The sequence below is a fragment of the Calonectris borealis genome, chromosome 6 (assembly GCF_964195595.1).
Source record: "Calonectris borealis chromosome 6, bCalBor7.hap1.2, whole genome shotgun sequence".
NCBI classification, from domain to species: Eukaryota; Metazoa; Chordata; class Aves; order Procellariiformes; family Procellariidae; genus Calonectris; species Calonectris borealis.
The window spans coordinates 29,751,867-29,870,239 of record NC_134317.1 but is presented as its reverse complement, the minus strand read 5'-3'; the positions used below and the strand labels follow the sequence as shown (position 1 = coordinate 29,870,239).

The 118,373-nt window shown below is 38.6% G+C and overlaps 2 protein-coding genes across 2 annotated transcripts; both read right to left on the bottom strand.

The window, feature by feature from the left end:
• Positions 1–3,713: 3,713 nt before the first annotated feature.
• On the bottom strand, positions 3,714–12,511 carry FAM237A (family with sequence similarity 237 member A). The gene is made up of 3 exons (XM_075153969.1): positions 12,336–12,511; positions 8,943–9,358; positions 3,714–3,994 (listed from the first exon to the last, which is right to left on the bottom strand). The coding sequence occupies exons 2-3, from the start codon at positions 9,349–9,351 to the stop codon at positions 3,855–3,857; spliced, it is 549 nt and encodes a 182-aa protein (XP_075010070.1). The 5' UTR covers positions 9,352–9,358; positions 12,336–12,511; the 3' UTR covers positions 3,714–3,854.
• A 15,151-nt stretch (positions 12,512–27,662) lies between these two features.
• ADAM23 (ADAM metallopeptidase domain 23) lies at positions 27,663–110,383 on the bottom strand. Its single transcript, XM_075153445.1, is given in 26 exon segments — positions 27,663–28,652; positions 28,655–28,699; positions 44,963–45,074; positions 50,666–50,834; positions 51,634–51,753; positions 53,209–53,314; positions 54,971–55,034; positions 55,501–55,551; positions 57,506–57,586; positions 57,742–57,828; positions 58,631–58,702; positions 61,369–61,468; positions 63,735–63,783; positions 65,423–65,513; positions 66,283–66,367; positions 68,370–68,536; positions 71,253–71,324; positions 74,711–74,776; positions 75,714–75,787; positions 76,323–76,395; positions 78,720–78,783; positions 79,512–79,594; positions 84,642–84,705; positions 98,297–98,373; positions 108,806–109,032; positions 110,126–110,383. Coding segments are annotated over 26 exon segments (2,475 nt in total). The 5' UTR covers positions 110,298–110,383; the 3' UTR covers positions 27,663–28,548.
• Positions 110,384–118,373: the final 7,990 nt, after the last annotated feature.

Sequence of the window (118,373 nt, the reverse complement as noted above, 5' to 3'; positions counted from 1 at the left end):
TTCTAGAGCAGCTGTTATGGTCTAGTTACTTCCTTGGAATTGTGCTGTATCTCTTGTTGATGACAGCAACAAGGAAAACATTTTTTCTGATAATGCACAGAAATATTTTAAAGATCTGAGAACTGGAAATGATTCAGTACCAGTTCAGAGAGAAAAATTATAGATTCAGCCACTTACTATAACTGTTCTGAAGGACATGCATAAAAAAAAAGTGAGTGAGTATGTGCATGTGGGCTCAAAACCAGTTATGGTTCAAGAAAATTTGCATACTTTTAAGGATTTTAGTTGAAACACTGGAACTTTCCAACTTTCAAGAGAGAAAATACTCCTAGTTTTTACAGGAATTTTTCTGTGATTATTAAGAAAATAAATTTGATTTGGGTGAAAGCAAAATATTTTTGGATGCCTTGGGAGAAAAGTCAGGAAAATTATATATTCTGAAGCTTTGTTTCATGTATAATCAAACAGGGTTTAGGCTGATGTGATTGGAAAGGACAATGAAAAATGTAATGCTTAAGAAAAGCTGCTCAGCAGAATGCTTAATTTTCCACATGGATTTTCCTGGTCTTGTATTTTTCAGAATGAATTATAATCACCAAGATAAAGGGATTGTCTGACTCATTAGAATGGCTAGAAATCTTGTTTTCTGTTGGTAGCACCTCAGCCACCTTCTTGAAAGACCTTACACTGTGGTAGTGATAATAATGAACACTCCTGGTTCTTTCTGCTAGTTTTGGTCACAGGATACTTAATTACACATACTGCAAACACTCAAGAATTACAGCAACAAATAATGGTATGCAACTGGAAGCCAACAAGCAGTTTGTGTCTAGCAAAGGAAGGGTGAAGAGGGTGAAAAGTAAAGAAATTAATTGAGGGAGGAGGACCTCAGAAAACAAATAGCGACGAGGTCACTAGAAAATGGATACACCCATATTATCACATAAACAGAAAATAGTGTGAGATAGAAGCTTAGTAGCTTTTGCAATATACCAGTGCCAAGAGATACAAACAACAGTCCAAGGAACTTAACTGTTGATTATGGGAAGATATCCATCAGCTTCTGATGAGGCTTTAAATCTCCTTCAGAGTGAGTGCATCTGAAATAAAATCGGTTGGAAACAGTAAGAGCCAACAAATACTTCTTTGGTCTGATGCAATATAGAACAGGTCTGGAGCACAAATTCTTACAAATAGATATTCCTGAACCATCATGAATTCTTACTTCATGGCAGCACGTAAAGACTCAGGGAAGTGTTTTCTCATGCTAATAAGCAGTTGTTTAGCTGCCAGGTCTCTGTAAGATGAAAGGGACAAAATCCCAAGGCCTTTATTTTGTTGTTACTCAGTTCAGCTGACAATGAAGCAACCTCAGTCAGACATATTCATCCCATCCTTCTTCTGACACACTCAGACTGAAAAACAGTAAGCCAGGAACAGTACCTGCAAAAACAATCCAAGCTCACCCCAAGATCTGCCATGGAGTTTACAGGGGAGAGTGGCAGGAGGCAATATCCTGTCTTTAGCCACAGGCACATTTTTAATTATTCCTGTACAAATCTGCTTGCATCTCATAGTCACAGCACTTGCTTTTTCTTAACACAGACACCCTAGAAGGCCCCAGTTTATAGTGAGTGAATCAATAGCAAACATCAGCATCATCTGATTGTGTTTTCATGCCAAATTGTTGAGACCTGGATAAAAGCAAGCAAGACCTAAGTTATAGAATTAAGCTCCAAGACCTTCAGAGAGAAGAAATTGCCTGAGGTAAGAGTTCCTTTAGGAACTTTATCACTTGCAGGTTTACATGTAATTAATTGCATCCCCTTTTTTATTTCAGCACAATTAATAACACAGATTGTCTCCTTTACATCAGCAATTTCCAAATGTTCTCCATAGTGTGACCTATGCTAGAGATTCATCTCTTTTCTCAGTCTTTCTTCCACATACTAATCCTTTCCTGCCCATTTCCTCAAAGGCCAAATGATGCTACAGCCTGTTAATTAAGAAGCTTGCTGAAGCAGAGAACTATTGCAAATTTGTTTCAGCTAAACATGAGCTTGGCCCATAGTGGTATTTCGCCATTTCTGTTGCTATCCAAAGGAAGGAAGAAAGCTGCCAGCAGCCCTTTCCTAGGGGATCTTGTTGTTACAGGTGGGACGTATCTAAAGTGGAAACACTAGCCTCTTCCCAAAGGGCCCTGTGGAAAAGCATCTAAGATAAACAGTACCTGTTCAGATAATCTGTCTGGTTTTACGTTTTCTAGAGCTTGAGAGCATATGGGAACAGGTAACACCTGGTCTACTACAATACCAGTCCTACTTGGCTGAGGCATCAAGCCCTTAACACATTCTCTGTCAGTTGCTGGCCTTAATAGCTGTAGGGACCACGGGTGAAGACTGTGTCTCTTATGTTAATATAAAGCTATGCACAATGGGGCTTTTAGATATATTAATATAATTTAGATGATTAACAACAGTAGTACAGGAGTGAGCAGATCTGTTGTAACAGTGCTCTTGTCTCCCTCCCACACAGTAGCAGAGCACTCTTGTAGGCTGTGGCTGCCAGAAGAGGCAGCTGTGGGGGTGTTGCTGAGTACATTAAGCTGTGTGCTCCTGTGCTCATCCTGCTTTAGTGTTCCCTCCTCTCTTGAACATTTAAATGGTTTGTTGCATGCTTAACTTTGAGCACAAATTCAGTGCCATTGAAGATGATAGCCCTCCTACTAGTTTTTTGTCTGCTTCCAGGAGACAATCCAGAAGATCAGGATTTCACCCAATGGGACTATGTTTAAGCTTTATTTTGTTCAGGCCCAGTAACCATTTTAAGATTTCATTTACACATTTTGCTTGAACCTATTTCTGCAAGTTGATGAACACCCAGAAAATGAGGTTTTGTTTGGGCATTTGGAAAAAAAAAAAAAGCAACCAAATATTGCCACATGCTCAAGGAAAGAAACTTTGAATGAGCAACTAAATGTGGTTGCCCTGGAAAGCTGAATTTTGTAGTTGCATTCAGCCAGCCAGGCAATGGAAATATTTCATTTCATCAAAGCATCAAATGTTACTGCCCAAAGTTATGTTGCATTAGTTTAATATCAAATTGCCTATTAGAGTTAATCAATAACAGTCAGAGGAAACTGATTTGTCTACAAAGAACTTGCAAACTAAAAAAGAAACAAATTCAAGTTATGTATAAGAATTCTTTTGATTAAACAGTTTAAGTGAGAATGTGTAAAATTTTAAGCGGCATTTTAAAAATTTAGGGAAAATACCGTAAAAATATTATGTGAAAGTAAACAGAGGAGCTGGTAAAACCTGTTAACCCTTTTACTTTTGCTGGAAAACTGAAAACATTTTTGAAGGTATTTTTAATATAAAAATAGGTACTACTTTTCTTTAGTAGGATGATGTCTTTCAGCAGTGGTTGCTTTGTACAAGTGTACAGCTATGCATACAATAAAACACCACCATCTCGACTCTAATCCTGTCTTGGAGCCAGTGAAGGTTTTTGGCAACTTCCTGCTCTGCTTGTCTATGTCTTATTGAAGGATCAGTTGTTTCCTGTTTTGGTACCCAAAAGACAATAGTTTGAATAGGTCACATGCATTATAAAAAGCCTGATGTACACACAGATTAAAGTAGGCAACTGCTTATAAATCATGCAGTTTATTAAGGAGACTGAATTCATAGGTAATTAAAAAAACCCACAAATACAAGTTAATCAGAGATACAGTGCTCATAGTTATAGGTCTTCTTCCACCATGTAAATTAACATCAATGAGGATTAAAATGCAAAAATTAAAGAGAAGTAGTTAAAAAAAATCTACAAATCAAGATCTTGAACTAAATGTGTCATTTCCTCTTTTTCCCTAGCTCTCCAATGATTCTTCCAAGTAATGTAGATCTACTCTTATGCATGTAGATACTTGTTAAATCTTCAAATGAGTCTTTCTTCTTCAGAACTGTTGACCTCTGAATATGAGAAAATATCCCTGAAAAGTGACATGAAAATGCATATAAGTAATCAATTTCCAAACAGCAAAGAGCAGCTGAATACTCAGTTTCTCACATCCATGTTTCCTCCATCATTTGCTGCTACTGGTCCCCATTTTATCAGGATTGCCCCCAGACCTCTTGTTTTGGCGATAGCCATATCCCTCCATTTGCAAGTTGCCTTTCAGTGACAAGTTACTTTGATCTTTCCCCCAAGCGTGAACCTTTTCCTTCAGTCTTCCTATAAAATTCTTCCACTTGTAATTAGCAGAGTCAAAGCACTTGAGTCTGCTCACAGTCTTACTGACTCACCAGCTTGTCATCAACCTCCTTGCACAGTGGATGAGATCTCTAACAGAATCATAGAATCATCAAGGTTGGAAAAGACCTCTAAGAACATCGAGTCCAACTATCAACTCAACACCACCATGCCCACTACACCATGTCCCTAAGCGCCTCATCTACACGTCTTTTAAATACTTCCAGGGATGGTGACTCAACCACTTCCTGTTCCAAGGCCTGACCACTCTTTCAGTAAAGAAATTTTTCTAATGTCCAATCTAAACCTCCCTTGGCGCAACTTGAGGCCATTTCCTCTCGTCCTATCGCTTGTTACTTGGGAGAAGAGACCAACACCCACCTCGCTACAACCTCCTTCCAGGTAGTTGTAGAGCTCAATAAGGTCTCCCCTCAGCCTCCTCTTCTCCAGTTTCCTCAGCCACTCCTCATAGGACTTGTTCTCCAGACCCTTCACCAGCTTTGTTGCCCTTCTCTGGACACGCTCCAGCACCTCAATGTCCTTCTTGTAGTGAGGGGCCCAAAACTGAACACAGGATTCGAGGTGCGGCCTCACCAGTGCCGAGTACAGGGGCACGATCACCTCCCTACTCCTGCTGGCCACACTATTTCTGATACAGGCCAGGATGCCGTTGGCCTTCTTGGCCACCTGGCCACACTGCCAACTCATGTTCAGCCGGCTGTCAACCAGCACCCCTGGGTCCTTCTCTGACAGGCAGCTTTCCAACCACTCTTCCCCAAGCCTGTAGTGTTGCATGTTACTCATGTAACATGCATGTTACTCATGTACATGGATGTTATGTCACACTGTTTAGTAGCACATTTGTTATTTCCTTGAGGAACTATGGGGCATTTTCTTTGCAATGATCTCCAAAAGCCAGCAGATTGGCTTTATTTCTTTTAGACCCATTTGTCTTCTGAAAAAGTAACTGGTTAACACATTATCTGTTTATTTACCAGACCTCAAAAGCATAATACAGCAGCCTTTGCCCCACTACCCTCCCTGGCACCCTGCAGCCCAGCAGAGTTGGGACAGCAGGTTGTGCCTGTCCCGGGCAGTTGGGCCAGGTGCAAGGGCTGATCTGAGCCCAGTTACCTGCACCTGTGAGGGAGGTGGGCACAGCTGTGGCCACTCTGAGTGACGAGGTAGCAGGGGACTGCTGGGTGAGGAGAAAAGAGACAGAAAAGAGGTAGAAAAGGTTTTGTGTTTGTAGTCTTCAAATGTTTACACTGGGGATGTGCTATGTGGCTTCTTGAGGAGGGTCTTCTTGGACAGCTGCTCTTCAGGAAGATCTGCTGTGAGTACAGAAGCTATGTTTTCCTTGTGGTTCTTAAGTTGTATTTTGGCTCGCTGTGAGTTGCTGCAACTATAATGTATCTAACTCCAGTATGGTAAGATATTGAAAATGTTTTTATGAAACCTGCTTTTTCATAGTGTTTGTCTTTTGTTAGGGGAAAGGGATGAGTTACTAAAGATACCTTGGCCAGGTAACTGTAAAGGACTCAGTTGTCTTATTTTAAAGCTGACTAACACTTCTCTGCAGGATAACTAGGGAAGTTGTAATGCTGCTGCTGGATGTTAGCTGGATGGAGGCAGTTTGTCAGATAACTTATATACAGCTGTTCTGATTTTGTTGTGTTTTTCATGGATTGTGTAGAGTTTGAAGAGTATCTTCAGACCTGTTAGTAACTACAATTAGGAACCTGGCAGGATGGGATTGGTTCAGAAAACAGTGTTTGAACCTGTAAGTCTGGTCCTGGGCTGCTTCTACCACTGTCTTGGTGTACACTCAGACTTGTTTCCCAGGAGGGCAAAGTATGGGGAACTGTGGAAGTGCTTCTTAGGTGTGACAGAGTAGTTCTGCTCAGTACTAGTGAGAAGCTTTACCAAGGACTTCATTAGGTTTTTTGCCTTGGAGGATTTTTCTGTTTTTTCTTAGAAAAGCTCAATTCCTGATACTCAATTTTCACAACGACCTCATGGGATTTATCCTTTAGTTCTGAAATCTGACACTAGCATAATAACATCAGCATTTCAGTGCCTAGTTCAGAACTCTGTCTTGCTTTTCCAATTCATTATGTTTAACGAACTACAGTGAATGCAGCTTACAGATTGCTCCTGATCTATGATCCTGTTTGCAATTTTAAAAAAACTGAAAATGTGAATATTTAAGAGGAATAAGATTAAAAACTTCAGTATGGAGCAATAAAGATGTTATCAACCATTGCAAAAGTAACAGTATAAAGCGAAAAATCTTGCTTCATTTTTTGACTTCTAAAACAAGCCTACTGAAAGCTGTTCATACCCGCCCATGTAGATGTGGAGTAAAGTACACAAGGTCATTCAAATGAGTTAGTGCTGTTCTTTGGGCTAAGAAAACAGGCTTGTACATCTCTTTACACATACGAAGTGGTAATTCTATTCCTCATCATTTGCTAGAATGAGATTTCTATTAACAATTTCTATTAACAATTGATTTCTGCTTTCACTGATGAAACAAGGCAGTAGGGTCAAGGGTTACAAAGATTAAAACAGCTGGCTTTGTTAAGAAACTGTGAGACTTGGATGAGAGGTTAGATACCTCCTGCAAAAAATAAAATTTAGGCTGTCACTGCTATAAGCTGCCTGCTACTGACCGATGTTAATCAATTGTATAAAGAAACCAGATTAACTGATTACAATTCACAAAAAAAAGAGGTAAAAGAATAGAGAAGGGGAGGAATCCTTGTTTGTCTTAAAGTGTGAATACTTAGTAGTGTCTTAAAATCTCTCTGTATAGGAGTAAACAAATGTCAGTATTAATCACAAAACCTATAATTTGATTCTTCAAAATACATCAGACTGTTACTCTTAATCTTGATTGGAACAAAAGTTCTTTGTGTAGGAAAATCACAGTGTGATATGGATATGAAAAGCCAGATGTAAACAAAAGGCTAAGGGGGAATTTAGACAGTGATATTCAAAGCTGCAATCCTGAAAACAAAAATTCACCTGGTGCTTAGCCTGATGGGCATCTCAGTTTTTTATAGTACTACTGCCTCATGTGTCTAAAGCTGCATTCCGTTTGCACCCAAAACCGTATCAGTCTGGTCAGGACTGAGCAACTTGTTGCCTTTGTGATGTCTAAGGCCACTTGGGAACCAGAAAGGTGTTCTGTGCTGCCTGCCATCAGCATATCTCAACACAGCAAAGATCTCAGAGCTATGTGATAGCTCAGATTCTTTGCAGAGCAGGATAGAATCCACTCCTTGCTTTGAAAATGCTTTTCAAAGTGGTTGTTTGGCTCAGAGTTTAGAAACTGGCCCTGCGTATGTGAGGAGTTCTTCAGTCTGAAGGGATTGGTTCAAACACAACTCCTATCTCCTAGCTTAGTGGCTAGGATACTTTCTGTAGGTCATGGGGGTGAGGACCTCTTGATCCTTCCTATCTCAAATCCTATCTTTCAATACACAAAACACTTTAAGGTTTGTGGGCAAGAGCTGGACTGTCCAGTGATATAGTGTCCCTGGGGTGGAAGAATCCTGAGTTCAAATCCCTTTTTTAGAGATACTCTAATGGGTAACTGCCCAGGGACGTTCTTCATTATTCCATGGACTTTCCCCCCAAACATCTTAATAACTAAGATGCTGATCTAGGAAGTCTAAGGGTCTGAATCCATTCAAGTGGAAAGGCAGTTCTGCCTTCTCCCTGTGGGCCCTATGCGCTACACTGTTGTTGATGGCAGCAGCACTTCTACCCCTCCATCAAATTATAGCACCTGCCCCTGTCTGAAAGTGGACATTCTCAAGGGAAGGATGCATCTGTTGGTAGCAGGATCAGAACTGAAGGCTTGGAAGGGACTGAGATTTAGGAAAAGCTACGCTGTATATTCCTGCTGGGAATGAGGAGGTTAAGTGACATGCTACCTTTTGCAGATCCTGCTGTGAGGTGCCAGCTCTCACCTTGGCACATATGGAGACACTTACTTTAAGCCTGGGGATTCTGCTCTGGGGCTGGGAACTTGGAGATTAGGAATTGCAGCACTTAGGGTCACAGGTAGTGTTCTGCCTCCTGAAGCTGTAGCTGTGTCTGAAAGCCTGCACGCATCTGAGTCCTAGGTCTGTTTCCATTGTATGTTGGCAAAGTTACCAGTATGGAAATAGGAAATATCTAGCGGTTGACTACTAGATGGCAGATAAACATATCCTTACTATTCTGCTGAAAGACTGCTGCTTTCCCCCAGCAGCACCAGTGCGACCCACTCCCAGGGTGACGCATCTCTCGGAATGAAGAATTCAGAATTAGCCTGTCCATGGCACAATAGTGGTAAAAATGCTGGTGTAGAAGAATATCTTTGTATGTTCAGTTGCTGAGCTGCCTTCTTTGTTTTAATCCTCCTATGTTTCATTTTCTGCTGCCCTCCTCCCCCACCAAACTGAAACATAAAATGCTGTCATTAGAGTTCAGGTTATTTGGAGGTCAAATTTTTACTGAGATCACTTTGAACATAAACATAGCTCTGTACTGGATTGGAGGGAGTCAGGGTGGTTGTGCAGCACTGTCCTCTGTTTCTGTACTATTACCACATAACACAATAAGCCTGTTATCTCTTTTCTTTCCTACTAGACTCTAGTTATTGCCCATGAGACATGTATTAAAGGAGTAGTAACCTTGTTTTCTCCCTGTGAACTGAGAACGTAGAGAAGTAATCTTCTGTTCAGCTTCTGCTAGCTGCCTTCTCCCTAGGCCATGGGTTCTGGAGAGCACACAGTCCACATAGATATCCCAGAAGAGCTGAGCCAGGTCCCAGAACAGAGCCCCGTGTTTCAAGTTCTCTGATGATTTCAGGAAGATCATGAAGTCCCAAAAGCCACTGACAGAGTCAGAAATGCGAGGCTTTCTCATCTCCAGTAAGACAGCTGAGGAGGATTCCCAACACTGGGGGTCTGCTCGCCCAAGAGCTAGTGGATCAATTTGGCTATGGCAGAGGAAAGGTGTCACGCAGAATGCTCCCATGATTAGCAGAGAGCAGGTGAGTCTCATGTTGCAGTGGATTCTTCCTCTGCTCCCAAGGTCCATTGTGTCACTGAAATGTAACAAAACCAAAAAAAGCTGAAAAACTTCTGACTCTTAGATGCAGGAACAAAACCCTGGTACTTACATGATAGAGAAGGCACTTCAGATGTTGATAATTGTTTCTTTGCTCTTTAAAAACCTGTGCTTTTTTTGCATGTATGAATATAAATACTAGTGGAGTTGCATTACTCTGCGCAACAGAAGCGTGTGTTAAAATTTATTAATCGTCCTCAAATCCGTATGATGAACTCTTTTATCTGGAGCTTCTTCATATTGAAAGTGTTTGGCCTTTCTTGATTTTCTTGATTCTTTCTAGATCCTTAACCTTTTTCAGTAAAAATCCATTCCTTTTTACAGAAAATTTAAGCCTTTAGGCAGTCTTGCTTTCCTCAAAATTTTATGAGCCCTTTAAAACAGTCTGCAGACTCGCAGGGATCTACAGACAGGTGGAAAACTCCTTGTTGAAAGTGTGTTCTAATGAATTAATAGTAGGTTGCAAAATCATCCATTGAACAGGGGTGTTTTACCTGCTAAAATGCAGAACAGTTCTGAAAAGAGGGTATAGCAAAGCCACAGCGTAGCAGCTGTATTGTACAGCATGTATACATGCATATAGAATCATAGAATAGTTTGGGTTGGAAGGGACCTTTAAAGGTCTGCAATGAGCAGAGACGTCTTCAACCAGATCAGGTTGCTCAGAGCCCCGACCAACCTGACCTTGAATGTTTCCAGGGTTGGGGCATCTACCACCTCTCTGGGCAACCTGTTCCAGTGTTTCACCACCCTCATGTTGAAGAATTTCTTCCTTATATCTAGTCTGAATCTACCCTCTCTTAGTTTAAAACCATTCCCTCTTGTCCTGTCGCAACAGGCCCTGCTAAAAAGCCTGTCTCCATCTTTCTTATAAGCCCCCTTTAAGTACTGATAGGCTGCAATAAGGTCTCCCCAACACCTTCTCTTCTCCAGACTTAATAACCCCAACTCAGCCTTTTGTCATAGGAGAGGTGTTCATCCCTCTGATCATTTTTGTGGCCCTCCTCTGGACCTGCTCCAACAGGTCCATGTCTTTCCTGTACTGAGATATATATGTATAAAAGTACAGACGCTTATTGCAGATCACTGTAACACTTGTCTATTACATTAAAATTGTAAAACTTAGAAAGTAGCAGCTATAGTGAGAGAAATCCTGAGACCTTTTGGGGACAGAAAGACCCAGCTCTGTTTATCAGATTTCATTTCTAGTACATGCTTCTATTGTGCATTTTCTAACATGTTTCTAGTATTACATTTCTGATACACATTTCTAATGCGTAACAGGTTTGGGGGTTGTTTTTAGTGTAGTTCATGGCATATGGAGAACCTCCCATTTGTGGAAATTGGCAACATCCGAGATCAGCTTTTAGGACAAACAATTCTGTTTAATGTGTGTGCTGATCTGTGGAGTATTCATGCTTTTATGTTTTCAGTTTGGTTGTTGGAGGGTGTTGCGGGAGGAGAAGCTACCTCTCTTAATGAGCTTAAGTTAATAATCAACTGGCTTTTTGCGTAGAAAGCCTGTTCCAAGAGTGATCATCAAGAGCACAAGCAATGTTTCTCTGCTATGTGAAGAAAAATGTCAAAGGCAGGATAAGTGTGTTCAGACGGATTGTGTGTGAAAGGTAGCCCAGCCACAGCCAGTGTGCAAGACCAGGGAAGGGTAGGCTGCTTTGTAGAGCTAAAGGACTCTTCAGAGATTTGAGTCCTGGCAGTGATGTTCTTACCTAGCCCCATATCTGGCTACCTGGTCAGGTTCTGGGAACGTTTTGGAGGTACGCAGACTTTACTCTCCAACTGCTTACAGTCACTTTTTAATCTGAGTTGGGATCCCACAAGGAGAATTGGCTTGACAGCCTTGGATCTGAACCTTGCATTTAATGAATAGAAGAGGGACAGCACACTCCTCCCACACTGCTCTGCCTAGTGGGATGTCACTTAGGACAGTGGTGGTAGTAATGGGGTTGTCCTCATGCTGCTCCCAAGATCTCCAGAAGCATCATTCTTCTGTACCCTATTGCATAAGGCAAGTTTTGATTGCTTTCTTGGAAGCAAAACTGAAGACGTCCTGTGAGTCACTACTCCGTTCTTACTTGTTTGTGCATCAGAGCCTCTCCACGGGGCAGCAGACATCTGTGCTTATATGCACATATCTATCTGTTTACCGAGACTTTTTCAAGGGACATAATTAACTTTGTTTATCAGGCTTCTAATTTTCAAAACAACTTAGCAATCTCAGGTATTAGCATGGGGAGGAAAAAAAAAAACCCCTACCAACAACAGATAGTTCAAACAAAGGAGTAATACTAAAATTGGCTTTTAAGGATGGTTCTGTCATTTGGACAGGGGGCATCTGGTTTGCACTGGTTAACAACTGAACTGGTTGCTTTGCTTTCTCTGCCCCTCCAGCCCCTTTGGAAACTTTCTAAGTTACAAAGCTAGGCAAGACAAGGACAAGTGTTCTGGATTTGTCAGAGGTGTGAGTGAAGGGACTGCCCTGGGCAGGGAGCTGGCAGGGCATTAATAGGAGGGTGGGTGCCATTTCAGGTGTGGTGTGAAAGACATTGGTCAGGGCCAGAATCCAAGACTACTAGTCCTTATGGCCTCGTCAAACTCAGGCAGCACTTTGCTGTTAGTCTTCTACAAGGTTCAGGATTTTCTTTAGATTGCTGAGAGCTGAGGGGATGCTCAGGAAATGTCAGATTTCATTAATGTCTTACCCGTGCTCGTGGTGAATGCTTCCATGTAATTCCCCCCTCGCCCTCCAATCTTCAGGTCTTTCTGTCCATAAGTTGAAGTTCGTGTGTGTGTACTATTTACACCTTCTGGCTCTGACTTTTTTTTTTTCTTCCTGGCCCCCCCCCCCCCCCCCCCCCGCAGTTTAACCCCCCATTCCGCTCCCCGTCATGAATAGTGCCTTACAATAACAACAATAAAAAAGTTAATTGGCTCACTCGTTATCGCCATCTTATTTGGTTGGAGCTATCAGTTGTGCCTGGGCACTCGATCCCAGACCTTGCAGATGCCGAAGCCGGTCCCACGGCGCAGGGGCGGGTGCCCGCCTCGGCGGCGAGCGGCATTTGCGGAGCGCCTGCCGAGAGGAGCGTCCGCGGGGAGCTCCGCCAGTCCCGCGCGGCGTCACCCCGAGGCGCCGAGCAGCGCTGCGCTCCGCCGCGGGCTCCGCGCCCTCCCGGCCCCGCTCCCGTCCCGTCCGCTCCGCCCCGCCGCCGCCCGCAGCCCTTACCTCGGCGCTCCGGCGTGCAGGGCGGGCCGGGCAGCGCAGGGCTCTCCGCGCCCGCCGCCGCCGCGCTCCTTAAGAAGCCGGAGCGGGCAGCCCCGCTTAGTTTTTACGTCAGGGCTCGGGGAGAAGCTCCCACCCCCGGGGCCCCGGCCGCTGCTCCCGGGCACCTGGCGTTGCCTCTTTCCCTTTGCGGAGCTGCCCCTGCTGCAAGGTGTGCTCCGCTCCTCTGTCCTCCTCTCCCGACGGACCCCGGCCCTCCTGGGGACCAGCCTGGCAGCGGTGTTGCCTCTGGCCGAGGGGAAGCTGTGCGCAGGGGCGGTGGAAGAGTAACAGCCCCGGGCACTTGGCAAAGCTGCAGCCCTCTCCTAGCAGTGCTGCAGCGGGAGGGCCGAGAATAAAAAGCAAGTTCCCACCTTGGAGCTCAAGTTGTCCGGACCTGGCTCAGCCTCCAGGCATCTTGCTTGCTGCGCTTGGCTGCTGGAGGTCCCTCCACCCCAGAGCAGGAGTCTGTGTGGCACAACTAGAGCTATTTGCTGGCTAGAGCTCAGCCCAGACAGCAGCAGGTCCAACTCTCCTGGGAATTGAAGCAGAAACCCAGAAAAGAGCAGAGTCCCAGAAGAAAGCCAGTAAAGGCATTAACTGCAGCAATGGGGCTGAACTACTTGTTGCAGCTCAATTCACACAACTTTAGATAAAGGAGAGCTGTCTTGGAGGGCTGTGCACCCTCTAAAAGGAGAGGGCCCTGGCTACATTTTTCCTCAGGAAAAAAAAAAAATGTGGTCTATTATTGTTTTATTTCCTCTCTGTGAAGTTCTCAGATGCAACCTCTCTCCATTGCACCCCCTTGGAACAGCTGCAAAACTTCTGTACACATTAGGGAAATAGTCCAAGCTAGTAGGGCCACTGGTGAAAGGGCCATCTCCGGGTACATGCAGTGTGGAGAGAGCTCAGCTCTGCAAGTGACAGCTCTGCCCGTGTTCACTATGCCTGCTGTAGCCACCCCCTTGCGTACATAAAACATCCAACCCAAAGAGCTGGGGCTCCAGGCACAGGCTACTAACCAGCGTCGGGCATAACTTTTAACACTAGCTGTTTGAAACAATAGGGAGGGTGAGACCATTCTTTTTTTCATAACTCTGAGTAGTCTATAAGCCAAATCATGTTGCACTCTGCTGACTGTCTGAAGTCAGTGCAGCTGCACCAGTCCATACCAACTGGGCAGTAACCCATTTTTTTCAAGACTTTCACTGGCAGCTCCCTTCGGTCTTTGCACTTTGAACCATAATCCTTTCTCCATGAAGCAGCTGTGCTTCAGTAGCACCAGCCTTATTTTTATTGAAGTCAGTGGGGCCACACTGGTTTATACCAGCTGGGAAGTTGGCTTGAAACACAGATTTTTCTGTAAGTCATCTATATCCTTATAATTTACATCTTTCTGTGCATCCAATCCATGTAAATGGAGAAGCATGTTCCTTTCCTAACCTGTGATCTTACAATGTGTCTATGACAATAAACACTTGTTTTTTTTCTCCTGAGGCTTTATTTCCTCTTCTCAATGAGCAATCCATGTGAAAGTGTATTTTGTGTAAGTAACGTTTCTTTTTAACAAAGGTGAAAGGAACTTTTTAGGGGTGAGAGAACATCTGGCTAAAACCAGTGTAGATAACTATATTGTAGGACTTCGGCAAATTTGCAGGTATTCCAATTTATTTCTCAAGAGGTGTGGTGTTGGGAAATAGTGAGCACCAACCGCTGAAACAGACTTCAGGAGGAACTGAAGAGTGCAATACCTTGCAGGGGTCCCTTGCAATATGGCAGGGGGAAGCCTCTCGTTGCATGTAGGATCTCCAACGTTTCTTCTCTGTGCTATCAAATACAGGCTATTCCAGTAGACTTCTTTCTCCCTGCTTCTAGCACTAAAATGATCCTTAAGCTTTTTTTTTTTTTTTTAAAGTCTGCTCTGTGGGAGCTGGTTCGGGGCCCGTGTGCTATCTGGAGCCCCCTTGGCAAGTGAGTAACCAGTGTGCTTCTCCTAGCCTCTGTGTTTGGGGGTTGAACTGGGTGAGGGAGAGAAGGAAAGTGCGCCTGTAAGACATGGCGTTGTGATGTGACCTGAAGGCAGCTCCTGGGTAGAAAAGGCTCTGAGGCTACTTGTGTTTATGGTTGGCCTGTGTGCAGGAGGCCAGACCAGAGCAGGACTAAGATGCTGTAGGGGTGTTTTTTGCTGATGTTGCTGGGTCTGTGGTGCATTGCTCTAAGGATTGTGCCCCATGCTGTTAAGGATAGAGCAAAAGGCTGCAACTGGAAAGGAAAAGGCAAAATGTTTCTTGTGAGTTGATACATTTCTGCCAACCTGGAACCTTTCTGGATTAATTGTTAAGAAGTGAGTTTGTTTAATTGAGTCCCTTTCTGGGGAGCACTATATCTGGTTTTGGATCAAGAACGACATTGGTTTCATTCCACTCAGAATCCTTCTGGTAGACCCAAGGATGCTGAACCAGGGGTTCTCGGAGAAATGAGAGTTGCTGCTCAAGGGAAATACTGCTACAGATAAAATACTCGGTTCCACAAATACTTCCTGCGCCTACTACGCTCTGTTCCTTCTGAACCAGAGCACTCATATGCTATTTTTGGGAAAGAGGTTTTTGATAATTGGATTCATCACCTCAGTCTCCTAGTGGAGAAGAAACACAGAAGGATTGGCCATCTCACTCAGTTCCGTGTACTCTCCCTCAGTAAAGCTTTCTGTGCCTTTTTTAGGCTATCAATAATCTCTCTTTCATTGCACTGCATGTTGTATTCCCCTGACAGCCAATGTTCACATCTTCACTGGGTCTCCATATCTTCTGAATGAATTTAATTCAGATGGGCTGTAGGTCATATCCAGAGTAATTTGCAAAAGGATATTTTTATCAAGAAAAGTTGATTCTTCAACTCATAGATAAGAGAGAGATTTCAGATCATGTAACGCTACAGAAATGACGTCATTTCTACCAGAAAATGTCAAAATAAAATATAAGGAAATGATCAAGCTATAGGAGTAAGGGATGGGAAGAGAGAAAAGTAGGAGGCCATCTCATTGGTATTTGTATTTTGAATAAAGGCATAAACAACTATGTGCAGAGTTGCTTCCTTCCTGCATTTGCTCCCTGCAAACCCTCAGATGTGGTTTAACATTAGCAGTTAATAAGCAATGGCTTCAGGTTGCTTGAGCTAAGTAAGCATTTACAAATTAAAAAAAAAAAAATTAAATTCAGCACTGAGACTGAGACAGCAATGTGTGATGCCTGTTACTTCCATAAGCAGCCACACCTGGACCCAGTATTAAGCTTTGTAAAATGATCTGCATGAGAGAGACCTGTTTAAGCCTTAATCCAAAAAAATGCTTTAAAGACATATTCTTAGCTGAAAGTTTCTGTTTTGCTGAATTTGGATTCCAAATTATCCCAGCTTTATTTGAAACCTGGTGAAGTGACAGCAAAGGCAAAACTTGTGATTCTCAGAGGGGGGAAAACCCAAAGGTCTGTTAGTTTTTAAATTCATAGTACATGGCATAGACTTGATTTTTTTCTTCAAAATCCATGAAGGCAAAGTGGGGAATCTAACTCCCATTTATACCTTTTTCAAATTCTCTTTTAAGCAGGAGATTAAACTGTGCTTAAAATTGGCTCCCTGACAAATATACCTAAGAGCTTCTTGGAAATGAATACTTATGCTTGATCCAAAGTCTGTTTGTGGATATTTTTTATTAATTTTTAAAATGATATTTAGAGGGCTTAGAGTCAGAACTCTGAGTGGACTCAGAGTTACACTACTATCTAGTAAAGAACAATGAAAGCCTCTGAACGCAGAACTTGTTTGAAAAGCAGAATATCTGTTTCAGAAAAATTAATTTTAGCTAGGAAATCATATAGGATAGTGAGCAGTCTGTATCCTATTAGCAGGAGACTGATGTTTTGTAAGTGAAAAGGGGGGCAAATACTTCACCCATACCCCCATCCAGGATGGCTTGTGTAACTCTTGATAAGTAGTCTCTATCAAAACATGGTTTTTTACACTTTTGATGTCAAGTCTTCCAGTTTTTTTTTCTGGATTGAATCTGCAGTCACGAAGTGTTTGATGACCCCACACTGCTCAAAACAGTCCTCTGGATCTATTCTCTGTTGAAACGGCCAGCAGGAAAGTCAGTGGATGTGATGTGACACTTAACTAGTTCTAACTGGTGGAGAGATCTAGTTACTTAAACAGAAGTCTTCAGTGCTATACGCTATTGGTGATGACCTGAAACATCTCCTTGGAGCTAGCAGACATGATGTGGGACAGGCAGAAGACCAGTGTATTTCTGGGCCAGGAGCTGGAACCCTGTGGGACACCCTAGGATGCCTCTGGCCTGCGCCTGAGAAGTGGACTCAAGCCCCTGATGACTTACGCAAGCTTTGTGGTGCTCTGCTTCTGCAGTTTTCCTCCACCAGGACATGTTTCTGCACTCTGGATTTCATGTAGTTGGAGAAGGGTTGGTGAAAACAGTCCTCTGAAGGTCTGTAGTTCAAACTTCTGCTTGAAGCAACACTAGAGGAAGTCAGCTGTGGCTGGAAATTTTTTTCCTACTATTTAGCTTGAGTTTCCTAATTTGTGGCTATGGCTCCCTGTATGTCTCTACCAAGAAGAATTTGACTCTGTTATCTTTGCAATTACTTGAAGGGAAGTGTTAGATATTTTTTAGATCATCCCTTAGCTGCCTCTTTACCAGGCCCAACAAGTCAAGTTATCTCAACCTGTCTTCATGAGGTAGCAGGAGTCCGTCTTGGTTGCCGTCTGTTGTTTGGCCCTGTGAGAACTTATAACACCACCATTGTCAAAGGGTTTCAGTATCTCACCTAACAGAGCTTGTTAGTGCCTTTGACTTGTCACCGTCTTTGGCTAACCCTTAGCCAGTTATAAGTTGCAATATTATGGTATTTCTTTCCTGATGCATGCTGTATCTAGCTATTCTCCTTGCCTATAACTTTAAAAGGCAATGTTTTCATTGCTGTTAAGTCCTACCTTTAAACCTGCCTAGAATGTAAAGTCTAATTTCTTGATTAATTTCTAGATGATTTGCATGCATAGATTTTTGTGACACTTAAGTTTGTAACACAGCTTGAGTTAGGAGCAAGTGTTTGTGGTATTGGTCTGGAATACCATTGGGTTTTGCCAGTTGCTACTAACTGGTAATTGCTTGTGTACTCCGAGAAATGTGTGTACAGATCTTCACTGTGAACTGGTGCTGCAGTTAGTACTTCATATAAGAAAACCAGGCCAAAGCCCATCTAATTCTTTACAGGATTTCTAGTTCTTAATCTCTTCTTGATAACTGTGATGTTAGGCGATTATATGTGTGGCGTTCAAGCCATGCAGTGTGTGTTTTGTTTGTTTCCCCACTTGTCATCAAATGGGTCATATTCCTGTTCTGGTTTTCCTACTGTGTGGCAGATCTCTACATCTTAGCACTTAGTTTTAATTCTTACTGCTACATCTTCTCATCCTGTTCAGCAGCGTAGGGACCTTGTTTATTAAGGCCTTTTGAATCACTGGTATATTTTGGCCTTAGTGTAAATGGGTCAATCCACAGGTTTCTGCTTCCACTAGAAGGTGTGAGGAACTGCAGTTCTTTAATAAAGAAAGAAGTTTTCCTATCTCCCCTTGTCTACTAGCTGTCATATTCGAGCAATTCTGTCACCAGGGGCATATTTGGAGTATTTTCCCAAGAGTAAATTTAGGTGCCATTAGTCAGAAGTTTGAAGTGGTTTCATCATTGACATTGATTTAAATTAATTCATGAAAGAGGTAACACTTCTTGTGGCAAATGTATTTAACACAACCTTTGAAAAGACATTTGGAGTAGGTATTTTACAAATGCAAACTAAGCCATGTTGGTTAGAAAATTAATATATATTTTTGAAAATGTAATTTGCTGACATGTAACACTATAAATGCAAATTACCTCTGTAAAGATTATGAACCTCCCATATTTCTATCCAGACTGAAACATTCCAAGAAAATAATAAAAAAACCCAAACTGATTAATGTAGTATATTAAAAGTTAACTGTTTGTGTCCTGTGGGCAGGTTGTCTCACTTTTACCATTCAGTGCATTTTTTAGAGAGCTTTTGGTTAATTTTAATGGCGTCCGAGATATTTATATCCAGACAACTATTAGTTTTTGAATGAAGCGATTCATTGCCATTTGAGTGCTACACTGATATCTCCGTGCTCAAGAATAAAGTCATTGGTTCTTCCTGATTCCCCAAAACCCCCTTCTTCAAGTACTCCCAGGCAATAAAGAAGCCCTTCTCATCTTCAGGCACTCCAGGCAGAGGTGAGAGTCACCCTGGCTATGTCAGAGTTAAGAGAGCAGTTTGGTGAAACATGCTTTCCTAAAAGTGCCATTAACATCTAAGAAAGCAAGCCTATTATGGGATCAGTTTCTCCTAGTGTGTTACAGCCAAATCCTCTGGGGAAGAAAAACACTTTCACAGTGTGTTCTTTCTTGAAAGCGAGTAGGATTGTAATGTGGTCTCTCCTACCTTTTCTTGCTCTAAGGGTGTTTCTTTCCTGCAGCTCTTGGGAGAAAAGAGTGTTTGAGGTGCTTGCCTCAGGGAAGCTTCTGTGCCATGCCAGTGGGCCAGCGAGGGACGTGTGCCAGCCCTGCCACTGGCACACTCACCCCGCAGCACGGGCGCTCCCCTGGCAGGCAGGACCTGATGCCAGCAGCCTGCACGTTCAAATCTGAAGCTGTTTGGGGAAACTAGTCTGCAAGAAGAAATTGGAGAGGGGGCAGCAAATTATTTAGGGTCAAGAAATGGGTCACAGGAGGTTCTGGAGAGTAACGAGGATATTCTGTCTCTTGTGAAAGGGATGGACTTGTGGGATCTTCAGCTTTCGTTAGTTACCTGCTGATTCTCAGATAGTCCAGCAAACAATCTGCTTTATTACAAATTCTACTGGTAGTTCTGGCCTAGGGTTCCTTGGCACTCATAAAGTACTTCCGTCTCGCTAAACCAGAGATGTGATGCCTCATACATACACTAATGCCACTGCTGTTGTCAGAGGAAAATGGTTGTTTCCATGTAAAATCTGATTAGAAGTATTGATATGTTGTCACGCATAACTTATTGGCAAGGAAATTCACCTTGAATGATTTTTCCAAGTGAAGTAGTACAAGCTCTGTAATTTAGTATACTGAGACCAGACAAAACCCGTATGTTTTCAGTAAGGAACAGTGTGATAAAGGCAGATAGAGCATTGATTTTTTTTTTTTAAATTTATTTTATTTTTATTCTTTATTGTCTTAATAGCTCTGACCACTCAGAGTTTGAAACCCCCATTTTTATTTCACAAATGTACCTTTTGAAACCTATTCTCAAAGGAGATGCTACAAAGGTGATACTAGAGTAGGAATTCTATGTAGTAAGTTTATCTTTAAATCAGAGCTTCTGGAGAGAGTTTAACATGGTCCTTTCTCTCCTGTTCTGTTCTTAATTAGGCATGCCTAAAGAGCAGCATATTTCATGAAGAATTATGATTTTTTTGAATGCCTGTGCGCAGGGTTGTCGTAAATGTATCGGCCAGTCAGCTCTGCCTAGAATCACCCTGGGCTAGGTGCTAAAGGTCACCTTTAAGTAAGACAGTTCCTGACCCAGAGATCTTATGTTTGAAGTGAAAATCACCTAGGCAAATCAGAGGAAGGAAAACTGAAGCAAAATATAATGATTTTGGCTGGGATAAGATAATTTTCTTCACAGCAGCTAGTATGGGGCTATTTTTGGATTTGTGCTGGAAACAGTGTTGATAACAGAGGGATGTTTTCGTTCCTGCTGAGCAGTGCTGACACAGAGTCAAGGCCTTGTCTGCTCCTCACCCCACCCCACCAGCGAGCAGGCTGGGGGGGCACAAGAAGCTGGGAGGGGACACAGCCGGGACAGCTGACCCCAACTGGCCAAAGGGACATTCCATACCATATGACGTCATGCTCAGCATATAAAGCTGGGGGAAGAAGGAGGAAGGGGGGGACATCCGGAGTGATGGCGTTTGTCTTCCCAAGTAACCGTTACGCGTGATGGAGCCCTGCTGTCCTGGAGATGGCTGAACACCTGCCTGCCCGTGGGAAGGAGTGAATGAATTCCTTGGTTTGCTTTGCTTGCGCGCACAGCTTTTGCTTTACCTCTTAAACTGTCTTTACCTCAACCCACGGGTTTTCTCACTTTTACTCTTCTGATTCTCTCCCCATCCCACCGGGGGCGAGTGAGCGAGCGGCTGGGTGGGGCTTAGTTGCCTGCTGGGGCTAAACCACGACACTGCCTGTCCAGCCCTGTGATCCAACAGCGCGCAGACAGGATCCTGCTATGTAAGGAAATGGTTTCTTTCTTCCTGCGGATGAGGCAGTTTTGAGTCTTGAGTTCAGGGCCTCCTCATTAAACAAAGCAGAACTTGAAATCTTTAATTTCCTGAAGCTTTTCAGTGAATGCTGGAGGGCGCTATAATAATTCCAGTTTCTTGGAACTGCTTTCTCATTACACAGAAATCCTAGTCAAGCATGCATTGTCTGCAAACTATGTTATTGTTAACAATACCTGTAAGAGTAACATCATAATGGAGCAAGCCTTGCAATAGCAGTACAGAGTTCAGATGTGCCTGAAAGGAAATAGGGGAGAAATGACTGACTCCAAAGCAAACAGCCTTGCTTGTGCACTTTGCATCCATCTGATCTCATTGTTGTGCCACCCTTACTTAGAGTGGGGCATGTTGAGAAGGGAATAGGTCTGGGGAGGAAATGGATGGTCAGAATACGTCAAATGCCTCCATAAATATATGAATGGAGTATGGAGGCTTAGACTGTGGTCCTTGTATTATAAAAGTAGCTTGAGCTTTCTCTTTGAAAGCGGGGATTGAGATTGCTTGATGCGACCGTGAGCACTGCTACAACAAGTTCTGTATTGTCATTCTCTAGTTGTATGGTTATTGGTGTGTGTTGGAGCAAACTAGACTGCTATAAATCGCGTTTTGGGAAGAGGTCCTGGTTAGGAAGATAAACATCTCCATTTACATAAGCTGAAGAGATGAGTGGAAGCATACTTTGTGTGACTGCACTAAGGCTGATATTCAGGCTTTGCCAAATGTAAGTGCTATAGACAGTTGGAGCTTTAAGTGTCCATAATGCTGCTGCCACGCAGCTCAGCACACTGACTGGTGGAAAGCAGGGTGGGTGTTGTGCCAGCATGACCTGGGCTCTTCCTTCACCTTGACAGCAAAAGGTGCCATTCAGCACAGCTCCCATCACTTTGTGCAAGGGATATTAGGACATTGTCCGTGGTGAGTCAAAGCTGCAGGGTCACAGAAAAATCAGTTGCTGCTGCTAGTGCTGTTTTTTTCTGTAACCCCCTGGGTGAGGCACCTTCCACTTGAGCAGGTCTGTAGCTTGGTAGCCCCAAGGAACAAGCTGACCTGGCAGGCCAGGAAGGAGAGCGTCAGTCACACCAGGGAGCACCACAGGTTTCCCAACTGAGCTCCTCTGTGGTGGCTCGGATTGCCCAGGGAGGGCTCTCGCAGAGAGTAGTGGGGTCCTGCACTACCCCTGCCTCAGGGGAGGCACGAGGGCTTTGTCAGCAGTGAAGGAAGGTGGTCCTGCACAAGGCTGCACTCAGCAGCCACCTTGCAGCACTTGTTGCCGGTCTCCAGCAGTGACTGGGAGCACCTTAGGGGACTTTGCGCCAGGTGTGTGCTCATACAAAGCAGTTGGGAGGGGAAGAGGGGGTTGTTTCTCTCTCAGGTAAGGGAATGCCTCTGCTGTTACAAGTACTGCGAGTTATTTGGTTGTGCTGTGGCTCCACAAGTCATCCGGGTGCCCTGTCGCCTGGATTAGACACTAGGGGTAGATCTGTTCAGTTTTCTGGAATACTAAATGCTCCTTTCTGGGAACAGTAAAGCTTTTGTGTACTAACCAGGAGTGTTTCACTGTTCTGTGAATCCATAGCATCCTAAGTAATACATGTATTGAAGAGTATCCTCTAAAGAGTGGATACATAGTAGATGTTTAAAACCTCAACCTTGGCAGTCCAAAGACCCAATCTATGGAAAACTGTCCTGCATTAATAAGGTCAGTGCTTATTCTGTTCCGAGACAAATTGTCAAATTTATATCTTGGATCTAATGTGTGGGGGCAACATGCATAAGGATATTGATTCTTGTTTCCATATAACCATGAATATGCACAAAATACTTTCAAAGGAATCAAATGGGAAAAGTTGGAGCTGTCGGTTGTTAGCCCAGTGCTTCCTGCAATTCATATAGAAGCAAGTTTGGCTGCCATGAAGTTACCACTTTTTAATTTCTCCTACTTTCTCTTAAATTAAAGCTTATGCAAATACCACTAGGTTTGAGGTAGCTAGACACTTCTTATTCCTGAGAAAAAAAGCTGGTCGTCGTCATAGCTGGAGATGGGAAACCAGTCAAAAGTACTGCTTGCTTGTGTCATTATGTAGCTGGACGCTGTCCAGGTTAGACTGCGGAAAAGCAGTGCGTGTTTATGTGTGGGAACACTTCCTCACTGCAGAAGAGGGGAAACTGCCGTTACAGAACCGCAGCACGTTACCAGTCTCTAATGTAGTAAGCGTGTCACACGCTCACACCTTGGTCTTCAGTTAAAAGCACAGCTTTAATAACCCACACTTCTCTCTGAACTTCTCCATGTAGCTGCAGGACTTCAAGCAATAGACAAAGCCATAGGTAGTGCAGATGAGAACCTATTCCTTCACAGTCCCAAAAGCAAATTCAAAGCTTATAATATTTGGTCTGATGGCTGAGGAAATCTGTCTATGTATGATATATGAACAGTTAGAGAAATTTTTGAAGTGGTGCAGCGTTGCACTTATGAAGTCTGAGACCTGGACTTGGAGCAGGAGATTTGATCCGGTTTCTGCCTCTCCACAGTTAAGTGTCACGTAGCAGCACGTATCCGAGAGAGGACCAGTTCCTGGGTCAGTGCTCCAGACTAAACCCAGCCTTTGTGGGGGGGTACTACTGGGAGACTGAGGAGTTGGTTAAGTCAATGCCGAGAGCAGCAGCTTCCCCCCAGGCTGTTCGATGGATGCTGGGCACAGCTGCGGCCTGGATGCAAGAGCAGGTAAAAAACATCGTTAGTTCCTTCATGCTTTGAGTTACCAGCTTTGGCGGGGAAATTTCTTGTACTGGCTCAGAAAGTGCCACACTGCAGCATGGCCTGCTATACTGTTAGTGGTAAAGATGAGGACCGTCCCATGACTTACGACAAAAACAAGCTCTTTTAAAAGAAAATTTTAACAGGAACAAATAGACTGACATTCGATTACTGTGTTTCTACAAATTAGAGCATTCTCAATTATGCTTGTGGTTGCTCAGAAATAATACATGTTGAGTGGATGTCTATGCTGGTCTGACGTGGAGCCCTTGTACTTACCTAGGGGCCATATGTCCTCGTGTGTTACATGCTTCCATTAAGTAACTTACTCAACAAACCTACAAAAACGTGAAGATGTGCTGCTGTGCTTGCTCAGTTCTGAACAATAAATCTCCAAACTGAATTATAGTATGTGCAGCTTTCAGATAATGTTTTTGTGACCTTTTGCTTTCAATAGTATTGGTTTGAGCATCACTACTACTAAAATTCCTGTTTACTTACTTAATTTTTCTCTTCAAGCTTTCTGAGGGCACTTAAACAGTCTCTAATGTATTTCTGATGGATGATTCACATTAAATTAATTTTTCAGCTCTTGTGGGTAGGAATCTGTAGTAAGTGCATTTGGAACAAAAGAGGGGTTTTCGGGTTTGTACAACACAACTTGCTGTTGTGTTGTGTTGGTTTTATTCTTAAGTGCCCAGCAAGCTCACTCTTCAGTATTTTGTGCTGTAATTGTGAAAGTTTTCAAAAACAATTTTATTAATTTTTCTTGTAGAATCAAAAGCAGATATGCATCTCTGTGTATTGCTTTTGTATTCATACACTGCAAAAGGCTTAACTCCTCTTTCAGGAATGACTGTCTATTGCAATTATAGCCAAAAGGTTGCATGTTCATATTGAGTTTACAGATAAATCCTCCTATATTCAAATGACAGGAAATAGGTGGATGATAGTGGATCCATTAAGACAGTGCTCCCTGACTCTATAGTCCTAAATGAGAAACATGCTTTCATACATAACCTTGGGAGATACTAAGACAAAAGTGTATTTTGTTTCCCTGTGTGGAGCTGGAGAAGCAAAAAAGTATCCATAGTTATTTGGTAACTGTGTCATGCATTTAGTTTTCCCAGGCTGGCTTCACTGAGTTTTATTCAGTAATCCATTAAAATGATGACCATATTATTTGGTTATTATGAGGCCTTCAAAATATTTTTTAAATAATTACATCATTTTAGACTTTTTGTAATTATATGATTCAGATGTCTGAACAGCAAAAGGCTTCCCTCACTAACTAATGCATACAGGCCTCGTTCAACCCAGTGAACCCAGCAGACGGGACTGAGGCAAGCCCAGCAACCCTCCTCCTGCACCTCCCGGGGTGCTGAGGCGCTGGTCCCATGCGCGTCAGAAAGCCTGCGTGCAATGTCCCCTCACAGACAGAACCTCGCTGCGAGATGGGACAGGTTGAGAGATCTTCCAGAAAAGAAAACTCTAGCCAATTTCCACTGCTATGAAGGTGGTGATATCTTGAACACAAAAATTAAATAAAATGGAGAGAATAAATAAGGAAAAAATGATTGAAAATTAAAAACTACTCCATTCCACGTTCATGACGTTTTTAATACTCATCTTGTTAAGATGCAGAACAAGGACTATTGAATTTCCATTCATTAGCAGTCAACAAGATATGAATGAGTATTAACTTTGAACAAAAACTGATTTATAACATCAAGTTGTGCACTTAAAAAAATAATTACAAATCATTTTTAAAAGGAAGAGTAACAGTGGAAGCAATAATGAATAGAAAACATGACTGATTAGGCTTAAAACATAACTTCAAGTATTCTATGGCATTTCCTCAGACATTTGTCTTAAATTTGTTTGTGCAATACCCATCTTTGCATAGTAAAGAAAAATTGGTTAAACTCCAGCCTTAAGTAATCTGTTTCTTTCAACGTGCACCTGTACAGCTGCCATTTGCCTAGTAGCCTTCTCTTTTAGGAGGATCAGATCAAATCAGTGAGATCATGCAGCAAACTGGAACGAGCTCTACAGTTACACAGCTTCTTGTCCAGATGAGTAGATAATTAATGGAGCAAATGTATAGTGGATGAAATGGAGGCAGTGCTGACCAGGTCGTCTTTTGATGATGCTTTGTGAGGAACAAATCAACACTAAATAGATATGTACTTCCCAGAGCATAGCAAAGGCGGGATGCAGAAAATAAACACCTACCAAAACCAGTTTTTTAATTGTCTACCACCACAGAAAGCACTTCAGCGTGTACCTACTCCAAGCTGTGTTGTCACTTGCGCTGTGCACACACAGGGCAGAAAGCAAATGTGTTCTTCCACATCCACGCAAGGGCTGATGAGTGGAGCATAAACTCAGGCAAGAAATCGTAATTCCTATGAAACTGCTGGTGTAAATAAAAACGTTACTCCAGCACTGAACATATGTACATAGCAACTGGGGACCACTGTGGTCTGATTTAAAAACATCACATCACACACTAACAATGTTGTTTGTGAAATGCTTCTCAAAGGTTTATTCCACAGGCAGTTTATGTATATCTAGTTGATTTTACTTATTTTAATTTTTGGTAACCACTAGTGTTTCTGTTGGGGGTTACACCTGCTTTGGAAGCAGACCCCTAACAAAGTTGGGGATTATGTTCCCAAGCAAAGTACTTTACAGGACAATAATACAGTTGCAAGTATTTTTGGTTTGCCGTAAAAGTATTGTCACTAACTTCATTCTGCTTGAAGCCAGGCAGGAATTTTTCAGAATAAGACTTATATTATATATATCAATGTTGACCACCTGTGTGCAGCACCTTTAACTCATAACGTAGCAAGTGTTAATGTGATTATGTTAAAGCTGTTTAAAAAACATTTAATAATAACTGTAAACCAAAACAATATATTGCAGGTCTCTTGTGAGACTGTTGGATTGAACACATCATAATAAGAAATAGAATTGAAACGAGATTTAAGTCACAGGAAATCTGCAGCATTTTCTTAATGTTTTGGCTCTTAAAGCTAACTCAGGAAATGAATTTCCACTGAACAAAGATGGAGTAAGTAACTGGACTTCCGTTGTTACTAATATCCAACCTTTAAATTAAATCCAAAATTACAAAAGCTTTAAATTCTGATTATCAGATGCAGCAGTGAAATTTTCAGGTCACTTCACTTACATAAACTGAGTTGCCGAAGCTTTAAATCAAGATGAAAAGGATGAGCCAGACCGTACAGCCCTGCACCTTCAGGGAGGCCTAAACTAGACATCTTCATTCCTTTCTCAAGCCAGGCACAGCCAGGCTTGGTTGCTAGGGCACTGTACTGCTGCCGGCACTTCTCTGCAAAAACCTGTGTTTGTACACAAGGTGTACCTAACAGGAATTACAACACACAACCCCCTGAAATTACACGGCATTTTGCACACTTTGTGATGGTAACTAGCTATCGGTAGCTAAGGGTCAAAGTATTAATTTTGCATTATACTTTGAAGACTGAGATGCATCAAAGAGATACAGGGAGTGAGTTAGAGGTGTCCGTCACCTTTGCAAGCTGGTTTGGGTGGGTGGCCAGAAGGCAAGAAAAGAACAACTCGTTCCAAGCTTTTAACATTTTGTGAGTATTTTAAGGCTTATTTAAGTTTTTATTTCACAGGATCTAGACAGGAAAAAAAGTAGCTATAGGTTTTTTTTTTTTTAAAAAAAAAAAAGCTTGGCACTTCTGTGATTAGTTTGAGGGGGTGTCACTTATCTTACATTATATTACAGAAAATCTGTTTAACAGCGAGAAAAAAGTAATCCAGACTTATAGTCAATACATAGATATGCATTTATACATTTTAATTGTTTTTGGTTTCAAGCATACAAACTTTAGATCACATCTGTTTGGTGTCAGAACTCCCTGCATCTGCATGCTATTATCTGCCTTTTTTGAGCAAGCCCAGAACATCCGCTGTACAACATGCTACAGAAAAAAAGGGGAGCAAAAAAACCCAACATCAAAAATAGATTTACATAAAGAATAGAACCTTTTCATATGGAAATCCTTTTCTCTCATATATATATATTTATATATAATCTGTGAAAATGATACGTCAAAATCTTATTTCCATATTTACACTTTTTCCTTCTTGGAAGAATTACATCCATCCCTCGATAGCTTCCACACCCAAACAGACTCCTGGCCCAGGAGACCAAAAGAAGGTGGACAGCGAGCTCGCAGAGCAGGGAACTCTGAAGTCCAGCGGCAGAATGCACTGCGTGGCTGGAAAAGCTACCAGAGCCTGGTATCGGCTTCCCAGTGGTTCGTATTTATTGGGCTGCAGATTCTGCTTGGGGTCAGCTTGCTAGCTTGGTTGTTGGTGAGCCATGCAGGTTACCCTTTCAAAATTAGCTCCTCATGCCACTGGAGTTTGATAAGAAAAAGGAAGTCATGCGAACTCAAGTGAAGTTGGAGTGCCAGCAGGCTGGGAAAAAAATCTTCTGCTATTTTGTTGTTTTGGAACAGTTCTCTTATTGCACTTAGTCTGTGTGTCTCCTCCTTTGTTTGAGGAAAGGGAAAAAAGCCACCTGATTTTGAAACAGTTTGCTTGCAACACTTAGTTAATTTTAACAAGAAAAAGGTGAATGGAGGAAGTATTTCGAACTTATCTCCAAAAAGGACAGTCTTCCACCACCTCAAATCCTAACATCCCAACATTGTGTTTATAGTTACTATTTCTCATGTTCTTGCTGATTTAGTTCCTGTGCAGCTGCAGCAGAGACATCGTACCCCAAATCCAGTAGTGCAAGAAGCAGCTTTTTGAATCGCCTTTCTTAGATAGGGCCTTGTTGACTTGGGTCGAACCTTCGTTTTTTGACATTTCTTCCAGGTTGCATCAAAAGGAGATGAAAAGAGAAAATGCAAGACATTAGTTAAATATAACAGGAACAAAGCCATTGCCAAGGTCATAGTAAAGTAAAAGGCTCACACTGAGACCGTTTAACAAGTGACTTTTCCAAGGGGTAACAATTGAAGGAATTTGGTTGTGCACTTTCTGTAGCAGAGTATCAAGTATTGATTTCCTTATGCAGTTTAAAAATCGTGCTGGCATTACAGAATTCAATTATTTCTGTAGTACTTGAAGTGGTGCTCTAAATTTGTAGAAACCCTCAGCCCACAGTAACGTGTGTCCACTAGGCCAAGAACGCATGCATGTACCTAAAGGGAATGAGTCAGAAATGCCAGTACTGGAAATACGTAAGCACGCTGAGACTTGAGTTCTCAGAGCAAGTGCTCATCTCTGGCTGTACCAGAATACCAGAATTTAGTTTACGTATTTCAGTGCGATGAAAAAGTGAGTGCCTCTGTGAGCTCTTACCACACTATTGACCATAACTGCTGTGACTCTTAGTAAGGTGCAAAATATAGCAAAGACATTGCATTCGAAGGAGACTGGACAGTTTTGTAATTTGTGTGATTAGAATTTAATGTTAACAGTGGATAGCAAGCTGGTCAGTGATATCCAGTCTCCTGCGATACTGATATCCTATCTCAAACAGCAAGACATTAGGAAGCGACAACAAAAAATTGGGTGCACCCTCCCCAGTATCTGGCTTTATGTGGGGCATCAAGCAAGGGGCTCATGCATTTAGTTTTAACGTTGGGCATATGCACCACTACCGCCACCAAACTGACATGCAAAAAATACAGAACAGGAATTCATAAATTCCCTAAAGCTACATACCAGCCCCAGGATTTTCTATTTTCTGCAGCCCTGCTAGCTACTACCACTGCTACGATATTTAAAAATATTCTATACGCAAGCTTTGCGGGGTGGTCGAAGAGACTAATGGATGTATGCAAAGGCAACTTCTTTTTGAGAAGACTTCCAGAGACTGGTAATTCTTGGGCTTCCTTTGTTTTGTTTTGTTTTTTTTTCCTTGGGTACCAGTGCCTACATTTTTGCGAGGTGAATGCTTAAGAATTGCTATATTCACTATATTCATCTTTCAATCATTTCCCCTGTAGGAGTACTGTATTAATGCTCCTTTTGAATTAGGCTGACATTACTTCAGTATCTCAATCCATCCTTCTCTGTACTACAGGTAAATTTGAGATGAGCAAATTTATTTTTTCAGGCCAACTTGCAGAACTGCATGATAGGAAGTATGAATATAACATAATTTGGTTAAATGTAAGTTAAAACCTGCTTTGCATCTGCTTGACCTGTCAGTTTCAATAGGGAAAGGACATGCCTGCTTCTCTTCCCCTTCTGCCGCCCCCCCTTTAAATACTGTCTAGCATACTTGAATTCAAACACTACCCATGAGCACTACCCCTTAAAACAAATCATCAGTGCATGTAAAAAAATCTAGATGATGTAACTTGTCCTCCTACTCTAGGGAAAGTACCACATTGCAGTTCGCTTCCAGTTTGAAGAGGACAAGTCATTAAAACATACACTGAATTACATTCTGTTACTGGAGCTTATTTTAATTAAAGAAATGGATTTTATAAGTCTTAGAACAAGGTACAGAGGACAGATGCTATGCTAGCTTCTCAGTACTACTCTTGTAACAAAACTCTCTTGACTTTCATCCTTTCAAATCTTTTCTAACCTGATCTCCACCAGCGTAGCATTCCAGTAAGGAGCGTTCAGTTGTACGACAGCTCAGCCAGCACCCAGGCTATGGGGCAACAGGCAAAGTCTGCTGTGTCCTTGCCATGCATTCTGTGATCTGTCCAAACCATACATTTACTCATTTCCTAGTTTTATCTGGCAGAAATACACACTTCAAGGAATAAGATACTAACCAAACCACTGCCTGCCTTCACTTAGGGTATTCTGCTAACAGCGTTGTATGAGAAAGAAATATGTGAAGAACTAAGGGACTATTTAACATAAAAGCCTGAAATAGCGTCTGAAATATGGAACGTCAGGTACAGTGTCAATAAGGGAACAGTGCACATGTACAAAGCCACATCTCTCTGCTGCGATGGTAGCGCTTCACAGAGGTAGGCAGCCAGGTGTTACCCTGCAGGAATCGGAACTCTGTTCTGATTCCCTGACCTGCTTTAACAACTTCATCCCAAATTACCAACCATTTTAATACTAAAATGAAGGCAGTACTCTTACTTAAATCGGCAAATAGAACAAGTCTCTCTCTTCCCCAAGAAAATTACAATAAAAAGATAGGAAACTAGGTGAGGATTGGGTCCTGGATCTCTGCACCTCTTTATAGCTATGTATTATAGAAGTACAAGGTTCCTTTCAGTATGCTTCAGTAAAACGATAAGGCAGAGGGCAGAAGAGTCCTCTGTGGAAGGACACGTAGGAGAATGATGCTGTTTCCTAGTTCTTTGTTGTTTTATGTGGAAGGTCTTAGAATATCAACTTCTTTTTGCAGTTAATAATTTAATGCCTCTTTAAATAATGAGAGTCAGCTTTTCAGTCTATAATCCAGCCAGAAAAAGTGTCTCTAACAAAAACAAAATTATAGGTGATTCTGAATCAAAAAAGTACAGCACATCACTGCCTCTGTAACGTGGTCATCTTTACAAATGAAAAATATTTCAGAAAAGAAAACTAGTTTCAAAAAAGGCTGGATGTATGTAAGAAATACCTTGCTGCAATCCTCTGCATTTTTTTGGCAACTAATTAGGAATGTGGTTACGCAGTATATTACTTCCAAATCTGTGCCTTTGTGATCACATAAATACAAAGCTTTAAGTATTTAAAAATACAAAGCTTTAAGTATTTAAAGATTTATCCAAAACCAGTATTTTAACCACTTCAAATAGCTAATGTTTTCACAGGCATTCCTAAAGCATAGTTCAAATCCTGAAGAAGAGATTAAATAAATGACCCTTTGCTACAAGACAGATTGAAATTAACAAAATGAGGGACTATATTCTAATATTTTGGAAAAAAGTGAGAAAATATCTCACGTTTGACTCTAATGCTGATGTTTGTGTCATGATGGCTGTATTTAGGTCCACGATCCATGCTTTACGGAAATGCTAGTAAAGGACCGAAACCTCTTTCCTCACAAAGTCGCCATTAGCATTCCACTGCCTTATCTTGCAGAATCTTTTGGGGTCTAAACGCATCTGCACAGGCCAGTTAAAAACTTGGCACCTGTAAGGACTGGGTAAGTCTTTGATCCATCCATTAATCTTCCATTAAAAGTACAGAAAACCCTGCAGCTCTTCAGCTAAGGAACAATTGCTGGAAATAGCATTGCGCCTACAATCAACTCTTCCCTGTCAGCCACTTCTGCGTTCTGATGTGATGAGAAGCAGCTTTTCATATGCATTTCCACATCACTTTTACTAGCATTGCCTCTTAGCAGTGTTGCTTTATTACCAAAAATTGCTTTAATACTGTTAAAGTCAGTAACAAAAGCATTTAATTGGCTTATATTACTGCAGTAGCTTTGCAAAGGTAAGTGAATATATGCTAGGGAAAAAAGTGAGCACAGGCCCCTGAGACTGCGATTGCAGCCAATGCACAGAACTACTACTCTAATGGTAAAAATGTCCTTCTTGTAATGGTCCTATATTAAACACTATATATTGAAATCTTGCACAGACTTGCTAAATGAACTTTACATTTCACAAATGCCGTACTTCTGTACATTACCCAGCAGAGTTCAGGTAGAAATATGTAGGACTCCCTTACTGCAGTCTAAACACCAACACCTTTAAAAATACTGTGCAAGGCTCAACTGAAGTAAAATCTACGTCTTAACAAGGTTTCCACCCACAGCCTCTAGCTCTAAGCCACCCAAAATGTGTAATGAGGCTCTATACCCCCTAAAATGGTCAGTTAACTTATTTCTTTCCTATTCTACCCACCCATTAACTCGATTAGAAAAATTAACCTAGGATTCGTTCTTGAAACTGGAAGTTGTTGTTTGTTTTTTTTTTTTTTTACTTTGTTTCTCCAAACTTGCATCAAGCCTTCTTTTATACTTCACCTCCAACCCTCACCCCCCACCACCTCAGTTCATGAACAAAGTTTGCTTAGTTGCAGCTTACGTTTGATATGGACTTGACACCACAGTACCGTATGTTCATATGAACATCTGATAACCTGCGAAACAGAAATCACATCTCCCAGTTTGTAAAGCATTAGCTACCTTCTCTCATATTTGCAGAGACTAAACATATCACTTAAAAAGGAAAAGTTAAGATCCTCTTTGTTATCCTCATCTGTCCCTCCAGATACATCTGAAGCAAAGTATCGAGGGTCTACATGTGCTAGCCCTCTTGCATACAAGCTGAAAAGCCTTTTCAGTTCCCCTCTGACCCCCAGAAGAAACATGCACTTCAAGCTGTGAGCTAGGCCAGGCCAGTGTATTTGAGGTTCTGCTACAGAAAAAAACATTTGTATCTTGCTCTTTTGAGAATAAGAGCTTCAAGAGACGCTTCCAATACAGATCTCTACAGGGACAACAAGCTTCTACGTTTGGGCAAACGAATGACACCAGGATGCAAAGCTGATCACTTGTGAGAGTAGTTTGAGACATGTGGAACACAAAGAAGAAATAAAAAAACAATTAAATACTGTATTGTTTCAGATGGGGAGAAATTCTTCTAAAGATCTGTGTTCATGCAAGTTTGTGAGCGTAGGCCCCCCAGTCAGCAGCCGGACTGCTCGCACAGCTCGCACAGCTGCTAGCAGGTGCTGCAGCACTGATGTAAAAGAGCAAAGGTTGTTACAGCACAGGACAGCTTAAAAACATTAAGAGGAAGAAACCACCTAAAGTTTTTATATTTTAATGACGTACTGTGTTTTCAACAAATTACCTTCTGCAACACGAATGTATCATTTAGGGATGACTACTCGTGCGTCTGGAAAGTATATGAATTGCTAAGTAACAGACGTGTCTCTGATAACAGAAAACTGGTCCAAAAGTATAATCTGATGTTTATTTTTTCCAACAAAATCTAGCTTGGTTAATTCCCATGGGAACTTGCAATATCAATGTTTCTAATGTTATCACTTTAAATGTGCATGCATTGTTGTTCTCAATAAATCAAAAATTTTAACAGAAATGTTAATGCAAGCCTTGCAGAAAATTTGGCTGTATTATTTAAAAAGCTAACTGCAGTGAAATGTGGGGGGGGAAAAACCACCCTCAGTTCTGCAACTAACTGAAACCTTTATGTATTGTTTAAATGCTTTATTTAGGTTAAAAGACAACACTCTCCTATAATTCTGCATCTACTAGGATACAGTAGAAAAAAAATGTACATGTACTTGTATTAGTTAATGCTACAGAATATGTCCAATTATTACAGAGAGTCTGTAAAAAACCATTATTCCCAGACTAGGCCTTTACATAGCAGAAATCTTTCAATCCATCAAATGAAAAGAATCCCAGTTCCTTCTCGTGTTAACACCACATGTGAATCCACGTCTGTCACTGCATATTCTAAAATATGCGCCTCATTTGAATTTCTGCCTTTGAACATAGATTTGATGAAACAACATAACAAATAAAAATGCATAAATACTAAATTATTTTACTGTTTAGAAAGATGGGAAATACAAATCTCAGCCATATGAGACACAATGCAAAAGATAGAGGATTGAACTAAAACTACGTTGTTTAGAGCTGCCCTTTAGTAACTTCTAAATACTGGAGGCTGACCTAGGGGTATTTATTGTACAAATAAGTGGATTTAATTTATTTAACTGAGAAGAAGCTGTAAGAAAAAAAAATACAGCAGCTCAAGGGAAGTCTATCAGCAGGAATTAAAAAGGCTCATGAAGATCATACACCCATGCTTAAAGACGGATGTTTTGATACATTTTGTATTTAATCTTTTCTTACTAAAGCAAATGAGGAGCACTGACTCCCACAGCCGATGCATGCAGCTCTGCAGCTCTTGCCAGTGTCAAGGGGAAGCGCAGGGAGCGTTACTTCCCTCAGAACAAGCATTTAGAGGAAAATGAATGCGGCAGGTGCTGGCTCTTTCTGAAAACACCGACAGCAGCAGCCAGTGCAACAGGAAGGAGTAATTGCCTTATCCAGAAGAAAGAGCAAAGTCTGTTTTCAGCAGGGCTGAAAGAGATTTAGCAATATTTCGCTTCTATATGCATGTGCAATTAAGGTCACCTGACACTATGAAAATATAACAGTCTAAACCAGAAATAAACAAACATTTTCAGGTGACCTTTGAAAGTGAATTAACAGATAAATATGACCTGATGACTATCTTCTACTTTGATAGCCGCCTTAATCAATTAGGGAATAATTTTTTCCCCTCCTCAACTCAGACATGGAATATGAATATAGGCCATATAAAATATTCTTTGAATTATTATAGAAACCTGATTGAGGAATTATGGCTTATTGTTGCATCATGGCTTAATCTTGGTTCATGTTATTGGAAAGAAATAGCAACTTGAATACCATGAGAAATTACTTGCTCTTGTGCTTAACACGTCCGTGATTTGTAAGGTTATAAACATTGATTCTAACTGTAGATCCTTTTACCAAATATGGACCATGCATGTAGGTACACTTGACACTACAAAAAAAGGCAAGAACTAAATACCTGTGTACAAGATTCTCTCTCTGCTTTAACAGTCACAAGCAGAATGAGTAGTATGTTGCTCTTCATAGTTATAAAACACATTGAACTACAATTGGGTGAGAAATGTTTTCATCTTTCAGGAGACAGTTCAAGATTTCAAAATGTTCTCTCTAAACCCATTTTTTTTTAAAAAAATTGTGAATTGATAATAAAAAAAAATCAGTAACCACAAACAAAAGTTTGCTCTGGTATGTCCGAGTCAACTTTGTCAACACATTTGTTACTGAAAACTACTCAGCTACTGCCACCACTTACCATTTACACATGAAGTCTTTAATTATAAAAAAGTTTATCGGTTTTGAAAGGACTACTGCATTCAAAATAAATATTCCTCAAGACCAGTATGTTTCGAGGTTTTTAACCACTGTCGTCAACTTCTGAGAACAACGCTACTAATTGGAGGTGAAAAAAAGACCTTGTTCCCTAAGTGTTAGGGTGAACTCATGACAGTTAAATTCATTCTTTTATTGTTCTTCAACTTTGCACCCTGATGACATCTGCTAGTTTCAAATCCATTTCCTCCTCTTGTTCAGTGCATGCGTAAATCTTTCTCTTTAAAGCAGTTTGTTATAGTTTGGGGGGCGGGGGGTGAAGTTACCTTAGAAATCTTGTAGCAGGAACTCAAAATTTAGTGATGTAAGCAAGAAATAGAAATGCCATAGCCACTGAAGAGAAGACATGCGGCATTGCTTACTTAAAGCCCCATCCTGTCCCCCCAAGGACAATAGCTGCTACCAGGATGGCACCAGCGATGGAGCCTATTATAAGATTGGTTGCACTAGGACCTGTGATAAAGGATTATGGTAAGACAGATATAAGAACCAACCACTTTATTCACATTAAGTGAAGCAACTGAAGGGTAGTCAAACAGTTCAAGGAATACAGACAGCACACAAGGCGATGTCTCCAGACAATTTCAGCAAGCCCAACTTACTTTTCTTTAACAGTAAGAATGAACAAAGCTGTTGGTCTCTGCATTGTTCTATGCTGACTTCTAGCATAGATAAAAATCTAGTGTTAGACAGTAAATTCCATTGTGACTGACTTCATTATCTAGTGAATGAACTGTCAGCTGAGGACACTAAGATATTTGTGAATAATTCCTTAACTTAAAGGAAAAAGTATGAATGCTGTATGTTTTATGACTACAGAAAATGAGAAGAGGAAAAAAAAAATATCAAAAAGCCTAACTTTTTTCATGATATCCTGAAAGGTGGTAGATATTTTAATTTGAGGTGAGAGCATCTAGCAGCACTTGCTAATCAGAGTCCAAACTCCCTACAGTTACGTTAATGCTAAATTTACAAACCATTGTTTGACAAAAGCAAAGGATTATATGATAAGGAACAAAAGTTGAAATAAAAGCTGTATTCCCATTAAGCTTTCCAAACATCAAAGCATCTCTTCAACATCCTCAAGAAGCTACTTAACAACAAAGTGGGGAAGGGTGGAGCAGGAAAAACGAGCAACAAAAAGAAGCAGCACAAAATAAGTTTGTGCAATTTTCTGAAGAGAACACCTAAATAAGATATTCAAAATTGACTCTTAAATGCTCTATTTACACAGGGTGGAAGAAAACTGACAATAGGCTTGAGTAACATTTTAATTGCTCTGTACAAAAATTTTCTATTGAGCAGTCTTTGATGTAAAGCTAATTGCATCTGAACTCAAGGCAAAATGAAACAAACCCAACAGTTCTTCTGCAGCATATTGCACATTTTTTGTTTAAACATTTACATATCCAGGAATAGCCTTCAAAAACAGTTCTTACCTCCTATCCCAGTCTCCCCAAACCAAGCAATTGAAATTTTCCTATTTTAAATGTTCTGAAACTGAGTTTGGAAAACTGTCAGACAGCTAACAAAGGAAGAAAAAGGAGCAGCCAGAGATTAGCAAAGGAAAGAGCAAGGGCAGCTGCAACAACTGAAAGTTTTAAGCTGTTAGGTCGGTATCACAAAACCTTCTGCCTAGTCCCAGACACTACAGTAAGTACCTGCCCCAAGTTTTAAAATTTACTGCAGTGACCTAACTTCATTGCACCATTACATGTTTCCCATATCAGTGCTTTTGGAGATCAGATTAGCTAAAAGAAAACAAAGGTTTAAAAATTGCTTCCTGCAATTCCTACACAAAGAGTATTCAGGAATATTAATAAAAGACTTGGACTGAAAAAAAATATAGTAAGCTTTACAGATATAAGCAGTGCACAAATCTGACAACGATAATTAAAAGGTAATTCTTCACAATTTGGAAGAACATATCTTATTTGGACTTACCTTTAAAGTCACACCTGGCTCAAATCAACAGGAGTGAGCATGGTGTGGAGGGTAAATGAATGCCATTCCACAGACATTATATTCCCAATTAAGGCTTGCTTTCAACAGCAGCCTAACGAACTACTACATCTGACTCAGATCTATGGCTTACTCTGAATTTTATCAAATGATTGCACACAACAAAAGACTGAAAACACAGCAAGTAACTTCTCTGTAATAAATTTTAGAAGCCTTGAAAAATTCTAAAGCTGATTTCTTTCTAGCCATAGAATACTATCTTCCCACAAAAGAGGTACAATGATTAACTGATAGTAATATAGTCATGACTTAGATAAGGAAGTACCAAATGGCCACTTTTCTACATCCCTCTTCTTACTGTGTTCCCTGGTTAAATGTTCAGGGTGCAGGGGGATGGAAAATATTTCATAGTGCACATCCATTCAACAAACAGCAGTTTGTTATTTTAATACAGAAATTCAATATCGGTTTTATTTAGTATAAATATGGAAGAATTCAACCAAAAATTAAACAGAAAAGGATAATATACAAAACAATTAGGTTCAGTTAATAAAGTTACTAAAATTATGTTAAATAATAAATGGATCCTGATAAAAACAGTTTTTGGATCTGACCCAATTTTATATCAAGTGTCAGTGACTAAAGAAGTGATGTTCACTTTTAACACAACCCCCTGCCGAAAATCAAATGCCTGTGAGAATTAGGCTATCTGCTAGAGAGAGCCTAAGAGCAGAGTAAGTGATAGATGGTTGTGGATAAAGGCATGTCCATTCCTCTGGAATAATTTAAAAACTGTTTCACAGTATGCTGGGAGTGGCAGTTCCTATGAACGCAGAGAAACAGCTATTTTTCCTAGTAAAGAAACTGAAAAGGCTATGTTCAAGGTAAAATTTCACTGATAATCAACAAGACTATGATCTCATTTCTGACTTCAATACAAAAACAAAGCTGGTGGAATACTTATGATTACTAAACAGCAACCACTTGTTTACCAGAACGGAGTCCTCCAATTAATGAATTCCAGTTTCAAAATACAGAGATTTAAGAGGATTATTGGTAAGCCATTTTAAGACCATAACAGACTCTGCACATAAAAGTACTTACAATGGGACTACTTTTACATGTCATACCTTACCTTAAGGATGTATGCCTTATGTTTTATTAAGCATTATCAAGGAAATTGTATTATTAATAAACCAGAATTTTGCTACCAGTATGAAGCCCATTTTCATCAGTCGTTTTAGTTAGTGACATTTATGAAGAAAAGTATAAATCAACATGTTTCAGCTAAATAAGCCTCTCCAGTCACTGGACCCAGATGCTTGACATGCAAACCGAAAGTAAGAGGAAGGTTTTAACAACCACCATATTGTGGGGTCATTTTCCATCCAGACTATCACAAGATGCAACACTTCTGGTATACGTGTTCCTTCCGCCATACTACTGCTATAACCTGCAGACACGGATTTATCAGGAGGAAGCTCCTGCAACTAACTGCACCGTAACCGCCTGGCACACCACCCTTTCCTGCAAGGCGCTATCTGCTTTGGCATGGCTATCATATCATCTCTAGACATCTTCTAGGACCCCGATACAAATCCTACTGAAGGTATTAAAACAGAACACACCTTTAACACCTTTAATTTCAGTGGACTTCAGACTATTCTCTAAATTTTCATCATCATCAGACAGATTCTACAAGAATTAATATACATTGCCATTGCTTTGAAACACTGCTAGTTGTAGAAGAGGCAAGTTTACTGCAGATTGTCCTGCAGGTAACAACACACTGTGGTGGTTTGATGTTTTCTTTTCTGGCCTGTCACTTTGCCAGCCAAATCCTCTGGTTTAAGTTATCAAAGCTAAATATCCATTTTAGGATTAAATTTGGAAAAAAACTACTCCACCATTTTGTCCCCCATGATTACTAAAATAAATTCATCAAGCATTAAGAAACTAAAGTTATTTCAGCACTTTGAAGAAAAGTTTGCAATTTGCAAGTGAAGTGGTGAGGAAGGAGGAAGAAGGACAGGCATCAGGTTGTGATGAACACAACCTCCCCTGCAGCCATTGATGGTAACAGGCACCAGGGCCTGAAGGGCATTAGGAACAGAGAGGGTATTTGTGTTCCCCATGTGCTTTCCTTAAACCAAGCAACAAAAAGTAGGAACGGCTTGTCTTGAATGTACATTTGTATCTGAAGGAACCAGAGGACAGAGAAAAGACGGACGGGATCCAGGAAAGAATAATCAATAGAAACAGAAAGAAGAATGAGTCAAGTAGTGACTGATAAAAGGAGAGGAAAGATGAAGAAAAGCTGGAATTAGAGCAGAAGGATACAGGAGCTAGAACAAATGGTCAGGAACGTTGGTCAGAGCTCAGTGGATTGAGACAGCAGGTAAGGGAAGATAAAAACAAATGGGTACAAGGCAGAATGTAAGCAACAGGCAAAAGGTCCTCAACCTGTATGTAAATATTCTGTTGCAGAATCTCGGTCGCAAAATTCTACAATCTTCACAGTCTTCATTTTTAGCAAACAGCTGTAAAAGTCACCAGTATAACACAGATGTGATCTTTCTCAAGCAGACGATCTACTACCTTCTTCCTTCTATTTGTTTTTCTACTAGTTGTTCTTTGTGAGTGCAAAGGTCTCTACTCTTTTGAGAATCTAAGATAAGTTTCATGTAACAGTCCAGTTCAGCAAAAGCCAAAAACGTTGTATCTAGGGCTGCGAACTCAGACACACAAAATGCTGCCTACCAGAAGACTGCCTATGCAGCCTTAATTAGAACTGTATATGAATGCTTCTTCACACAGCCTGATTAGAAATCCAAACTGTCTTGTTATGATTCCCCCCCTTCAGAGAGATGGCACTGTCACACAACAGAGGTAATATATAGTATTAGAAACACAGTGAAGTTGGAAATCTCAGAACAGCAGAATAACAGCAATTTATTCTGTAGTTTGCACAGTGAATGCAGAATGAAGAAGACTTCTTATATGGGCATTTTTATATGTGTATATATACATATATACACACACATATATATAAAAAAATCATAGCCACTGTTAAAATTGAGGTAGTGGGCTAACACGATTCCAGTTTCCTAAAACTATGAAAAGACAATAAAAATTGCTCATACATAGTCTTTATATATGAATTCTACACTTCAGCATTCTACTGCCTTGAGGTAACAGAATCCTAGCAACGGAATATTCAGAAGCTTTACTGTAAAACTAGCTGCCTATACTATTATCATCAGCTTTCATCTTCCTAGCTAGATCGTGTGACCTATTATTAGACTGAAAGCCCCATCAATTGTAATAAACAATTTCTGCATTTTATAAAATAGTCCACGTTACTCAGTCTATTTTGCAAAATAATCACAAACTTCCATTTTTTCCCCCATTATTTTTATAATTTGGTGTAATGGAAACATTTAGACATTTAATTTTACTGTGACAATGTAAAAATTCACGTTTTATGCCCCACATTATCCCAGACAGGAGAAGGTTCAACACTGCATGAGCAAACCACATGACACAGACACAGTCAAATCACATGACAAATACGGTCACCACATGACAAAGCTAATGGGGTAATACACAGAGGGCTCGGGTGCATACGGTTACCTCACACACTAGGCACCAAACATAAAACTCAAACTAAGAAAAGTGCTTACTCTATTCCCCACCCTGTGCCTCCAAAAATCACCCCCAAGGCCAGAATGGTCCCTGCCACTGCACCTATTAGCCTGTTAGTGGCCATGCTCACTGTGTGGAGGGAAAAGGGAAGATTTTTTAAGGAAATGATCACAGATATGTCTGAAATGAAAACATGAAATAACTCCTCAAAGAAATATTTTACGCTATAATCCATCATTGGATAAACAATTCAAACCTCCTAACAAACCTTTATTTACCAAATACTGTAGCTTTAAAAGTTCTGAAATGAGCTACAGTTGGTTTTCTTTGAATGCTTGCAAATATTTCAATAAGAACTTTTCCTCCAAATGTACGACTTCCTTTTAGCTTGTGATTCTATTATTTACTTAAAAAGGGAACATCCTCAACCTACTGCTTATTTAAAACAGCCAAAATGTAAATAAATCACCTATAAGAAATATTCCTTTTAATCACCAGAAACTTACTGTATCCATAATGTAACTAAGCAAATGAAAACTGTTTGTTTGGAAACAGTTCCATCACAGGAAAAGAAAAAAACCCAACTTTTTAATTCATTCCTTTACTACTTAGTAATATTTTCCTTTGTTACTGCATTTATCAATAGGACTCTCTATTTATCAATAAGACCTAAAGACAGATAACACCATGTAAAACGAAAAACCTACCCTAAAAATGTGCTTCAGGTAACACCCTGGAAATTTCAGTATGTTCAGATAGTCTCTCTTAAGACATTGAGGTCTTATTTTTCATTTTTTAAGGGAACTCTTTTGAGAAAAAACATCTATACATTTCCTATGTTAAAGATTAAAAGCTTGATAGATTCACTGAGTCATAATAGACCACAAACAAGCAGCTGAATTCCCTGTCTAATGGGAACTTTTCCAAGGGACAAAAACTTTACAGTCTTCATGCTGAATAAAGTCTGTTTTGAAATGGTTTCAAAATTTTTTCCTGTTTTATAAATATACGCAAACACACACACACACACACTTGAGACATAAGTTTTGTATTAAAAAAACAAACAAACACTATTCCACTAGTCAAACAAAGGCCTAATTCTGCAAATGAAATTGCAAAGGAAGAATCTTGTGTGCATATGGAGTCCTACTGATTTCAAAACTACTAGCCAACATTCTAAAGTAATTCAAAGTTTCTGCAGTAGCCAAAAACTAACAGCAAGGACTTTTTGTCTTCCCAAAACTGCTAGCATGCTGTGTAGGTCTGCTAGTACAGGATACAGTAGGTTGCCGAGTTTAGAGTAATTCAGGACTCATGTATTAATACCAACATAATTAAAGACCACTAATTCTTTAAATCCTGAAATGCAGTATGGAGCCAAAAGCAATTCATGGATGATGGAAAGGTCTGAAAAGTGCAGCAGGAGTAGCAGTCAATTGTCAATTATCATAACAATACATAAATAAATAGCAATACTTCCTAGCTATACATGCTCTAATTGTAGTAAGAAAAATGCCTGGCTTTATGGTGTGAAAAATCTTAAATCTATTAGGTGAATTTTCACATCATGAGTGTTTTGTTTCTGAAATGTAACAAAACTCAAATTTAGGGCTAAGGATAACCAAGTATTTGGTTTCTGTCTTGGACTTGTAAACTAGCATATGATTTAGGAAGTACTTGTAATAACGGGAAAAAACTTAATGAAAACTACTTTAGTACGTTGGATCTTTACAATACAGAAAACTACTACTGTATTCTTGTGACATCTTCTCACAAAGGAATTCATCTGTTAGCACATCAAAAGAGATTACAGTAGTTGTCAGTGTTCAGGCTCCTAAATTCATTTCTAGGTGCTTCAACATCAATAAATTATTGTAACAACATACATAAAAATAATCCATCTTTTGAAATCATTGAGCCGCCTTGTACAAAAACATATTCTGCCTTTTTGCAGAGGACTCCATTGAAAAATGCAGTCTAAACTTTATGTCTGTACCTACTGGCAGAAATCTATGCAGATACTATTCATTTAAGACTGCTTCCCAGAATATTTCAGCATTGATATATTAATTTGCATAAAGGTATTTCCATTCTGAATTCGGTGAGTTAATTTGAATTACAAAAATCTAACCAAGATAAGTATACCTTCTGTGTTGCCTTTCCTATAGACCTTTTTACTGAGGAGGGAATTATTTCTTACCTACAGGATTTGGAAATAAGCAAAATAAAATTCATGTACTCGCAGTGTCACAACTGTAAATACTGCTCTCCTCATCCACACACAAAGAGAAGTAACCAGCTTTATAGTGCTGTTCTCCACTATTTTTTTTAAGACTCTGTAAGCAGCGTTCCACAGTTGGGAAGGTTTTTATGGGAAATGGAATGACAAGTAGCTTTGAAAGACAGGGTACAAACCAGGCAGATCTACACTGAACAGTAGGGGGGGTTAGGAGTTCAGGAAGCACCTGCACAGATTCCCTAATACAAATCTGGACTGTTCTAGAGAGCCTCCTTCACAGCGGTAACTTGTTTTAAGACGATCTCTTCAACAGTTCTTGGTAAAGGTCTACTGGAACCGTTCTGCTAAGGGGCAAAAGAATAAGGTACACAAGACAGAAGTAGAGCCATTCTGGAGGGACATACTAAAATCCTGTCCTCCCTTGAAACCTATATTTTAAAGAGTAATCAATTAGTCTGAGCTCTAAGGACTAAATTTTTAAACGACTATCTTTCGATCAGTCTCATGTAAGGGACAGAACCACCTGGAACTGGGACATAGCAGAAAAATTTTGTTTGGGTTTCTCATTTATTGGGAAGTTTATCTGTAAATGCGTAACACTGGATAAATATAGTCTAATGTTGGACAATGTGCTGATGTCAGGAAAGACATAAAAAAATTAGACAGCACAATCCAAAGACATTCTTTGGCAGGGAAGTCAGAGAGAATCTCAAGTGCTTTTCTTCCTCTTCGAAAAACTTTTTTTATTAATTATTTCCTCAATAGCTCCTCTTTGTATTTATACTTCATATGCAGTTGAAATACCTACTAAATACATAAGACTAAGCAATAATAGTTGTAAGAATAATATAAGTCCTTAAAATCTTAATTTATTTCTTTTTCCTCCCATTGAAATCTGATTTCAAAGAATCAAAGCTTTTTTCACCAGAGACATTCCACTTTTCCCTTTTTTTATGCCACAGGTCTCTGAATTAGCTGAGAACAACTAAGGGAACTGGAAATCTCTAGTAAAACGTAAATACTCAATTATCATGTAAATAATAAGAACTACACTTAGTCAGATTCCAATCACAAAGAAAATGATCGTAAAAAGTAGAGAATAAGGGACGAAGGAAAAAACAGAAAGTACATACCATTACCTATTGAAATCTTCCCCAAGCTTAGGTTAGAAAAACAAAAGTTTCATCAATTCTCAAAGCAGAAAGACCACTTCATCTACACGAAGCAGAATTTTACTGTCTGGATCTAAGCAGGACGGCAAAATATTATTCACTTTCTATATGCTAATTCAGCTACCATGTATCAACAGAAAAATTACATAAATATCTGAAAGAACATCAAAACTGAAATCACACAAACCCTTAGGTCCTTCATCCTTCTTGCTACCAGTATCTCTGATAGGATCATCAATACTGCAGTCTGTCCCAGCCCAGGAGAAATTACAAATGCAAGTGGCTTCATTACTACAAACCTGGAAAAGAAAAAAAATGACAGCAGTTGGTTTCTAACTACATTTTATTAAGTTTATTTAACATGTCATTAGGTATTTAATTTACAACATAAAACTTATCCATTTATATATTGTAACAATAGCACTGAGCGTTTAGAATTATTATAATACATCAATAACCTGAAAGTTTGCTTTAACCCTCTAAATACACTCAGATGCTAGGAAAAGCAGAAGTGTTCCCAATGGTTCCATCATCACTTGCACTACACACCTGCATAGGATGTAAAAAACAACAGAAACTCTCATCCAAAAAAACCCTATCTAGACTAATTAGATCTTCATTAACCAACGATCTAGACTGAGCCTGGATGTCCAGAAGGAATACAAGCATTTGCATTTAAAAAGTTCAAGACGTGGTCATGCTTTACAACCCGTCATTTACAGCTTGCTCCCATGTAAAAAAACATATTAAGTTTTTCATTGGTTTTGTCGTCATTTTTTTCTAAGCAGCAATGAAGAGTGCCTGCTTATCTTCTAGAAAGAGAGGAAATAGTTCTTCCTAAGTCTGTATTTAGTTGAATGACCCCTAAAAAAGGACTTAGGACTCACTAAAATTGGCAGTACATCTATCAGATATAGCAAATCCTATCCAACCGATAAAACCTAAAATATCAAATCAATAGTGAGAGTTAATAGCTATAAACTTTCCATATGAAAAAGAACGGAACTCATGGAATGTATTGCTAGAAGAGGTTATTATGGAAAAAGCATGGCATGAGAAACAGACACAAAAAAAGAATGAAGTTTTGATTATGGGACTAAAATGAAGTCAATCATTAGGCATCAGCTAATAATATCTTTTGGACACTGGAACATAAAGTCGAAAAAACCCAGAAAATAACCTACACGCTAATGAATGCAAGTAAGTAGTACATGTGATTTTTTTAATTTAACTTTTATCTCGCTCTGCTTCTTAAAGTATTCACTGAAGACTCTTATCTAGGAAGCTGAAGATAAATACATCTTCTGGCAGGTTTGATCAACTGAAGTGTTCTTTTAAAATTATGAATCGGAATCATCCAAAGCAAAACAAAAAAAGGTAACATAGTTCTCTCACCGCTCATGCCACTCTCCAAAAGTCCCAAGACGATTTCTAGATCTCCTAGATCCTTTACTTTCCAGTTCTAAAATTTTTCTTCTTGATTTTGAACCTAATCCTCTTCTTTGAAGCACTCAAATTCATCTTCAATTATAACATAACAAGACGAAAAAAAAACCTCTTGTATAAAGAGGTATACAGTATTGTATAAATTCTAGCCCCTTAGGCAAGTATCTGTCCACTGAATCCCACAGTGGAAAGGTCTCATCAATACTTTATGAGGATCAGTTAAGACATGGAACAATGAATCTGTTCATCAAAACATACCTAACATCTTAGACAAATGGTCTTATGGGTAGAATAACAAAATATAATGTCCCTGAATGTAAAACGATACATAGAATCATAAAGGTTGGAAAAGACCTCTAAGAACATCGAGTCCAACCATCAACTCAACACCACCATACCCACTACACCACGTCCCTAAGCGCCTCATCTACACGTCCTTTAAATACTTCCAGGGATGGTGACTCAACCACTTCCCTGGGCAGCCTGTTCCAAGGCCTGACCACTCCTTCAGTAAAGAAATTTCTCCTAATGTCCAATCTAAACTTCCCTTGGCACAACTTGAGGCCATTTCCTCTTGTCCTATCGCTTGTTACTTGGGAGAAGAGACCAACACCCACCTCGCTACAACCTCCTTCCAGATAGTTGTAGAGCGCGATAAGGTCTCCCCTCAGCCTCCTCTTCTCCAGGCTAAACAACCCCAGTTCCCTCAGCCGCTCCTCATAAGACTTGTGCTCCAGACCCTTCACCAGCTTCGTTGCCCTTCTCTGGACACGCTCCAGCACCTCCATGTCCTTCTTGTAGTGAGGGGCCCAAAACTGAACACAGTATTTGAGGTGTGGCCTCACCAGTGCCGAGTACAGGGGCACGATCACCTCCCTAGTCCTGCTGGCCACACTACTTCTGATACAGGCCAGGATGCCGTTGGCCTTCTTGGCCACCTGGGCACACTGCCAGCTCATGTTCAGCCGGCTGTCAACCAGCACCCCAGGTCCTCTTCCTCTGGGCAGCTTTGCAGCCGCTCTTCCCCAAGCCTGTAGCGTTGCATGGGGTTGTTGTGACCCAAGTGCAGGACCTGGCACTTGGCCTTGTTGAGTCTCATACAGTTGGCCTCGGCTCATCGATCCAGCCTGTCCAGGTCCCTCTGCAGAGCCTTCCTACCCTCGAGCAGATCAACACTCCCACCCAGCTTGGTGTCATCTGCAGACTTACTGAGGGAGCACTCGATCCCCTCATCCAGATCGTTGATAAAGATATTGAACAGGACCGGCCCCAAAACTGAGCCCTGGGGAACACCGCTCGTGACCGGCCGCCAACTGGATTTAACTCCGTTGACCACAACTCTCTGGGCTCGGCAGTCCGGCCAGTTTTTTACCCAGCGAAGAGTGTACCTGTCTAAGCCGTGAGCCGCCAGCTTCTCTAGGAGAGTGCTGTGGGAGACAGTGTCAAAGGCTTTACTGAAGTCCAGGTAGACCACATCTACAGCCTTTCCCTCATCCACTAGGTGGGTCACCTGGTCATAGAAGGAGATCAGGTTGGTCAAGCAGGACCTGCCTTCCATGAACCCGTGCTGACTGGGCCTGATCCCCTGGTTGTCCCAGACATGGCTTGTGAGCGCCCTCAAGACGAACTGCTCCATAATCTTCCCCGGCACCGAGGTCAGGCTGACCGGCCTATAGTTCCCCGGATCCTCCTTCTGGCCCTTCTTGTAGGTGGGCGTCACATTGGCAAGCCTCCAGTTGTCCGGGACCTCCCCCATTAACCAGGACTGCTGGTAAATGATGGAGAGTGGCTTGGCAAGCTCCTCCGCCAGCTCCCTCAGTACCCTCGGGTGGATCCCATCCGGCCCCATAGACTTGTGAGCGTCCAGGTGGCATAGCAGGTCGTTAACTGCTTCCTCTTGGATTATGGGGGGTTTATCCGGCTCACCGTCCCTGTCTTCCAGCTCAGGGGGCTGAGCAGCCTGAGGATAACTGCTCTGACTATTAAAGACTGAGGCAAAGAAAGCGTTAAGTACCTCAGCCTTATCCTTGTCCTCGGTGGCAATGTTCCCCCCCGCATCCAATAAAGGATGGAGATTCTCCTTGGCTCTCTTTTTGTCATTAATATATTTGTAAAAACATTTTTTGTTGTCTCTTACAACAGTGGCCAGATTGCGTTCTAGCTGGGCTTTTGCCTTTCTAATTTCCTCTCTGCATGACCTAACGAGATCCCTGTACTCTTCTTGAGTGATAAATTCTCCTTTTTTTCCTGAGTCCCAGCAAGAGCTCCCCGTTCAGCCAGGCCGGTCATCTTCCCCGACCGTTCTTCTTATGGCACATGGGGACAGCCTGCTCCTGCGCCTTTAAGACTTCCTTCTTGAAGAATGTCCAGCCCTTCAGGACTGTCTCCCAAGGGACTCTCTCCACCAGTGTCCTGAGCAGGCCAAAGTCCGCCCTCCGGAAGTCCATGGTAGCGGTCTTGCTGGCCCTGCTCCTTACTTCACCAAGTATCAAGAATTCTATCAGCACATTTCCGTCATGGCGACTAAGTCATAGCTACCCCGCTGCGCAATGGCTTCCAGCTCCTCCTGTTTGCCACCCATGCTGCGTGCATCGGTGTAGATGCACTTGAGCTGGGCTGCCGTTTTCTCCCCCGACATTGGTGTGCCACCCCTAGGCTCTTCTCTAGTGAAGGGTTTTATCCCCTTCCCCCTTCAAACCTAGTTTAAAGCCCTCTCGATGAGCCCCGCCAACTCATACGCGAGAATCCTCCTCCCCCTGTGAGACAGCTGAACTCCATCTGTCGCCAGCAGGCCCAGTGCTGTATAAACCTCCCCATAATCAAAGAAGCTAAAATTCCGCCGATGGCACCAGCCCCTAAGCCACGTGTTGATCCGGTGTGTTTTGCTGTTCTCTTCGGTATTCTTCCCTGCCACCGAAGGAATTGAGGAAAACACCACCTGTGCTCCTGATCCTTCCACCAATCGCCCCAGTGCCCTGAAGTCCCTTTTGATCGCTTCGGGACTTCTCCCTGCAACCTCCTCACTGCCAGCCTGTATAACCAATAGTAGGTAGTAATCAGAGGCCTGTACCAGACTAGGGAGTTTCCTAGTGATGTCCTTAACCCGGGCCTCAGGGAGGCAGCAGACTTCCCTGTGGGATGGGTCTGGCCGGCGTATTGGGCCCTCCATCCCCCTCAGAAGGGAATCACCTATGACAATTACCCTCCTCTTTTTCTTAGTGGTGGCAGTCGTAATGCGTGGGGCTGACTGACTCACCCTGGGCAACCCCCTGGATGGGCCTTCATCTACATCCTCATTTGTCTGGCCCTCAAGTTCCAGAGCCCCGTATCTGTTCTGTAAGGGCAACTGGGAAGGTTGAGGTGAGGGAGGCCGGGTGGGGATTCGCCTGGCGCCCCAAGCAGGGACCTGTGTCCATTCCCCCCCGTCTCCTAGGTCCCCTCCTTCTGCCTGGTGGCAAGAGGGCAGGGGATCCTCTGCTTCTCCTTTGGAGCCTCCATCTGCTGCCCTTGCCTCAGGGATGGTAGGGTGCGGCTCCACCAATCTATCTCCCTCTCGCACTCCCTGATACTTCTTAGCCTCTCCACCTCCTCTTTCAGCTCTGCCACCAGGCTGAGCAGATCATCCACCTGGTCACAGCGCACACAGGCGTTGCCTCTGCTGCCCTCCCGTACAAGGGACAGGCTCAGGCACTCCCTGCAGCCGGAGGCCTGGACAGATGTATGTTTCTGTGGGGGCTCCGCCTGGGTCGCCACATTCCTTCTGGCGATGGCGTTCGGCCAAGTGGAAACCTCTTCTAGGAGGGCGATGACCACGAGTTGAGCTAGCCTCTAGAGCCTGGAGGGGGGCTGCGCCCTGCCCGCTCGCCTTCCCCACACACTCTGCCTGTGCGAACTGCCGCGCCACACCCTTCTAATGCGCCACGCCCTGTTTGCCCGCCACGCACCGGGTTGCTCACGCTCCCTGGGGGCTGCTCTTGTATCTGAGGGGGTTTGGCTGCCCTTTGCATCTGTTCAAGAAGAACGTATCATCTCTATTGAGGTCCAACAGTTTAGAATTTTAATTATTTAAGTCATGAGGTATAACTCCACGAACACAAGACCAACTTTATAAAAGTGTTAGTATGCGTGAAAAAGTTTAACTGAAGATGGCAAGTAGCTTGAAATATGGGTAGTACATTACAGAAGTCTTTACAATAACTGATGTCAAAGCTCTTTCTTGCTAGCAATGAAAACAACACTATAATGGCAGAACTAATTTGACAACTTTGCTTTCTAAAATTTTATCTATGCTTCACAGAATGGCAGTCTTCCCCTAACATTTGTGTTTTCAGATCAACAGGTTTTAGGAACACTTTCAGGTAGAGAACTCCACAGGGTACATTAAGATCAGATATAGCAGAGATAGGTGGAGAAGCTTAGGTGCTAACTCCCAGTACAGACTCACCCCATGACCGGAACAGACTTTTCCATTAGAACCTATCGGACAGCTGCTTATGTTCAAAGACTGAATTGGCAGGCACTTTTTGTCCAGACACATCATGTGAGGTCCACATGGAGCTCCATCCTCCACATAACCTAAATCTGTATCATCATCTAAAAGAACATGAGCGCCACTAGAAGAAATAAGTTTTAAGATACTATTAGTATTATGACTGGAGTATTTTGAAAATATTAAACATGTTAGTGTAGATACTAAAAGCCTCATACCCTTCTCTCATTCAAGCATACAGACAGACTGAACAAAATTATAAAGTTTTTCTGTCTGTCCACGGCATTGACAAGGTGTTCCAGTTGTCAGACTGAAAAAAAGTCTAGATAATGACTTAAATACTCAGAAAGGGCACCTTAGGCTTTGGGGTTTTTTTAACAGTCTTTGATGAGCTGTGCTTTTTAATTTTTTTTCTTTTTTTTTCCCTCCCCAAAAATGCTGTCAAATACTATTGCTAGAAAAATGTTAAAAAACTAACTTCCCATGTGATGACATTTAAATAAACATACTAGTGGAATAATAGAAGAATTAAGAATCATTGTTCACTCAGGACCTAACTATGTAAGAGAGTATTATTAGCATGACAGCAATGTTGCCAATGTCTTTAAAATACAAATCCAGTGTTGTGCACAGTACACTAAAACCCATTTACCTGCCTTTAACTGAACTGTAGCTTAACATATTATCCTGCCACTGGAGAGACCAGATAGAGTAATCAGGAGAATAACCCACATTTTGCCCTCTTTAAATGTGGAATATTAGCCTTTTTATTTTTTTTAATCAAAAGAAATACCACTCAGAATAATAATTTTGCTGTAAGATATTAATTACCTAAAAATCATACAATTTTACATATATGTTTATCTTAATTCAATTAGGTTTGACAAAGCAAAATCATGTTGGAACACTGCATTATCTTTTACCTGCAGTCCACTATTCGTCCTTGATGATAAAAAGAATTTGGGATAATTTCTCCTTGAACTTGACCAACTCGTGGAACTCTAGTAAGATTAGTACAGAGCAAAAAGCCACAGAAAACATCACTGTAAAATGAAAACATAAATCAAAAAGTTACTGGAATAATATGAAGTAAACTTACAAAAAAGAAAGACTGGCAATGATGCTGCTGATCACATTAAGTAATATATTACCATAAGCTGCATGACAGACTTTCAGAGTACAAGTTTGGAAATAAAATATTAGTCGACATAAACGACAAGAGGCAGAAACAAGTAATCGTTCATTCTAATGCACCAGTGAATGTTCATGTCAACAAAAAAATTATCTGTGCTCTAAATACACTACAGTACAATTAAGAGGAGCCAAATTGTACAAAGCCTTGTCATATCAGGCTAAATTACATTTCCCTCTCTCTAGCAGCTTGAACGCCGTATATTAATGTGAAGTTTGAATTTTTAATTGTATTTTATTTCCCTTGCAGAACAACAGAACCATAATAACAATTGTTAGCATGCAGTGTGTGTGCCTGAATTTTGGTAAAAAATCTGCTTTATTTGATGTTATTTTACATGTGCATTCTTCAATAGAAAGATATCAGCTTCCATCTCTTACTTTAATTGTCCGAAGTCATAGAAGCAGCTGGATGAATGCTGGAAATTGTATTTGTTAAAATTGCAAAACATTTAAATGGCCCTTCAGCTAGACCATTTTTCTGCATCTCTCTACCGACCAAGAAAAGCTTTTATACAAATGAGGTTTTTAATATACATATCAGAACAACACTATTCTCATCTAAATATAAAAAAATCCATTAAACAACTTCTTTGCTTATGATCCTATCTGAAAAGCGAATCATGTAATAAATAAAAAAAAAGCCACTTGACAAACATCAGATATTCAAAGAAGGAAAACACCTTTCCGAGACTGAAATTTTTACATGGATACTTAAAAATTACAAAACAGTAAGTAAGTTAGGAGAAATTTAAGTTTATCCACTAATGATCATTAACTTAAAAAGTACATTTAATCAACTATTCATCTAGTAATGATGACATGCAAATGAATCAGCTATTTTCTTTATAGCATCCAAATGTCTAAGGGTCCTCTCTGGTCAAAATAAAGGTTGGAACAAACTTGAAATAGCATAATTTGGTATCAATCTCGGAGCAAGCGAAAACAGTGTGTGTATTTGCAGCCTAATTTATCCCTACCAAGTCTGAGGTGTTTTTATATTATGAACTTGTGACTTCTTGCTGCCTTGACCCCAGCTCCTCTGAAAGAATTAAAGTCACAGTACATTCTTCTGAAAATCTGGAATTCTTTACAAGTGTATTGCTAAGTCACCCATGGATTTGTCAGAATGAGCTATGGAACTTTTTCAAGATGCAAACCTTGTGAGGGAAAGAAGATTCAAAATAATCCAAAGCAAACTGCTGAAACATTAATGAAAAAGTAGACAATATTAAACCAATATTAATCTATTTAAAATACAAATAATCTATTTAAAATACAAATAATCCCTACCAAGCTGAACTTACTGTTTGCTACACTGAATCCATCGGTCTCCATCCTTTCCACAGTTTCCTTTTTTTGTGCCTTCTGTATTAAGCTTTTCGTAACAAAATTTGTCAGATCCTGAAGACTCTGTTGATGAAGAAACGAAAAAGGAATGTACTTTCCACTGGCAACATGACAGCTGCATAATTTATTGCAACAGTTCTTTGTATTTTTTTAATACAAAACAGAAACCTAACCACATGTGTATGTACACACATGGTATTTTCCAGTGACTACAGTGGGAACCTAGCAGACTGAACTGCAATACCTACAGATGGCTTTTCTAAAATAATGCTCAATGTTCAAAATTTGCTCTGAACTTTTTAAAAAAGCAATCTCCACAGTGTCTGTATTGTCTTCTGCACTTGAATTTATCTGTGGTCTAATTTTGTTCACTTCGTAACAGTTGCACATAGGTTTAATCCAGTTGTTTGCACTGCAATTACTCCTGATCTGTATTTCAGGAGATCAGAGATTTTATACATGGCATATACGATAAACATATGTTCTGACATCAACTCAATGTTTATTTTATTTTATTTTTTAGGAGTTCACAGAGAAAACAAGGTTGAACAGTCAGAGTGTAATTTCTACTGCTTTTTAGGAGTAGGAATCTGAACTAATAGGTTTAAAACCACAATTATTTACTAGCAAGCCCATTTGTTTTTTCTAAAAAGCAAGTGAAAAAAAGAAAAAAAGAAAAGCACAAAAATTATACAGAGGAAGATAAAATATTAAGGGTAAAAAAGACAGAGTAGTTTCAATAAAATCACTTTTGTAGAAGACAAACCAAGTATTTTAAAATATAAGTGTGTAATATACGAAGAAATTAGTTAACAGGAATATCTATTGCCTTTAATATTATCAATAAATGTGAGGTGGCAACATAAAGCTCAAAAAGGCATCAGAAGACAAAGAAAATGTTATCTCCATCCACTTTTACACTTATATAACATCTTTTGTATTGTACAAGACAAACAATAAATGGTAAAACTATATTCCCTCTCCTCCCACCTTCCCTAGAATGGAATGATCCTTCTGTCTCAAACAGGCAGTGTCAGCAGTGGTAGTTATGATTAGACAAAATGCACAAGAAAATATTAAGTGCTAGAGTACAGGACATCCTGATAGTTCTGCTCTGCTGAACTGACTCAAAGTCATTACATCCCCTCTCAGCTGCAAGCAAAATCCATTGCAACTGCAATTCTATTTTACTCAACACCTCTGGGTTTGAATTTATACTATGTATATTTAAATTCACACCAATGTATTAATTTTCCTGACTTGTAGGATGGTATAGCAAAGAGAGGCAAGGTGGAGCAGCTTTAGCATGAATCACTGCTGGGATAATCGAATTGACAACTGTTAGCAAAAAACCCTAAAACGTCTGTTTTGAACGATACCAAAAAAATCCTCAGACCCATTTTTTTTTCCCCTGGTAACAGTAATCCAAAGTTGCCAATATTTTATATGTTTTCTCACATATTTCCACCAGAGTCTAGCATTTGCTGCCCTTCCTATGTCTGCAACCACATCACGTCAGAACAATCTCACTGTCATCACTCCCAAACTCGAAATTTCACTTGGCAATCAAGCCACTGTTTCGCACTGCAGTCTACTCTACTGAGCAGAACACTTGAACTTATAGAGGCAAGAACAAAAAATAAAAATACTAAAAATATAAAACAAAGGCAGGAATGAACCAGAAATAAAATACATTTAAGGTAGTTAAAGTCAACCTACTAGATCCCCAGATATATCTGCACTGATTATCTCTTGTCTTGCATTCACCATTATAGCAACGACCCTAAACAAAACACATGTTAGCAATGAGAACTGAACACTATTTCATTTCCTTCCCCTCCCCCAACAAATGTCTCATTTTGATTCTCCACACACATATTGGGATGTATAATAGTTCTCCTGAATTTGGGTAGATAGAGTACACATTTTGGCCCAGATTCTTGAAGTCAGTTGGTGTCTAATACATACTGACATTTCAGCAGCTGCTTTATACTTCTCATTTACATAGTTGTAAAGAGCTTATTGGAGTGTAATAAAAGATCTACATGTAAAATGTAAAGATACCAAAGCAGATTTTACTCAAAGTAGAAATTTTTACTATTCACAGAGTGCATAAAGCACAAGCAACATTGATGTCCAAAAGACAAAATTTATGAAGAAATATGGAAGATTAAAGCTAAAAAAAAAGACAACTTGTATTTGGTTGATTTCTATTTGCTGGCGTGCAGGGATTTTAAAACACTGCATACCTGATTAGAATCACAGGCATACCCATCTTGTTTATGAAGATTTGGTGGACACTGAAAAAAATTCAGATTTTTTTTTTTATCATGTGTACTGTAATAATACATCAAAGGATCACATATAGAATTTTCCCGGTTTTAAAAGACAATTGCACAACATATAAAGCGGGTAGATAACATAATTAGTGCAGGAATCTTCATAGCTACAAACGCAAATGAAAAAATGAACATCTTGAGCCATGAAATACAAGGTTTGATTCTAACTTTCTGCATATTCCAAGTAGAAATTAAGGAGGTGAGGCAAAATGAAAAGCAAAACAAATGTGTTCAGTAACAGGATATTTGGTAGCTAATACTGGGGCCATGTTTGCAACATTGCCACTGCATTCATTTCAGTTCCACTAAGAAAGTAAGCAAGCATCTAGTTGTAGCCTACCAGACTATTGCTTACAGAGCTGTGGTTTTTTTATGATGTAAATTGTCACGTTCTCTTGGCATTGGAAACTTTTTTGGTATGAACAAGTCACTAGGTCCAGAAGCCTCAGATTACTAAAGCTAGAAGCAAACCATTCGCAAAGCTTTTCCTCATCAAAAAGGGACCTGTGAAGATTTGGAAAGGGTATGCTGCTGCAATGTACCACATTAGCCAATACTTTGAGGGCAGCCTTTCTAGCTTAAGAAAGCCCTTCTCCCTCCCATTAAGAATGCTCCATCTACAGAATAAAAGATTTACAATAAAATCTCAGCAATAGCTACTTATCTGTAAGTGTGGATGTCTCAGATGATAATATAAAAAGAGGTTACTGTTTATTGGCATCTATAATTACAGCCAATGCCCAGAGAGAGTGATCTATCCTCAATCTTATTTCCTCGAAGCTAAGAACTTGATGCTGTAAATGACTGCAGCAGAGTTATGAAGTTCTTATACAACCTTGAAGCTAAATACTCAGTATTGAAAAGGAGCATATATCACCTAAAGCATCAAAGTTGCTGTGAAAATGGAAGAGGTACAGAATGTTGACTATTTAAAAGAACTCAAGTTAAAACAACCTTTTGGTTGCTGTTTATTCCTATACTTCTGAGTATTAGCCAAATGTTTTCAAGAGAAATGCGCAAGATCCACAACTTTTAAAATTATCATACATGCGCACACTCTCAAAAAACATAACACTTTATACAAGTCTTATGAGGAGCAGCTGAGGGAACTGGGACTGTTTAGCCTGGAGACAAGGAGGCTGAGGGGAGACCTTATTGCTCTCTACAACTACCTGAAAGGAGGTTGTAGCGAGGTGGGTGTTGGTCTCTTCTCCCAAGTAATAAGTGATGGTACAAGAAGAAATGGCCTCAAGTTGTGCCAGGGGAGGTTTAGATTGGACATTAGGAAAAATTTCTTCACCAAAAGGATTTTCAAGTACTGGACAGGCTGCCCAGGGAAGCGGTTAGGTCACCATCCCTGGACATATTAAAACACGTGTAGACGTGGCACTTAGGGACATGGTTTAGTGGTGGACTTGGTAGTGTTACATTAACAGTTGGACTCAATGATCTTAAGGGTCTTTTCCAACCTAAATGATTCTATGATTCTATACTCAATTAGTTGTAATTTTCTACATTTATATTTTAAACTATTTTATTTCATAAAATCTTACTGTTATTACCTTTGAAACCATTCACATTTGCAGTGTATTCTTAGTACTTACACTATAGACGAGGCAAAGACTAAAGGAGGATATCTAACACAAATACTATACGGATACACAAAACCCCACGAGTTTTTAAAAAACAAATAAACCTACAGAAGTCATATTTTGAGTCCACTTAGATTAATTTTTTTTGAGATTATGATAGTTTATTCTTATGTTTAAAAAATTTTGTTAGGATTAAAAAATAGCTCCCCACAGTTATTTTGGGTATATGAGTATGGATATCCGGATTTTCCTCTTAAATTGATATAAAAATGAGTGCAAACAAACATCAATAGTGTAAGCACAGAAAGCTTCTGCATACGTACCTGGCCAGAATCTCCAGTGCAGAACTCTGCAATATCACATTCGTTCACTGCATATCGACAGTCATAGCCTCGTGGGAAAAACTAGAAAATGAAGAATATAGTTCAGGACTAAGATTATGTCCACATAAGCTGTTCCTTTTCATTCTACATAAAACACACTTTGAACTATAACAGGCGGCACATGACTTTCCACGGACAACTGAAAAGAACAATAGATATACTGCAACAACACTCACAAGACATGATGTATTACAGCAGGGTCCATCACTACAATGAGCTCCATTAGAAAGAGAGCACTTCTTACAACAGTCTGCATAGCATTCCTGAAGAAAATATTAAGTGAAATTTTTAGTTTTCCATTTTAAGTAAGTTTTTTCTTCACAATCTTTCCAACAAACTATTACGTAACAGCAGAAAAAAGATTTAGTTCAGCACTGATGAGCTGAAATTATCAGCTGGAAGAATCCTTTGCAATGCTCAAATAATAAAGTAAAGGGAAAACCTCAAATACTAAAGTAAAGGGAAAACAGTGACATATATGCTATAGCAGCAAGGGGATTCACACCTTCTGAAGCCTCTTCACAGGTGTGGAGTAGCGTGTGCCAAATGCATGCTGCTTAATCAAATTGCATTCAATGCAGAAAAAAGATTAAGAAAACTAATTGTGGGTGCAATCATATCTAAATACTAGAAGTAGGACTCAAATTTACAGGGCAGATTTTTGCAAAAACATTATTGGAATATTTCTACAATAAAGAAGAAAACAAGTTTACTTATTCTGTCCGAACACAGGCACCTATCTCCAAAGCATAGATAAGGAGTCTACCACTCTAGATACGCTATCCAGGAAAAGTAAAGCACTTCTACAGTGCAATTCAAAAATTGCTGGGAAATAGCTACATCTTGTCATTAGTATAACAGGAACTGTTCTCAGGACACTCTCTGTCTTTGCACTCATTCTCACTTGAAAAAATGTTTTAACACAGTCCTTTAATGAAGCTATTCCTTAACAATAGGCAAGACAAATTAACTTCCATAACCTTTCCCCCTCCCTTACTAATCACATAATTTATCTTAATAGATTTTGTAAGAAAGACTTGTGTAGTAATATATAACTCTACTTGCCATTCGGAAACCGCAATCACATTCTTCGCCTGCTTCTACATATCCATTTCCACACTCGGTGGTTTCAAAGAGCTGAAAGCAAAAAAGCCCCCCCTCGCAAAGTAAGTATAAAACTAGTTTCAAATGACTTTTCTGTCACACATAGCCCATTTCCACAATGCTACAGAAACACGCTCTCACAGAAAATATATATGCCGTGATACTGCGATGGGGAAGGCAGCATGTTTTTCAAGTGCTGCTAGTCAGAATTGTTCAGACATGAAAGATGTACAGCTAAATCACTTGAATGCTAGCCCTTTTTAGGAGAATACTGATCTCAGAAAATTATAATAAACAGAGAGACAATAAAATAATACTCAAGGGGATAACATTTGAACTTCATTCCTATTCTATGGACTCCCATTTCTCTGACAATTCCTTCAAGAAACCAGTCAGCAATATGATCTCTGGGAGGTACTCACGTACCTGTACTTGCTCATGCAATTAGCTACTGTCTATTCCAGTGTAATGTGTTTGCGCATGAAAGTAATAAACATTAAGAAACGCTGCCAAAAGGAAGTTCTATGTGCCTTATTAGTAAGTTAGAATAACACAACCACATATAGATAGTGCTAAACAGTTAATCCTAGGACCAGATATATACAATACAGATAAATCCTACAGTTCAGGATTATATAGATTCTATACTGGTTTCACATATCATAATTTTAATTAAAGGTGATTTAAGATATTTTTCAGTCTTGTCACAGAAAGAATTTTGCAAAAAACTTCTGTTTTCAATATAATAATTCTGCTTTAAAATCCTATAAGAATATCAGGAATCTCCAATTTAACTGGGATATTAGCAACAGAAACACATTCATCACTAGAACATGGTTGAAATGAGAAGTTAAAAGTTAACAAGTTAAAATGAGAACAGATAATCTACAGCTAGATAAGGGTGAAAGATGCGAGTAAACATGTTCTTTCTGCATGGGCTTAGCAGCAGTACAGCTGTTGAGGATCATCAAGATATGAAACATAATATATAATACAATACAAATTATTTATAAACTTGGATGGAATTCTTCTTTGGTACTTTGCAGGGGTGGGGGAGGGGAGGAATCATAATGCCTAATCAAAAAGAAAGAAAACATTTTACTTTTGTTGCATAAACCACATACATAATCAACAGCACCTACAATTTTGGGTGCCAGAAGCAAAACTACACTGAAGCAATACCCATATGTACTATTCTTCACTAGCAATGTTGACACAATTCAGAAAACTGAAATTTCTTTTTTTTCCTCTATAAGCCACTGTTACTGCTACTATGCTTCAGTGGAAACAGCAAGACCTCTTATTCTGAACCTGAAATTCGGTTCTTCATCAAACAGACCTGGTTATCTGACCTGTAGCCCATAAGAAAACAAAAAGGCATCAACCAGAGAAATGCAAGAAAATAACAGAACACACACAAATTTTCTATGGCATTAATCAGGAACCATCAAATGTTCATATACATGTAAGAGCATAACTAAGAGTTTATAATTAAAAATGACATCATGGTGACTGGTTAACACAACTACGTTTTATTTACCTAAAGATTAAACACACCATTTTCTACTCTACCTCCCAACCTCCAAATAATAGGATTCAAAACATTGTATGATTCCCCCCCCCCCAAATACTTTAACTTCAAAGCTGTGAAACCTGACACAGATAACATATAAAGATAATTCAACCATTCTCCTGGGAGCATTTTCATGGAAGTAAAACAGATTTTTATTCTGTATACAGTCAATTTGACCCTTTGTTCACATTACCTTACCAGACAACCATCATCAAAAAATGAAGCTGTGTTTTTCTTTCTCCCTATTTACTATTTTCTGCAAGAATTCTTACATTCTTATTCTATCAGCAAAGCTTGCTACCCTGGGAAAAGATTAAAAAACACTCTAACAAGCAAAATTCTTTTAGTTAATTAGTGCAAGGTGGTGGTCTACTAAAGGATACAGCACAGTAAACAGAATAGCCTAATAGTCTCATGTGGTATTAAATTCTACAAGGACAGCAAGTTTGACACCATGATTAAACAGAATATTAATACTTCGGATTGATCTTACTTTGCAAAAAGAGCACACGGAATATTTTTATACTACTCAGCTTTAGAAGGATATCATGCTAATATTGCCTTAGAAAAAATTATGACCTTGATAAGTTTTTACGCGAAAAAAGCAATGGATGGTACAAGGAAAGAGTTATAAATTACAGAGTTTGCTAGATATACCTCTGAAATGAAATAAAATGAAGTTAACTTTGAGAACAATCACAAGCTGCTACTGTCTATATGAAATAAACTATTGATTTCTAATTCCTAGTGTGGTAATGGCATTCTCAGGCAAAAAGTCCAAGAATTGAGTGTATGTGGAGCATGCAATACGACCTCATTTCTGAATTTATTTTGCACTACTTCCGGCTTAATAAGTAGCGCATTTATGCTGAATGGGGATGTATCTAGCTGTGAAAAATCAGCTGCAATATTTGTCATTATTTGAGCATCAAGAATTGATGGAAAACAAGTTGCATTCCTCTTAAGATTATTTTTAAATGTTATGGGAATGAACAGTCAGCTAATTACAAGCAACCTCAAGAAAATAGACATTTGAATAAATTTGAGAACACATGGATGTTAGTGAAATTATTACATTTTCATTACAATATTTAGCAGAAGTGCTGACTACCAACATATTTATTACCTTCGTTGGCCTGTTGAAAAGACAGGCACCTCCCCCACGAAGTAAAAATTCTTTGTATTCTGCAATGCTGCATTTGGAGAATTTCCTGGAATGGTATACCCTGAAATGGCAAAGAATTGGCTGAGTAAATGCCTTGAAACACCAGCAGTTACGGGAAGGGGGCAGAGGGGCCACAACATTTTTTTAATACTGTAAATCCCAGTTTCTTACAACCACTGTGTGCAACAGTATGTCAGCTCAGTCTTATTCTCAAACAATAAAATCAGAACAAAAGAAAAAGTTTTCAAACATTTTCATTTTTATATTTCTATTATATGGATCTACAGTGTATGAAACTATAGTCTTCTAATGTTTAATAAGGTGAAACCTCATTATCATAATAGCTATGCACCCTCTTGATTGCATGCATTATCCAGTGTTCTCTTGGGTTTGTTCTCCCTGCAGCTGCAGTTTAAAAGATGGATTACTTATCAGATCCCTGATTTCATGCCAGGGTTTTAAAACTGTTCAGTTAATCTGATCCTGTTAATAAGGTTAATTTTTAAAGTAAAAGTAATTGTAGCCATAAGAACAGCTGTATAAGGTCAGACTAAAAATCCACTTCACCCAAATGCCATCTCTGACTTTGGCCCTGAGAATATGCCCAGGGAATAGTAGAGAACAGAGCACTGTACTACTACTTGCAGAATATTTTTCCACCTTCCAACAGTTTTCAGCTCAATGACTTTCTCAGGAAGCCTTATTTTGTCTTATTTAATAATCTTCATTGTATTTTCTCCCATGAATTTGCCCAAAATCTTTTAGCATCTACAAGATGCTATAGCAATAACCTTCACAGCTTAATTACAGACTGGTAGAAGAACTATTTCATCCTGATTTTTCTGTCACCTGTTTGTTAGTCTCATTTCACGTCTCCCTAGTTCTTACACTGGAAGAAACAGTAATCATTTGCTATATTGTTCATGATGTTACAGACTTCTCTCACATTTCCTCATCTCCATCTTTTTCCCAGCCTGATGAAAACATCCTTTATTAGTCATTTCTTACACAGAAACTGGTATTTTTATTAGCCATGTTTTGAGATCTGGGAATGAGAACTATTCACATTATTAAAGATGGGGGTAACCATGCCATAAGGAGGTTCTCCATTCCTTTCCTAGTAGCTCACTGCTACTAAGCTGACATTTCCCCATTTAATTATTCTATATATAAAAAATGTCTTCTAGCACTGATGGAGTTAAACGAAAAGGCTTTACACTGCAGCTAATTATTCACCCATTTCATTAGTCAGTCCTTTTTCAGCTTCTGGGTGACTATCATCTGCTCCTGACATTTTTTTTACTCTTACCTTATCTACAGAAGAGGTTTGTTCCACAACCTCTTCTACTGATATTTCCATCTGAGACTGATAGTTTAATGAGTTCCCTATAGGAAGGAAGCTACTACCTATTCTGATCAATGCCTTACTTCGGATTCCGGAAGCAAACTTACTGAATAATTTTCTGTTGCATTCATACGGTGGCTGACAACTGCAAGTCTACAGGAAAGCCACACAGTAATTCTACTGAAGAACCAATTTACAAATACCATATGAAGAAACTAAGCTCCTTCTGTCTTATTTATAACTAATTTTCTCCATGATTTTTGCAATCAAGCTTCCACAGTGAGCAAGAATTCTGACAGGAAGTGATTTATAAGACTCAAAAACCTAGGTTTCAAAAGCTATCCTTCTCTAATCAATTGCTTACAGTAGAGAGAAAAGAATCTCCAGCAGTGTGTGAGGGAGGGCAATGAAATCTGGTTTCCTCCCATATGGATGTGCTTCCCCCTCATACTTCACTGACCATTTAGCTAAGGATTGAGAGCACTTGCTGAAAGCTTCAGGTTTCTACTTTTATTCACTGCAACAGAAGCAGAGAGATCTGTTCACTCAAAATTAGAATTTTGAAGGAATTGGGGAAAAAATAATTAAAATTTAGAAGGAAAATAGAAATATCACTTATCAAAACTGTATTATAACACTTCTTCAGCTGCGTGTAAAAAGTATAACTGGATTTATTTAATGAAAAATATACATTCTTTACTTTTCAATCATTGTTAAGTATAGCAAAGCATTAGTGAATACACTGCATTGCACTTCAAAATATAAGATTTATGAATAACTTCCTAAAATGTGAATAGCAAAGGGAATGAATTGCTGAAAATTGAAATCATTGATCTGTATGTTTGGGCTGCTCCAACTGCTTCTAGTTTTTCATTTATTAGTACTAAAACACATGGACAAAACCCAATACATAAATATTTATGTCATAATGTAAACTATAAACTCATTCCGGAGCGCTCGATTACTGATAGTTATGACATACCCTGTTTCCTCCATGATGCAACCACCCCAGGATTCAGTGCAGTCACACTCTTCTCAGACAAGACCAAAACACAACAGAAAATGAAAGCAGTTATAAATATGCTTACAATAAATATAAAGTACTCACTATAAAAATGGACCTTGACTAATCATACAAAAATTAGATGGTTGCTTGGCTGTACAGATTCTAGCCCTAAAAAGGAAACTAGCCCACTTGAAGAGACACTAATATACTTAATATAAACGTGGTACTTTCAAATTACCATATGTGCACATTCTCAGACTCAACACAAAGTTTCAGGCAGTATAGAAAGCTATAAATAGCTGACAACGTTCTTCCCTACATGCTCTCAAAACAGGCAGTACAATTGTATGTGCACTACACGATACTGATGATCAAAAATGTTCACATTTCCTCCTCCCTAATGTGTATAGAACATCCTGAAGAAGAACTGTTACCGGGCAGGCCATATTTTTTCCCTTTGTCATAGAATTATTAGTAGTAATATGTGAATCAGCCAATCAAACATTCATTAGAAAAAGTAGTTGAGTGAAAATGGATTTACAGTTTACTTACAGCTATAGCATGTAAGTCAACAGTGACCAAATTCATGAAATGAAAACAAAAGATCAACATCTTATGGTTGGTAAAACAGAAGTTACAAACTACCCATAAAAATTATCTACCGAAGTAGTAATATTTTCAAGAAGAAAGGTTCTGTATTCTAGTTACTACTGCAAATCCATACTGTTTCTCCACAGAAAATATTCACAGATTATTTATATGGTTACTTCTGCTCTATCCAGGTCTTTCATTAATTTTTCTCTATAAAGGGTATCCAAATAAGGAAACTAAGCTATCATTTTAAAAACCTCTATCTTACAGTTAAAAAAGATTCTGATTTCCAAATTATATGAACTCTGTTTTACCTGTAATCAAAAAACAATGATATAGAAAATATTTTAGCAATTTGCAAGTTTATACAATTCAAAAGCGATGCTTTACAAAACAACATTCCCTGAACTTTTCTGCGTTGTTTCCTAATTCATAGATTTCTGAAGTGATTCCAAAATAAAGTCAGCATTATCATTCACATTTTTAAAGAAGAAACAAAGAGAGAAAGTAGCCAAATTGCTTACAAGATGTGAGTGGAAAAACCCAACAATTTTCTTTAGCCCCAAAAAGGGCTTTTGCGGCAGCTTTTGTACCTACACTCTACATGTGTTAAGGCCACGTCAGTCTAACCTTCTGGCTGTGAAGCAGCAAGGTAACAAGTTGAGCACATGTCACCCTGGACTAGGTTACAGCTTCTTACCATTTCTTCAATTATAAATCAGGTATTTTTGTATTTTAAGAAGTCAATAATGGTTCTATAGGAATTACAGATTTCATTATGATAGATAAGGAGTTCTGAGTTAAATTAATGGTGGTTTTGCCATTATACCTTTGAATGTTGGTTATGAATCCAAACTCCTGACGCAGGACATCACTGAGGTCATTGCAAAATGAATGCTAAACTGGTGGCTCTTATTTTGGTTAAACTCAAATTTTGGTGCATATATTTCCAAAAGCAGCAATTCTTGTTCTATAGTTACAGCAAGTTTGGTATTTGTTTCAAATATTATAAAGGAAGAGTTTATATATTTAGCTAAGGAGGACCAAAGAAGACTCCATGTCCATGTACATACTCGGTTTCCTGGCAGCTGGCTCCCATTGTATTCCAAGGTTCTGAGCAAGACTTTGTGCTAGTTCCTGTGCCATGGCCAAAGGGAGGCCATACTGCATTTCAAGAGGAGCGCAATTAAAAAAGGCAAAAAAAAAAGAAACCATAAGTTATTGTAATGAACACTACACCAGCTCATTCTGGCTTACCACATACCTACTACTTCAGTAATTCTGTACAGCCAATCACAATTCTGTGTGCATATACGGAATATAAACACAATGAAGTACGTAATGGAAAAAAATCTCCTCTCTTAACCTGAGGGAACCTGTCCACTGGTGAACCTACAGAAAGGAGTCTGTATGTAATGTAGGTTTGTATAGTACGATTAACCCGTGTTAAAACAGGAGATTTTCATTATTGATTTAACACTGCACTGAGGAAAAAAAAAAAACAATAATTAAAAAAAAAAACATAGGGACCAAATTTTTCTAGTTTTCATGTTAAAAAAAAAATCAGTAAGAATTACATGTCATCAGCACCTCAGAAGATCAAGCCTCTTAGAGCGAGAAGACCCAAAAGGATGTTGAGTGCTATATTTCAAATACTCCTGTCTTGAGATTTTTGGGTCTAAATTTCTGTCAAATATACTAAAAGCCAATTTAAGATCATATTAAGAGAATAATGCAGACAGGAGGAATGCTTTTTAAACAGAAAACCACAGTGAGCAGTAGTTTAATGATGATACAAGAAGCTTGGCTGTGAGAATCCTAACTTTTTAATATGTAAGTTATCTTTAAAGCCCTGAACACTGAAACATATGAACTCTGAGATTATAATGTACAGTTTCTATTTTATTTCACTCTAGTCGTGAAAAAAAATTACCTCATTCACTCCTACTCCTCTGGTCACAGAGCAAACCCCTCCAAAGTAACTTAAGCTGCTCCTTTTGTAATGAAATGTCACATTCCTTACAAACAAATGAAAATAAAGAAAATATAACACATTGACATTGGGCACCAAGAACTTATTGAAAGATCACACTTTCACACATAATATGATACATTGCATGCACATTAATCCTCATTTAGCATCAAAAGCAACTGCAAGTTTACAAACAGAACACCAACATCGAGTCGATTAGATACAACCTTCGACAAAAATACTTTTTATCTTGTAGAGTCAGAATCAGTCTCAACCCACAAACAAACCAAGCAGAGAAAGCTAGAGTACCAGATTCCTAAGAAAATACAATGATAACACTCCCTTTAAAAACATAACAATATATTCCAATTTATAATCTGTCAGGAAGGAATTCTGTACTGAAATTTATCAGTGTTGAAAATCTTTTAAATTACGCTCTTAATCCAAACCAATTCAAGTTCTAGTTTCAACTCCAAATGAAAAGACTGAGAAGTATACCTAAAGGGAAAGTAATTTAATACTTCTCTTTAACCCTGCCTCCTTTCATTTATTGTTAATAAGCCCCAAAGAATTTAGTTAAATTAATGTAATCTGGAAGATATAAATTATCCTATAAAATGTCTATAAACAATTATGAATGATACCTATTTTAACTTCATAGGCATAATAATAAATCTACATAGCCTTGAGCATGCATAGCAAATTACCTTATTCTTTGAAAATGAAATCCTTTTATAATAGGAGAATCAATGTCCCTTTTGTTTTTTTAAATGACAGGATACTCCAGACAGGTGTATTTTTATTTTTTCAGAATATTCTGACAGCCATGAGAACTTTCAAACTGCAGCTTAACTATACTAAATGCTTAAAGCTAGATGCTTTACAATAGACGAACCACAGTAACGGCTGAGGTTGGCAAGCACTTCTGGAAATGGTCTAGTTGAACCCCCTTGCTCCAAGGAGGCTCAGCTGGAGCAGGCCATGTTCCATTGGCTTTTGAGTATCTCCAAGCATGGATGCTCCACAGCCTATTGGGGCAACCTGTTCCAGCACCTGATCACCTTCACAGTGACAGTGAAAGGTTTTTTCCCTTATGTTTAAACGGAATTTGCTGTATTTCAGTTGGTATTTGCTATCTTTCACTGTGCACCACTGAGAAGAGCTTGTTTGCCTGCTGGCAAACTCTTCAGCAAGTGACACAATACATGCAGAAAAGTAATTAAGAGTGCACATCATCAGCACTTTGCATATGTTATGAGAAACACAATTAGCATTGTGTTGCAATGTCTGTATTAAGGCAGTACAGCTATGACAGAGGCTGGAGGAAATTCTTCATCCCCTATTTTTATCTTCTCTGCAGGAGATGAATGATAGGAGAATCACATGGAAAACAGTTGTCACTCCATCCTAGTAGTATGTCATGCTGCTGGGAGAAGGCTTAAGATCTTTGTGCTGCACAGGGGAACATACTCTCCCTCCGCTTTGCTTACAATGCCGTAAAGTAAAAAAAAAAACCTGTTGCTCAAGGTTGATGTTATGCCTAATGATGCAAGTGGAATTTCCCCTCAAAATGCAATGTCTCAGAAAACAATTCATTACAGCTCTAAAGGAGGAGACCTTCCATTAACAAATCATCACTGCAGCTACACGTGTGAATAAATATAGTAACTGGAATGCTCTTGTGGCAACACATAATACTGTCAGCTCTGCCCTCTCCTGCTCTTTACTGGGAAAGCAGTACATTACACACCTGATTAGCAAAACCAGGTGTCATTAAGGGCTCATCAGAAGACACTTCAAATACGTGACGCTGTCTCCAGGTTGCAAAGACATTAAAATTTCATTATAGATATATATCAACATGACCATAGTATAAACTACACCTATAAAAATAGACTAACCTCTTAAAAAATAGGTTAAGCTTCCTAAGGAAGGCAGATGTTGATTGATGTAGCGACTACCAAGCAAAAAAGTAAGCAAGAAGAGACAGACAAAGCAATAGATGGGAAATTATACAAAACTGTAATAGTCTAAATCATTGTACATACGAGAGCAGGTGCACAGCATCAGCATGCTGTTTGATGTAGTGTTGTCGGTATTTAGAGAAATCATGAAGCATCTGCAGAGGGTCAGGGTGAATATTAATACGGTCTCTGTCTGTCCAAGTTTCCACAGCCACAAGAACCACCCTGGTGTTCAGCTGTTCCTTGTATATCTGAGGGCAAAGACAGGACAGGCACAGGAGTAGAACACTGGGTCAAACATGCACAGTTAGCCAGTAAGAGTAAAGCGGAAGGACAGGAGGGATAAAGCAGGAGGGAAACATGGGGAAACAGTTAGCTGGTAACGCCTTGGATTTCCTAAAAGTTAATATTCTGATCAACTTAAATTTTATGTTTTAGAGGACAAAAAAACCTTGCTGCTCTTTTTTTGAGCTACTCCCTTTTTTTTTAAATTCTCATGTCAAATAATTTCACCACTGAGTTTTGCACAAAACCTGTACAAAAATCAGCAAAGAAGAAAAGTGAAGGTACACTGGATGACCTCAAAGAAAAAGAAAAGAAAGATCTCAATAGCCAAAGCCAATTCTTAAATCAAGATTAAATCGCTTCTCAATTCTCCAACATATCCAAAATTTAATTCACATAATGCTTGATTTTCATTTACGGTATGATCACTTAATGCTACTCAAGTAATGTGAGAATTAAGTAAGAATATTAATTTTTCTATTAATTTTAATGTCACTGTAGCAATAGACATGGAAATGACAATTAGGTTCTAATAATTAAAAAACAGCTTTAAAATATCCATTTTAACTTTGTGCATGATACTTGATTCTGAAATAAAACTGCTGCTCTCTTTAGGTTCAGGTCATAAAATGCCAAATTTTATTAACTAAGGTTATTCAGAACTTGCAGATCTACAAAAGATGCATTCCTTATCCGCAACAGACTGCCCATCAAAAGTCTCAGATGGGACATGAAGAACACTTACTGATCATACTCAGTTATGATCTAAAAGTACTGGATAATTAATACACTGGCTGCCTAATGCATAAAATACACAAAAGGCAAGTTATTTGGTCATTCCACGAGGCACCATATTAAATATATGCTTTTATTATCTTTTTGCCAAATTATACCTACAATACACAACATGAATTGCAAATATCCTCCTGCAGTTATGACAGATATTTATACTGAATAAACTAGCACCGACTAGCATGCCAGTCTTTTGTATCAAGGCAGCATTATCCGTATAAAAAAAGTCAATGTATAATACTCAGCTTAGAAAAAAAAGCAATAAATATAAGAGCAAGAGAGCGCAACCAGCTAAGCTCAATTTTGTCCAAGAACTTTGAAGGCAAAAAGAATATTAATATGCTTCAATCTGAGGGAGATAGGCTGAGGAAATACACACAAAATGGTTAATGACATGAGAAAAATCAATAAAATTAAACCCCAAAAATTACATATGGGTGGATCAATAAAGACTTTACTTCTGTTTGCTGAAAGGAAAACCGTATTTCCTGAAACAAATGGGAAGCAAAGAATGAAAGAGGGGACAGAGAACCTGGAAGCCTCTGAAAGCCAATATCCTTTCCCCAATAATAAATCTGTAAGAAATACAGCCCACTCCTTATGAACACAAGGGAATAACAAGGCAGAAATTCCTGCTCCTTTTCATGCTTTGTTTAAAGAAAAGGCCATTAAGATGCTATTTTGCAAGATCTCTATGAGGGGACTGAATTCTACACTGGAGAGAAGCTGAATGTTTCTGTATACACACATACAGCAAATAAAAATGGAAAAACAGAAGGAATAGTCGGAGAAAGGAAAGACAGATTAAATAACTTTTGTTAAAATGCAGAAGAAATACAAAGAAATAATGATCAGATAAGAAAAAAACAAAGATGCCACCCTTTCTTTGGGAATGTTCAATATAAATTGCAGAAATATTATTTCAATTATTTATATTTTTATCTGCTCTAGTAACTTTTCTTCAGACTATTGACATTTTCAGATCATTACACAAAAATATTCCAAAACACTTCCAGTATTTCATGTATTATATTCACCTAAATTTTCAATATACATACAGTATACATAATACTTTATATGTAAGATACTAAGAACAAATCTGTACTGCTTCCTCCGAACTAAACAAACTGTTGACAATGTTTTGCACTGAATCATATCACACAGTTCTACTGGTATCAATAACGTCACATGGAAAGGGGGCTTAAGAGTCAGAATTATATTCATCACTACTAGAGAATCTATTCTGTTTTCACTACAAACACAGCTGCGAAACGTGTGTGGTCATTACATGTATATCAAAAAGAGAAAAAAATCAAATTTTACCACAGATCTTACTTTTAGTTTATATGCTCTGTGTGAAATTGTTCCAAATTTAGTCACAGATACAAGTATGGTATCTGTGTCAGTGCCACCCATTTATAATGTACTACAATGGGATTTTGGTTGTTTTTAAGCCATAAATACAAATTTATAAAGGACAATTTTTATTCACACTCCTTTTTCTCCCAATAAATATGTGTATCCTTTGTGAACTATACTCATAGCTTCAACAACTTGTAATTAGATTTGCTTCACAAATCGAAACTCGATTAAATCTCACTCTTAAGCAGTAACAGATACTGAAAGCTCCTTAAGTTTGAAATCCCCCCTGCCAAGGGCAAACTCCGGCAGTTGCAGGCTTTGAGAAAAATACCAAAGATAATTTGGTGGTTTCTTACACATTAAACCCAGGCTATTCTTCTGCAGAGGAATTGGAAATGAGTTTTAAAACATAATTTTGATAGCTGCTCATTTTTTTTATCCTGGTATCTGCTAATGTTAACTTTTTAAATACAGTGCTAAAGTAACAAAGTCAGTGATACAGTTTTCAGAAGAAACATTGATACTTACAGCATCTACGAGGTTTACCACAGACTTTGCAAAATTGTTTGTGTACGCATTTGAGGAACGGTGCTTTTTGAACTAAAAGGAAAAGAAAAAGTAGAACACGGTGAGAACTTAAATATTTATTACGAACTTTATCTTAGCACAAGACTTTTATGACAAGTAGCATTAGTTTTACCAAAAGGCAAAAAGGAAGAGGGAGTGCATAGCTTGAATGTGGAAAGAGTTAAGCTGAATATCTTAAGTTTTAACTTCAAATTTTTTCCATTTCTATAGACTTAGATGAGCTGTATTACATGTTCTGCCTCCTAATTTCTGTGCATGTCATTACAATTGTTTCATGTCTTTCCTCATCCTGCCTCACAAGTACCCTCTGTTATAAGTCAAATTTTCCAAAGATGCTGCTATGGTATCTGCACATGAACCCACGACTTTCATAAAACTGTAAAATTGCAATTACATAATATGATTTGCAGGCAGGAAAAAAAAGTCTTTAAAATTTCACAGAAAAGGAACACAAAACTGCATAGAATAAAGAGGGTAAAAAGTCTTCATTAAAAAACACTTACTAACTTCAACTTGGTTAAAAGCAACAAATTTCATCACCTCATGAGCAAACATTATCAAGTTCCACGAAAGTGTCAGCTATTCCCACTCTGAAACACAGTACCCAAAAAGAGGCCTTGAAACAAGAGGGTCTGACTCTCCTCTGAGCAACTGAGTAGCTACTCTTATGAAATAAGTTAGGTGATTAACTACCTTCCCAAATTAGAATTACAAAACAGAAAACTCCCTAGTTTTCCAGAATTATGCTTGGTGCGAAGGTGAAAGTAAAACTGGAAGACATATATGATTTTAAAATTAAATAATCTGTTTCTCAAATTGAAAGTGAGGTCACACACACACACAGAGCATGATTAGATAACAAATTTTCCATCCCTTTAAATTCCAGTTATTTTTGCACAAGCAATCTAGTTTTATATGGCCATAGAGATATCAAAAAGTTCATCAAACCTAATGATGACACTCATTCATTTGACTGCAGGAAGATAAATTTTTTACATATGCAGTTATTCACTGTTAAATTCCACAATGCTTCAGCACATCCACAGCAGGTTTTAATACCCAAATATCCTACGACATAGGTTTGCAGAGACCCCCTCCCCTATAACTATTCTCAAAACAAAGCACTTTCAGCTATAGCGCAAGTAGGCGCTTAGGATGTACACTGAGAAGAGTATCCGTATCATGGGACTCTGTTTGCTCCCTAGGGAACCATGACACTAGAACAAAGTCATGGGGGAAGGAGGAAGGGTGGCTTTGGTTTTTTATTTTGAGCCAATCCCGAACTTTCCCAGAAGTGGAAAGGTAAAATAACAGGCTTTGGAAAATGTTCTTGGTTTTCATGAAAGTATTTAAATGCCAAAAATCAACAGCAATATACAACATGATGTGTTTAAACACAGCTCCTAAAACAGAAATTAAGCTGAGTAAGCCAGTAAAAAGTGCAACAACCTAATTAAATACGTTTAGCTGTGTCTTTTTGTTACAGGAAAAGAAAATTTTGTGAAAATGCATAGTATTAACCATTTAACAACACAACGGCCAAAGAGGTTTAGGATACTTCTTGCAACGCAGAACCTTGCTGCAGGAGAAATCTGCCCTCTACTGGTAAGCAGAAAACCTTAAAAGTACACTTAGTAAGCTCCTGGATTGGCAGGGTTTACACTCGTAATTGTGAACACTTCCTTAAGTATATCCATTTTATTCCTTGAAAAGAATTATTATCTGCTTCTGAGTCACTGACAACTCTGAAGCAAAAAATCTTGAATGCTTGTGGTCTAAAGTTCTAACAAATAAAGCCTGAGAGGAGACAGCAGTTAGCGTCTGTAACAAGCGTAGTGAACAGGATGGTTGTCCTTTAAGCATGTCTGCAACACGACAGGCCAGAGGAAACAGATAGACATAGAAATATTGTCTCTTCATAAGGAACACTAACCACAGACCTCAAACAAGGCAACAAAATGTCCGTAAGTTCAGTTACTGTGCCCTATCCCTAAACAACTAACATGTGAGGGCTCAGAATAGTTCCTACCAGCTGGCTTTACAAGTGAAAACAGTTGAAGAAATTTCTGTCCTACTCTTTCCACCCATTCAAATTCCCCCCACATTACTGAATTGACACAGACTAAATATAGGTTATTTTTGCCCAGACTATTTTTATGATTTATTAAACAGATGAAGGAAGGTTGTATTATCTGTCTATTCAGCACTGGAACAAGTACAAAATACTGCATCCTATTCTGATATGTGCTATTTCTGGCTCTTCAAAATCATCCTTCAGTGTTGACAAAACATGCAGCAGAGTGAGAGATGGAAGGAGCTCTGACAGAAACTTAAAAGTTTTTTACTTGTACACGAAATAAGCAGAAAGTGTTTCAGTTTGATTTGAAAGAAAGGTCTTGCTCACACAGACGCAAAGTTATACTAAGAGTTGACGATCCTTATTTGTCTCTTAGTCAATGAACAGCTGAGAAAGCTAAGCGAGACAAGGGCTCAGAACAAGGCACAATCAAGTTGCTTTTAGAGTAACTCGCTGTTGGTTGCAGTATATTTGTTACTAGAAAACTTTTAAACCTACACTGAGTATTTTTCCATAACGGATATGCTCTAGTTAAAATGTAGCTATTGGACTCAAATTTGTGATGCTTTTCAAAAAGGGTCTATAAAATAGTTGTTTAGGTTTAGAAAACTTACTAATCCCCAGGCTCCTCTTTTTTCATAAGGGTAACACATGGACACTTTGATAGCCTTACTTGGCATAATTAGTGAAAGCAGTAACGTTTAAATAACAAATGTCAATTGGTCTGATTTTTTTCCCGTCATCCCTCAAGACAAAAAGAAAAAAAAACTGGGCTTTTTTTCCCTTTTTTTTTTTTTTTTTAATCAAGTGACAAACACTTTCTGAATCGAACAAACAACTTACCTTGCATTTCATTATGAATCCTGTTTGTAAGTGTGGAATAGCCAGGAAGAACAATCAGATAGTTTTGTCTATATACTTTGCTGCATTAAAATTTAAGTTAGTAAAACTAAACTGAAAGTAACATGTTCTGACCTCTTTCTTTATTACTTTATGGATAGGATGTAATTTTAGAATGTTTAGTGTGTTTGTTCTGGACATAAATGTTTTGTTGCTTTACTTTGTTGGTTATAGGCATATTAAATTATCCATATGATACCAAAATGTTTCAGATGTATTTTGAATACATAATTGCTGTAGAAAATCTTAAGTAACATTAAGCATTATTAGGCATTACCTATACTGTGTCTTACAGTATAAACGTTAACAGCTGCTGATAAACGAAATATTTGACCCAAAAGTAGCTGATGCAGCACAGTGCTGTACATCAACCTACAAATTATAATCAAAAGGAAGACTATCACTGAATTGATATACTTACCATTTTATGGTCGTTGACTATCATGAGCTCCAGATATTTCATTTCTTCAAAGATACCACGAGACACCTGATGGATTAAAGAAATTCTTTGAGAAATCATGAAGATGTAGTGATTTTCAAAAATAACTGCAGCTGATTTAATAGGATTACCCATAAATATTACGTAGGATATTATATTACGTAAACCTGTAAAAACTGGATCAGACGTTCAACTAGGGTAAATAATCATAGCTCCAGTAACTTAGTGAGTTGTGATAGACACTGGCTGAGAATCTGAGGCACATCATTAAGAATGTTTAGAGTCTATTCTTTTTGGTTCAGCACAGAAGCCACCACTGCTTCCCTCCTCTCTTATTTTCACAAAGGAGAAAAATCTCAAACACTAAAAACTCTTGGTCTTCTGTACTCATCACAGATTTAATGAGGAAGGAAGTTACTAAAAATAGATGCGCCCTCAAAAAATATGCCATGGATTGTGCAGCTCAGTGAAGAAATACAGATTAATCTTCTTTAACTCAGTTATTCCCCTAACTGACACATAGGCATGTGCAGATCATGAGGACTGTCCACTTCTGTTCTCTCAATAACCCAGTTCTGGGTGTCCTCATTTGGATTTTTAATTTAATCATGCTACTTAACGAGCCAAATGAAAATAAAGTCAGGTATCTACAAAGTAGCAAGACTTCATTCAAAATTATTCTTTATCTTCAAGCAGACTCAAAACTTAAAATTCTAAATTCATTTTCACTACTAAACTTCAATTCAATTAGCTATAGTATTGCTGTCACCTTAAAAAGTTTATTCACTTTTCTCCAAATATTCTATTTTTAAAGAATAATCTTCTTGTTTTATCATTTGGTAATTGTATTATGTGACAATATTAAGCTACCAAAAATATTTGTCTTCTAAAGCCTATGTTCCCTCAACATTAAAAAATCCGGAAATTAGTGGGTTTGGTTTTGGTTTTATAATTAGTCTTAACTCAGGGTCACATTTCTACTCACTGCTCTCCTTCTTCTCTTTCTCCTCAGCCACTGTAGTTCAGACAGAAAGGGCCATTCAGAACTAGATTCAATCTCTGTACAAATTACAATTTAAGAATTTCATGGCATTATTTTAAACTACTCATGTACACTGTCCAAATCAAAAATAGAGTAAGATCACCAAAATTAGAACAACCTTTGCTACTGAAAAGTTCATTTTTTAAAATACACAAAATGTAAAATATCTCATATCAAAACTCAAGTAATTTAGAAATCGAAAGTTAGAATTAAAGCATGCAAGGGGAGGTAAAGGGATTGTAACCTGGGCTTAGAATATATGTTTTCTCCCATCTCGTGTCCTCAATAGCATTAATATCACTGATTAAATTAAATGATTTGCAGAAGAAAGCTAAATACAGGTCTTCATGGATGGAAATCTTTCAGCTGCTTTTTGACAACTCTAAATTCCATTGCAATAATTGTGAAAAATTCAGGTTAGTATCTATTTTTCAAGTTCTTCTAAATAATCAGCAATTTTATATAGACTGTTAGCCTACGATTCAAATTTCTCAAGTTATATATACAATTATTTCCAATATTGAAAAACTCATAACATAAGCAAAAACATACCAAGGTCCTGCAACTGCTTGGAGGCTTGTGTTCCATAAGTTCTTTGGATGATATGTGGCCTACTTTTACTTTCCTGATAAGAAAAATATGTGACATTTTCTTCTAATTAATAATGTCAAGTGAAAAGTGAGGCACTTCGTTCAGTATTTAACATTTTTATTATTTTTCCATAAAATGCAAGCAACCATAGTACCAATCTGGCATAGTACTAATTTGAAGCAATCTATTTGCAATCCTGAGCAAATCATGGAGCCTTTCTGCTTCAGCACATATACTGGCCTACAAAACTTAAGTATCACAGATGTCTTTGTGATTACTTAAAAAAAGTTCTTTAAAAGCCTTAGTGTTAGAGAACACAGACCATTTATTCCAATAAATCAAATTGGAGAGTATCTATCTAGTTGAAATCTTCCTCCCACAGATGAAAAGCAACTATTACTATTTATGAAAAAGAAGTATCCTTCTAATTGCAGCAAAATGTAAGAAACTAATCAACACACTATTGTTAAGAGGATTATTTCACCGTGCTTTATTAGTGTATACAACACTTAAAAACAAGAAGACTTTTAATGCATATTTTCCTTAGAAGTCTGACATGCCCCAAATTATCACGTTTTGGTGTCTGCTCTAGAAAACAACTATCTTTTGTTCCATAACACCTCCTCTGCAGAGTCTGCCAAAACAAACAATTCATTTCAAAGGGTGGGATGCTACTGTTCTGTAACTTCCGTAAGAAATACATAACACATTGGAGGAAAATACTGCATATTTTTGCTGGGTTTTTCTGGGGGCGGGGAGGGGGGGGCAGTTTTAGATAGTATCTACTATAGTTAAGATTAATCAAGCTGAATAAACTACATGCTGAAGGCTGTGTCCAAGATATTTATCTCATGTAGTACAATCAAAAAATGAGCCTCTGAAAGCCCTCTGTAGCTGTATTATTTTGATCTTCAATAGTTTTGAGAAAAATATTCATCTCATCTGTCTTCTTATAATTTAGAATTCCACTTGAATCCTCACCCGAATTGGCAGATGGTATCTCACTTTTATAACTAGAACTTTTGCTCTACTTCCAAGTTTTACTGAAATATCACACTGAGACAAACACCCTGGTTTCGTTTGTCCACCCAAGCAAGAAAACAGTTTAGTCAAATTCTCCTCTGCCTACTATATGGATACCATTGTATAAATATAATCTCCATGAATTTACTGTATCTGTGCTGTCTGTTTTCAGCCTTACAACCTTTATGAATATGTGCTATATCAAAATGCATTATATAGCTTAAGACATGGCATGTAATATTGTTCCTGAGGAGACTGAGAAATCTTTTTGGAGGTAATATTTTCTCGTGTCTCTATAGTTTCATCCACAGCCCAATAACTGACCATCCAAATGATACTGGTTCCTTTGAATGTTGATCCAGTTTCTTTGAAAGTGTCAGGAGTCAAAGATTTTGCAGATCTTTCTTTGGACTGTAAGTTCAGCCTTACAGTCACTAAAACATATCAGTTCTGCAGTATTACATTATTTGCCATATACGGGTAAGTACTAGAGCGAAACAAGTGTGAGCGCTGTGATACAGCATCTGGAATATATCTTACATACCAAGCAGGATACAAACCTTAGGAATTCTCTGTCTCAATGTTGCAGAATCATTTCACTGAATATCGCTCAAATCTTTGAACCATTTAGGAGGTAAAAATCTAGCTGGTTTTACTACTGCCTATGAAATTGAGCCAGTTCTATTAACAGCTAAAGTTTTAGGAACAGCTGTATTATAATACTTAACATGAAGTACAAAAATAATAATAGTTAGCAAGATATTTGTGTAAATGCAGTCCTACATGCTGATAGTCATATATTTGAATATGCTGGATCAGAATCATTTAAGCTATACAACGACCACTGACTTAACACGTATAAAGTGTAAGATACCCAGATATAATTATCTACTTCATTACTTCCACTTTGTGGAAACATGGTAGGTCAAGAGCAATCTGATCCAACCATTTAGAGAAGGATGAATAAATGACTTCCAGAGATCCCTTCCATGAATTTATAAATTCTTTAGTTCAAGTACTAGAGCAAATTGATAAACACTTTTTGACATAACCATTTGCTATGGAAACAGTCGTCTTAGTCTACTCCCAACATCTAAATGATCAACAATAACTAGGAAAAGAAAGATCAAAGAAAAGCAGAGAAAAATCTTAGGTAATTCATACTTACACATTTCTTGCCTTAAATAAATTCCAATCAAGTGTTTTAAAATACTTTTGGTTTTTATATGAATGCATGAGAGAGACTGATTTATTGATTTATTCTAATACTTTTATTTGCTATTCCTTGAGCACTTTCTTTCCCAAACCAAATAAATTAGATAAAAATAAACTTACTGCAGTGTGGGTCAGATCCATCGGTTCTATCAAGTACAAATAAGTACTATCTTCAAACATGCCACTAGAACATGGAGAAAAAGAAGTGATATTTAGGATTACATGGCAATTAATCTGACTCCAGGATATGATTTTTTATGAGACAAAACCAAACTTAGGGCTGAAAATCATTATTAATGATCAATATTAAAATAAATTCCATATATGTTCACTACTACCGCATGTGGCTAAAGCTAAGAATTTTTTTTAAGAGATCGGGTGCATTTTAATGAACTAACACTGAATGTAATGGCAATGTAATGATAAAGTACCAAAAAGAGTAAAGATTTGACCTTGGAAAGAGGAAGTCTTAAGACACACATTAGCATGCAGAATATAATCAACAGCTGAGTTGCACTTAACAGTAACTAATCCTGCTAAGGACTAATTTCTTACATTTTTTCCTTGTACAAGCTAACAAAAGATCGATTTTTCTATTGGCTGACAGAATCATACATGAATACTGAGCATGCAAACTGCTGAAGTACAATTCTTGTTTATCCTTTACCATAATAAGTCATCTGGTAAAATATTTATTTGCACTTACCATATTCAAAGGTTTCATGAGACAGCATCAAAGACTTTAATCCCAATTATACTAAAAAAAAACACGCTAGCAGTTTGGCATAGCTGGTACTGGCGTTTAAAAACATCTGGGCCTGTAGAGTTTCAGTCCCTCACATATTAAGAGATAATATTCAAGAGTAATAAGTAGTTAATAGCCTTGTTTGAAAAATGAGAATGTGCACTTACTGAAGTCCATTACAAGTTGAAAGAGCAACTTTGGAATCCTTAATACCTCTGATATTTCCATGGTAGTAACAATGCTCCCCACCCTAATAATGTTTAAAAACAAACAAACAATTACACACACACAAAATTACCCTGATTTAATGTCTGTTGCTTAAAACCAAGGCAAAAAAAGATCTAACACTTTGCATTAGCTAAAATTTCAGAGAAAGCAGTGATTGCTAAAGTAAATACCGCTGACTAGCCCTAATTGCTTATAAGAGAAAAACTGTGCCCAGTAAAAACTAATCTATGTAATTCTTCAAGCCTTAACATGGGTTATTCTTTTGTTGAAGTCACAGCATTCTTGATCTTTTTTTAAGTGCATTTCTTTGCTGTAAATTGATTCTGTAAAAATGTTATGTAATGCAGGTTACATGAGCATTGAATTGTTTCTTGATGCCTTCCAGGTCTGTTAAAATTACAAGTGATACGGTGTTCATCAATCACCTGGCATGTTGTCGTGGTTTAGCCCTAGCCATCAACTAAACACCATACAGCCGTTCGCTCACTCCCCCCACCTCCGGTGGGATGGGTGAGAGAATCGGGACAGTAAAAGTAAGAAAACTCGCGGGTTGAGATAAGAACAGTTTAATAATTGAAATAAAGTAAAATAGTAGTAATAATAATAATAATAATAATTAAAAAAGAATATACAAAGCAAGTGATGCACGATGCAACTGCTCATCACCCCATGACCAATGCCCAGCCAGTCCCCGAGGAGCGATCGCTGCCTCCCTGGCCAACTCCCTCCAGCTTATATACTGAGCATGACATGCTCATAAGGTATGGAATACCCCTTTGGCCCGTTTGGGTCAGCTGTCCTGGCTGTGCCCCCTCCCAGCTTCTTGTGCTGGCAGAGCATGCTGAAAAGTCCTTGACTCAGTGTAAACACTACTTAGGAACAACTAAAACATTAATGTGTTATCAACATTATTCTCATACTGAATCCAAAACACAGCACTATACCAGCTACTAGGAAGAAAATTAACTCTATTCCATCCGAAACCAGGACACGTGTATTTGGCTTAGATCTGGATTCTACCAATTTTGTCTCACTAAAAATTTATCAATTAAAATGTTACATCATTAGACTGTAGGTACCAATATCACTTCTGATGAATGACCCAGAAAGTTAATCCAGTTTAGCAACACTGAAGTGTACAGTTGCATTTTTACATATCAAAAGGGTACTAAAAGTCAACTCTTGATTTTAACTGCATAAAATTCCGAATAGATGCAAAACCCGAATTATTCAAAAAACGGCAGGATTTTTGTGTTTCTCTAAGGAAGTCAGCAATCATGTTTTATACAAGGTCCTGCCTTTTATTTAAAAAATAATAACATTTAAATTACCTACAAGTATGTTTAAATGTTAGAGACTTTAAAAAAAAACCCAAAATTAGGCAAACTACATCCAAAACTGCAATCCAAAACCTCAGTTCTCAAAGACCCTAACAATATGAAGTAAGGGAGACTGCTGAACGCTGCAATGCAAGATTTGAAGAGTCAACTGATGCAGGGATTAGGCTGCATAGAATTAGTGCAAAATGTGCTACCAAATGGGCATGCAATGAAGCTCTGTGTATAGTCTTCCACTTCTCCACAAGAACATAAGGGAAGTTGTAATATGTGTATATATGGGGGGAAACAGGACAAAGCAGGAGACCAAAATACCACAGAGAAGAATTGGTACATACTTAAAATCTTAAAGTTCTGATCCAGAAAAGCCTTGCTCAGATGCCAACTAAACTCTAGTGAATGCTACACGCTTTCCTCTGAATTAAAAGTGCAGGTTCCCTGGACCTGCCTGGTTTTTCATCATAGAATGAGCTAAGTTGAGCTCTCCTCTCCTGAAGCAACTAGCTCCTGACTAAGTTCTCCTTAAAGTGGGCAGAGAACTTCAAGCACGCTCAGAACACACCTAAGACAGAGTGACAAGATGGATCCTCACAAAATACAGTTGCAGTGGCTTTATTTTCAAAATGTTGACCATTACATGCCAATGCCCCTCTCTGGCTAATAACTACGGCACTCATCCGAGGTTTCCCAACTGATGAACAATTTCCCAGGTCACCTTGAGGAGAGTCAACTCACATCTCCCCTCCTTCTAAAAGTGTGCTCTATCTCCAAAGCTACTGGCTACTTTGTGTCAGAGCACCCAACATGAATCAAGCTAAAGCAGTCTCATTTTGTGGAAAACCCAAAGATTTATGAAGTCAGAAAGAGGAAGCATGATTCTGTACCCCAGAGGCTAGGAAGCTTCTAGGAGGAGGTCTTAACAGCAGTCTACAATAAAAAAACGAATCAGATGAGAAATTCAGAAATAATTGTTTTGTCAAAGCATCATCTACTCACATACAAGAATTACTAGTGTTAAAATAATTTCATGAGGACCTTTTTAAATCACCAATTTTTTTACTTTCTGTAGTTTCGCAATTTGTCATTTTTCCCTGTATGTTCTAGTTTTCCTCTGTGTGATTTAGTTTCTCCATGTATGGAAGTAGAGTTCTACTGCCCTATCAAGAGTTTTGTATTATTTGATTGTAAATAGCTAAATATGTATAAAAACCTAAAATCTTTAGCATATTTTTAGGATTACATACTATAGGCAGCCACATGGCAAATTACTAAATCTTTTATCTCTGTTCTGATACGGAAATTAATTCTGTCCTTATTGCTGGACAGCAGAATTACTAATGCCTAAAATTCCATAAATCGCTGAGGAATAAATTGATTAGACTGTTAGAGGCTTACAGAACTACTTATCGTGACTAAGGGTAAAATAAACTGGCTTCATAAAAATGTTTTAACCGAGTAGACAATAACAGTATTTTTATTTTCTATCAACAGAAACAAAGCATCAGGAGCAACATTAATAAACTGTTCAAGCTATGAATGTTTAGAAAGAAACCAAGAAACATTACTTTGACTGTCTAAAGCATTACTTTGACTTTTCTAAAGAAAAAGGACTAGTGAATTTAGAAGCTGTTAAATACCAGAAATTCTGCTGCTATATGTCAGAGAAGCTAAAATGAGGAAAACTGAATTATACTAATTTACCTCATTTAAGCAGTTGGTCTTCAATATCCATCAATAATAACCCCAGCTAAACTAAAGATAAAAAGTATGCTCAAAAAGTTTTGTGAAAAAACCTTAAGTGCGGTTGTCTCTTTCACACATTGTTTGAAAAATGTACCATTCATCATCAATATATTCTTAATTCTGGTGTCATATGTCATCTGAATTCCAACAAGCATATTGGGCCCATTCCTTCTGCAATTATTATAACTCAAGGAAGTACCAAAAATGTAAATGCTCTTTGTTTAAGTATGCACAGCATTATTTCCCTTTTGCATCTTACTTAATGAGTTATTCAGATTCTGAATGAAATACCTAACAGACTATTGTGCATAATTAAATCAAAGTACTACACAGAAAGCAATCAATACATATTTACCTTTCCAGCAGTGAGAATGCATAAGCCGTGCTCTTTAACAACTAAATCTTGATTATCTTTCTCACACAAGTAGCTTTTCAAGAATTTTTTTTAAAAGACAGTCCTCCGAGTAAAGAAATTGCTGTTTGTTTTTCAGTGTTTCCACTCTTATAATAAGACAATACTTGTCATCAAGATCTCACTTCTTTACATCCACATGAGGAAACAAAACAATCTTTTACTTACTCAGGTCTAAAAACGATTGTAAGATATTGCAAAAGACCAGGATATAGTCCTTATTTGATCTCCTACACAAACTGTGTTTATATTTTCTGAACTTATAATGAAGCCTTTTACAGATTAATGTGACCTCAGGAGCTTTATTATTATTTCTAAATAAATCAGTTCAGAAAACATCCCCAAGGAAGTTTGGATCAAGTTACTGCAGCATGCAAAGGTAGTACATTTGCTGAGTCTAAAGTTCTAATATAATTCTCCAGTCAGCAACCGCAGTGCTCAATGCTAGCGCTGCAGCTGACAATTGCATGAGCTTGTCTAAATGCCAGAGGGAATTGTTTTCTTGCATCATTTAGCATTTTTGCCTATTCTGCAGAGTACTGAGTCTTAATGAAACAACTTCCTTAGTATGTTACATGAAACTTTTTCTTCTTCAGTGGAAGAAAAAAAACCAGTATATTGCAACAATTATATTGCAATGTAATTTTTTAATTTTGCCCTAATCTGCGATATATTGTTTTATTTGAGATTCTCTGTAACAAGGGTAAAATAATAAACTAGACATGTAATAACTGGACAAACAACAGTCCCGAATTGCTGAAGGCATAAATGCAACTTGAATGCCTGCTTTCCTACACTCTAAATAGAGATATATTTCACACGTAATAAGCTCTCAATAAATATTCCAGCATTCATACCAAATATGAAAAAAGTCATTCCCTGAAAATGTAGTTTATAACCTTCCTAGGAACCTAATCCTCATTTTGTTACTACAACAAACAAAAAGACTGATCTGGTTCCCGTACTCAGGGCTGAACTATCTTGCATAACTTTAATCTCTTTGTCTTTGGATCAATAGCCGATGGCACTGAATTAAATTTGGGAGCTAGTTTGACTACTGTAATTAATTGGATGTCAAGCAATATGATGGTTTTGTAATAACTCCCAAGGTTAAGGTTTCAGTTAAGTCTTTCATTTTCTGTTTCACAACTGTATAATTCTTGCAAAGAAAAGTCACTGCAAGTTTTTTTGGGTTGTTGGAATGTCTTACATTACCATTATCCCTTCCCCTTGCACTTTGTGCTAAGGACATGTAAATAATTAATGAAGACTATACTGATGGTGACTTCAATGTCTCCATCCCCTACATTTTAGAAGATGTAATTGTTCTGGCAGTATCTGGATCATCTTCACTACTACCACCGCCTATCCCTCACCTCGACACACAGCTTTCCTTTTCTGTACAATTCTTCTTGTACTACTGAGGTATCCTTACAAGATGAGATCAGTTACCTTGTACATGTGGAAAAAGGCTTCTGGTGTTTTTAAGTCTTGCAAAACTTTTTTTCTTTTTTTAACATTTTATTGGCATTGTTCCCTCAGAAAGACCTTTCTGACACATTTTAAGAGCACAATACCTTAGAAAACTTCGGTTTTCCATCTTCATAGTGAATCTCCATATAATTGGAAGATAACAAGTCACTGTCAAAGAAAGGAAAAATCAGGATGAGAAAAATCCGAGTATTCTTTCTACTGCTATGGGTGGGTTTGGGTTTTTTTGTTAGAATTTTCAAACGATTTTTTCTTTCCTTGCAAATTAGCTTAAAAAATCAAGCAGCTTCTGTCCAGTGAATGGTTTGCTGGTACACTGGAAGTCAGTGTATGTTACAGAAGGGGAATTTCATTCTGCAATCTAATCTCCTGTATTTTAGCTTTACAAGTAGATTATCAGCCTTCTAAATATGCAAAAAAAAATCCCATGGCTTTAGAACTTTGTTTGCAGCCAGTAACTGTCACGACAAAATGTATGTTTAGTTCGCTATTGTTTTCAAAACAGTTTTATATTTTATCCAAAAGTTAAACAGAGTATATGTAAGACTGAACAAATATATACATGATTGTTCTGAAGAGTGTATACTTTACCTGTACCTCACTTTCACAACTGCAAATACTCAATTTTTTCCAAAAACAGTAATGTTCTAAAAAAAAAAAAAAACAAAACCCAAAACAAACAGAAAAAAAAATACCAAAAAAACCCTACACACACCCCCCATATGACCCCTTTTCTTCCTTTCCCTTTTTCTTCTCAGATTCTTTTCTCACTCTTATTTTTTTCCTAACTCTGGCAAGACAAATTTCCGAAGCATAAAAATTTCCCATACTGTATCATTTACAGTTCAAATTTCTTTATATTTAAAATAAGATTAGCTAGCCTGTACATATCGTGACTTCGATGCCCCATTCACCTCTTACCCCATTATAATCAGGGTGGCAACAAGCGGCCCAGGGAGAGCAAAGCAGTTAAATATGTTACCCAGCCCCATCATATATGCAAGACAAGCATTTTACTTAGTGTGATCCAGAATTCTCAGCATTTTTCAAGCCTCTAGGAGTCTGTACCCGTCCAAATAAAAGACTCATTAAAGGGTCTGATGGTGGTACATATATCAAAACAAAAATATTGTTGCTATGAATAAAAACCATCATCTTTATGGAAGCCTGGTCTGACAAAATAGCTCTGATGGGAATTCATGACTAACAACAACTTACGATAATGGATATCTCAAACTCAGATTAGGCTATTAGCAATCCTGATAACACTTTAACTCTGGCTCATCAAATCAATTCTTCATGCCACATTTATCAGGCACTACACTTATCAGAGAAGATCCTGCAGAAGTCAGTTACCAGTGGTTCTCTCTCTTTTTTCATGGAACTGAGAGACCACATTATGAGCACTCTGTGCCTGCAAAACCAACACTAATAGCCATTAATAATTACTGAAGTCTCATCACTTGTCTTAACTTTCATTTTGATAGCAATATTTAATAGGTATATTTTTAAAGTGCAGATTTAAAAATAAATTCAGTTGCATAAAATCATTTTAACTTTATTTGTATCATCGTAAGATATAAATTTTCTGCAAAAGAATACAAATGCTTTATAAATAGCATAAGCGCTTGACTACAATGCAAACATTCACTTCTTCAATGTGGCAAGGTTTGAAGCTTCTAAAAAGGATTACATGTACAAAGCAATTAAACTTTAGAGTGTTGATAATGTCCTTTTCTTCTTTGCATTTTTCATACTTATTATGAAGCATAAGGACTGCCATCCTCAGTACTTAATGGGATGGTATAGACAAGGCTAGAGGTAACTGACACAAGTAGGAAAATGGAAAATTCTCATTAGATACAAGTTTAAAAAAATCACTGAGCATGATTAAACACTGGAACTATGCTCAACTTGAAAGGGCCTTGACCAGATTCCGATTTTTACAGACACTTCTGCTTGGTTTGGTTTCCTTAAACCAATTCCAGGATCAGCGTTTATCTCTCCATTTCCCAATCAAGCTCACACTCTCACACCCCCTTTTTTCTCCTCTTCTAGTAACCTTACACAACTGATCTCAGAACTGCTTTCAGTGCTATCTACTGCTTTTGGCATCTCATAAGACTTGCAGTAGGTGATTTCCCACTGTGTCTACTGACTCACAACTAACTGTAGTTTAATTACAGCATTTGTCTCTTAGATTTATCCCATTTCATATGACATAAGAACTGCTCAAAATTTCTTTAGTCAACCCTTTGCAGAATCTTTCCAGAGTTCATTGCTCTTCTCTTCAATTTTGGTTGAGCTTCTGTTGTAACCCAGTTGTTTCCTTCATCTGCCAGCCTTTTCCATTCTTTAGCTTCTCATTACTTCCAACTGCAAAGGGATTCCTGATTCAGGTAGTAAATACAGCGTCCCACATGATAAAATACCTAACATGACATGTTTATGATGGAATACTCCTATATATATGTTACAAGTATAAAGCAAGGATGCAGCAGACAGCGGCTTTTTGCATTCCTGACTTTCCAACACTACTGTCCTGTGGGATCTACTGGATACGAAATTCTCCATACTGAACAAATTCCCTCCAAAGAAAATTGAAGCCTGCTATTCATTATATACTTCCCAAATCCGATGCTGTAAACAAAACGCATCTTTAATTTATGAACCACCCTTTTGCCAAATGTAACACAGTATCTGCCACTAGAAGTTGGAATAGAAAATCTATTACAAGGCTACTGTCTTTCACAAACCTGTTCTCATGCTACCTTGTAACAGGGTATTTAACAATAGTTTCTGATCATTATTATGTTCTTAAGCTTGTCACACATAACCGCCAACATACTGCAAGGGCATTTTTCTCTTAACATTTCCCACAGGGCAGCAAGAATTTTGAACTTGCCATTGAAAAAAATCAATCAGCTTTTCCTTAAACTGTATGCCTCTACCTTGGCAGGTACCTGATTTTTGCCAGGTACCTTGTATCACATATTCTTATTTCAAGTATCTGTCTACACTAGCAAACATCCTAAAGAACACCTTACTTCAACCATACAGAAATCCCTCAATATATACTGCTAATCTGAGACAACCATGATCTTATTCAGAGTAAGAAGGGGGAACGGGAAGGGGATAGTATGTTTGCAGGCATTTTCCAACGGAGCTCTGCTAGTACACACAACAAGTTGCTTCTATAATAAAGCTAATCTCAGTCCTGTTCTCTATATTCATAGCAAAATCAGTACAAACACATCCATAACTGTGCTTATAAATGGTTAGTATTGAAATATGATATTGCAGAGAATAGCCTAGGATTGAAAAATTCAGCAAAAATGTTCCACTACTGCCACAAAGAAAAAGACAGAGTTTGTTCTATGTTTTGCTAAAGTTCCAGAAATAACAGCAGCTGTAAAAATAGGCATACAACTGCTACTGCAAATTTTCCCTACCAAAACTTTTATCTGTTATTAATGCTGACAAATCTGACAAAAGACACGAGAAATTATTTAAGGAAAAGGAAGAAAAAAAGAAAAGAACACTTAACCAAAATAACTTTCAAACATTTTTTCCAACATGAAAGACAGATACACAGAAGAGCACTGTAATTTCACCAGTAGGTGTGATGGGATCCTTTGTGCGAGTGGCATCAAAAAGAAAGGCCTGGAATACACTGATTAAGAGTTCTTGTAGAAGTACCAGTGCCTGAGGAATGAGATACAGAACTCGTGCATAAAGTAGGGGTCTCCACCTCACAAAATAACTCTTCTTCCTTCATTATCATTTACAGAACACCTAATTTTACCTCTGAAAGGCAGCCCTGAATTTTAGAAAATATATTTGTGCCTCATCTACACTGGACTGTGTTTGGTCACCTGTCAGTTGATCCATTTACATTTTGATTGAGCAGAAATGCATCCAGTACAGCAAACTTTTTTTCAATATTATAAGCACCAGAAACAGTGCAAACTTTAATTGAAACAATTGTGTAAGTCATGATCACATCAGACAAAGCATATTTAGGCTAGTGACACATTAGTATGATGCCTTACAATGAACACATCAAATTACACCATGCTGAATGAACTCATGAAAAAAAAAATTTTAGTCTGCTCTGTCCTTTTCTATAGTTCCTCCCACCTTGCCTTGTTTGTCTTAGGTAATTGTTTTATTAAGCTGTCCTGCATCACCGGCTCTTCTATGTGAGCTACACTGAGAGATGCAAAATAAGCAGCAAAGGGATATGCCATTCCCGGTAGTTGCTGCCTTTGAAGACACAGGCCAGCTGTTAAAGCAAGAAGCAGATGCTTTCTGAAGAACTCACATCCACTTCCCCGGCACATATTTCACTGCTGCTGTCTTCATTAGCAGGAGAGCTATGGTGTGAAAAGTGGCTTACCTCAGCTGGCATCTAACTATCCTGATGAAAAGAATTTATTTGGGTAGATAAAGGCTATGAAATGACCAAAAGATACCTCATACACAAGTAACCAAGTTAGCTTCCAGGAACCTAGTATGCAGCCTGCGGAAAATTGGACTACAGCTGAATTATCCTTCTTCTTAAATTACCTTTATACTAACCTACCACCAAGCAATATTTTTTTTTTAAGTATTCTGAAATTATTCAAGTTCAGTACCAGTGTCTGAGCAACCTAGTTTAGTTGAATTACTTAACAGAACATGCATCAGATGTTTTTGTCCATTTGACAGATACAGTTTAGCAGCACATAAAGATGTGAAAAATAGAGACCTTGCTACGGCATTTTTTTAGATTGTAAAGACTCTGTCATCTAATGAAATAGCCATCTATAGCCTTGTTTCTATTACCAGTTTCAATTATATCCACAAGCTTTGTTGAATTGACTGTTCTAACAGGAATTTATTATTACGTTTCTAATATGTATTTATAGTAGTCTCTACTTGGCTGTTGTCTTTGAAGCTGCTCTGACAAGGGTGTCTCCAAGGAATAAATATACTGCAAATATTCACTCTTATTTTTTAAAACACAGCAAGGTTTCACAACTTTTTCTTATATTATCTTGAAGGAGCTTAAAAATCAAAACGTGATACTGTGGATCAAGCATCTGTGTTTACAACAATTAAAAGAAACAACTGATGATGCAGGTATACAGGTTAACTTTTTCATAACTATGGAATCAAAGAAAGTCCCCACTCACTTCTGTTATTAATACCATAATGATTCTGTAACAGTAAACAGTACACTCATTTAAAAATCACTTCTTGCACGGTCTTGCTCTTGTTGTTTCTTTTTGTTTGGCTTGTCTTTCAGGTAGAGAAAAGGATGACCTGACAACAAATTTATTAAACTGAAATTACTTAGGTGAAATTTTAGGTATTTTTAAGAGGTCCTCAAATAGGGAAAGATCTTCAAATAAGACTGACAGGAAAGCATGTTCTGAAGTTGTATAGAATGGTGCCAAAAATGCTCCAGATTCTTTTCTGGATCAGTCTGCAGTGCAAGAAGCCCTGAGTCAGCTGAAGGGAGTTCAGACAACAAATTCTTCACGATCCTTTCTCTAGTTATGTCCTGAAGCCCTCCATCTGAGAATGGAGCATGCTATACTTTAATGGCTACTTCAGCAACCATTTTGAAAGTAGGAGCTTGAAGAGTTCTTCAGAATATTAAGAACGGTATGTTGCTTGGTTTCCGCCATATTTTCCTTTACCATAGCACTGAAGACGATACCACTTTAAAAAGTGCTATGTAAAAAGATATGAAGAAATGAACAACTAGACAATATTACAAAAGATATGAGTACTGTGTCATGGAAAATGCCTCAATGTAATTTGCTATGGCAGAACTTTCCTAGAAAAGCAATTGACAAAATAAAGATTTCATTTAAACAACTGTTCAAGTTCATTCAATATTGCATTTTAATTGATCCCTTTCTTCCATCACCAGCTTGGAAAACAGGTAGTTTTGAATTATCAGTAAGAATTTTATTAACCTGTAGTATAAGTTGAGGGCTGCTGTCTCTCTTTGCCAGAACGGTCTCATTCAATGGTAACTATATTCGCCAAAGCTTCCTTCATTTAAAGCAAACTTTTTTATATACAAAAGAAACTCGGATTTTCGGGTTTCTTCTCCTCTTAAAGAATTCACTGAATGCTCCACATGTTCTGATACTTTGTATCTAATGATAACACTCCAATTTAAACCACCTCTTACTATGAAGGAAAAATCCAACCAGATGTGGGTGTGATGGTTTTTTTATTACTTCATTTTATTTTACTTCTAATACTAAAACTAGTTAAATAAGTGTATTTATACTTAGAGAGCTGACTTGACCACCTTCAGATTAGATTAACAACTATAGCAGAATCAGAGATACATTTTGGTACTCCAGCAAACAAAGTTTATTATGGTTCCCTTAATCCATGCTTCCATGTTGAACTATATTGCACAACTTTAGCTCTGTCATTGAATCAAGTTAAACTCAATGATACAGGCTCTTAGGAGCTAGTTTGATGAACTTAATTAATCACGTCAAGCGTACACAGGCTTTATACTAGCTCCAAATGCAAAGATTTCAGCCTGACTATAACAGAATCTGAGATCCCAGTAATTCACTTCAGCATAAAGATCTCACTATTGACAAGACTGGACCATCTCAGAAACAGACTGAAAAATCTACTAGATTAGGAAGATAACAGTTCTTCACCACTGCCATGTTACAGTGGGAACATGTGAGCAAGGAGTAAGAACATAACCTAAGAAAGGATGCATCAAGTCAGACAACAGCTTAGCATGTTGTTTGACAGCAAATGCACACATTGTAGCAATTTTTCAGGGAGTTTTCTCAGCACCCAGTGATCTGTGACACTAGGATTTCATAAACCAGAGTTAGTATAATTGTTTTCAGTGGCCCTCAGTAGATTTTTCTGTAAGTTCTTCCAATCCTTTAACTCCTGTAAATAGTTTAATGCACAATATCCTTGACAAGAAGATTTGCATTTTAATTTTTTTTGTGAGAAGCACCTCCTCTCAAACCTCCTCCTATATTTGATACCTGTAGTTGTTACATGGGAGGAGGCAATAAACATCCTCATCCTGCCACACAGAATTTTATAGCATTGTCATATTGCCCCAGGTGTGTATTTGCCTTGCCCTGAGCTTGTTGACCCTAACAATCCACCAAACCAATGGCTGTGGTCGCATCTCAGCTGACAGGCATTCAAAACCCTGTTCAAAAGGGTGAGAGATCCACACTTAATTAAATCCAGGATCAGGAGTGCACAGAATAAAGTCTTTTGACTCCACATGCAAGTGGTCTGACACGAGGGCTAACATTCACAACACCAATGTCTGCATTTTAAAAGACAAACAGAACATCCTCTCAGGTTTCTGGGTTTGGTTTGGGGTTTTTTTGTTTGTTTGTTTGGGGTTTTTGTTTGTTTGTGTTTACAAATTCTTTAAGATGCCTCTTCCCAGAGGCTCCCAGATCCCATGCAGGAATATACATCCCAAGAGCTCTTACATCAGCACAAAAAAAAAAAAAAAGAAAAAAGAAAAAGTGGAATTTCAAAAAAATTAGCCTATGCTGAGTTTCTTATAGTCTTGTTGAAATAAGCTCTGCTGTCAATTATTTTATTGATAGCCATTCTATAGAGCACAACTCTACTCATGCATTGCACAGCAGGCATAGGGACATTACTTAATTACTAGAGGGGAATCCAAACTTGAGTGCTTGAAAGTCAGGGACTGCAACATTAATTTCTATGGCTACAGTTATAAGTTCTCCCCTATAAAACATATATAGAAACAAGACACACCACACATACACACTTTTTATTTGATAAATATTTGCTGAAGAGAAGATGAAGAAAAATGAGATCAAGAAAGAAAAAATATTAAAAAGACTGATCTAGGAGGAATGAAAGAAGTAGATGACAGGGAGCTGGAAATACTGCTGAGAAATACTTGAGCCATTGAGCTAAGAGTCCAAGCCCTTGGTCAATGGCAGGATTGGTGCTGCCTCCTATGTACTCCTGGAAGAGTGAATGAGTAAAACACTAGACAGTGCGCATTAGTGAACATATAAATGCGCGTGCATACATATTATAAAATACACATTTTTATCATAACCTTAGTGACAGGATGGAAAAGAATACCTGAAGAGAACTGTACTAAACATTTGAAATTACAGAAACAAAATACTGGAGAAGACAGAATAACTGAAATATTGCTTATAATTAATGCTTCTAATTTATGGCTGAACACTGTAACTGAAAAGGAAGCTTCTTCACACCATCAGGTTTTTATAATTTTTAAAATGACAGAAGAAAGCCTTTTTCACACATTAATATGTCTTGAAAAATATGGAGAGGTTTTAGTATCTGTCTCTAAGTCTTTTTGCATGTGAAATGCTCACTGAGGCAAATGATAACTTTTAATAGGTTGCCTCCAGTTCTGGGAGTAGCAAATGAGGCAGTAACGCTCCGTTATCTACAGCTGAGACACTCAAGACTGCACTTACTCACAGGAGTACATACGCATTGTTGTAAAATCCTAACATCGAGTTCTTTGCATCTCATCTGTAACAAATTTTAAAAAGCAGACTAAACTTGCCAAAGTAATATTTCATTTACACAGCTTGTATACCTTATAGGATCCACTTAGTACCCTAAATGTTTAAGTTTTTATTTAAGAAAATGTTATAAGTATTTGAAGTTTCCTTCTGGAAAACTGTGACTAGTTTTCCCATTTCCATTAAAAAAGAATTTTGAGAAAAAAAACAAGAATCAAATAGATTCTCAAATAATCCAGTTACTGCCCTACTGTTCTTTTAAATTATGCTAACAATGTAATCTCCTCTAAGACTATTCTCAAGTTAAATTCAGCCCTACAGAAACATACACCACAAAGACTACAAACAGCTATAAGCTTTAAACTGATGGATAAAATTGGCTGTAATATGTTGGCTGTAATGCTGCATTTCACATAAGAGACTGACTGCTCACAAGAGTCACCATATTTTAATGTCTCAAATATTTAAGTCATGTTACAGTCAAATGTGGTGGGGGCTTTTTTTTTTCAGTTCATTCCAAAGATGCCAGATTTTTTTCATATGATGTCTTCATTGAAAACAAAATCCATTTTCCTGGAAATGGATTTTCCTGGGAGAGTGGACTTCTCTAGGCAAAAGAAAGAAAAGCTGAAAAATACAGGCTGGTTTTGGCGATTTCTTTCCCCTTCCCCCAAAATCCTAAATTTTGAGACAAGTTTTCAGTAAGAAGGGAGAGAAGTTATTGTCTTTGGTTTTTACCTTCTTTTTCTGTCCAGCTCAAGTACCTAATTTCCCATTCCTTGTATGTGCCTCAGCCACCACAGTCCCAGTGGGGGAAGGCTCTAGCATGGCCCCAGCCCCCAGTGCTGGAGGAGACTACTTTATTTAGAGACTGGTGCTAGACCATTGGCTGAAAACTGCCAGACAACAGCCAACTTCCCTCATCACTAAAAAACCAGCAAGTAGACATTTTTAATTCATTGCTTTTGGTAGTATTTTTCTGTAATGTGTTTTAGTACTGCACTGGAACATGAAGACTGCCAGCTTTAAACAGGACATAAGAGTTACCCGCAGAAACACTTGCCCTTCAACAGAAGAACAGCAACTTAAAAATCTTTTACATGTTGGTGGAAAAGAGATCATTAAAAAGTAATTTGTTAGCACCTCACAGACATTTGTTTATGTATATAATACATAAATGAAAAAATAAGAAACTGTTCAGATATACTGGGATCACTGATTACTCAAATACATTGGTACAACAAATTAATTGACAGTATTGTTTGAGGACAAAAATATGAATGAAATTACTGAAATTAATGAACACTTTCAAAGGCTTTTTATATAAATTGGGTTTTAAGACAATGCTACATGTTACTTGTTGCATAGGGAATTTATCGAGTTTGGGCAGACAATCATAGCTGAATTATAAAAAGTCTAACTTTTCGAATGGGATTAATCGTTACCCCACTAGTACCCTATAATGTTTCATTTTTGTACTAAGAGCATTAACTAAAAACATTATTTAATCCATTACAGATTAGAAAAAGTATTACTTTTTGCATCAAATTATTTCCATAATCCACATATCTGCAATTATTATGCATTGTCATAAATGACATCACACTGACAGCCTAAAATTGGTCAAACATTTAAGTGTAACGACGGGCAAGATGTCTGAAACTTCAAAGTAGCCCACCTTGTTACACAGTTCAAAACTAATTTTTTTTCCTGAGTATTCTTGTCAGAAAAAGCTGCCAACAATGCCCTTCAAGATAACAAATTATATTTCATCTGTTTTAACACCTGTAGGCCTTGTGCAACTGAAAAGTTGATTACCCATTCAAACTCCATACAAATCTTATATTTGAATTGTCTCTGCACACTGGATTCAAGAGGTTTGATGGGCTTACATTTCCTTCAAGATGTTTGTGCCGTTGCGCTATAGCAATATAGAAAACATCAAGTAAAAATTTATATTAACATGCTCCAGAAACTTTCAGATTGCCACCTGTTCTTCTTACAAAATCTTGACAGTTATTAATGGAAGTGAATATCCAATTTTCTTCACCTCCTAGTTATAACACTTGCTGTGAAAAAAAGAGCAGCTGGAACATAGAAGGTAGGCAACCGCACAGATTCCAACAAAGGTAAAGAAAACTTGAAACTAGAACCTCTTTGTAGGCAACAATTATCCTCTGATTTTAGCTTTATATACTCAAGAACTTTCCTAAAAAAGGCAGGGACAAAACCAAAAGACACAGAATACACACACAGAGTAGGTGATATTAACTCACCTTAGAGTAACTGATACAAATATATATTCACATATTCAAGGGTATTCTGTATTTTGAATATGTATTCCACATGCAACTGGATTATTTTGGCCAATAGCACATAACAGCTCAAGTCTGTGGCCCTGTACTTCTGCCCTTCCTTCTGACTAAAGCAGTGTGCCAACTAAAATTCACTGTAATCCAATACAGTAACAAAAGGCAGCATTTTGCTGAAAATATAAATGTAACTGAGATACAAGAATGGGTCTTTTTCAAGTCGTTGTCTATGGGTATTTACAATTTATGATGTTACAAGTTTTATGACTTACGGTTTTAGAGTCTTATGTCAGGTCAAAAAGTAGGACAGATTTTTGAAGTCATTATTTTCTGGAGCAGAACTAGGTAAGGAATCAAACGTTTATGAGTCAAAAACCACTTAGGAAGGTAGGAGAAGACCTAATGTATAAAGAGGCAAAACGGCAGGGATACCAGTAAGGCATCTGAACACCCTGCACCTTACATATAGCCAGTAAGAAAATTCTTGATACCCCAAGAGCAGAACTTCTTTGCATAAGGTGCACAGCAAGTGATCTCCCTCTCTCTTTTTGAAGTGAAAGACATTGCATTTCTTGATTGCTGATAAAGCAACCACAGTTGGAAAAAATATGTACATTTACTTTCTTTATGGACCATTTGTTGTTATAAACAAGCAAGGACAAACAGCAGGGCTGGACAATGGGTAACATCGCAAGGATATGGGGAATGTAAAGCTGTCAGGTTTGTGATGGTATTTGGTTAACAGCCATTCAGTGTAAGGAAAAGCAACCAACACGCAGACACACAAACCCTAACGAACAGGAGATAAGAGTTCTGGTCTTTGTTACTATCTCTGCTAGGTCACAGACTGACGGCCATGGAAGGAGCTACTGAGGCATGGCCTTGAAGAGGTTCAACGAGAACTTTAGAACAGATAAGAAGTGGTAAACAAAGTCTTCATAGGTCTCCTGGGAAAGAACAAATTTATTACAGGATTGCTGCAGGGGCTTGTGGAAATGTGCAAACATTTTTACGGGATATTCAGAGGAAGTGCCAAAGGTAGGGAAGGTGAATCAGGGTGGAACAGGTGTGGGAAAATGGAGGGGAAGTGGCATAAAAAGGAGTCATTAGTATACGCTGCAAGTCAGTAGGTTTGTTTGGCCCAGTCCTACACCTGATCACTGCAGCCTGTCCTATGTTTTTACTGAGTCCTACTTGTAATATTTTCTATGTGACTTTGTGCTCTATTCTACCTAGGTGTAATGCGCAAGCAAACTTCAGAGTCAGTCAACAACTATGAGGAGACCTGTATCTGGAAAGACCTAAGGTCTAAGCCAATGACCAAAAGACCTCAGGCCTAGACACGAATATCGGATGAACTTAAAGCCTGTGTTAACATTTGAGTCTGTGAATGTGGGCATGCTTGTGAATCAGCACAGAGCTGGTGCACGTTTCACTAGCAAACTTCTAATTCCCATCAGCTGGAGAAGAACTTTATCAGGCTGTTTGTATTCTTGTTTACCTGAGTGCTGTTTATGTTTATATGTGGTGCCAGTAAAGGCAATGTTTTTTCTCTGACTCTGATTCTGATAAAACACCATAGTCTTGCACTACACTATAGTTCTTTCAGAGGCTATAGAACACCCAGTTATCTTCAAGCCTTCTTTCTCCTTCCATTCTGTGTGCCATTCCCTGCCTTCATACTAACGCATCTTTTGACAGCCACTCAAGACTTTATGTCACATTTTAAAAGATGGAACTGCAAGAGCAACCTAACTTCAAAATCATGCATGGATGAAGGAAAATGTTTCCAGTTCACTTTTACAGCAAAACATCTGATAACTAGTAGCCAAGCAGCAAAATATGTGAATATAAAGTATTAAACTTATATGTGAATATAAGTTCAGCAAATTTTACAAAGCCATAGCTTGCTGCTTTGAAAAGCTATTAGATTTAACAAGCTTGCATTTTTCTCCCTAATAAAACTTTCATTACATGACAGTTAAGACCAAAATAAGACCTCATATGGACCTCAAGACCAGAGGAACATGTTGGTTTTTTTTTTAAAAAAGTATGCAATTGTTTCTGTAAATTTGTTTCTCCTTTAAGTGTGCTGAAAGGCTCAAGGGCAGCAGAAGGGGCAAATGCACTTTTAAGCAATACTGTAAATAATTTTACCTGTCCAGTATATAGTATTGATTTTATACTTCTACCTTATTCTTAAATTTTCTCAGTGTAAACTTTCAGTGGCAAAAAAAATTTCAGGACAATTTTTAGAAAAACGTATAGTTCCATACCTTCAGGTGGGGATATAAATTGATGTGATACAAACAACTAAACTGCCGTTGACCTGTATTACAAGTCAGATCTTCTAGACCTGACGATTATGTAAAATTGTCTATCTTACTGGCAAACAGACTCTAGCTGCACCTTTCAGTACAGCCAAACCATTAGGATTCCCACCTCATTATGAACTTCATGATTATAGTGACAATAGCATGTTTTCCAGATCATTAAAGATGAGTCATTCATACAAATATTTACAATATTCCTACACACTGACTTGAGCAACTAAAATAACATCGGCATGACAGTTCATCAATAGGTAAAAAAATGCACAAGAAAATCCACACCTTCAAGCACTACAGGTACTGGAATCTCTCTATTTATCATCATTTACTTTATCATGAATGATAGAATTTTAAAGGTATGTATGTTATGGGCGTCAGCAAGGGTAACAGTTAACTTGCTTAAAAAAGGCTAAATGTTATTTTGTATTAATAAACTTGGATAACAGCATATTTTTCCACAGATCTTGGGATTTCACATGCCCTGACCTTGTACCATAAGTTAAAAGACAGTAAGAGCAGGAAAGAAAGAAACCTCAAATTGTGCACTTACTTATTCAATGTGAGGTCAAGGATGAATTTGGAGCCAAAGGCCTCAATCTGGAAACTTGCCTGGGCCAGATGTACAGCCTGTAAACATGAACACACAGGAGTACTATACAGTTTTGCAGAACATTTTAAGTTGTCAAAAGAATCACTGAGCTTTATATGCAACAAATATGTGACAAACACCTGTGAAAAACAAAGTTATGGAAAACATGCTTATCTTCATGAATCTCATAGGCATATGAAAAGCTTTGCCCTTGTACCAAATTCTGATTCAAAAGGATTTGCCTTTTTAGAGGGTAAAGGAAGAGAGAAGCAAATGGTACCTGAAAAGCATGCTTTCAAATACACACTCATTCCTCACAAAAATAAGAAAAAAAAAGGAGAAAAAAGATTCATATAAATGTCTATATTTTGCCATAACCAGATGGCTATAAGTAATGTAGTATACTGTTCTTTCAATTATGTTACTGCATTCATTCACTTTCAAAGGCCTGAAATAATTAAAGCATTTGTAACACACGGCTTCAAATAAGAATATCGTAGCAAGGCTTGTATTAGATGTTATGAAAGACTCCCTCAAAGTAATCCCTTCACAATTAAAGGTTTTGTACTTGGCATTGTAGCCAAACCAATGTACAGAAGACTGATGCTGCTCAACATACAACAATAACAACAAAAAAACATTAGTTTGTCTCGCGTAGGAAGTTAACTTTAACTTTCAGGATATTCAATTTTTGTCAGATACATAAATTCTATTCTGTATTCTTTATTCTTTTCTATACTGTTGTAACTGAAGCCAAAGACATTTAAAACATGCTCATCTGTTTTCTAGAAAAATAAGGAGAAGATAAGAGATGATCCAAGAATTTCTTTTTGTGAAGACACTGTTCCAGCAGGGTGGAAGAGATTAGATCTGAATTTCATAGAACCTCTTCCCTGATAATGTTCTAATCAAATCATGCTTACTTATACACTAATTCGATACAACATTAATAATTACATAAAGCTGGAATATTATGACTAAGCCCTTTAATCAAAAGACAAAAAAATACTATTTTTTATTAAACACCACAATGAATCTTCAGGTATGTCACAAAAACTATATAAAGTTCTAGCTAGTTTACGGCGTAACTTAAACAATATGAAGGTTAGCTTTTATGGCCCACAAGGCCTACAATTTTGTTCTTTGGAAATTTTTCCACAAAGGATAAATTCTTTATGTCCCTCTTCCATTCTTGCACTACACAGAGCAGCACTGATTTTCATCTTATTTCTCAGCAAAGGTATCCATCATCTTTCATAAACCCCTTCAATATAATTTTAAAAAACTATTTCTAAAAGTTGCTATAGTGACTAAAATCAGCTGTGATGTTTCCTGCATTAGTTTATCATTCCTTGCCCCCAAAATTACAAATTCCTTTTCAACAGGGTCACAGAGCTTTGCTATCAAGCTTCTTCAAAAAAAAGCATGTAGTTACAAAATATTCTAAAGATCTTTAATATCGTTAAACAATCTCTTACCTAAAGCCTGGTTTTTATTTATTTAAAAAAAAAAAAACAATAACTTTAAATAAGAATTTTAAAAATAATATTCCTAGGTGATATTTAAAATAATATAGAAGCAAACCAGTATCAAGCTTTCTCTCTGTTACATTTTTTGGTAAATGAATATTAACAGTTGTCTCACCAGTTCACCAATTCACTGAGATAACACTGTCCTGGCAAACTGAGTTTACAGCTGCACTGAATCACCAGAGTGAAACAATTTAAGTATAAAGACAAACAGGTGACAGAGAATCTCCTTCAAGAGAGAATCTGCAAGGATGAAAGCTAGCATATACATTAAAAAAAAAAAGCATAGAATCTCAGTTTAAATGCATGCCTAGTAGGAGAGGCTTTTCAGCCCCTGCTCCACTTTTTTGCACAGTGAAACCAAGGAACAAGTGTCACAAGGAGCTTTTCAAGCACCTGTTTGTGACAAAAACCTTATTATGTTTTCAACATGCACATGTATTAATTTAATTTAAAAAAAAAAAGCATGAAAATTTGTTGCAGGAAAAGTGTTGCAATTAGTTTTATCCCATAAAGATTCCACTTAGAGTTACAGGAGCTACTGCTTTGAGTTTCCTTCACATGTAACATTTACCTAAAATTATGTGTCTTCATATATATGCCACAAACAAGACTTCAATATTAACTATCTGGAAAGAGCAGGTACTATTCCATTAAGATCACTCTGAAACATGAGAAATGAGAACTACAGAATTTCTTAAAATACCTTATTTTTATTATGTTTTTTATATATATATCAGTTTTGAAGTTTTTCAAAATATCTCCTGCTCAAAGATAAACATGGTAATTTTGAGTATATTGCATTTTTACATACAAACCATGAAGATTGAGTCTTTCCTTTAAGAGAAGATTGTCATTTACAGATCTATGACATAACATTCCTGACACGCATAACGTGGCAAAAAGTGACTCCCCATCAGGATTTACTCAGTGTAGTGTATCATTAACAATATTTATAAGTCAGTTTAGAAACAATACTACCTACCAGTGATCCCAAACACTATACTTAGCCAAGTTGAGCAAAAAAGTAACATCAAAAGTGACTATATACTTTTTTCAGGGTTAATTTAGAAATAAAAATACACTCTTTCTTTTCAGTGTGATACAAGTGCAGCATTTCTTTCCCTTCTCCTAACAGACTAGGCATTACTTAAAATGTGTATTCTTCAAAACACTTTAGAACAGCAGCAGCATCAAGGCTAAATAATCACCTGCAAGAGAGAGATACCCAAGTGTTGTTTCCCACTTCAAACTTTTTTTGTTTTTGTCACTACTGTTGTTCTGACTGCCAATTCCAAACCAACTAAATAAGCCAAACTCTTCAATATCTTTCCTTTCAAGAAGATTCAAGCTACTTAACTGATTAAGAAAATGCTTAAGTGTGGAGGATGACATACCACCTCAAATAATAAAACACATTTCAAAAGCAATCATGGTGTACTGAAACATGCCAAAATCCTGAAACTTCAGCACAAGACATAACAGATATTAAAAATGTACATGTATAAAAAAAAAACGTGGATAACCTCAAGATCGGGAACTCTCATCAAGAGCTGTTAAATCCAAAAGACAAGTTCTGGTTCCCAGAAGATCCTGAGCCACAAATTGCTGGAGTCTGGGAGACCAGTCTAGGAAGTAGCACCCCATGACTGTTATGCTCCTATATCCCTCCCTAAGCATCTGCTACTGATTGCTCTCAGGGACAGCTAGATGGACATCTAGTCTGATCTGCTATAGCTTTTCTTTTGTCCAGTCAAGCCCATTTAATGATACATGTATATCATTCTTTAAGTTTCTAATCCATCAACCATGTATTCTTTATCTTTCTGCAATTTAAAATTATTTAAAGTAACTTGTATTCTCAGTCTAGAATACCATAAGAAAAAGTTCATCTTGTAAGATTACATATATCATCATTGGTATTTCTGAAAACAATTACTTCTGTATATAAAAACACCACTTGCTATCCACGACTGTGCCTCACTTAACAGATGTAGCCTCACATATAAGCAATTGCTGCAAAGCAGCTGACACTAATTTGCTACCCTGCAGTAAGGCATGTTCTCCACCAAACTCAGCTCAAACCATTGGTTACAAAAAGAACACTGGATTTTAAATCCCTGCAGTTTAGCAAAACCAGTTTTGAATTCAGGTGAATGTGATACACCACTGCTGCAGCAAAATACAGATTTTGTTAAGCCAGTTTAACAATAGGTAACCACCTGTGAAAGCCATAAGCCAGGTGAAGGTAATGAGACTAAAGTATTTCATCCTGAAACTGACATTTTTCCTGTAACAAGTTAGCAACAGAAAGCTACCAGTGAGTTGTCACTAGGTGTTTCAGCCATTACAACCGCCATGTACTACCATGATGGGAGGAAGTATTTCAGAAAAGTATCAGTGGAATTCTTATAGCTTATAATTTCATAGTATTCTCTTATCAGCTACTGTGCAATATAATGCCTGAAGTATAATCTGAAATACAGTGTTCTTCTGATTGGCATAGAAATATAAATTCAAACAAGAATATAATGTAGATCAGCATATATTTTGAAGAATATATATGGGCTAGATATCTTACCATATCTTTTCACAGGAAAAATATTAAACATCACCTTCTTGTACCACTTGCATACATGCATATGTTCACATCTGCATGAGTATTCTTTACTTACATAAACAGGAGATCAAGTTCCTTTGTACATGTTTATCATTTAAAAACATCTGCAGAGGTTCCCACTTAGACAGCTATAAGCTACTCCAACAGCAAGGCTGCAAAATTACAGAAAGTTATTCTGTGGCAAAGACTTACAGATGATATATAGAGGAGTGGGTTGAAAGAGGGTCTCAGTCTTTAAAATTTTTCCTGCCCCCAAACCCAAATTTTAGAGAGGAAAAAAAAGTCTTTTTTCACTGTTCTGGAAGCTCAGATTACTAGTGTAGTCACTGTAATAAGAGCTTCCTCATACTAGGGACATTCTAAGAGTCCTGTAGCTGCTTGTGCAAAGCATAGCATAGCTCTCAGCGTTTTTTCCAAGCTAAAAATCCATATACATAAAGAATTCCCGTTTCTTTCAAATCAGTCATTAGCTTACTGTAAGTTTCAAGATAAAAATGGACTAGAAGGCTGTAATTGGAAACTCAGTTCTACTGACCCATGTCACAACTTGAACGCTTTCATTGTTTTCATTATTGCAGTTGGGCATCATTTGTCCATAATTCACTTTTTCCAGACTTTCAGGAATTTTACAACCATCATCACCAAAAGGAAAGTACTATATTGGTTTTACTTTCTTCACAGTAAAACTATGCCAACTACAATAATGTGTTATCCCTTCAAAAATACTAAGTTCTGTCACAAGTCTTTAAAGAAAAGTAACAGCATTATTTAACTGACTGATAGTACTTCTGGGTCTTTTGCTATATTCATAAAGATATGATCTCCAAATGACAAGCTCATTGCTTTTAGAAATCTATTTTTGCATATAGTTCTGCTGACTAAAAGAATGGCCAAAAGCTGCCTCCCTCATTTCAGTAGCCGAGCAAGGGGTTTCATCACTCCCATTTTGGAATTAAAAACCTAAGTCAGATTTAGATGGATTTTACACCATTAAAACATTTTGTGATATAGATCTTCATTCTGATAATAGTACAAGCTTTGTCACAAATCAATGTGACTTACTATATATTAGTTCCTTACTCTTCTTTTAGCTTGTTTGCCTATCCTCAGACTTCATATAGAAGCCATCCTTCTTTAGTGTTTGGAAAACATCTACTATATGGCACATATGCCAAGATAACCTTCCACTATTCATTGGAAATAAAGCATTTCATACTGAAACAGCATTCATAAATGTCACAGCAACATGTAAAAACTCATGCTTAAAACATACAGGGTTTCACAAAAGCTCCTATTGATTATTTGTTTCTGGTCTTTAATGATTAACAACAGAGAGGTTACTTTGACTTTGAACCCCAAGACTGTTCTTTGAAAGAATGGTTGTTGGCATGTGAACAAAGGCTCAGACCTACCTCTGAAAGCAATCCTACTGCTGCTCTTTTAACCCCAGCGGCCAGAACCCACCATTCCCTCCCAACATGACAATACTTAGATACCCGTCTGTAGTGACACTGGCCTCTAAAATCATATCCCTCTTGGGATTTTGTTCCTAAGACTCTACAAAGTAGTGCATCCATATCTTGGACCACTTTCCTGCAGTATCCAGCTTCCCACAAATGCTAGAAAACCTTTAAACTTTTTTTTTTTTTACTTCAGAACAAGGCCTAACAAGTGCAAGTGTTGCATTACCTAACCTATAAAAGGTTTCAGTTTCTAAGTGTTATCACTTGAAGCCCATGAGAGGACCCAGAAATATATTTAATAAAAAAAAAAAAAAAAAGGGATTTAAAAACTTTTAGAAATATCACGACCCACATTTCAGCTAGGAAACCAAGATGTAGATCTACTCGAAGAGAAGTTGGCGTAAGGAAGATGGCCTTCTACTCCCAGAAACCAAAAAGATAGGAAAGACCAATTTCAGCCCTCCTGTTAGTCAGTAACTACTGAAGATACGGAGTCCACATAAGCCTTTTGCATTAATATGAATTCAATATAGAATAGGAAAAAAAGACAAAGTACACAAAATCATCCGTTTGCAAGTAGTGTAAATGGAAGCTGCACCACAGAAAATTCTGAAAAGAATGCAAAGCCAGCCGAAATACTACAAAGATTCTCCAACTGTCTTAAACTCATACACATAAGCCACATGAAGTTCATTTATTATTTTGATCAGTTTTCATTACATGAGGATTAAAAGTGAAGACCTGGCCTAAGAGAGGCAAGGGAAGGGAAGACAATAATTAACACATGGGATTTTTATCCAGATTTTAGTAAGAATTCACATGATGCTACCTCTTGAGAGATTATTAACCACGATCTTTCACCTTTTACAAAACAGGCCTGCTTTTTCTTCGGTACCACCTCCTTTGCAATGGCTGTGATACAGTTGTTTTCTTTTCATCTTAAGGATGCTTGCCCTCTCAAATTTCATACACTACATACCAAAGTTGCATAAAGGACTGAGGCAGCATTGTATCTCAACCTTTAAAGCAGGGCAACATAGCAGAAAACATAACATTCACCCTGGCAGGAATATTCTCTTTATTTAAATGACAAACAACTGAGCTGAACAGAAGCATATTGGAGTTCTCACCCCAAGAAAAATAGCCCAAAATGAATATAATTTTTCGGAGGGGCGGGGGGTGGAAGTGTCTTCACAGTCAAAACTACTATCACACTTCTTTTTTCCCCAGTCATTAGGGTCTGCAAAACAGTTTTCTCAACACCTCCCTCCTCCCCAAAATTACACTAACCCCTTGGAATTATGCATGAAGACATTGCTTCTTTACAACTTCTGAGAACTTATGATTCAGTGACCTAAAAACAGTTAGAAGCTGTTGAGCAGATATAGTCTTCCTTCACATGCACCTAGTTCAAGCTATTTTCCACTCAAAATTTGGTAAGGTTGCCCTGAGCTGTGTTTCTCTGGCAATCCTCTTATCTTGAAATCACATCTTGTGTTGCAAGACTTTTCCCTCTGCTGGCCTCCATAAGCTCTTGCTCCCAGGCTTTTGTGACAAGTTGTGTCCCATGCAGTCTTCCCACTAGGCGCTAACAATCTTGTACATGCAGTCTGCAAAAATCAATCAAAGCAGTCATCTGGTTCAATAAAGAGATCACCAGTTCATTCAAAACACTACCTCCATCTGCAGAAGTTTAGAAAGACAGAGCCAAGATGACTCAGACCTCTTCAGCAAGTTTAAGGATTCTTGTGAACTTCTTCAGTGTGTTTTTATAAATAGATGTTCATTTTTGAGTATTTCACACTAAAAATAACTTCTGAAGAACTCAAAACCAGCTAGCCTTAATTTGACTATGAGGAAACAGATATACAGATTTTAGTCTTCAAGCACCAAGTATTTAAAATATGATTTTTTTTTAGAGCACAAAGAGAAAACAGATTATACACTAGAACTCTGTCCACCTTGGAGACCACTTCACTTCGTCAAAACTATGGTGAACATTCCTTTTTTTCAACAGTGAGAAAAAGCTTCTTAGAAGAGTAAGAAGGAATGAAAGAGGCTCTACCAACAGTTTAGATCACATGCACCCTCTCATTAGGATGGCATTTCACCAAATTCAAAAGGGGATAAAGAGGATCAGTGCTAAGAAAGCAATTTATTATTTAAATTTTTGATTCTCTGGTACACTGTTTTCTCCTCCAGCCCTTCAATTCTATATATATTTCATGAAGAAGGTTGCAGCCCTTACTTTTAGGAAGAGACTTTAGAAAATAAAATATTTTAAATCATTTTACAAAATTATATTTCTCTAGCTTTACCTCTTTCTTCCCACATGCACACAGTTTCCTCTACTCTTCCCCTCTCCTTATAGTGACTCAGCATTTCTGAGGTATTCAGGCCTAATCCCACAAACTATCCATATGCCTTATATTCTTCTGGCCTCTATAATGAAGTTCCACAGAAAGGGGTCTACTGAATAATATCCATAGTTAGGGAGTATGTCCACATCATATGCCTATAAGTGGTATATTAAGGCTGACAAGAAAACACAGGTTAAAGAATGTATGGTTCCAAGAACAGTAAAAAAAAAGAAAAACATGGTATTTTTCTTCCTCAGCTGTCCACTGTGTGTGTATATAAGGTCATCATATTTGTCTTTACTTTTTTCACATGCTAAAAATCAATCCTAAATATAGATTTCTTTCTTTAACTAACTATAAAGGTATTTTGGTTATTTCTTTTAATTACCAATGTGGGAGACAGCAAAATCTCGCAAGTAGGATTTATTACAATATAGCACTTATTTTAATTCTGGGAAAGGATAAAAGCAAGAACTAAAAAATTCCTTCCCACCTCCCCCCCAAAAAAAATCAAAACCCTCGTGTATCTTTCACAGTCCAATTGCATTCTGTTTGCATTATGGGTTGTTTTCCTTCTACATCCTAGGCAGACTTCCCCCCCTCCCCAATTATTGCTCTACAGAGATGATTATAGTGAATGTTAAACAGAACAAAATAACCAAAATATTTGTTATTGTATTATTGGTAAAATAGATGGAAGGGCAAAGAAATTACTTCATGCAAGAAAAGACACAAGATGCATGCAAGTTGGGGAGGGGAAGTCCTCCATGGTGCTCTGGAAGCAAGACATGCAAAAATCAATCCAGACAAGGAACATAATCAACCCTTTCCTTCAATTAAATGGATCAAAGCAATGGAATTTTCATGCCGGAAGAATGAAGCCAACATAATGTCACTCTCCATGAAGCCCCAAGCTTAAAGAACCCTTCTGTGGGAAAAATTGCAGCGTTAGCATTCCCTACGCTTAAAAGGGACACAGTGAGTAGAAAGGAGATCCACTTTACACAACACTCGGCAGCAAGCATACCCAAGGAAATCAATACCATTTCTGTTAGCACTGATTTCTGCAGAGCTTTACCCCGACAGGTAGATATGAGGTAGGGCATAGGAAGGACAGGCAATGGCAGCAATGTTCTTGTGGGCAATGCTGGGTAAGCAAAGAGATTGGTGGACATTCTCCTCTGTGGATTCCCAGGAAAAATCTTGATGTAGAAAGATGGAGGAAGCACTATTCCCAAAGGCAGGTCTGCAAGCACTTGCAAATCCCTTTCTTCCCACACCCCTCTCCAAAGATGGGAACAGAAAGTCCCCAGTGTTTAAGTTTATTTTAAAAAGTGGTCTCACTTTAAAGGGGTATTAGTTCTGAATGTAGTACTCTTTTAAGCAGCTCCAGTTTCCAACAATCGAACAGTTTTTCTGTGCTATCCATAACATATTGGTGTATTTAGATGTATCCAAAGGCACATACTGGTATCCAAGTTCAATAAGCTAGGAAGCAACCTTTCTTCCCATTAAAATATCAAAACTATACAACTATCTCATCTTTTTTTCAAAGATTATACAGTGCCTCCATATTAATTCCACATCTGAAATAGCACATAATCAATATCAACAAAAGCACATATAATGCATAATAAATTCACTTTCTAAAATTTCAAAAGCAATGCAACTCAATAGGTACGAACTCCATTATAGCCAAGTCCTTCAGTAATATCATACACACTGATCTGCTTTGCTCTTTTCTCTACTATGGCAATCTCCTCCTATACAAACTATCTTTACCTTGACTTTACCTTTTTAACCTGTGGGAAGAAATTAATTTTTTAAATAAAAATTCATAAAAATAGGATGGAATCATTTTAAAGGGTGCCTCCTAAGCGATATAGTTTAGGTTTACTACTTTACCAAGCCATTTCACAAAACCAAAGTTTGTTCAATCCCATGCAATTTCAGAAAAAAAATTTACTATCCGCATCTATACAAATTAAATATTAGATCTTGTCATTAAAAATGAAAAACACAGGTATTATTTGACAAAAACTGTCAGTGGTCTTCACTGGTCATACACTGGCACGAAACCAATACTGCATTTATTAGGTAGTGCGTGATACACTCAAAGCCAAGTAATTCGTGCTGTAAATTCAGGATTCTAAAGAAACTCCCTATGCAGACACTTCTGCAGTCTAGAGCTATTTTGGAAGAAGCATTTCGTTGATGATAGTATACCATAAGTCAAGACACCGGAATCTACACTGATGAGACAAGTCAACTTTGCATAATTCCCACTCGTTTTATCTACAGTTCAGCCTCTGAACCATCCTGAAATTCAAAATAATTATTTTAAAATTAACACAAGGGAAATTACATTATTGTTTAATTACACGTCCTCCTTTAATTCCTAAAACCAGTGAAGAAGAAGATCTAAAACATTCAAACATAGTTCCACATCACATATTACCATTTTGAAAATTCTGCAGATGAGCCTCTTTTTACCCTACCTTGTCGTGTTTCTGCTGGTGCCTTGCCCTAGTATCCAGGATATGGTAAGGGGTTTCAGAGTCTCTGTTGATGTAATAGATTAGTCTTGAAGGCAGTGTGATTTCTTTCTGGATTGCATTGCTGTAACTGTTATTTTTACTGTTACTGCTTTTATTTTGTTGAAATGTATTCTTTTCATCTGCCAGTACTCCCTCTACACCGCCTGCTGTTTCATTCCAATGCAGGTCTGAGGAAGAAAGATATGCCAGCCATAAATTAGATGGCAGAACGTGTTTATTTCCATAAAAAAAGCTGCATAATTAGCTTGCAGTATTCTACTATTTTATTAATCACTCAAGCAAACAAAAAGATAGCTTACGCATTGAGCTACATGCGATTCATTTTTCACACATAAAATGGTTTCAGAAATAACATTATTTATTTAAATGTGTATACATTTTTACATGCAGTTACGGATTATAAATATTTTAATGCCTCTCAACCTCCAAGAGGAAAAAAAAAAAAACCTTAATGGATATGTAGCGACACCCTCTTTGATCACTAAGTTCTCTTCTCTCTCTGACACACACACAAAAAAACAAATATATATCTATAAAAGGCTAACAATACTCCCCACGTTCCCAAGACAAACTGAATCCCATGCGCACTGAATGCTAATCAATTCCCTTTACATAATAGGAAGTTTTCTATCGCTCTCATTTAACTTTGACAAGAGCCCTTTTCTTCAGTGGCAGCTTTTCAGATGAAATCCTGTATCCTTTCTCATTAAAATTCAAAGATACAGTCAATCAAGAAGGAATGTAACAGTAACAGTAATAACATGATGCACAAACCGACTATATTCAGCATTCCACGTCATCTATAAGCAATCAAAAGCAAATAAACAAAAAGCACACACAAAAATCCAACCCCAAACAAACAAATTAGCCTCCCAGTCACATCCCCATACACATGCATCCTGACACACACAAAAAACACCTAAGCCTTTTTTTGTCGCATACCTCACCAGCGTATTTCTACGCACACCATCCTCTATCTAAAACACTGCAGCACTGGCTTCAGAACATCAGAGGTGGAAACCTCACACTTCTCTTTTTGGTAAGCAAGCAAACCAAGGAAACGTTTTCTGAGCCCTGTTTTTCTATACGCCGAAACAGACACGTACATAAAGCTGGAAGGGGCGGAGGAAGAAATCATGCAGGGGAAATGGATCTTATCGGGGTTTATCATCCAGGGCGGAGGCAGGGGAGGGGGAGGACGGGGACCGAGGAGCCGCAGACGCCCCACGCACACGGACACACACACCCCGTCATACCCACCGGCGGCCGCTGCAGCCCCGCAGGCCCGGGGGCAGGAGGAGCCATGGAGGAGCAGGAGCAGCGAGACGAGGCGGCCGAGGAGCGACAGGAACGTGGGGCGGCAAGCGGCGGCGGCGGGGAGGCGGCGGCCGCAGCGAGGCTGCCGCAGGGAGATGCTGCCGGGCGGCTTCATGGCTCATAGCGCCCCGGAGCGGCGCGGGGGGCGGCTGACCGGGGGGCAGCGCGGCGCCCTCACCCCCGACGGGCTGTGCCCGCGGGGCCGGGGGAGGGCGGGAGGCCCGGGCGGAGCGAGGCAGGCGGCTCCCCACGGCGGCAGCCGCCCGTCTGGCTCCTCTCTCCACCGCTACAGGAGGCCGTTACCTCAGCGCGAGGGCGGGCGGGTAGCGGCGCGCGCGCACCTTCCCCTTCCCCCCCTCGCTGCCTCCAACCGCCAACCCCACGGCAGGCGCACGCGCGCTGACCTCGTCCCACGGCGGGCGCGTGGGGTGGGGCGGGGCCGCGCGGCCGCTGTCCCTTGTACTGCCGCTGGGACGTGAGGGGAGGACACGGACACGACACCCCCGCACCCCGCAGGTGCGCACCGGGGCAGGGCACGCCGCGTCCCCCTCGTGTGGCCGGTCGCGACGCGCGCTGAGCAGCTCCAGAGCGGCCACGGCGCACAGGCAGCAGCTGCGGCAGGGGCAGGGCCTCCGCGCTGCCCGCGGGGGCGGGCGGCAGGGACAGGCGACGCCTCGAACCGCCCCGGCGGGCAGCAACGAGTTTTAACCTGCACCTGGGCCTGGCAGAGAGCGAGTCTGAAGTTGCCTGGTTGGGGCAACACAGTCTCGCAGTGTGCAGAAGTGCAAGCAGCTGAGTTTGGAAATATTCAAATTATTTTAAAAACTTCATGCAGGGTGGAATTACTTTGAAAACTGGCTGCCCAGAGAAAAGTTTGGAAGAGACTTTGGGGGACAAAAAGAGGAAGACACAGGTCAGTTTGCTCCCAGGGAAGCCCCGCAGGCACACAGGTAAGGCAAATGAGCCATTTCACAACTTGCAGTCCTCATACGCTGCGGAGGGCTGCAAGGGGCCCTTCCCATGAACCCTCCTCTCCTCCTGCTCCAAGTGTTGTGTGGAGCTTCAGGCTCCCCTCCCCAACACTGCCAGTCAACAGATTTGTTCCTTGCATCTTGTTCTCTTCTTTAGTCCCTGTGACCCGCTCATCCTTACTGATTGTGGCCAACCTGCAATGAAGTGGTTGCGGAGGTGAGAACCAATGTTACCGAAAGAGCGTACGTATATTGACAAAGAAAATAGAAGAGTGTACAATAAAGAGGAGCACTGCAGGAAGGTGCACGATCAGACTGCGACCTGGTGTAAATCCTCTCTGGCGTGCTGCGTTCAGCAGCAGACAGTCTGGACCACAAACAGAAAGAAGTATTAGCACCTTTCTGTACATTGGGGGGTATCTCTCGTACTTCAGTGCAGCATGCCTGGGGTGAACCACCAATTTGAAGAATATTTACAAAGATAAAAATAACTTCAGAGATATAAAAGAAGTTTAATCTGCTGCTTTGTATTCATTCCATGGCTTCGGGAGTCAGAAAACCTGGAAGCTGAGTTCAGAGACAAGTTTAGATATTGAGTTCTTAGTGCACATTTTGCCCAGCATAAGAATAGATACCCAAGAATAGATATGTTTTATTTTGGTGCAGATCTCACTGCTGAGGAAGTAAAGATGTTTCTCCTTTTTGTCTGAATATTGCTTTTTATTTGTCAGCTTATTCCTTCTAATCTGAGTCTGTATATCACATGGATTTCCAGAAAGATAGGAATTTTCTCTGCTTCACATAAATTTCTTTAGATTCCAGCCTGAATTCATTATCATTTAGAAAGTATAAGCAGTTTTACAAATCATTATCGTGCAGACTACTTCATAGCAGTAGTGTAATTACTTTTAAAAAAAATTAATTCTGAATTCTCATGCTGGTCAAATAGGTGCTACTTGTGGAAGCTCAAAATTAAGCATGTAACTGCAGACAAACACATAGAAGACGCAGACCCATGGGATGACCAGGTGTGAAAAATAACAGAAAACGTGCCTTAGGATTTCTCTGTTGTCTGGGTCTAGGGAGAAAGCTGTACCAGTTTTCTGTATAAAATGGTCTTCCTTGATGCTCACGTTCCCAGACACGTTCCATGCAGCCCACCTAGCCCAGCTGTTCCTCATCATTAGGTATCACTAGAACATTTCAACCAACAGCAGCTCCTGTTTCTCCCCATAAACATACAAAGAGATCAAAAGACCAGTTATGTCAGTGCATCTAGATCTAAAATAAATAAATACAATTAAAAAAACATTTTAGGAGCAAAGAACAAAAGATTAGAATGACCATACAATTAAAAAAATAAAATCCAGAAGCTAACTTTTACCACACAACAAAAAAACAAGTCTAGCAACAATGAATGCTATAAACACCTGCTCTCTGAAACTGTCAGTTCTTATTTTTGCTGTCCAGATTTTGAGGGGAGAAAATAATGATTGCTTCTTTCTAACAAAGGTTGTCTAGGACAAAGATTTTCTACAGTTCTTTTAACTCATGTACTCGTCTGCAGCAGAAATAATCACCTGAATAACCATCTGAAGCAGACATGCCTAGTCTCCCAGTCCCTGATGGACATGTAACTCAAGCTGTGTTTCATAAACCTGCTACAAACCTTCAGATGGTCATGTGCAGTTCACAGAACACAATCAGCTCAAGATTAAATACCCCACTAGGAATGACAGCTGCTTTTTTTTTTTAAACCTGCTTTCATCTTTGAAAGAGACTGTGAAATAATCCCAGATAGATTGCACTGCAGATGTCCGAAAACAAAACACCAGAAGCATGGATTATCATAGCAACATCTATCCAATGAAAGGAATTGAAACATCTAAATCGGAGGCACGCAGGAAACCGCTGATAACCAGTGCTTCAAGGCTGGCTAGGGAGCAAAGGCGTACTGTGCGAGGTATATACATACTTTCAATCTGGATGATAAATGAACTTTACGTCACATCTCCAGATGATTGCCCAGAGCTTTTAAATTCATTGCTCCTTTATCGGGATGGGGGCAGTGAGCACATGGGATGAAATTTTGTAATGCTACAATTCAAATCAAAAAGGCTTCAGATGCAAAACTGCTGATAGTAGTCTTGGCTGTTCATATTGACAGCCAGTCAGGAAACGTTAGTCCAGGCTCTTCTAACCCAGTGGTAAAGATACAACCTTCCAACACAATCAAATGCCTTTTCTGATATCACCTGAAAAAAGAAAAAAGTCAGCGTATTACTTGAGTTGGCCAAGTTCCTACGTAGAATACATTTTTAAAGAACTTGCTTCTTACCAAGGCATAAATAATATTGACCTTGCTGAGCAAGCACAATAGACTGTGTCTTACTAGGAAATAAAGAAAATTTCTGGATTTCAACAGTAGTCTCCTATCTAACAGTTATTTTAAGAATCCAGTTAGGTCCTGTAACAAATGAGCGGGTGGGGTATTCCTGGATATTCCTCACACAGACAAACTGTACCAGTTTAATAGAAAGAGGAATATTACTGTTGCAGATGGAATAGGAAGGAGACAAGTTCAGGAAATACAAACATGGATAACTAATTCATAAAAAAGTCTTTGCAAGGATGCTGTAGGAACACTGGCTACCAAGTTTACAATAGTGATGTTCATTACAGAAGAGGAAACCGCAATATCGAATGTTCAGTTTAACAGGAGGACTAGCGTAGTTACTTCGGTAATAACAGGTGGTACCAGTTGGGCAGCTCAAGACTTGGTGATGAAGGGAGTAACGCCATAAGGAACAGGCAGCAGAAACAGCAGAGTACAAGCAGCCTGAACCTGAACTCTGCTATCAGGTGAGTGCAGTAGTCAAGTATGACTATTATTTATCCATATTACTAGCAGGCTCAGCTATAGGCCAAGGTCCCACTGTGCTCCGTGCTGTACAGAGACAGGACAAAATGAGAGATCTGTTACAGAAATTTCCTTTTCATTTGCAATAGCAAAGAAGTCAGCCAGTGCTGTAAATAACAGAAGAAATGTAACAGTTCTAGGAGGGGTACTAAGCACACTGCAGGTCTAAAAAGCGGTAATTACACAGGGGACATTGAACAACAATAGAACGTCATTAGTTGGCAGATAACTAATCCACACAACCTGTAATTTGCATGCAAAAGAAGGTGGTAGTCATTCTCTGTTTCTCAACAGGGCGTTAACAGCTAAGACGAAGCTGTACTGAAACTTAATGCCACTCATGCTTCCTTACTTTATATCATATGCAGTGTAAGTATGGATAATTTATGCTTAGAAGAAACCTGGGAATTGCAATGAACAATGCATTGCATTAGTAAAACTTTTTTAATCACACAGGTTTGAATACTCACTGATTCTCCATGTTCAGCTATTCTCAAAGAGCTCCTCAGTCATTAGTGTGAAAGAGAGTATTTCTATATGAAGGGCTGTTAAAATTTTTTTTTTATAACGTGACCATCTCTTGCTACACATCCCACCACCTAACAGCCCAGCAGCAACCCAGCATTTGGTCAGAAAAATAGGTACTTTTCATTTATTCTGTTTCTTTTATCTTCTTTAAATACCTTTTAGCGACTGGGAGGAAAAAAAAAGTGTAAATGTCACAGTAATGAGACAAACACGTAAGACCGATTCAGGAAACAGAGCTGTGCCTCCAGATTCTTCTGAAGCAAGCATCACTTTCCAAACTGTAGATCTAACAGAACAGAGTTTCCATTGCTCTTCACTCTTCCATCTTCTTTATTTCAACCTCATACTCTGCAGAGGAAGAGCTTTCTCCTGCTACTTAGTCTGTAGCTGAACCCAGCTTTCCCCTCCACGTACAATAGTGGAACAATGTACAATATTGGGCACAACACTATTTTAAACACAGTAATATTATAAAACAGAATACAGTAAAAATGACCCTTCTCCATCAGAACTGTCACTCATTTACCAAGCTCTGCGTGCACGTCATTGTTAGCTACTTCTCTCACCTGTGGTACTACAGAAATGAACTCCTTTGTGAGAACCGTATGTTCCAGCACTACAAGTTAGAATATACACAGTGATTAGGATATACTTGTCAGCCCCCTTCCCTCAACATTGTGAAATGTTAATGGTAAAGTCAAGTGAAGAAAGTAAGATGATAAAAAGAATGTATCTTACCAACGTTCAGCAAGGAAGGGAAAGGAACACAACTGTGCTGCTAATAGCAAACAAGTCAGAGGTTTTATTAATTGCAGTTCAATTTGTATCCAGGTGAAACTTAGCATCAGTAATATACTTTTGATTGCAGGAAAAAATTATTTTGAATAAATCACACCAGACTGTAATTTCAGAATTAACTCACTGTGTACTCTTGTGTAATTAACTAAGCATTCATAGCCAAAGGATTTTACAAGTTGTTTAGTAGGATTCCTTAGCTACATTTAAACAACTGCATATCAGTCATTGTATGCAAGATACTGCAGTGAGGTATTTTTGCCATCAATGGAAATATTATGATACTAAAGGCTCCAATTATTTACTATATTGTCCAATTTATTAATAAGAGACAGAGAAGCAGCAGAAACATGCTGGTCAGTGATGCTATCTAGAACACATTTGTCAGCTGTTCTGATATGGATATACTTAGCAAGGGAAACATATGCCACTAGCAGGAAAAAAAATGCTGTTCCTCTAATAAGCAAGCACTTCTTACTGTGGCTGTGACATCAGCCTGCTCCTTGCTAGCTCATTTCACTCCTGTGAGTTAAAATGTGAAAACAGTGTCAAGAAAGTAAGACAGGGTGGCAGGGGAAATCTTAGTTAAATATGTACTTTGATTTATATTTCCTTCAAACTAAATACATGTTCACATCCCAAGGACTTGCCACAGCTGATCAAACACTTCCAAGTGGTAGGTTCTAAAAAAGCCAGATTGCAGTTATTCCAGTGTGACTTTGCAAAGGGGAGGGAAGATATCATCACTCTTTCCCTGACCCACTTGCACATGCACAGGGGAGAAAAGGGCTGCAAGGGATCTCTTGAGTCATCAGGTCCAGCCCCCAGCTACCACTGGCTGTTCCATCGCACAGTTCCTTTTACACACTGCATTTTAAAGTAATTGGGGGTTTTGCCCTTCTACTACCACTGGAAGGCTGTTCCAGAAGCTCATTGTTAGAATCACTAAGTAAATCCTCCTACTTCCCAGCCTAAATTTATTCATGCCTAACAGAAACCCATTTGTTCTTGTGCCAGCACTAGCATTAATAGCTCATTCCCCCTGCTGGTAGAAATGACCAGACTCTCGATGCTTACAGCATCTAAGCCCAAGTGATGGGTGAAAATTTCGTGAGACTGTAGTTGAAAACATTAAGGATGTTATCTTCAGCACAGAGATGCCCAGAATAGCAAGGACTGCATTAGCTTGAGAAGCAGGAGGAATATGGGCATGCCAGTACAATGCTTCAGCTTCTAAACCTCACTAAGAAAAGGAACTTACCTAGCTACAGCTACTACTATTTGGAAGCTGGTTTGCTGGGCAATGGACATGCAGCATTTAAAGGTGAAATGGTTGCTTTTCTTACGTTCACCCAAAAATAAAAATAAAAAAATTCTTCCTCCAATAATTTGCAGTGCTGAGGCTGCTGCTCAGATAAGAGACTTCTACACAGTCTTGCCTTCTACATAGTCTTGCATTCAGCAGAGAGACCTGTGCTGATGCTGCTGCCATCACTGCTGTCACCCTATGCTATAAAAGGTAGGTAAAAATTCTGAGAAGCAGCAATATTAGCCAGATGGGGAGAATCCTGGCATTTCCATAAAATGCAGCTCTATGAAATAGGAAAAAAAAATAGAAACTGCTATATCCAATTAGGCATCCTGCCTTTTCTCCGTAGATGAACTTGGACCAGTTTCCCTGCTCCTTCCCTAATTAGGCATAGGGATGAATCAGACATGAAACACACTATCCTGAAAGATTCCTATTTGAGGATGTATCTAGGATTTGGCACCGATTCCTCTGGTGAGCCTAAAACATTTAACCACCATTTCTCTAGAGAGATGGTCTGAATTTTTAAGAAAAATCAACGCAAAGTATTATCAAAGTGTTGCACTAAAGTCCTAGGGTGTCCCCGACACATTTAAGTTACTAAAATATATTTTTTGTCACATAAATATCTTTCGGTGTTGGGTGTGGATCAGATTGGTGTGTTATCATCCCCCCCACCAAAGACCTTCTAAACCAATTTCCTTACAAGTTTGATACACAACCAAAGAAAGTCCTCTTCCAGCTTCTCCCCACCAATCAGTCTGGACCTATGGATTCCCAAATTTTAAAGAGGTCAGTCACAGATTTGGTGATTCTCATGAGCCATCTGCCAAAGACAGCATCTGGTAATGTCAACATAGTTGTTTTGTAACATTGCATCAAATTTACGCGCAGATCCCAGTGAATGCCTTGCATAATTTCTGCTGGTAATTCCTTGAGCAGATTCTTGCTTCCTAAGGAAGCTGCAGTACATTTTCAATCTCCCAAAGCACAGAAAGAATCACAGCCCAATAATATTTTACTAGTTTACTAGACTTGAACTGCCAGTGCCATAATGCAGCAGATACTTCAGGGGATTACTACTTCTACTTTGTCAGCTTGGTACAAAGGCAAATAAGACCCAAACAGTCTTTCCCGATGTAGTATTCACCCCTCAGTCTTCTTGCTAATTTTCTGGACAAAAATCTCAGCCACAGATCTCTAGAGCACAAAAAAACCCCAAGTCCTCGCAACCATGGAAGTGGATGCTCCTCTCACGCCCACAGGAGCCACACACAGCCTGACCGTGTGGACTGTCATGCCGAGAACCCACACTTGGGGGATGTGAAGTTATGCCCTTTACCCCGCTGCTTCCGTTCTTCCTCTCGCCCACGTGAACTCACACTTAGTCACCCTTCAAAGATCTTATTATTTCTCTATGCATATGTTCCCCGTGATTTTCTGGAGTTGCTTATCCCACTAGTTAGCTATAAGTTTAAACACACATTATTATTTGTTGTTACTATGGAAATGTAGCATTTTTTTTAAGACTTTCTTGGAAATTAAAGCAGCATTATTTTATCGTGCATGGAGTATCTTTGTAGCATACATGATTGAAAAAGTGCTAGTTTTCCTATACTACCCCCCAAGAACATGTTTATTATTCAAAACCCATACTTCAAAAAGAAC

Bases quoted from the DNA above. Each gene is read 5' to 3' on its own strand.
- FAM237A (XM_075153969.1), bottom strand. From the start codon at position 9,351: ATGGACCTTGGGAGCAGAGGAAGAATCCACTGCAACATGAGACTCACC. The intron at 3,995-8,942 runs GTTACTACTCCT...GTCACTTTTCAG, and splicing joins GTTCACAGGGAGAAAACAAG to GGATATTTTCTCATATTCAG.